Raw genomic sequence first — 119,518 nt, forward strand, 5'->3', positions numbered from 1 at the left:
TCAGCATTTCTCAGTGGACCAGTGAGATTATCAAATAACAGTACCAATTTGATTAATTGTTACGTTGAGATAGAGGGCTCTTAAATAAGCCCTACACTTATTATAGTCCTTCAGCAGTCGAATCGTCAGCTAGATCTTCATTTTAACATTCAAATACATGGATTGTGTAAAAAATAAATAAAAACCCTGCAGATGCTGGAAATCTGAAATAAAAATAGCAAATGCTGGCAACACTCAGATCAGGCAGCATCTGCAGAGGGGTAAACACAGCTAATATTTCCAAGTCAAAACGTTAACTCTGTTTCTCTTCCCACAGATGCTGCCTGATCTGCTGTACCTTTGGGGGGTTTTCTGGCACACATTGCGTTCTTGTTGTCAGCCCTGCATTTTCTAAGATACCTTGCAGCTATTTTTGGAATGCACCCTGCATGCCATTACCTCAAATATTTATGGAAAATGTATTTCCAGCTACATTAAAACCAACGCCTGCAGTGTCAGCAGAGATGGTTTACAGTGGTGTTAACTATGAATGCTTGGCTTCCCCAAATTCAGCTTCTGTTCCTGGAGAGAGGCAAAAACATTTAACCACAACTGACCTGCTCAACAAAGTCAGTAATTCCAAAGCAGTTCAACTTATCGGTGGATATGGATTTCCAAGAACAGAGGAGTCTGAGTGAATCTCCCCTATTGTGCCTAATAAAAATAAGATTATCACTGAAATATGTGCAAAAGAAAAAGAATTTCATTGTACATTGTACGTGACAAAGTACAATTGAACCATGAATTCCTTACCATGTGGTGGTTTATTTTGCATGGTTTCACTGCTCCTACAGGACTTTATTCACTCAGCTCCTTCAAAGTGCTTTTGCAAACTTCTCTGCCAGGTGGCAAGAATTAAAACATCAAGTTGTGCAAGAAAGTCCTTGCACGGGTAACAATGCACCACTACAGGCATTTTTGTACTGGGTGGTATCCACTTTGCCATAGGAATACAGCCTCATGTCAATCACACCAGCACTACCTGAGGAACAAGGTAATTGCGTAGTTGTCCCCTCCCCAACCAAGCAATCGTTCCACAAATGACACCCATTAATCTGAAACCGTAGCAATTTAATTGCATTTTATCTTCCTTGAAGATCTTTTTTATAAGGTAATCTGCGCAACCTTATGTGCAAGGTTCCTTCTGGGCTGTGTCCCACTCCCAAGTAATCCATCTGCTTACACATCGTGCATTTAATGCATGGCGATGCAACAAAGTTACTTGAGGGGGTTTGGTTTGGAAATCTTAAAGAATGAAAGATTAAAAGGCAGTAGTAAACAGATTGTCGGTTCCACTCTCAACCAATCTGCTTACGTTTATTATGCATTTAATACATGGCAATGCAACAAAGTTAATTCAGAGGGTAGACACGAAATGTTGTGGGTCAGGCAGCATCTCTGGAGAAAAGGAAGAGGTGTCATTTCGGATCGAGACCCTTCAGACAGAATCAGGGGAGAAAGTTTTGGTTTGGAAATGTAATAAAAGGCAAATGTAAACTATCTCACCTCAACCAATCCCTCTGCTTACGTTTAGCGTGCATTTAATACATGGCAATACAGCAAAGTTAATTGAAAGGGTTTTTATTTGGAAATGTTTTTTAAAATGGTTATAAAGGAGCAAAGGTACACAGGGCGGCACGGTAGCGCAGCGGTAGAGTTGCTGCTTTACAGCGAATGCAGCGCCGGAGACACAGGTTCGATCCTGACTACGGGTGCTGCACTGTAAGGAGTTTGTACGTTCTCCCCGTGACCTGCGTGGGTTTTCTCCGAGATCTTCGGTTTCCTCCCACACTCCAAAGACGTACAGGTATGTAGGTTAATTGGCTGGGTAAATGTAAAAATTGTCCCTAGTGGGTGTAGGATAGTGTTAATGTACGGGGATCACTGGGCGGCACGGACTTGGAGGGCCGAAAAGGCCTGTTTCCGGCTGTAGATATATGATATGATATGATATGACCTGGGCAGCGGCCTCAGCCGCGCCCCCTGGCGGCAGCACGCCCACGGGCTGGCCGCCGCGGGTTGCCGTCGTTACCACAGACCGGTCGCAAGATGGCCGCCACGATTGCCGAGCGGAGCTCGAGCGCTGGCTGAGGGGGCAAAGCCGGCGGCAGCGCTCCCCACAGCAACGTTTTCTCTCTTTATTTATTTCCAACAACGACGTCTACCCGAACGGCGGCAGCTCCGAGCAGCAGCAGCAACAGTAGCTATGCATCAGTAGCGACTCCCGACATGGAAGCGTCCGAGCTGCAAAGGTAAAAAAAGAGCTTTTGCACAGTGGAGGAAGTTTTGAAGCGAATGCGGAGAGGGGAGAGTGTGAGGGGAGAACGGGTTGCACCGTCCCCCTCGCTTCCCGGTCGGTTGGCCTCGGGGTCTGCGGGCGGCGCGCATGCGCGGGACGCCGACAGGCCGCCGGCGGAGGGCAGCACTCGGCCACCATGCATGCGCGGAGTGCCGGTAGAGCGCATCATGCGGCCGCGCGCATGAGCAGGGTGCCGGCAGCGAGGGAGCGCCCGGTCGCCGCGCATGCGTACGCTGCTGGCGGAGAGTAGTCTGGGCCGCCGGGCATGCGCTCCGTTTGCTGCAGCTTTCTGCGTGCACCGCCGAAACAAAAGTCAACCAAATTTTAAAAAAAACACGCCAAACAATTTAATTTTTAATTTGCATCGTGTAGGAAAATGAACGAGGATGCATATACAACGCATGCTCTTCAATGGGAAGCGGCTGTGTTACATTTAGCACATTTTTTTCCCCTCTAACTTCGGCTCCTGCAGCAGCGCTTAAAGTATACAATAAGAATGAGACCGTGTTGAAACTGCAGTAAATCTCTCCTCCCTCCTCTGTGCATTTAACTGGGTGGGGATGATACTGCAACAAACATCTGCCGCGGCCAGTGATACAATGGGGGTTCAACGAAAAGATCACAATCTTTCAAGTTACAGCGAGGCATTATCTCTACATTCAGAATATCTTTAGTAAACAACTTAGCAGAATGGTGACTGATTTTTGAACTGCATTGCCGCAGCTTACTTGTTCTGGAGGAAATCCAACATATTCTCTTCCTTACCATCCCCTCCCCGCCAACTGTTGAAATGCGAAGCTATGTAAAATCCAAATGCTTTCTTAACCAGAATTTTCGTCTTTTCTCAACTGGCTCATTCATGCAAGACCAGGTGCGTGTAAAAACCTTTTCGCACTCTCACTGAATTATTGGCCAAAGCCGGTAAATCTAATCATTTGTAATAATTTTATTTATAACATAAAGCTTTTAAAACTGATTCATTTTAAAGTCTGCATCGGATTCGCTTCTTTAAAGAATCACACACTGCAGCAAACACCTAACTCGTTCACGGATGTCTTTCGTGTAAGTATTGGACATGTAAAATTTCACGTACTAACAGATTTTGAAGGAAACTGCACTTGACAGGCGTTTTGATACATTTTGCATAATTTCTGTCCGGAATTTGGAACGATGGGTTTGAAAACAAATGCTGATTGTTGAGTGTCTGGCGGAGGAAGTGCGAGCTACTTTTTCATTGGGGGAAATTGACTGAGGAGCAAATAAAAGTTTGAGGAAAGTTTGCTGGAGACTTTTGCGTAGGAGTTTGCGACAATGTGGCATCGATGCAGATACAGACCCGAATCGGCGGATTTCTTTGAAAACATTATTTTTCTTTAAGGCGTGTAATTTAGCTAATGTTTCTTTATGGTGAAAAACTACTAGAGACTTGGGAAGAGAGAATGTCGACCGGACAGCAGAGATTTTTTAAGCCATCCTAATTTATTTTCAAAGCTCCGCATTTTCGGGATTTTGTTCCAAGGGCGCGGTCGGGCAGTTTTTCAATCATTTTTTTAAGTTAGGATTACTGCACGTTTTCTCCTCGAATTAAGGATGACAGAAAAGGGTGTAGGCGGTTTAGAAGGGTCCCGATCCGATACGTCGTCTGTCCATTACCTCCACAGATGCTGTCTCACCCGCGCCTGAGTTCATCCAGCACTTTCTTTTGTTGCAAGTTATTAGGTCGACAGCTATGTCACGTCGACGAGGAACACACCGTGTGCACCTGCACTCTGCTCCAAGCAACTTGGAGAAGTTCCAAGTATTTAATGATTGCACATTGTTCATTTAAAAGTAGTCGAGTGTACCTCCATACACCTCTCATCACCATCCAGAGACCTGAACAGCACTTCCAAGTTTCAGTTTATTATTGTCACGTGTACCAACGTAAAATTAAACTGTTTTGCATACTATTCAAACGGTTCAGATATACTATATATAAATGCAATCAATCCAAGTACAATAGGTAGAGCAAAGGGGAAGATCCAGAGTGCAGAATGTAGTCCTCAGCATCGTAGTGCATAAGTCCATGGACCAGTCCAATATCCACAATGAGGTAGGGGTGAATTCGACGGTACCCTAACTTATTGGAAGGAATGTTCAGGTGCCTGATAACAGGAGAATAAGCTGTTCATGAGTGGTGGTGCATGTTTACCTTTTGCCGGACAGGAGCAGGGATGGGACAAGTCTTTGATTATGTTGGCTGCTTTTTTAAGGCAATGTGGGAAGTCTGGTCTGTGTGATGGACTGAGATACACCTACAATACTACAATTTCATGCGGTCTTGGGCAGAGCTGTTCCCAAATCAAGTTGCGATATAACCCGACAGTATGCTTTCTATGGTGCACCTGTAGAAGTTTGTAAGAGTCATTGGAGACATGCCGGTTTTCCTCCATCTTCTAAGGAAGTAGAGATGCAGGGGTTCCTTTTCAACGTGGTTGGTCCATGACAATTTTGTTGGGAATATTAACGCCAAGGAACCTGAAGCTCTCAACCACTTCCATTTCAGCACCATTGGTTCTGATTGGGGCATATACCCCACTGCCTTTCCTGAAGTCGATAATTAACTCCTTCGTCTTGTTGACTTTGAGGGATGGTATGTTACTGTTCACTATCTGCCTCCTGTACTTTGTCTCGTCATTGTTCGTGATCTGGCACACCACAGTGGTGTTATCTGCAAATGTGTAGATGGACTTAGAGTTAAATTTGGCTATACAGTTGCGATGTATAGGGAGTATAGCAGGGAGCGGAGACCTCCTTGTGTGGCACCACTGTTGAGAATTGAGGTGGAGAGGCAGAGATTTGTATACACCAATTTATTTGGGTGTCTTGTTGCTCTTTATTGGTATAACTGTATGGTAATCTGAATTTCACTGTACCTTAATTGGTACATGTGACAATAAACAAACCTTGAAACCTCTATTGCATTTGATGCTCTCGATGTGGCCTCCTCCACATTGGCAAGACACAGCACAAGTACTCAAAGTCTGTACTGTGTCTGTAATGGCTATGCTGTCGAGCTCCCGGTTGCCAGCATCCCCATTCAAACAACAATCTGTCAGTCCTTTTGCCTCTCCACTGTCAGGTGAGTTCAAATTCAAACTAGAAGAACAGCACCTTGAATTCTGCCTGTCCTATTCCATGTACCTTTAAATGTCGTTATAGTTCCTGGCTCAACCAACTCCTTTTGCAGCTCCATCCACCATCCCTTGGGTGGGAAAAAATTGCCCCTCTGGTTCTTATTAAATCTTTCCCCTCTCACTTTAAACCTATGTTCTTGAAAATCAAAGAAGATTGTAATAATTAATAGCATCGAGCTACATGTATATATTTGAATCAGTTTGGTATTGATTCCATTAAAATACCTACATTATTGCCCTTATTCAAAATAGAGGTTCAATTGTGCAGCCCAATTTTAACAGCATAAAAATTACTTGGCTGTCTATAGAATTCAGCACAGTTGGTTTCTAATTACCCATCTTGTGTGTTAAAGGAATTATTGTTGTAAAGAACATTAGCAGCATTGAGTAGTGTGGCTGGAAGACAGCATTGTGACAGGCAGGGAACTGAATGGGAGTAACTTTAATGACTTAATGGGATGAGTGGGAGATTTTTTGGGGACAGATGGTTTTCTTTGAGATAGAGAGGAAACAAGTGAATGGTCTTGCAAAAGAAAATCACACTTGTATTACAACTAAAAGCAACAGTTCAATTTGTGCTATTAAAGATAGGGGCAAAGTGCAGAGTTGTAAATTGGGGTAGGGAGGGTAGGGTAGCGACAGGCTTTACATTTGGTCAAAAACTCAAAATGCTGGACAAACTCAGCGGGTCAGGCAGCATCTCTGGAGAAAATGGATCGGTGACATTTCAGGTCAGGACTCTTCTTCAGGCTGATAGTAACAGGATTGGGGGTCTGGGCAAACTGGAAGCAAAGGAAAAAACAGGACATATTAGGGTTGGCAACAGATGACCCCGGGCAAGGAGGTTCCTGATGGGTTGACTATTGGCTAGGGACAGGTATAACCCCAAGAGGGAATCGCAGTTGAACTGTGGAAGTAGTATACCAACTTTCAGTGGAAGGAAGGAGGGAGAAGGGGAGAGGAAGGCGTTTGTAAGAGTTACCTAAAATTGGAGAATTCAACCTGTTTACCATTGAGTTGCAAGCCACCCAAGTGAAATATGATATGCTGTTCCTCCAATTTGCACGAGGCCTCACTCTGGCAATGGAGGAAGCCCAGGTCAGGAAGGTCAACATGGGATTGGGATATGGAGGTAAAGTGGTTACCAACTGGAAGATCCAGTAGGCCTGAAGAAGGATGTCGACCCGAAATGTCACCTGGTCCTTTGCTCCAGAAATGCTGTCGGACCCGCTGAGTTACTCCAGCTTTTTGTGTCTATCTTCGGTTTAAACCAGCATCTGCAGTTCCTTCCTACACATCCAGTAGGCCTTGGCGGACTGAGCACGTATTCAGTGAAACGGTCGCCGAGACTTCATTTGATATACAGAAACCCACATCTGAACAACTGATGCAGTACATGAGGTTAGAGGAGGTGCTTGTGAGCCTCTGTCTTAATTGTAAGGATGGCTAGGGTTCCTGGACGGAAGTGCGAGAGGAGGGAAAAGGAAGGGTAAGTGACATCTGCAGTTGCAGGGGAAGGTATCTGCAGAGGGGATGGCTTGAGTGGGAAGGGATGAGTGAACCAAGGAATAACAGAGGGAGTGGGAGGGATGGAGATAGGAAGATGTGATTAGTGGTGGTATCACATTGAAGGTGATGAAAATGTTGGAGGATGATGTGGATGCTGGTGGGGTGAACAATAAGAACCAGGGGAACTCTGTCCTTGTTGCGTCTGGGAGGAGGAGAGCAGAACTACGGGATATGAGACTTGTATGTGAGATCCATCCGTGATACAAGGGGGAAACCGCATTTACTAAAGGATGGAATCTTGCGCAAAGCACAGTGCTGGAGAAACTCACTGGTTCAGGCGGCATCTGTGGAGGGAAATGGACTGATGTCTGAAGAGGGGTCCCTATCCAAAACGTCATCTGCTTGTTCCCTCCACTGCCTGACTCGGTGACTGTGTTTTAATCAAGATTCTAGCCTTGTGCTATATATTGTATGTTGTGCTCTGTTTTTTTTGGTGAGTTGGTGGCATATGAGTGGAATGATTGGTAGCCTGCAGTCAGGGACTGTGGAGTGAGAACGTGTTGGTGGCAGGAGTGGCACTGGGCTATAAATGGCCTTCTGCATCAGGGCAGAGCTCCAGTGCTCGAAAGAGAACTGGAACCAACACTTCAGATCAATGGCCTTTTAACGGAAAGATCATTGATCTAAAACTTCAACTTTATGTCCCTCCCTGCATGACCTAATTATTTTCAGTATGTTGTTGTTCTATTAGATTTGCAACGACTGTAGTTTTTGATTTTTTTTTCTATAAACTTAACTGTGGAGCTGTGCATAGAATTTGCATTTGGTTGTGGGACCAGCAGAGAATATTTTTCAGACGGAAGTGGTGCCATGAATGTATTCCTTCCAATAAATAAAGGTATTGGGTGGAAATGAAAGTGTACATTTGTTCTGGCGAGTTAAAAAAATCCAATGATTTGAAAGCTAAATCGAACCAACGGAGACAAGGAACTGCAAGTAATGGTCCAGACCCCCCTTCATACTGATTGTGGTGCAGGGGAGGAGGAAAGCTGGAAGAGAAGTAAGTACAGAACTTGGCAAGCGGATACAAGTGATTGGACTTTTCTTTGGCAGATGGTTGGACAAGGGGTGGGCATGGGAATGCTGCAGAAGACAGAAAGGGATGGGGATGCAATTTTATATGCTGAAGAGAAAACTGAAGGGGACGAGCCCCCAAAACAAGCATTAGCTAAAGATGGCTGCAATACAGGCCTGGCAGAGCATCACCAGAGAAGGCACCCAGCAACTGGTGATGTCCATGAATTGCAAACTTCAAGCAGTCATTGCATGCAAAAGATATGCAACAGAATACTAAACATGACTACTTTCATTTACATGGCATTGCTGTGTTCCAAACATTATGGTGCCCTGAAATGTGGGGACTATGTATAAACACTGCTGTAATTTCTACATGGTGAAACCAAAATGAATAAAAATGGCCTTTATTAAAATCTGACAATGTGCACTTTAACCACATGTGATTTTTTTTCTATTACAAATCTCAAATTGTGGAGTACAGAGACAAATAAATAAATGATAAGTGAAGAGAGCACTGGTGAGCTTACTAATCGCAAAGGGACTGGCAGGCCAAGGAAGACCTCCACAGCTGATGACAGAAGAATTCTCTCTAAAATAAAGAAAAATCCCCAAACACCTGTCTGACAGATCAGAAACACTCTTCAAGAGTCAGGCGTGGATTTGTCAATGATCACTGTCTGCAGAAGTCTTCATGAACAAAAATACAGAGGCTACACTGCAAGATGCAAACCACTGGTTAACTGCAAAAATAGGATGGCTAGGTTACAATTTGCCAAAAAGTACTTAAAAGAGCAACCACAGTTCTGGAAAAAGGTCTTGTGGATAGATGAGATGAAGATTAACTTATATCAGAGTGATGGCAAGAGCAAAGTATGGAGGAGAGAAGGAACTGCCCAAGATCCAAAGCATGTCACCTCATCTGTGAAACACAGTGGTGGGGGTGTTATGGCCCAGGCATGTATGGCTGCTGAAGGTACTGGCTCACTTATCTTCATTGATGATACAACTGCTGATGGCAGCAGCATAATGTTTATGACATAATGTACATGACATTGCTGTGTCCCAAACATTATGGTGCCCTGAAATGAGGGGACTATGTATAAACACTGCTGTAATTTCTACATAGTGAAACCAAAATGTATAAAAATGGCCTTTATTAAAATTTGACAATATGCACTTTAACCACATGTGTTTTTTTTTTTCTATTACAAATCTCAAATTGAGGAGTACAGAGGCAAATAAATAAACGATGGGTCTTTGTCCCAAACATTATGGAGGGCACTGTATATGGGTTATGTGTAGGCAGATAAGAGCTGGGCTAGGCATCATGTTCGGCACAGATATTGTGGGCCGAAGGGCCTGTTCTTGTGCTGTACTGGTCTGTGTTCTAGGTATTGGGCTACTGCCCCTCATGGATTGTTGTACATGACTGAGAAATAGTGTTATGGTTTTCTATCCTGTGAACTCTCGCTTCCACAGTTTGCTGTATTTGCTGTATTATGCTTTGTGGTGACTTGGTTGCATAATACAAGTGGGAAGTTCCAAGAGTAGTGAAACTGAACAGTGGAGTTAGCATTAATTCATTTAGCTCAATTTGAGCAAATCTACTGAACGAGTTCCAGAATTGAGGGCATTCAAATTTCCCTCTACAATTGGCAATTGCTCTGCCCAAGACTAAATTGCAGAAAGTTGTGAACACAGTGCAGTCCATCACACAAACCAGCAACCATCTCCCATCTATACTTTGCGCCGCCTTGGTAAAGATGCCAACATAATCCAGAACCAGTCATACTATGGTCATTCTCTCTTCTCTCCTTTCCTGCCGGTCAACAGAACCAGGGGCCACAGTCTTAAAATAAAGGGGAGGCCATTTAAAACGGAGGTGAGAAAAAACCTTTTCACCCAGAGAGTTGTGAATTTGTGGAATTCTCTGCCACAGAGGGCAGTGGAGGCCAAATCACTGGATGGATTTAAGAGAGAGTTAGATAGAGCTCTAGAGGCTAGTGGAATCAAGGGCTATGGGGAGAAGGCAGGCACGGGTTATTGATTGGGGATGATCAGCCATGATCACAATGAATGGTGGTGCTGGCTCAAAGGGCCGGATGGCCTCCTCCTGCACCTATTTTCTATGTTTCTATGTAACCACCTTGACGTAGATGCAAGGAACTGGAGATGCTGGTTTACGAAGTGCTGAAGACCAGCATGGCCCTTGCACTTTTAATCTTCAATTTCACTGTAGCTACATCTCTATATTCTGCACGCTGTTTATCTCATCGTTTGCATTATCTGATATTTGGTATGATTTGGCACGCAAAGCAATTTTCTTTCAGCATCTGCAAAACAAAGATCTTCTACCTCTGCTGTGCAACAGCCCCCTCCCAATCCTGTAACGAAAGTTCACATTGACATTCGTTTTAGATCGGAACCTATTTTTGTATTTTGGGAGCCATATCTCAGGTGCAGAAGCTTGAAAGCACGTCCCACCAGATTCAGACACACCACCTTCACTTTTATCAGGTTTCTGAACAGTCCTTCCATAAGCTAGGTATAGTCCCGATTCTCCATCCTACCTTATTGCGAACATTTTCTCTGGAACTGCTATGCTACGATGCTCTGTATCTTCCTCGTCACTCTACCTTTTGTACTTGTGTTTGACTTGATTGTATTCATGTATAGTATTATCTGTAGATGCAAGGAAAAACAGATGCTGGTTTACAAAAAAGACACAAAATGCTGGAGTAACACAGCGGATCAGCCAACATCTCTGGAGAAATGGATAGGCAAGGATTTGGGTCTGGGCCCTTCAGACTGATTGTGGGTGGGAGGGGGGGAAGAAAGCTGGAAGAGAAGAGAGGCACTATTATCTGGTGTGATTGGATCGCACGCAAACCAGTGTTTTTTTTCTACCTCGGTAAACGTGACAATAATAAACCTAAACCTGTGTTGTTTTGTTACATGCAATATGTGCAATAAACACTGCGATAAAATACTAATGCTTCTCTTCAAAGTTCTGCAAATCCACACAGGGTTTGTAAACTGACAGTGGTGTCCTTTTCCAAGCCCACATCACCAGCCCTAATTGCGCCAGGCTGGATCCTGTTGGCAGATCATGCCCTTCAGCTATCTAAATAGATACTATCGAAAGCTCTGTATTGGCAACAAATTACGAGGTAAATGGAGAGAATGATTTGGGGATTTTTCTCAAAATCATCTTTGGGGGAGAGATAAAGTTATAACATTCTTATCAACCTCTTGTAATTCCTGGCCTATGACTTGAAAATGGAGAAGAGGCAAAAGGATAAGAGCTTCTACAAATATATAACAAATAAATAAAATCAGTAGATTCCTTACAACCAGAAATAGCATAATTCATGAAGAACAAAGCAATGGCAAAAAACTGGAGTAACTCAGCAGGACAGGCAGCATCTCTGGAGAGAAGGAATGGGTGACGTTTCGGTCGAGACCCTTCTTCAGACTGATTAGGGATAAGGGAAACAAGAGATATAGACAGTGATGTGGAGAGATAAAGAACAATGAAAGATATGCAAAAACGTAACGATGATAAAGAAAACAGGCCATTGTAAGCTGTTTGTAGGGTTAAAATGAGAACCTGGTGCGACTTGGGTGGGGTTGGGATAGGGAGTGAATGCCAGGGCTACCTGAAGTGAGAGGAATCAATATTCTTACCACTGGGCTGTAAGCTGCCCAAGTGAACACCTTTGTTCAGCCCGTGTGAACCAACCTGATCTCCCGGTTGCTGGACACTTTAATTCTCCTTCCCATTCTGACACAGATCTTTCTGTCCTTGGTCTTCTCTATTGTCAGAGTGAGGCTAAACGCAAATTGGAGGAACACCATCTCATATTTCGCTTGGGCAGCCCAGTGGTATGAAAAGTGATTTCTCTCACTTCAGGTAGCCCCAGAATTCCCCCTCTCTCTCTAACCCTCCCCCACCCAAGTTGCACTAGGTTCTAAAAAAAACTATATTTGTCGAGCTGGCCAAAATAATGAAACTGGATTAATTCCCCAGTGCTTTATAATCTGCACTTTAGTGGACGAGGAGGTAGTGGCTGTGTTGATCGCTAACTTCCAAGAACCTATAGATTATGAAACAGTTTGCAGAGCTACTGCCACTCTGCATCGGGGACTTGGGTTCGATCCTGACCTCGGGTGCTGTCTGTGTGGAGGTTACACATTCTGCCTGTGACCACGTGGGTCTCCTCCGGGTGCGCTGGTTTCTTCCCAAAGACGTGCAGGTTTGTAGGTTAATTGGCCTCTGTAAATTGCCCCTAGTGTGTAGGGAGTGGGTGAGAAACCGTGATAACATAAAATGAGTGCGAACGGGTGATTAATGGTCAGTGAGGACCTTGTGGCTGTATCTATCAATCCATCTGTTACTGGTGATAAGAGGATGCCAATTGTAATCCTACAATTTATTGAAAAAGAGAAGTTATAAGCAGAGTATTGTAATGTCAGTGCGGTAAAAGGACACTTGGAGCACATCAATAGGATTTGTTAAAAGTTAGCATTACTTAATGATAGAAAATTGATGTTTTAAACATTCTTGAATGTTATGGAGATGTAACCGGTGGAATAATTAAGGAAGAACCAGTGACTGGAATGTATTTGGAATTTTAGAAAGTCTTGAAGTTCCACAAGAAATAGAGGTTTGATCTGTAGCCTACATGGATTGAAAATTTGGTTGACGGATAGGAAACAGCAGGGGTGATAGGTGGTGATGAGTGGGGATACCACAGAGATCAGTGTTGGGCCTTAACTGCTCACAATACATCAATGTTTGTGGTGGGGGGACCGAACATGATGCAACATTTGCTGATAATTAAAAGACCGAGTGAGGCGAGGGGGATGCATGGATAATTTAAAGTAATTTGGAAGTTGCTTGGATGGTATGTAAAAAGCAGGTCCATTTTAAAGAAGTGAAACGAGAAGTTATCCACTTTTTGGTAGGGAAGTATTATTTAAATGGATTGGGGAACTATTGATGCACAAGGGATCTAAATAACCTTGTATAAACGTCACTGAACAATTTTTTTTAAATGATGGAAGATTGAAAAAAATGCTGCTCAGAGAAATTTGTATAAGTCGCAATGTAAGTATATGGACATTTTAGAGCATAAACTGGTAAATTGGTCTTAAAGGCAAGTTGATTTGAGTACATGAGTTATGTCTTGCAGCATTTAGACAAGGACCGTGGTGTGATGTCATCTGGAATATCGTGTTTGGTCTGATATGCCTTCTGTAGAAGGATGTTGTGATAGAGGGGATGCGCTGAAGGTTAACTAGATTGATTGATTCCTGAGATAGGCAATTTGCAATGGAGATCATTTCACAGTCAGCTTCTACTCTGCAGAATCTAGAAGAATGAGAGGTGATCTCAATGAAATTATTTTCATAGACTAGGGGTCACGGTCTCAAAGTAAGGGGTTACTCATGCAGGACTGAGATAACAAGAATGTCAAAGAACAAGAAGGTTTGGTGGTAGACACAAAATGCTGGAGTAACTCAGCGGGTCAGGCAGCATCTCTGGAGAGAAGGAATGGGTGATGTTTCGGGTCGAGACCCTTCAGTCTTCACCTTCCATTTAAACCAGCATCTGCAGTTCTTTCCTACATAAGAAGGTTTGGTGGTTTTCTTGATGCACAGGGACAGATGGGCCAAATGACCTATGTTGTAAATCTTTGACACTTTCAGTGTGGTGTGTCATACTAGAGTTGTATTTCATCGTTTTCTTTCTTTAATGTCACACATGCATTATAGGTTAACATTTTTCCCATGCTCCCATCTCTGCTTGGCTTGTAAATACTACAATATATCACTGCATATTGCATCAAAATCCCAATCTTCATTGCTTTATCGTTGCAACAAATCACAACTGCCTATCATTTTTAAGAATGTGCTCAATCATTTTGATATCAAATTTCTATTTTCTTTCTTACGAAGTAAAAGTCCAGAACGTAGCATAGCAAATGATACTCAAGTTTGAGCATTAAAAGGTGATGGCCTGAATGGGACATTAAAATCAAATGCTGAAATCTAACACTATCATGTGCCATAGGAAAATAAGTAGTCGGTCACAGCACAGAGTTATGTCACATGATAAAGCTTTCCTTCTCTGCACCTCTTCAGACAACCGTGTTTAATAGTCATGCGTGCTGACAGCAGAAGCTTAACAGTTTCGTTTATTGTCATGTACAGTGAAAAGCCTTTGCATGCTAACCAGCCAGTGGAAAGATTATACATGATTACAATCAAGCCTTCCACAGTGTACAGATGCATGATAAAAAGAATAACATTTAGTGCAAGATCTAGTGTTTAATGCAGTTTTAGCATGGTCCTCTACTCATTATTTCCATGTCAACTAAAAGGGTGCATCTTCTGCCACCTTAATCACCAATGACATCTCATTACGTTGGGATCAGTGAGCAAGGTCCTTTCTCCCCATCTCCATCCCATGTGTACCTCGATTTCCCTCATTTATTGCGTACTCCACACCCATGCCTCACTTGCACTTTGCTATCCCACTCCCACAAGCATCATCAAGATTTGGGAACAATGGAAAAGGAACATTTTCCATGTTGAGATAAGGAGCAACTGGGGGTGGGGGGAGTCGACATTTGAACATAGAACATAGAAACATACAGCATAGGAACGGGCCCACAATGTCTGCTGCACATGATGCTAAATTAAACAAATCTCCCCTATCTCCATTCTCAGTATATCCATGTGCCTATCGAAAAGTCTCTTTTAGATGGACACATCAAAGCCACTGTTACTAAGGATCCCATGTGCCTGCTGCCTTTTCATTTCAAGGTAATGACGATCACAGAAAACAGATGCAAGAAATTAATTGAGAACCAGGGCCATGTTTTTGTGCTTATACTGTAATGTTTTAGATCCTCGTCCTCCAAATCATAAAATAAAAACAATATGTTGGAAGGACTCGAAGCAGAAAACATCTATGGAGAGAGTAATGTTTTACATTGACCTTTTATCAGGACCATGCAAAATTAGAGAGCAAGTGTTTTTTTACTCATCTTTTTGCCTAGTTCTGATGAAAGATCTTTGACCTGAACTTAAACATGTCTTCATGTTCTGCTGATCACAGAGCCAGCCATATAATTGCAGCAAATCTATCTATATACTAAAACATTCATTTGTTTATTTGTTTGTTCCTGAACTACAGCGAAAATGGTACACGATAGTGCGACAATTTTAGGCCCACCTTACTCGCTGTTGTCCCTTTGGTGCTAATGGAAGAAGTTGCATTGAAATCGGTGTTATATATTTAAAAAACATAACACAAAAAGTAAGGAAATTTGTGTTTGGTAGATTATTTCTTTGTTGTAACAATGCTTCTTGGCAATAAATCTTATACCGTTGGAAAGCCTGTTTATTTCCCTTTTAAATGGTGCCACATTTGTAAGGAACGCATTTGTGGGATGAGCAGCAGAGCTGAGTATATGGGTTGCGCCCATGAAAAATTTGCCAAATCTTCTCTGCCAATGCCAAACAGCTTATTCTGCTGTTGCTATTGACTCTTGTTTTGAGCTTCTGGTACCCCCCAGGTGCTGACAATCAGGTTTGGCAGCATCTGTGAGCATGGGCCCTGCTACAGTGGTCAGTAGGTGTCTGCTCCAAGAATCGGCATGCCACGTTTGACTGATCTGGATAGGGCCCGTGCGATAGGGCAACTTCAAGCTGGTGTTCCGCAAAACCAAGTTGCGGCATTATTTGGAGTGAGCCCTAGTACCATCTCCAAAGTGAAGGCCAAGTTCCATATAACGGGGGATGTCAGAGACAGGCCGCGAAGTGGGCGTCCCAAGAAGACGACACCCGAAGAAGACTTAGGAACCGTAGGCTGTCTTCTACAGATTTGCAGTCAAGGTTTGCAGGACGATATGGCCGACGGCTCTCTGTCCAGACAATTCGGAACAGACTGCACGCAGCCGATCTCCGGTCTCATAGGGCTGCCAGGAGGCCTGCCATGACTGCCCTTCACCGTCAGGCCCGTTTGCGCTGGTGTCGGCAACACGTGCACTGGAACCTGAACATGTGGAGGAACGTTATGTTCAGCGATGAGTCCAGATTCTGCCTACGGCAGTTGGATCATAGGGTCAAAGTGTGGAGAAGACGCGGAGAACGCTATGCTGATTGCTGCACCGATAGAGTAACATCTTTTGGTGGAGGCAGTGTGATGGTGTGGGGTGGCATTTCCCTCACTGGAAAAACGAGGCTTGTCATCATTGGAGGCAATCTCAATGCAGAGAGATATCGAGATGAGATTCTGCAACCAGTGGCAATCCCATATCTCCACAGTCTGGGACCGAACTCTATCCTCCAAGATGACAATGCTCGCCCCCACAGAGCAGGGTTTCTCAGAGACTACCTCCAGAATTTGGGAGTGGAGAGGATGGAATGGCCTGCCAGCAGTCCTGACCTCAACCCCATTGAACACTTGTGGGATCAGCTTGGGCGTGCTGTTCGTGCCAGAGTGACCAACACAACCACGTTGGCTGACTTGCGACAAATGCTGGTTGAAGAATGGGATGCCATACCACAACAGTGTGTGACCAGGCTGGTGACCAGCATGAGGAGGATGTGCCAGGCTGTTGTGGCTGTGTATGGTTCTTCCACACGCTACTGAGGCTCCTGTTTATTAAATGAATAAATTGTTAAATTGCCAATATGTCTTGTTTCTTCAGACTTCAATCATCCAATCCACCAAACAACACCGAACAAGAGTGAATGGCAGAATAAGCTGTTTGGCATTGGCAGAGAAGATTTGGCAGATTTTTCATGGGCGCAACCCACATACTCAGCTCTGCTGCTCATCCCACAAATGCATGTTCCTTACAAATGTAAAAGGGAAATAAACAGGCTTTCCAACGGTATAAGATTTATTGCCAAGAAGCATTGTTACAACAAAGAAATAATCTACCAAACACAAATTTCCTTACTTTTTGTGCTATGTTTAGTTATTCACATTTTAAAGTTTAAATCAATCTCTGGGAGAGGGAGGAGGGGGGGGGTTAGGGAGGATAAGGGGGGTTGAGAGGGATGGAGTGGGGGGGAGGGGAAGGGGGGTTGAGGGGGAAGGGGAGGGGAGGGGGGAGGAGAGTGGGAGTGAGGGGAGAGGGGAGGGGGGGAGTGGGAAGGGGGGAGTGGGAGGGGGGAGTGGGAGGGGGGGAGGGTGCTGCACCAACGCAGGAGAGGTTTGGGCCCAACGGGTCCTCTTGATCTAGTATACAACTAAAACTCATTGAAACGTTTTGCAACATTATCTACATCTCTTAAATATATAATAGCCTTAAGTATTTTTTTGTTTTTGCTTATTTACAAAATATCTGGTATCTGGTTTTCAATGTATACATGCTGTAGAATTATTTTCGATAGATGCATTTAGGCCTCCTCCTGCACCTATTGTCTATTAGAATAATATATTCCTTTATTTTATCCCACACTGGGGAAATTTGCAGTGTTACAGCAGCAAAGTGGTTAGCCAGAGACATTCATTATAAATACAAATAAAGATAAGGATAATTGTCATCATTTACTGTGTTTTGTTTTAACTGTTACTGTTAACTGGTCTGCTGGGAGTAGCGCTGCTTGTGCAGTCTCACAGCAGCGGGAAGGAAGGACCTCCGATATCTCTCCTTCACACACTTGGGGTGAAGGAGTCTGTCACTGAAGGAGCTACTTAGTGCAGTGACAGTGTCCTGCATGGGATGGGAGTCGTTGTCCTGCAGCGATGTTATCTTTGCCATCATCCTCCTCTCTCCCACCGCCTGTACTGACTTGAGGGGGCAACCCAGGACAGAGCTGGCCTTCCTGACCACTCCATAGAAAATGGCTGATGCCACCGCAGTGTTGTAGAAGGTCCTTAGGAGTGCCCCCTGTACTCCAAAGGACCCGAGTCTCCTCAGCAGGTAAAGTCTGCTCTGGCCCTTTTTGTACAGTGCATTGATATTTTCGGTCCAGTCAAGTTTATTGTTAAGGTAAACACCCAGGTACTTATAAGAGTCCACTCTCCCGATGTCCATTCCCTGGATGTTCTCTATATGCCCTGTCATCGTCGTCTGTGATGAGGCCAACGATGGCAGAGTCATCAGAGAACTTCTGTAGATAGCAGTTTGATGAGCTGTGCCTGAAGTCTGCAGTGTACAGGGTGAACAGGAAAGGAGCTAGCACTGTTCCCTGCGGAACCCATGTGCTGCAGACCACTATGTCCGAAACGTAGTCCTTTGTCCTCACATACTGTGGTCGGTTGGTGAGGTAATCCAGGATGTGAGGTGGTGATCCACTCCTGTTCGCTCCAGCTTGCCCCCCAGAAGCCCAGGCTGAATGGTATTGAATGCACTGGAGAAATCAAAGAACATAATTCTCACAGTGCTACCAGGCTTCTCCATGTGTGAAAGAGCTCTGTGGCGTAGGTAGATGATGGCGTCCTCCACCCCGATGCGAGTCTGGAAGGCGAACTGCAGCGGATCCATTGATGGTCTCACCAGGGGGCGAAGATGGACGAGGACCAGTCGCTCCAGTGTCTTCATCAGGTGTGATGTCAGTGCCACCGGCCTGTAGCTGTTGAGTTAAGTATTATGTAACAATACTTGCATTTAATAGATCTATAACTGTAGAGATTTCATCATTCCTTACTTGGATTAATCTTTTGTTCACTATTTCATTTGAAAATGCTGCTTTGAGGAAAGCTGTATCCTGTCAGGATATCGTGGATTATGGGGAGAAGGCAGGAGAATGGGGTTAGGAAGGAGAGATAGATAATTTGTTTATTTTTACACTCTTGCAGTTTGAGCTTTGCCGTATAAATATTCACAGATTCACAGAGAAACTGGCACATGGAACCGGTTACTTGGCCAGTGGAGTCCAGGTCCTGAACACAAAGTGCTGGAGTAACACAGTGGGTCAGGAAGCATCTGTGGATGGAATGGACGGACGACTTTTCAGGTCGGGAACCTTCTTTGGACAGATGTCCTGACCTAAAACATCGCCTGTCCATCCCCTCCACAGATACCCCTGATCTTATCGAAACATATAAGATTATTAAGGGGTTGGACACGTTAGAGGCAGGAAACATGTTCCCAATGTTGGGGGAGTCCAGAACCAGAGGCCACAGTTTAAGAATAAGGGGTATGCCATTTAGAACGGAGATGAGGAAAAACTTCTTCAGTCAGTGAGTTGTGAATCTGTGGAATTCTCTGCCACAGAAGGCAGTGGAGGCCAATTCTCTGAATGCATTCAAGAGAGAGGTAGATAGAGCTCTTAAGGATAGCGGAGTCAGGGGGTATGGGGAGAAGGCAGGAACGGGGTACTGATTGAGAAGGATCAGCCATGATCACATTGAATGGTGGTGCTGGCTCGAAGGGCTGAATGGCCTCCTCCTGCACTTATTGTCTATTGTCTATCAGCCATGTTTGAATGGCTTAATTCTGCTCCTATCGCATGATCTTTTGTTCTGTTGCACTTGTTGCTCTAAAATATAAAACGAAAGTGATGTTTTGAAACACAATTTCTAGTTTAACAAAATGACATTTAATTGCACTTTGAATTACCTCAAGTAATCGCAATAGGTTTTCCCAACAATCTTCTGTTTTGCATTAATGGCATCTGTTCCTACTTTGGCTGAGCATTCAAACATTTTACAACACTCCGTAGGCCAGTATTGTGCAAATAAAAGGTTCTAGAAAATCTAGCTGCGCATGAAGATTTGTGCTGCATGCTGGCATTATTTGATCTGTTTTTTGGCATATGGATGGATTGAGGTAAGTGCAGGTTCAGTGTGGGAAATCATAGCTATGATATTAAAAATAGTTCCTTAGACATTATGGCTTACATTTTTTGATTGAAAGCCAAAATGTGGAAACCATGTGAGTGTGGTGCATTTAGTTACACACGCTAGAGAGAGCCGCAGGAGTGGGTTAGAGGAAGAAAATACTTTTGCCAAGAGCATGTGGTACCAAACTGGAGAGGAGCAGCCAGGAAGAGCAACGGTATCAGAGGTTAAGGGGAGAACAGGTATCAGGTTCTGGGGAGAAGACAGGAGAATGGGGTTAGGAGGGAGAGATAGATCAGCCATGATTGAATGGCGGAGGAGACTTGATGGGTTGAATGGACTAATTCTGCTCCTATCACATGATGGTCTTATGAGGTATGCGGTCATTGGGAGTATTTATATGGGAGCATAGCCTCTGGTCCAACTAGCTGCTTGAGCTAGTGGAAACAGCACTTTGCAAAGCTAGAACTTGTGTTGATCTACAGTGGACATCAGTAAACCAAAAAGTAAAATAATTACTGGAACTTGCCTAGCATTAGTCATGTCTTTAAAATCTATTTTTCTTCAAATGAGCTTAAAACACAGCCCTTTGTCTGGAAATTTCCTGATAGGTAGGTCGTTATGAGAGCCTTTAAATATAAATGAATCTGTTGGAAGGTGTTGCACTCTGTTTGTTCTCGGGCTGTACAGAAGACAGCAATGCCAATCCAGTTAGTGTTATAAAAGAACCCTCAATTATGGTTAAGCTGTTGAATCCTGCTATTGCAAAATGCGCACTGCCAGCCTCAGGAACAGCTTTTTCCCCTGTTATAAAGGTCTTTCCATTCGGGTACTCTACCCCATTGAGGACACTTCACCTCTACCCCATTGAGGACATTGGACTTTGTCGAAGGAACTGATGCGCCACAATGCTGAGACCTTTATTCTGCACACTGTATCTTCCCCATTGCTCTATCTAGTGTACTTGAATTTGAACTGATTATGTCTATCTTTAGTATATCTGTTTAGATAGCATGCAAAACAAAGCTTTTCACTGTACTTCAGTACATGTGGCAATAATAAACCTCAACAGTTCACCTATAGTAATGCTGTTTTTTTCAAAGAGTTTGCAAAATCAGCAAGTTTAATATATTTGCCATTGCAAAGTGTGTTCAATAATGCCAAGACATCTAACCGTTACCTGTTCTTCAGAAAACTTGGATCTTCAAGACCACATAGGGTAAAAGAGATGTACTCAATTAGGGAATAATGAGATGAAAGTGATTTGCTGAGCATAAATGTGGAGTGTTGGGGGGGGGGGGGGGGTGAAGCAATTATCAAGACTTCTGAATTTGGGATAAATTCCATATGGAGGAGTTCACTTGGATCTATCAAGGTGGCATTGCATATTTTTTGTCCCCTATATATGCGATGAATATGATGCTTAATCCATCAAACTATCAGGTAGTTTGCTAATCAGTATTAACAACTAATGGAGTTCAAAGAATGAATACATATCATAACTAAACTCCATTAAGAATGTCAGATCTTTTCAGCCAGAGGTAGTAACAAGAAGTGCTGGAAGTTGATAACTACTGTATACTGTGCGTTATGACTAGACTCTTAAATGCTCAGTCAATTGGCCACATCCGTGGAAGCTTTTCAGGTTGACGACTTTGTCAGATCTGGGAACGAATAAGTTTATTGGCCAAGTATGTGCATATACGAGGAATGTGCCTTGGTGCTCCGCTCACAAATGACAACACAAACACAGTTAACAATTAAGAATCAAGCATAAACGCACCAAAACAATAAGGATACAACATTACGGACTAAACATGTGGGTGAAAATAAACCAGAGCAAAAAAGGGACTTCAGACTTTGGTTATTGAGTAGAACTATTACTCGTGGGAAATAAAGCTGTTTTTATGTCTAGCTGTGGCTGCTTTGAAAACATTCGTTTTATTTAACTGGAAAATAGTTTGGTACTAGAACTTGTCATCAATTGCACTGGTATGATTGAATTCCCGATGCTGAATAAACAAAGGGAAAGATTGGAAAAAATGGACATGGAGCATTATAATCAAGTGAGACCAGTCAGACGTAACAAATTCTGACATGGAGCATTTATTTTGCATGAGACCAGCTGGATGTAAAAAATATTTCCAAAAGTATACAATCATTCAAAATGTAAATGCAAGTCAATTTTCACTCTTATAAACCAATTTCTTCAGCTTTCATTGGTCAAACATGAAATTAGAAGTGATGTGAAACCACTTGCGTTGCATTGCTCGAATGCTTGCACAAGTGCAGTGGAAAGAGGGTGGTGAATCTGGAATTCATTGCCACAGGAGGCAATGGCGGCCAAGTCAATGGATGTTTTTACGGCAGAGATTGACAGATGCTTGATTAGTACGTGTCTGAGGTAATGGGGAGAAGGCAGGAGCATGGGGTTGAGAGGAAAAGATAGTTCAGACATGATTGAATGGCGGAGTAGATTTGATGGGCAAAATGGCCTATTTCGGCTCATATAACATATGAACTTCAGAAATGGATGTCACATTCCAAGGTATACAGCAGATACCACCAAGTAAAGGATGTAGAACACAAAGATATTCAAATGAAGGTTCCCGACCCAAAACGGCACCTATCCATGATCTCCAGAGATGCTGCCTGACCCTCTGAGTTACTCCAGCACTTTGTCCATCACTAAGTGAAAATGGGGGTGAGCAGTACGCTGTGAAAGGATTATCCACCACAGTCTGAAATACAGTTGAGGTTGGGGGAGGAATCTTTTCCATAAAAAGCAAGGTTGTAACAGGTAGGCTAACGAGTAAAGTGTGGCGTGGTGGCACAGCGGTAGAGTTGTTGCCTTTCAGCGCCAGAGACCAGTTTCAATCCCAGCTAATGGTGCTGTCTATATGGAGTTAGTTCGTTCTCCCCGTGACCTGTGTGGGTTTTCTCTGGGTGCTCTGGTTTCCTCCTACACTCCAAAGATGTACAGGTTTGTAGGTTAATTGGCTTTGGTAAGATTGTAAATTGTCCCTAGTATAGGATAGTGCTAGTCTACGAGTTTCATTGGTTGGCACGGACTCGGTGGGCCGAAGGGCCTGTTTCCATGCCAATTCTCTAAAAAACCAAACTATGGATTGTGGTATTGAGCATGAACGTGGCAAATGAAAGCAGAAACAGACCATATTTGACTCTTCCAACTGCTCTCCCATGAAAAATGTCAAGGCATCTTGGCCTTTCTTATCTGTTCCTCAAAGACCTTGAGTCTTCAATAATTTAAAAAATGTTCTTTTGATTATATTGAATGTTTCTGCCTCCACACTCCCGAGTGTAGAAAACCACGACCTGTTCAGAGAAGAAACCTCTAATCTCTATTGTAAATGGTTGATATTTTATTCTGAAACTGTGCCCCTGGTTCTAGGTTGTCTCATGAGTCGGAGACATCCCTCCAGTAACAAGCTCCCATGGAATCTTTTTGTTTCAAAAGGTCATCATCAGTTTGACCTTCCTTTGCTCTCATGAACCTTGTACATTCTGTGAACTGCCACCAATGGATATATATCCTCCTTTGAATAAAGTTTCAAAAATGTTCTGAGTATGCTCTCGTCAATCTTTACATTTGTAATAAGACGTTTAAACTTTGTACTCTGTCCCCTTTGTAATAAAGGGCAGCATTCCATCTGCTGGTCTAATTACCGGCTGCACCTGCAAGCTAACTATGCTGCATGTACTATATGAGAACACCACCATCCGTCTGAACAGCAACATTCTGCAGTCTCTATTTAAATCTGGTTTTCTCCTTTGCCGAAGTGGATAAACATACATCTCACCTGCTAAACTTTTGGCCACTAGCCTCACCTACCTATATTCCACCACAGCCTGGTTTCTTCCTTGTCAGTTGCTTTCCAGTCTACCTTAACATCATTAGAAAATTTGGCAACAATTTATTGGGTCCTTTAACCTAAATAATTTATGTAAATAGTCAAAGGCCTGGCACTGATTCTGTGGCACCCCACATGTTACAGTTTACCACTGAAAATTATCCATTTTTACAAACACTCTTCTGTTAGCCTGCCAATCTTGTCAGCTAATATTACTTAGCTCTAATTTTGTGTAGTAAACTTTCTACTGATTACGTCTGTAAATACAATACATCTATTGGTTCCCCTTTACTCAACCTGGTTTTGCATTCTCTACAAACTGCTAAATATATCAAGCACAATTCCTCTGTCACACAGCTATTCTGATTCTGCTTTAACTATGATTTTTGTCTAGCTCTTACTGGGGGGGAAATACCACCTATTTCTGATGACATATGACAGATTGACTTTAGTCTCCATCCTTTATTGGATAAGGGGTTAGATTTGCATTTTTCGGAAAAACTGGAACCTTTCTAGAAAGGTGTAGGGCACAGTGGCTCCTGAGTAGAGCTGCTACCTCTCGGCCCCAGTGATCCATGTTCAATTCTGACCTCTGGTGCTGTCAATGTGGAATTTGGACCTTATTTTTGTGACCACATGGGTTTCTTCTGGTTGCTTGAGTTTCCTCCCACATCAGAGAAATGTGAGCTTTGGTTGGCTAATTGGCTGCAGTAAATTGCCCTGAATGCACAGATGAATGGTGGAATCTGATGGGAGAAATAAATTAGGCTAGGGTTAGGCATGTATAAAAAATAGTGCTTTATAGTTAGTGTGGACATGGTGGGCCGAATAGCCTGTTTCTGTGCTATGTCTCATTTTGACTTCCATAAAGGGGGGATTTTAGAAGATTGATGCATTCACCATAGCAAGACATTCACAAGACGCAAGGATGCAAATAGTTGGTTTAGGTTTGCTATTGTCACATACCGAAGTACAGTGATGAGCTGTTTTTGCATGCTATCAGATAATACTATAATTCTATACAATCAGGCCAAACGAGTGCAGTAGGTGGAGTGAAGAAAAAGGTACATGATGGAGAATATACACCGATCAACCAAACAATTATGACCACTGACAGGCGAAGTGAATATCATTGATTATCTTGTTACATTGGCACCTGTCAAGGGGTGGAATATATTAGGCAGCAAGTGAACAGTCATTTTAGATTTAGAGATACAGAAACAGGCCCTTCGGCCCACCGGGTCCGCGCCGCCCAGCGATCCCCGCACAATTTTTACATTTGCCCTGCCAATTAACCTACAAACCTGTACGTCTTTGGAGTGTGGGAGGAAACCAAAGATCTCGGAGAAAACCCACGCAGGTCAAGGGGAGAACGTACAAACTCCATACAGACAGCACCCGTAATCAGGATCGAACCTGAGTCTCCGGCGCTGCATTCGCTGTAAGGCAGCAACTCTACCACTGCGCCACCGTGCTGCCTTCAAGTTCTTGAAGTTGATGTGTTGGATGCAGGAGAAATGGGCAGGAGTAAAGACCTGAGCGACTTTGACAAGGGCAGACGACTGGGTCAGAGCATCTCTGAAACGGCAAGGCTTGTGGGGGTGCTCCCGGTCAGCAGTGGTGAGTACCTACCGACAGTGGTCCGAGGAGGGACAAACCACAAATCGGCAACAGGGTGTTGGGCGCCCAAGGCTCATCGATGCGCGAGGGCAACGAAGGCTATCCTGTCTGGTCCGAACCGACAGAAAGTCTACTGTGGCACAAATCACAGAAAATTTTAATGGTGGTCACGGGAGGAATGTGTCACAATACACAGTGCATCGCACTCTGCTGCGTATGGGGCTGTACATGGAGAACCAACAGCATATTAGGCAGGTGGTCATAATGTTTTGGCTCATCAGGTCATAATGTTTTGACTGATCGGTGCATTTCTCAGCATTGCAGTGCAACAATTCCAGAGATATCCTCAATGAGGCAGGATGGAAAATTGGGACTATACCCTAAATTATAGAAGGACCGTTCAGAAGTTGGGTAACAGAGGGGAATAAGCTGTTCGTTCATTTCAATTGTCAGGCATTAATTCCATTGTTCTGCATTGTACCTTTTCCTTGGTGATTGAGTCTTGTTCCCCTCCCCATTTTGCCTCTGGAATGTGCACTGCAATGGGCATATGTTTAGCAGATTTGAAATATTTGTTGAAACTTTGTTCTTTTTATTCCCAACCACGAACTTCCCAACCACTAATTAACTAACCAACCTCTAAATTCCCAACACTAGTCTTGTCTCCCAGCGACCTACGGTATACCTTGGTAATATTTGTATCGTAGAAATGCATACTCTGGCCTCTTGCTGACTTGCACAAATCATACACTTTTATTCCTCTTAGTTATCTTTTGCCTTATGTTTTGCAATTCTCAGATTTACCTTTAATCTTTGCATTACACGCATTTTCTTTCTTACCTTAAATTTCTTAGTAGCATATAGTTTATGAAATATCTAAATATCTTAAAAAAAGCATAGAAACATAGAAAATAGGTGCAGGAGTAGGCCATTCGGCCCTTCGAGCCAGTACTGCCATTCATTGTGATCATGGCTGATCATCTTCTGATCTTTTAGCAGTAAAACATTTCTAAAGGGGCTGTTAATCTGGAATTTATGGAGCTTTTGCAGTAATTGCAGACAAATCTGGAAGATATCTAGACATATTTGGATTCTGAACCATATTTACTCTTGAAACTTTCTAGTAACTTGTACAGGAATTCCACCTCGTGGGTGGGAATGAGGCAGAGGGACCACCCAGGTTTTGACTAGTATTTGCTGCTTGATCTTGGTACCAACTCCTCATTTCAATTTTATGCATTTTGGATATGTAACGTCTTAGGATATTTTCTATTTTTGATGTGCTATATAAATCAAACTCTTAGTCTTTTAAAATAGTTTGGACACAAGGAACTGGAAATGCTGGTTGACAAAAAAACCCACAAAGTGACATTGAAGAGATCTATAGGGGGTGCTGCCTCAAAGAGACAGCCAATATCATTGAGGACACACACCACCACCCTGGCCTTGCTCTCATTTCACTCCTGCCATCGGGAAGAAGTTATAGGAGTCTGAAAACTAATGTCCAGGTTCACGAACAGCTTCTTCCCAGCATCCATCAGGATGTTGAACACTATGAACAACTAAACTCCAAACTGCCTTGGTTGCACTTGGGACTTTGGACTTTGTTTTGTTTTGCACTATATTGTTTTTTAATTTATTGAACTTTATTTGTAATATTGTCTAAAGTGCTGTTTACAAACCGGTTGTGCTGCGTAGTAATTTTATTGCTGTACAAATGACAATAAAATATCCTTGGCTCTATCTTTACAATTGTTGATCCAAATTATAGCCGAGAACTTGTAGACAATGAACAATAGGTGCAGGAGTAGGCCATTCGGCCCTTCAAGCCAGCACCACCATTCAATGTGATCATGGCGGTCATTCTCAATCAGTACCCCGTTCCTACCTGCTCCCCATACCCCCTGACTCCGTTATCCTTAAGAGCTCTATCTAGTTCTCTCTGGAATGCATTCAGAGACGGCATCCACTGCCTTCTGAGGCAGTGAATTCCACAGATATACAACTCTCTGACTGAAAAAGTTTTTCCTCATCTCCGTTCTAAATGGCCTACCTCTTATTCTTAAACTGTGGCCCCTGGGTCTGAACTCCCACAACATTGGGAACATGTTTCCTGCCTCTAACGTGTCCAACCCCTTAATAATCTAATATGTTTCCATAAGATCCCCTCTCATCCTTATGCTGTGATCGCTCTCTGCTGCACCAGATTTTGTAGGTGACACAGATTTCTTCATTCCTTGAATGTTCATGCAGGCAACGTGGAGACATCTGGCAATTAGGTACAGAGTGATGCATTAAAATAACTTCCTGCACCAGGGAGAATTAAATTGTATGCTGCACTTTACAGCATGTGCAGAGTTTGAGTAACCATGGGAACTGTTAAATGTTGATGTTATTGAATTGTAGCCTATGATCTTTTGGCTTTAAGTAGTTTTCACTTGTTAAAGGCCAACTAATCTAGGGTCTCCTTTTAAATCATTCCCCTCAACTTGACCATAAACCCCTTACTTCTGGACTCCTTTACCCTGTGAAATATATTGTGATTATTCACCTAATCTTTAATTTTTTTTGTATACCTCTAAGGTCATCCCTCAGCTGAGTATGCTCCAAGAGGAAAAACGTCACAGCTGTTCCTTGTAACTCATGTCCTGGAATCCTAGGCATATCCTGGCGAATCTTCTCTGCAACCTTATCAGCTTTTGGATAGGCGCATGGATATGCAGGAAATGGAGGGGTATGCATCATTTGCAGGCAGAGGAGATATGCTTAACTTGGCATCTTGTTTGCAAAGACATTGTGAGCTGAAGGGCCTGTTACTGTGCTGTACTGTTCCGTATTGTATATTTTCGTAATTTTTAAAAAACCTTAAGTTTTCAATGCAGCTTTTTCATATCCTGGTCAATTTAGACAGCCAGCTTCAAGCCATCAGCATGTGTGCACAGAGGACACCCTGTCCCTGCACCTCCTATAATTTTGCTGTTTTGTTTATGTTCCCTCGCCGCATTTGTGCTATGAAAATTGACATCATGTGCACCAGTCTATTTCCACATTTGCAGCTTTTTTTTTGTCTTCACCCAGTTGAAACATCCAGTTGAAGAATAATTATTTATTACTAATTTCTGTTTTTTATGAGTTAATACATTGGTCGTCAATACAACTATCTGAACTCGTTGACTTGTTAGAAAAATGCGAAGACTTCTGAATCTTCTGCAGCTACCCTACCCTTTCAGCTGCTATTTCATCAAATGTAATCTCCCCTCAGGCCGTCCCTTTGTGGTTGACGATGGCTCGGTTGGGAAACTGTCTCCCTGCTAATCGAAGCGCTCTGCAGTGCTGAGCCCCTCTCAACACAACAGCTTGGCTTTGCCTATGCAATAGCAGCGAATATTTGCGTGTCTCGGACATTCTCCAACTTTGAAAACATACCTGGATGCTGTTTCTTAAAAATGATTGAAAACTACTGTTAATAAATTTTTAGTTCACACAATAATAAAATCCATTTAAAGTAACTGAGTTAAATGAGATCTAGATTTTGGTGGCCATGGATTTTCTTCCCTGGCTCTTTCTTGTCACAGGTACTGAGCACATTTCTCAGTGGAAAACTAGGAAATTTATGCTGCTCCATTGAACTCAACATAGAATCCATCCATGCAGTGCCGGTATCTCCGGGCTATCCCTTAACTGGAGTGAAAGGCTGCATCTCTTTTTTAAACATTAGAGGGTGGTGAGTGCCTGGAACATGCTGCTGGGAGTATTGGTTGAAGCAGATACGTAAATGGTATTTAAAAGACTTGCATAGGCATATGGATATGCTGGGAATGGAAGGATATGGGTTATGTGCAGGTAGATATGTGATGCTCCTGGCATCATTTTGAGCACAGACATATGTGCTAGAGGGCCTGTTCTGTGTTGCATGTGCTTGGGAGTCTTGAACTTGTACCTAGTTAAGTGCTTAAATGCTGGGAGAATCAAAACTTTTTTCTCGCTCTTATAGTGAAAGTTGTTCTCCAGCAACTGTTATATTTTGCAACATTATTTAAAATACCCCTTTTATGTGGGTTTTGAAAATTTCTGACTTGTACTTGTCCAAAATAATGAAGGCTTGAATCATGGAGTGATGTAATGTTGAGACAACTAACCTCACGCTTTGTGCAAGAACCTGTCAAAGCATCAAATGAAAATTGCTCTTTTTCAATGTTCCAACGTAAACATTGTGAACAAGGCCAAAGTTACACTTTACTTTGAACTATAATGTTTAATTTGGGCAGATGTTTGATGAACTTTAGAAGGAACCATACAAAAATAGAATATGCATTGAACTAAAATGTTGGTGCACTTTGTGGTGTTGGAGAATTGGCCCATGAGATGTAGAAAGTAAAAGTGGCTGCAGCAAGTTATGAAGACAATAAATGATCTTTGTCGCAAAAGTGTTACAATACAAAAGGAGATCCTTGCTGAAATTGGATAGGGTTGTGGTGAGTTCTTGGTTAAAGTACTGTGTGCTATTCTGGTCTCTGTACCTCAAGAGAGAGTTACTAGAGGCAGTGTGATCTTGATTCCCTTGTTCAAGGGATTGATTGTCCCTAGAGGATGAGATGATTTGAGACTGAATTAGCCTGCAAGCAATTAAGGAAGCAAATGTTTCAAAAGGAATGGAGTTCAAGGTGAAGTCTTGCTACAATTGTACATTTGTGAGACCGCACCTAAAACACTGCGTATAGGTTTGATCTTTTTAAATGAATCTGCTGATGGTTCTTTGACTTTGTCTTTGATCAGAAGCATTGGCTCATTCTCTTTTCATAGATGCTGCTTGACATGCTGAGTGTTTCCAGCTCTTTGTTGTTGCAGAGAAAATTCCCTAAATTCCTTCCTGGGATGAAGGGTTTGTTTTAAGAGGATAGGTTGTTATATGTATATATAGATTGGACTATATACTGCAAAATCTGTAAGATTGGGAGGTGATCTTGCTGAATCGTGGGATTCTGAAATGGGGGCATTGTCTCAATAAAGTTTTATCCATTTAGGTCTGAAATGAGAAATTTAATTTTTTGACGATAGACTCAAAATGCTGGAGTAACTCAGCGGGTCAGGCAGCATCTCTGGAGAAAAGTAATAGGTGACGTTTCGGTTTGGAAATTTTTCTTCAGACTGAAAGACTAGGGTGGGGGTAAGGAGGACTGGAGGTAGGAGACGGCCAGAACAATATAGGGCCGGCAACAGATGACCTGAAATAAATTTAAAGATTTTTTTTTTGAGTTGTGAGTCTTTAAAATAACCCACCCCAGAAATGAGGATGTTCACTTGGGAAAAATATTTAGAACGAAGATCAAATTTAGTTATTGATATTATTGAATAGTAATACAGTTTTGATAAGCTACGAAGCTTACTGCTGCTCCCTTTTCATATTTTGGCTTAGAGCTCCTTCTGTTTCTCAAGTTAAAAATATTTTTAACTTTGTGGAGACGCAAGGAACTGTGTATGCTGGAATCTTGAGAAAAGCACAAAGTGCTTGTGGAATGCGGGTCAGGCTGCATTGTGGTGGGAAATGGACAGACAATGTTTAGTTCAGGGCCCTTCTGATTTAATAAAAAAGAAATTGCAGATGCTAGTATATACCAAAGATAAACATCAAATGCTGGAGTAACTCGGGGTCAGGCAGCATCTCTGGAGAAAATGGATAAGTAGCATTTTGGGTCGGGACCGGGACTGAAGAAGGGTCCCGACCCGAAACGTCACTTATCCATTTTCACCAGAGATATTACCTGACCCCCTAAGTTACTCCAGCATTTTGTGTCCCCCCTTCTTCAGATTGGTGGAAATTCAGTCTGAAGAAGGGTCTCAATGCAAAATGTGATTTCCCTCCACAGATGCTGCTTGGCTCAGAGTTCCACCAACTTTTTGTGGTGTTTTTTTAGCTTGTATAACATGTTTTATTTTTCCACAGATGGTTCAGTTTTGGAATCTCACTAAATATCCCGGGAACAGATTGTAAGACTGGGGGAGGGGAGAAATTCTGTCCTCCAGTGTTTAATAAACAACCCCAGTTTCAATATGGAACTGCAGTTGACACAGTGGTGGTGTGACTCTGCGGGTCAGGCTGTTTCTCCGGAGAACATGGATAAGTGTCGTTTTGGGTCTGGACTCTTGTTGCCAGTAGCACAGCAGAAAATCATCAAATATAATATTTTTCAGCTTACCTGTATAAAAGAAACAGCAGAAACCAGAGCTGTAACTGACAAGCTGCTAATGCATTTAAACACATTAGTGCTATTGCGATCTATCGGCTGCCGACTAAGGGAATTCCCGATCGCTGGGGAATCCCCAACCTGGCGGAGGATCGCAGGAACAGTAGGTACTGTACCTGGAAACACCGAGGAGGCCTCCATGGTGTCTGGAAATGTGGCCAGCGGGCAGGACTACAATCAGACTGAAGCTCAGGGGTCTATGACCCCCTCATCCTACCATCCTCCTAGCCAATGTACAATCACTGGAAAATAAAGTGGAGGACTTAAGGTAAAGGCTGCTTTATGAAAGGGAGCTGAGGGAATGCTGTGTGTTCTGTTCCACAGAGACTTGGCTCACCCTCAGCTCCCCAGACTCAGCCGTCCAGCCTGAAGGTTTCTCCATCCATCATATGGACCGAGCGCAGGCATCTGGGAAAGGGAGAAGTGGCTCATGGTTAACTCTTCGTGGTGCTCAGACGTGGCAGTTCTATCTAAATCCCGCTCTCCGCACCTGGAAAATCTGGTGGTGAAGTGCTGTCCTTCTACCTCCAGAGGGAATTCACCTCCATCATCCTGACCGCGGTCTACATCCCACTCCTGTAGCATTGGAGGAGCTGCATGCCGTGGTTAACAAGCACCAGTCAGCGTACCCCGAAGCCTTTACCACCATAGCCGGGGACTTCAACAAAACCAACCTGAAAAATTCACTCCCAAACTACCACCAACATGTCGCCTGCAGCACCAGAGGATTAAAGACCCTTGACCACTGCTATACAACCATCAACGATGCCTATCGCTCTATCCCTCGCCCTCACAGGGAAATCCAACCATTCAGCGGTGCTGCTTCTTCCTGCATTCAGGCAGCAACTGAAGAGCACACCCCAAGAGGTGAGGACTGCAAAGGGCTGGTCTGGGGAGGCAGAGGACACCTACAGGATTGCTTGGAGTCAGTAGACTGGGCAATGTTCAAGGACTCAGCAACAGACCTGAATGAATCCGCCACAGTCGTTACAGACTTCAAAAGGAAATGTGTTATGACTGAGTTCCTACAAAAACCATCTGTGTTTCCTAACCAGAAGCCTTGGATGAACCAGGAGATCTACATTCTTCTGAAGACTAGATCCCGAGCATTCAGGTCTGGTGACGCAGAGGTCTATAAAAAGTCCAGATACAACCTTGACAAGGCTGTCGAAAAGGCCAAAAGGGACCTGCTCTAAGCTGGAGGATGGGGCGGATGTTCGGCAACTGTGGCAGGGCTTGAATGCCATCACTTCCTACAAAGGTGAAATCAGGAGGCAGCTCAAGCAACAGCGAAGCATCACTTCTTAATGAGCTCAATGCTTTACTGTGCAAGCTTTGATAGGGAGAACACTGATGTGCCTTCCCAAGCCCCATATACCCTGATGATATTACAGTCACAGAGGCCGACGTCAGAAGATCCTTCAGGGGGGGGTGAACCCTCGGAAAGCGTCTGGACCTGATGGTATACCCGGTCAAGTTTGATATATATTAGTGTCAGACAGCAAAACAATATTACATCTGCAATTAAAGAAAATGTGGAGTTTGCCCTCTTTTGATCTTTCAGAATCACCAAATGCAAGAAATGTATCAGTACACCTGCATTTCTGCTAATTAATATTTCAGAATTTTGTCCATGAAGGGTTGCTGCTTTCTATAATGTTTTTTGATTGAAGTGAAGCCTTTCAGTGGCTGAAATATTGAATGTTTCTAAATTTAGTAGCTTTGCAATGATGGGGTAAATCTCTCAACTATATGCTATAGTTGAGGTTGTGGGGAAAGGACAAAGTAATCTTAAGAAAGGAGCAGCGTGCTCAACGACACACTGATTTATTCTGAGAACCACCAGCAAGGTTCCCAGCAAGAGCATTGATCTCTCTTGCTGCAACGCGATGCTTGCTGTGTGCCTGCGCTGTCATACTGTCCCCCTCCCCCCTGGATTCTTTAGCGACACGGATGTAGCAGATTTCATGTATCCATTGCCTTTCTGCCTCTCACACTCCACCTCATATAGGTAGGTGTTGCTAATGCTATGCTTAATTGATATCATAAACTGGTTATTGAGAATGCCATAGTTTGTGAGAATTCCTGCAGCTTCCACCCCCCCTGGCCATTTGAGCACCATCTGCTTGCAGATTCACTGGTTAGAGTGCATGGTTTTACCTGTAGCTCTGTGCAGTTTTTATCGGAGTGCGTAAGTTTATTGGCTTATGCAGTACAGTCAACAGTGACTATTTTTAATCTGCTTGTGTAAAGCTCCCAGTATCAAAGGGAACTCCTAATCAATTGGAGGTGTTTTCTGTGTGTGCGCCTCCTGTGTTTATTGTCACCTGCAAATTTTGTGCTTCACGTACACTAAGTTTGTTTGTAGACTCAAACTTTGCCCGTCACAGAGGAAATCCTGCCAAATGTGAAATCAAGTTCTTTATTGAAGTTGTCCTCCACCCAAGGATGTCTTGTGGTTTGGTTGCCTGATTGGTTGGTTCTGTATTTTTAATACCACAAGAGTAGTTGCTTAAAGCAACACATTTATTTTTGTTGAATATGAATAGTTTACAAAACAACAAATTGAGCCTTTTTTTGTTCATGCCCTAGGGAAGATGTTGCTAATGTAGTTTCTGAAGATTCTGAACCAGAAAGTTATTCTGATGAATCGGGCATTGAAGGTTTTTATGGAACATCGCCACCTAATACCCAGAGGCAGATGAAACGCATGTCAACTAAACATCACAGAAATAATTCGGGGAAAGCAGTTAGTCGTCCTAGCAATAAAGGTCAGTAAATAGTATAATTTTACTTTGGGTTCCAATAGTATCCAGCAATGTAGATGAATTGAGAGGATGATATTGGTTTAGCATCATGATGGATGTTGTCAGTAAGGGGTGGTAAGATTTGCACTGAATGTGTCTGGTTATACAACTATCCACTGTCGATTATAAAGAGCTCTTTGGGAAAGAGAATTCCAAATTTCCCCAAACCTTTCTGTGCAAAATTATCTCTAATTTAGCCCAAATCGGCCGACCTCTAAGCTTGCATTATGTTCCGTCTATTTAGAGCCGTAGAGCATGGAGTGGAAAAGGGCTCCGGAACAAATCGTTCATGTCAACCAACATGCCCCATTTAAGCTTGTCCCTTTTGCCTGTGAGTTACCCATATTCCTGTCTTTCCAATCAGGTATCTCTCTATTTCTGGTCCCTAGCTAAGGGTCCATCTACTCAACTATTCAACCTGGACTTGTACCTATTTCCCTCCCCCTCCTCCTACATTCCGAAAGGATCGACTGGGCTTATATTCACTGGAATTTAGAAGGCTGAGAGGGGATCTCAGAGAAACATTAAAACATTTGAAGGGATTGGACAGGCTAGATGCAGGAAAAATGTTCCCGATGTTGGGGGAGTTCAGAACCAGGAGTCACAGTTTAAGAATAAGGGGTAGGCCATTTAGGACTGAAATGAGGAAAAAAAAATTCACCCAGAGAGTTGTGAATCTGTGAAATTCTCTGCCACAGAAGGCAGTGGAGGCCAATTCACTGGATGTTTTCAAGAGAGTTAGATATAGCTCTTAGGGCTAACGGAATCAAGGGATATGGGGAGAAAGCAGGAATGGGGTACTAATTTTGGATGACCAGCCATGATCATATTGAATGGCGGTGCTGGCTTGAAGGGCCAAATGGCCTACTCCTGCACCTATTTTCTATGTTTCCTCCAGCTTCACAATTTGCATCTCTTCAATCCGTCTGCCTTACGCCTTCTGCTTTAATATCGGTTCCATCGCCAGTGTTCGAACCCCCTGTCTGCTTGTCTATCAACCACCCCACCCCCCCGACCTGTGTCCACTGATTACCTGCCATGCTTTGTCCTGCCTCTCCTCGCTCCCTGCTTTCATTCACCCCCTACAATCAATCTGAAGAAGGAACTCGACCCGAGCTCCTTGATCCCCTGAGTACTCCAGCATCTTGTGTCCTTTTACTCAACATCCACCATGTGAAACTTTAACCTCATTGAAATATACATGATTCTCCTCATCCCTAAATCCATAGTGTGCTCATTCTCTTTGCAGGTAACTCCCTCGTCCCAGGAAGTGACCTAGATTGCCCTTGCACTGCTGCTGGGATTCCGTTGCATACGATTCCTTGGCATACAATTTCCAAAGGAATAATTTGCGATACTTTTAATTGTTTGTGTTGACAGTTTTCTTGGATCAAATTGTTAAAAGGTACACATACCATTCATTCTTCTCGGTGGCAAGGTAAACAGGCAGCTAATGTGCCAGTGCAGGTATCTCTTTTAAAAAATGATGGCAGTGTAATTTTCATAAGGCTGCATGCAAAGTTGTGAAATTCAAGTGATGTTTCTTACTTGCCAGATGCACTTCACTAATGGTGTTAACAAGCTGTCATCTTTGAAACAAAACTCTAAACCACTATCACCTCTAATTGCATCATGCATAACTGTACCCAATTTTATTTTTGAGTATGCTAAAACATTTCAACAAATCTTGAGGAGAAACAGGGAGCTGCAGATGCTGAGTTACTTTGTGCTGGAGTAACTCAGTGGATCAGGCAGCATCTCTGGCAAACATGGATAGGTGACGTTTTGGGTTGGAACCCTTCATCATTGGGTAGCTTACAACCCAACATGTATGAACATTCATCCATCCCCCCACCTATATTCCCTCATCTGGCTTCACAATTCGCACTTCGATCCTTGGCTCACACTGTTTTGTCTCTTCATATCAAGACTTTGTCCAACCATCTGCCTATTAAAATGCCTCCTCACCTGTATTCACCTTTCACTGGCCAGGCTTTTGTCCTGCCCCCACCTCTTCAGCTTTCTCCCCACCCCTCACAATCAATGTGAAGAAGGGTCCCAGTCTGAAATGTCTCCTGTCCATGTTCTCCAGAGATGTTGCCTGATCTGCTGAGTTAGTCCAGCACTTTAACCTTAGGTTTCAACAAATCTTGTCTAATAATAAAGTTACGTTTAGTGTTTGATTAATTTAACTGCACAGTGCATCCTTTAGGTGCAACATTATGCTGTTCAGACCACATTAAAAAAATGCTCACTCTAGTGTGCATGCATATACTATACATATACAGTGCACATACGCTAATATTACAATGAGTCAAATATCTCACAAAGGCACTAGGGGTGGTAATCTGTACTGTGATTCTTTGAATTCCAAAGTATTAATAATATGCTTGAAATAGGGCTAACCTTCAAATGAAATATCTGGTTTTACCTGTTTTGTTTTTTCCTTAAAAATATTTTAAACTAAAATTTAAACTGTGAGGACTTGTGGGGAGGGGTAAGGATTATTTGTCAATTGAAACTTTTCATTGAAGAGAAGCATCCGCTATTTCATATCCATTGCAGTTTGTTGCATTGTCATCTGTGATTAACCCTATCATCTTGTCATTAAATTCTCAGCAAGTCTGCAAATAAGCATCTCATGGATTTGTGGGTCTGTTCAAATATCTTTGAAAAGTAGCCTGGGTTTTTTAATCATTTTTTTATAGTTTATTGTGCAGAGGTACAGTGAAAAGCTTTTTTGTTGTGTGCTATCTAGTCAAGGAAAGGACTATACTTGCCTACAATCAGCCGTTTGCAGTGTACAGATACAGGATAAAGGGTATATCATTTAATAACGAATGAATGATACTTTATCACGTGTGCCATGGTTTCCTTGGTACTGTGAAAAGCTTTATTTTGCATACAATCCAGGTAGTACATCAGTTTTGCCATGTGTTGGCATAGACAAAGATACAAAAGTATTAAACAGTCCTTTCTACTGCCTGCTGCCGCATGTGACAGCCCCCCCGCCAGCTCCCCTTTTGTTCTCGGCGGCCCCACGCTGGGTCCCCCCATTGTTCTCTGCTGACCGCAGTGGGCAAGTCGTGCCTGCTTGCCGGGAGTGTCCTGGCCCACAATGGATGTGCCTTCAACAAGGCTTAGCAGCTCACCCTTCCTCCGCTCTTCAGACTAATTCAATTTAGTTTAGACACACAGCACGGAAACAGGCCTTTCGGCCCACCAAATCCACGCCGACCATCGTTCACACAAGTTCTGATTAACATTGCAAGATAAAGTTCAATTTATCATAGAGTTATACAGCGAAGAAACAGGCCCTTCGGTTCAACTTGCCCACACCAACCAACATGTCCCATCTACACTAGTCCCACCGGCCTGCATTTGGCCCCTATCCCTCTAAAACATGTACCTGTCCAAATGATTTTTAAATTTGTGAAGATAGAAATGTAAAGGATCCATTCTGAGTTTTCTTTGCTTGGGGCCATGCAGCGGTAGGATTGCTGTCTTATAACGCCAGAGACTCTGGTTCAATCCTGACAATGGGTGTTGCCTGCACGGAGTTTGTACGTTTTCCCTGAGACCACGGGGTTTTTTTCTGGGTGCTCTGGTTTCCTCCCACACTCCAAAGATGTACAGGTTTGTAGGTTAAATGACTTTGGTAAAATTGTCATGTGTTGGATGATGTTAATTAACTGGGTGCGTGGACTCGGTGGGCCGAAGGGCCTGTTTCCATGCTGTATTTCTAAAGTCTAAAAGTTGATCCTCTGCCAAGGGATGAGGTACCTAACTTGAAAAGGTGTGTGAAAGACGAAGTTAATGCTAGATGAATAATTTGAATATTTGAACACCCTTTAAAACTGGTGTGTATTAAAGACCTTTATTGGAAACATTTGGCTGGAAAAGCTGCTACATGAATGAGAATAGAAAGGTATTATGCGAGTATGTATGAAATGGTGTTGTTCTTCCAAGTCTGTCTTGCTGTCTGGATCCATTAATTAATTGAGTTTAACCATGTGCCTTAAATGTACAAAAGAATGTTGTTAATTGCTATTTAAGCCTTAATGTTGCGGATTATTTTAATACTTAATTTGAATCCCCGAACTGCAATTAGGCTTTAATTCTCTGGTTCTATCCATTCTATCTCTGCTCTCCATACCATTCAGTTCAACACCTCTTCCAGTAACTAATTTTGAAAATGTAGCCTCAACCATGTAGTATATTAATTGACAGGTTCTAATTTTTGGCCTGAGCAACAAACATGGATTGGTTTTTACTCAACATACAAATGTGTATATTACCCAAGAGGCCCTGCGCTGTGAACCATTGAGGCATCTGCAGTGCCCATGGCATTCATTTTAGTTTGATTAACATTGATCAAATGATATTTTCAACTAAAATAATTTCACCTGGCAAAAAAAATTGTACATGTATCACAGTTGGGAATATCTCCATCCAAGTCCGCAGGAAATTGCAAGAGAATTGTGGACACAGTCCAGACCATCACGCAAACCGAACTCCTACCATTGACTCCATCTACACATCACGCTGCCTTGGCAAGGCCACCAGTACAGTCAAGGACAAGTCTCCCCTGGACACTCTCTCTTCTCCCCTCTCCCATCAGGCAAGAGGTACAGAAGTGTGAAAACGCAAGCCTCCAGATTCAGGGACAGTTTATTCCCAGCTGTTATTGGACAACTGAACCACCCTATCACCAACTAGAGAGCAGTCGTAAGCTGCCACCTACCTCATTGGAGACCCTCGGACTATCTTTAATCGGACTTTACTGGACTTTATCTTACACTAAGCGTTATTCTCTTTATTCTGAATCTGTACATTGTGGGCGGCTTGATTGTAATAATGTAGTGTTTCAGCTGATTGGATAGCACGCAACAAAAAGTTTTTCACTGCACACGGTACACTGTACCTTGGTAAATAAACTAAATTTACCCATCTTTTTCCAACCCCAAATAAAAAATACATTGTGTGGCATTTTGTGAAACTTGTAACCATTTGAGGTTGCTAATAATTCATGCAAGTAGGCTTGTGTGGAGCTACTTCTTATCAGAAGTGTGATTAAATCTGAAACATGGTGTGAAGTATCTTTCATCTGTTTAGGTTTTTTTTAATGATGTAATAGAGACCGGCTGCAGCTCAATGAAGTAGGACTCAAAAGCCAAACGGGAAAAGTGGGCTTACTGTTGCTGACAAGACAAGTAAAAGGTAGTATTAGATCAAAGGGGAACGGTTCTAATGTTGCTGAAAGAAACAGTAAGCCTGAGGAATCAAGTTTTAGAATTCAGCAAAGGTAGATCATGAAATTGATAAGGACATAAAGTAGAATTTGAAAATAATGGCATCTGTAGATCTGCAAAAAGGAAACATTTAGCTAAAACTAGTGGGTAGACACAAAATGCTGGAGTAACAGCGGGTCAGCCAGCATCTCTGGAGAGAAGGAATGGGTGTTATTTCAGGTTGAGACCCTTCTTCAGACTGATGTCAGGGGAGGGGGTGGGACAAAGATAGGATGTAGTAGGAGACAGGAAGACTAGTGGGAGAACTGGGAAGGGAGTGGGGAAAGAGAGGGACAGAGGAACTATCTGAAGTTAGAGAGGTCAATGTTCATACCGCTGGGGTGTAAACTGCCCAAACAAAATATGAGATGCTGTTCCTCCAATTTGCGCTGGGCCTCACTGTGACAATGGAGGAGGCCCAGGTCAGTAAGGTCAGATTGGGAATGGGAGGGGAAGTTGAAATGCTGAGCCGCCGGGAGATCAGGTTGGTTAAGGCGGTCTGAGCGGAGGTGTTCAGCGAAACGATCAGCGAACCTGCGCTTGGTCTCGCCGATGTAGAGAATCTGGATCAGCGGATACAATAGATGAGGTTGGAGGAGGTGCAGCCTCTGCCTTACCTGGAAAGACTGTTTGGGTCCTTGGATGGAGTCGAGGGGGGAACTTCAGATAGTTCCTCTGTCCCTCTCTTTCCCCACCCCCTTCCCAGTTCTCCCACTAGTCTTCCTGTCTCCTACTACATCCTAACTTTGTCCCGCCCCCTCCCCTGACATCAGTCTGAAGAAGGGTCTCGACCTGAAATGTCACCCAATCCTTCTCTCCAGAGATGCTGCCTGGCCCGCTGTTACTCCAGCATTTTGTGTCTACCTTCTATTTAAACCTGCATCTGCAGTTTTCTTTCCTACACAGCTAAAACTAGTGGGTCTCTTGCAGGAAAAAAAATGCTGGAAAATATTCAGCATAAAAGTGAGCTGCCTCCAGTGATGGATCTATCCTTTCTGTGATAATGTGTTTGAAGGAGTTAGTAGATTAAAGGGGAGACGAGGAAAACTGTCATGCGATTGGTGATATGGTTCTGGAAGTCGCTGGCTGAATGTGTAGTTGGAGCAGAAACCCTTGCATTGTTACTCAATGATTACATGAGTTCTGCGAGCCGTGATCTGCACGGCTACAGACCCAGTGTTGAAAGTGGGATTAGGTGGGGAAGTTTTTATTATCCTGCACCGTGCGCAAAATGCTTCCTGTGCTGTAAATTCTCTGTAGTTTGTTTTCTTTTCGTTTCATCAGAGAAACTAAACTGCACTTCAAACCAAAAAGGATACAATTAAATTCCATGACTGATAGATACTTCATTCTGTGAAAGGCTTTGTATACACCAACAAGTTTGATTTAAAAACAAGGTTTAGTATTAAGAAAGCTTTATTTACCCTCTTTACTTTGAGTAATAATTTTTAAAGTTGCTGCTTGCGTCATATACCCTAGAAAACATGGAGTGCTGGAGTAGCTCAGCGGGTCAGGCGAACACGAATGGGTGACGTTTCGGGTCGGCACCCCTCTTCAGACTGATTGAGGGTGAAAGAAAACTGGAAAAGTGGAGAGGCAGGACAAAGCCTGGCAAATAATAGACAGACAGGTGAGGAGGGTTATTTGATAGGCAGATGGACAAAGGCTAGAGGTGAAGAGACAGAAGGCATGGGACAAAAGGATTACAGAGTTCCGAATTGTGAAGCTAGAGGAAGGAATGTAGGTGGAGGGGAGAAATGGGTGTGTCTAGGTGGGAGAGAGTGAAGGAGGTTAAATGGGGGAAGTAAGGAGAGGGGGAGGGTTATGTAGTTACCTAAAATTGGAGAATTTATGGCTTGTAAGATGCCCAACCGAGGTATTGTTCTTCCAGTTTGCATGTGGCCTCACTCTGGCAATGGAGGAGGCCTAACCCGGTCATGTACCCTGCTGTGTCTACCACCCATGATGATGCGTGACAATCTCAGGGGATCACAGCCAAAATGCACCCATCATTATTTTGCGTGGACCCAGGAGCAATTCAAATAACATTGGATGATCAGCCATGATCACATTGAATAGTGGTATTGGTTCGAAGGGCTGAATGGCCTACTCCTGCACTTAGGTGGAGGACTAGTCCTTTTGTGGGACTAGTATAAAACAAAAATAACAAGACTGGAGGAAACCATTCAGCCCATTGTGTCTCCATTGCTGAAAAAATACTATCCAGTTACCGAATCTTCAAGTAAATGGCCTTTTTTCCCTCACAGGTGGGAAGTTAAGTTATTAAAAAGGTGAAGAAACATAAACTAGGAACGTAGTTCCTTTTAACTGAAAAAAATTGTGCTTCACTAGAGTTATGCAATGAGAAAATGAATGATAGGCTCAAAATGAACTCCTTGAACTTTCTTGAAGCAAGTTCAACTTGTCTTGTGCACTCTGGACCAAATAAGAATTTTTCATTGTGATTAATGCATAACTCTGTATTTTCAGGAATGGATCTGATTTTTGTAAGTGAGTTTTGTTGTTGATCTTTTTACTGGGCTGGGCATTCATAAGTTCATAAGGATAAGAGCAGAAATTAGGCCATTCGGCCCATCAAGTTACTCCACCATTCAATCTTGGCTGATCTACCTCTCCCTCCTAACCCCATCCTCCTGCCTTCTCCCTATAACCCCTGACACCTGTACTAATCAAGAATATATCGATCTCTGCCTCAAAAATATCCATTGACGGCCTCCACAGCCTTCTGTGGCAACGAATTCCACAGATTCACCACCTCTAACTAAATAAATTCCTCCTCATCTTCCTAAACAAATGTCCTTTAATTCGAGGCTATGACCTCTGGTAGGAGACTCTCCCATCAATGGAAACATCCTCTCCACATCCACTCTATTCAGGCCTTTCACTATTCGGTAAGTTTGAATGACGTTCCCCCTCATCCTTGTAAACTCCAGCGAATAGAGGCTCAGTACCGACAAATGCTCATCATATGTTAACCCACTCGTTCCTGGGATCATTCTCATAAACCTCCTCTAGACCCTCTCCACGCCGGCATATCCTTCCTCGGATATGGGGCCCAAAATTGCTCGCAATACTCAATGCAGCCTAACCAGTGCCTTCTAGAGCCTCAGCATTACATCCCTGTTTTTGTAATCTAGTCCTCTTTAAATAAATGCCAGCATTGTGTTTGCCTTCCTTACTACCGATTTGCAAGTTAAATTTTTGGGAATCCTGCACCAGCACTCCCAAGCCTTTGCACCTCCAATTTCTGGATTCTCTCCCTATTTAGAAAATAGTCTACGCCTTTATTCCTACTACCAAAATGCATGACTCCACACTTTGCTATGCTGTATTCCATCTGCTATTTCTCTGCCTATTCTTCCAATCTGTCTGTCCTTCTGCAGAGTCCCTGCTTTCTCTACAAACTATGTCCCTCCCCCCCACCTATCTTCATATCATCTGCCAACTTGGGTACAAAGCTTTCAATCCCCTCATCCAAATCATTAATATACAACGTGAAGAGTAGTGGCCCCAGCACCGACCCTGTGGAACTCTGCTAGTCACTGGCAACCAACCAGAAAACACCCCCTTCATTGCCATTCTGCCTTTTGCCAACCAGCCTACTATCTATGCTAGTATCTTCCCTTTGATTCCATGGGCTCTCATCTTCTTTAGCAGCCTCGTGTGTGGGCTTTGGCTAGTCCTCAGTAATGTTTTGTTGTTTGTGTTGATGAGCTTTGCAATGTGTTTTTTGTAAATCAAGAACAGAACTACCTAGTGCTAATTAACCAGATTAAATTGTTGCAGAACATAGAACAGTGCAACACAGGAACATGCCAATCGGCCCACGATATCCATGCCAAACATGATGCCAAATTAAACTAATCTCTGCATGCATGTGATCCATTCCCTGCATATCCATGTGCCTATCTAAAAGCCTCTTAAATGCCACTATCAGGTCTGGCAGCACGTTCCAGGCATTCGCCATTCTGTGTAAAACAAAAATTGCTTCACACATCTCCTTTAAACTTTGTCCGTCTCATCTTAAAGCTAGTCTTTAGCATTTCCAGTTCTACCAGGTCTCCCTCAACCTCTGCTGCTTCAGAAGAAAATAATTCAAGTTTGTTCAACCTCTTCTTTTGGCTAATATCCTCTAATCCAGGCAACATGCTAGTAAACCTCTTCTGCACCCTCACCAAAGCCTCCATCTTAATAAAACTAAACATTCTTCCTGTAACAGATGATCAGAACTGAATACAATGCTCCAGTTATGATGTAACCAAAGTCCTATAAAGCTGCATCTTGTCTTCCTGACTCGTGTATTCCATGTCCTGACCAATGAAGGCAAGCATACCATACTCCACCTTTGCCACTCTATCTACTTCAGAGCTATGGACTTTATCTGCAAGGTCCCTCTGTACGTTACTGTTGTTAAAGGTCTTGCAATTAGCTGTTTCCCTTCCCCTTACATTCAGTCCCAAGAGTGTAACCACTCACATTTGCCCAGATTAAATTCCTCCTGCCATTATTTCTCTTGTTGATCTATATCTAGCAACAGATTTCTCACTGGGTTTTGCATAGCCAGTGTTTCACTATAGCAGAGCTCGTCACTAATTCACTTCCTCAATGCATATGCTTGAACTCTTTTCATTCTTTAAATTTTCTCCTTTTCAAATTACCGACCCCTTGTGCTGGTCAGTGTTATACAAGCACTAAAACACATTTCCATAGCCTTTCATTTAAGTGTGACCATGAAGAGCGTTTCACGTACTTTGTTAGGTCTGCATATGTCATTTGTTTGGAGGTTATTTAACAGTATTATTTTTCCTTTGTATTCACTTTCTATTTTGAAAAAAACCCAAAACTTGGACTTGAACTGTGGCCACAAAAAACGGCTAAAAGAATCTGATTTAACTGTTAATAAAGACCAACAACTGTAGCACCCTGAAGTGTCACTGTGACCAATTTAATTGGTAAGAATTGATGCAGGGTAGTTATCACTTATTTTCAAGATCTGTTTCAGGTGTTTAGTTCTGAATCCAAATACTAGGGGGCATAGCTCTTAAGGGGAGAAGGGCAAAGTTTAAAAGAGATGTGCGTAACAATTGTTTTACACAGAGGGTGGTGAGTGCCTGGAACGCACTACCAGATTTGGTGTGGAGGCAGATACGAGAGTGGCATTTAAGAGGCGTTTGGATCCGCACATGGATATGCGGAGTGATATGGATTATGCGCAGGCAGATAAGAGATGATCTTGGCATCATGTCTGGTACAGACATTGTGGGCCAAAGGGTCTGTGCTGTTCTGTTCCATGTTTTATATCTAAGTTGACGCCATCAAGTTGATGCCCCCAATATAGTTTAGTGAAATAGACTTTCATCTTCCTTTTTGAGGCAGTGAAAGAATTTTTTGTTTGAATGGGTCATTTTCTTCAGAGAGAAACCATCTTTGTTCAAACTATTCATTGACAGGAAATATAGCTTGTGTTTGTTTTGTTTCTAGGCTCCCAGTAATGGCAATTATTTGACAAATATGCCAATGTTTCCTAAATGAAAACTTTGTTCCTGCCATTTTGGCAAATATTTCTCTCAAAGTTAAATAGGTACTTAATTGGATTCTTGTTTGCGAATCAAAGAAAATTTGAGCACTTGCTTATAGTGCTCTCTTTAATATTTGGTGTTGTCAGATCTACGCACTCTGTTATTCACCATGTTTTTCCTGTCATCAGAAAGGGCGGCGTGGATAAAAGTTGTACTGTTTTCCCATACATTTAAATTATTGCACTCATTTCCTCTCTGTGGCTTCCCGCATGTCACATTTTTCATTATACTTTGTATGTACCTTTTCCTTTTAAAAATGTGAACATGAGCAATGTGTAATATGAGCATAGGTTCTGAGAGAAAGACTTGCAAAAAGTAAAAGAAAACGAGTCATCATGGAATATTTTGTTCAGATTTTAAAGTGGAATGTTTATTGTTTTTTTGAGAGACACAGCATTGAAATGGGACCTATGGCCCAGAGTCATCCACGCTGACCATCACACATCCCATACACTAGCACTATCCTACACTAGCACCCATTCACACTAGATTTACGTTATCCCATTTTCCCATCCACTCCTTATGCAATGGAGTCAATTTTACACAGACCAATTAACCTACAAATCCACACGTCTTTGGGATGTGGGAGGAAACCGGAGCACCCGGAGGAAGACCACACAGTCACAGGGAGAACGTGCAAACTCCCACACAAACAGCACTCTGGGTCATGATCGAACTCTGGTCAGTGGGGCTGTGAAATAGCAACTTTACCAGCTGTATCACTTGTATATTTGCTGAAAGGTGATGATTTGAAGTTTGCACGTTCTCCCTGTGACTGCGTGAGTTTCCTCCGGGTGCTGCAGTTTCCTTTTACATCCCAAAGACGTGCAAGTTTGTAGGTTAATTGGCTTCTAACAATTGTTCCTAGTATGTAGGGAGTTGGGCCGAAGAGTCTGTTTCCATGCCATATGACTCTGTCATGTTGTTAGCCCTGTTTTTTATTCCGACACCTTTATGTACAAAAGGCAGGTCATGATTGGCAGGAACAGAAACCTGGGCCATTTGGTCTCTGGTTCAGTTGCCGTCACTCTTGTGTGACTGTTGACCCGGATGGAAGAGTGCTTAGCAGGGGACACAAACAAATGCTCACTCTGCCTCCCATCAATCTCAAAGGCGAAACGTATTTGTACCACCACGGACTGAAATGATTGATTGAAAAATGCGGCATGGAATCAGCCCGTCAGTGCACTGAGTCCTTTCCGTCCGTCGGTCATCCGTTCATGCTAGTTCCACAGTTTTGCATCAACTCCCTATGCACCAGGGACAATTTTACAAACACTAATTAACTTACTGACCTGCATATCTTTGGAGTGTGGGAGGAAATGGGAGCACCCAGAGAAAATCCATGCAGTCATGGGGAGAATGTACAAACTCCGTATAGACAGCACCTGTAGTCAGGATCGTACTCGGGTCTCTGGTGCTGTAAGGCAGCAACTCTACTGCTCTAGGAAAGAAAACTGCAGATGCTGGTTTAAATCGAAGGTAGACACAAAATGCTGGAATAACTCAGCAGGTCAGGCAGCATCACTGGAGCGAAATGGTGATGTTTTGGGTCGAGACCCTTCTTTAGACTGATGTCAGGGGATGGGGCAGGACAAAGATAGGATGTAGTAGGAGACAGGAAGACTGGTGGGAGAACTGGGGAGGGGATAGAGAGGGAAAGCAGGGACTATCTGTAGAGAAGTTAGTGTTGATACCGCTGGGGTGTAAACTACCCAAGCAAAATATGAGGTACTGTTCCTCCAATTTGCGCTGGGGCCTTACTCTGGCAATGGAGGAGGCCCAGGACAGAAAGGTCAGATTGGGAATGGGAGAGGGAGTTAAAGTGCTGAGCCACCGGAAAATCAGGTTGGTTAAGACGGACTGAGCGGAGGTGTGGAGCGAAACGATCACCGAGCCTGCGCTTGGTCTCGCCGATGTAGAGAAGTTGATACCTGGAACAGCGGATACAATAGATGAGATTGGAGGAGGTGCAAGTGAACCTCTGCCTCACCTGTAAAGACTGTAGCTGGAACAGCAGATACAGTAGATGAGGTTGGAGCAGGTGCCACTGTGCCGCCCTTAAAATTATTTTTAAAATAAATACTTTTTTAAAAAAACCCTCAAATGACTCAATAGATCGCACCAAGGTAGCTACCCTGCTACTTATGAAACCCTGAGCCAGAATCACGTCGTCTATGAATATTTTAGCACCAGGTTTCCCATGAACATAGGGTGTGCTAAACGGGTGAGAGGTGGTGCTGATGGGCCTATGGATTGGGAAATAGCAGGAACAGATTCCATCTTTCAAATATAATTAAATAAATACTTTATCTCAAACAAAAGGTAGCAGGGCTTCGGTGAGAGAGTAGGGAAATGGCACTGATTGGTTGGTGCTTTCCAAAACAGTGCAGATGTAATGGACCGAATGGCCTAGGTTTGGGATGGTTCTGTGACGTATTTCCATAAATTTCTGGCATATTTTCATTGCCCGATCTCTGGCGTAAATGATTTGCAGAGTTGCACACAGGCCTGCATTGATGAGCTAAGCAAAGCTAAAAAAGTGCGGACCGCCTGATATTATTCTTACTGTGCCTCCCTTTTGTAGAAGCATGATTAGCAAATTCTTTTTTGGAAGGTAATTTTTATTTGATTGAAATAGACTATGTACATTGGGCTAGGTATTTGTTTGGTCTGGGAAATTGGGTACTTGGGTTATTTTTGGGCAAGCCAGTGCCGTTTTTAGAGTCACGGAGATAAGCACAGAAACAGGCTCTTCAGCCCACTGAGTTTGTGCTGGCCATCAATCACACATTTGCAAAATCTTTCATTCTCAGTATTTACTCCCCAGATTTGTCCTCCCATGTATACACCGTGGGAAATTTACAATTATCAACCTGCATATCTTGGGATGTAGGAGGAAACCGGAGCACCCAGGGGAAACCCCCACGCGGCCCACTGAGAGAACATACAAACTCCATGCTGATAGAACCAGAGATTGGCATTGAACCTGGGTCTCTGGCACTGAGGCAGTGGCTTTATTAGCTACTAGACCAAGTGGACCCGTTGGGCCCAAACCTCTCCTGCATTGGTGCAGCACCCTCTGCTCCCCTCCTTCCCTCTCTCCTCCTCCCTCACTCCTCCTCCCTCACTCCTCCCTCCCTCACTCCTCCCTCCCTCACTCCTCCCTCCCTCACTCCTCCCTCCCTCACTCCTCCCTCCCTCCCTCACTCCTCCCTCACTCCTCCCTCCCTCACTCCTCCCTCCCTCCCTCACTCCTCCCTCCCTCACTCCTCCCTCCCTCCCTCACTCCTCCCTCCCTCACTCCTCCCTCACTCCTCCCTCCCTCCTCCCCCCCCCCTCTCCTCCTCCCCCCCTCCTCTCCTCCTCCCCCCCTCCTTTGCAGCCAGTGTGTTTCTTTTAAACTTTGTAAAGGAATACCCTGGACTTTAAGATTTTTTTAAAACTTCAATTATCTGTAACCTAAAACCAAATGACAAAATAATCTGGTCTTTGTCCTGTGAATGGTTGTCTGGGAAAACTTGAATTGGCTGTGGATGGACAGAGGGCTCCGCTGCAACTTTCTTGGCCCTTTAACATTTAAAATGTAGCACAGTAAATGGTGGGATTTGTCCTCTGGTTGTCCCAAAGCATCTTTTTAACAGTTGAGCTGATCTGTTGGTCACAGTACAACAGCAAGAGTAATTCCATTCTTGAGTGCCAATTAAGACATGACATTTATTTGTATTCATGGCACAGGTCAGCTTTCCACTGAACTTTCCACTGGTGCATCCTGGAGTTGTGAATGGCAACACAGAAACACCCATTTAAAAAATGTTTTGTTACAGAAATGTTGTTGCATCTTCCTGAGGTTCAACTTTACACCAAAGTGCATGGCAGACCACACATCTACAAGTCATTCTTCAGCTTTTGCAGCCTTGGGATAATTGGATTTGTGATGGAAACGTTTAAAAAGGGGATGCATTTTATTTTCTTCTTAAATTACCATTCATTTTACCACTGTCAATCGTTTAATGTTTGAGTTGGGTGTTAAATTGAGCAGACTCTTTCGGCTGGATTGAGCACGTTTAACAATGCAGCATGTTTTATGGCAAGTTTAAGCTTCCAAGCGTGATACATTTAAACAGAGCTTGCACGACACAAACTCCTAATTTTGCATCTGAACATAAACCCATGAAAGGATGTCGTTTGGAATGTGCAAGGCATTTAAAGCCCTTTTTCGAAGCTGTCCCTGACAGATCTGATTTCAGTAGGGCAATTGACTCCTGGCATAACATGCTGGGTGTGGGACACAGCTGCACATCTTTGTAGGATGTAGGAGGAAACCGGAGAAAATCCACGTGGTCGGAGGGAGAATGTGCAAAATCCACGCAGACAGCATCCAAGGTCAGGATCATTCCCGGGTATCTGACACTGAGGTAGCAGCTGTACAAACTGTGACAATGTGCCGCTTACATAACCTTTTATTGATTGAATATTGCCGTTCCACATTACTGCTTGAATTGTATGTGTGTTAGACCATTCCTCGTGCTATTGTTCATTCACAATCTTCTAATGGAAAATCGAACTGGTGTCGCAGCTTTTTGAAAAAGGAATTTTTATTTTTCTTAGCGGGATTTTTATCTGCTTTTCAATGGAATGGAGAAAGATTTTTCAATAACTATTTCTTTCTTTAAATTTCAGAAAAGGTACCCATACCAAAGCACACAGCACCTAAAGACAAGACCATTGAAAATGTGGCAGGATTCAGTGATAAACAAGAAAGGAAGCTGCGATCCAATATGCGAACGACAGAAAGAGACCACAAGAAAACCGTGCAATGTGCATTCATGCTGGATCCTATCTCTGGGTCGTCTGCAAAGAATTCAATTCCTAACAAGCCTTACCTGTGCCTCAGTTGCAGCAACCCCAACCCTCCTGTTGCCATGCCCCTCAGTAGACCCACACGGCAGACTTCCCGTACGGACTGCCCGGCCGACCGACTGAAGTTCTTTGAAACTTTGCGATTACTACTTAAGCTTACCTCAGTATCCAAACGGAAGGAGAAAGAGCAGAGGGGACAGGAAAATACCTCATATGAGTGGGGGAACAGAACAAACGAACTTATCTGGCTGGAGCTGCAAGCTTGGCATGCGAGTCGTAGCATTAGTGACCAAGATGTTTACCTGTACACAGCGCGCCAGGCGGTCCCTGATATTATTAATGATATATTGAACTTTAAAGTAAATTATAGAAACCTTGGCGCATGTAAAGCTGGTGGTGATGCTGGTGGTGATGCTGATGCTGCTGGAGTGGATGATATTTTTGAGCAGAAGACTGACTGTATTAGGACTTCAGGAACGCACGTCTTTGGTTGCAGTGACTATCAGGAACACCTCCAGTGTCAGAGAATAGCATTTGAGCAGGTGAAAAGTATTATGGAGCTGCTAGAGTCTGTGGAAGCACTTTACCCATCGTTGCAGGCCCTCCAGAAGGACTATGAGAGGTATGCTGCAAAAGATTTTCAGAGCAGAGTGCAGGCGCTCTGCTTATGGCTAAACATAACCAAGGACCTGAATCAGAAATTGAATTTGATGAGAACTGTTTTGGGCATTGAGAAATTACCAAACATTGGCTGGCCAGTGTTTGAAATCCCATCTCCACGTCCTTCTGGAACAAGTGACCCGGACGAGGAAAGAGATGAGAGCAAGAATTGCTTACAGGCTTGTCCCTTGGAAAATGAAGACCAGGAAGATGAAGACACTGGGTCTGGAGATGACAGAGAGCACGGTTCTCACAGGCACAAAGAAGGGGTACATGTTCACTTTCATCCTTTGGAGTTTTTCCCAAAGAGATTTGAGAGATCTGTATCCGAAGATGAAACGTCATTGACGGGAAACCTGCCCTCTGAGTGCCCACCTGAAGCGGGTTTCAACAGGAATTGTCAGATGTCTATTTACAGGCCTTTTGTTGATAAAGCACTGAAACAAATGGGACTGAGGAAACTTATAATGAGGCTTCACAAATTAATGGATGGGTCTCTGCAAAGGGCACGAGTAGCACTGGAGAAAGATGTCAGTACACTGGAGGTAAGAGCTCTGCTGAGCAGCGGTGTCATTTGCGACAATTTTCACTACTTCACCAGGACCTTCAGTGATACTTTATTGTCACACATATCTAAGTACAGAGAAATGCTTTGTTTTGCATACAACTCGGTAAAATCATACAGCAGACCTCACGTAGGCAGCACACAAGTGTCGCCACGTTTCTGGCTCTGACAAAGGACAGTCGTATCTTCCCTCCTTATCTTCTGCTTGCCACTGCATCACGTCTCCCCATCGTTCTCGGCGGCCATTGTTGGGTCCTTTTGTTATCGCTTGATTTCTACCTTTAAACATTCACCTTTTTATAAAATACATTTTCTTGGCACTGTAATAAGGTCACACTGGCCGCTGGACATGAGTTATTATTTTGATTTAATGACCTTTCAACCGAACTGGAAATATTTGGGAGTTTTAACAAAATTTTATTGAAGTGCAGAGTCTGGGCGAGAAAGGGTGAGAGATGAGGAAAGACCAAAGGCAGCACGGTGGTGCAGTTCTTAGAGCTGCTGTCTCATAGTGGCAGAGACCCAGATCGGATCCTGACCTTTGTGTGGAATTTGCACGTTCTCCTGTGACCAAATGGCTTTCCCCCCGGTACTCCCATTTCCTCTCGTGTCCCAAAATCGTAAGAGATTGTGGCTTAATTGACTGTTTTAATTTGCCACTTGTGTGTAGGGAGGTGATGCGAAAGTGGGATAACATAGAACTGGTGTGAACGGTGATTGATGGTCGGCCAAATGGCCGATGGGCTAAATGGCCTGTTTCCATGTTGTATATTTAAACCTAAACAAAGGGGAGCTTGGAGATAGTGTGACCACCTTTTCCAGATGATAAGGTGGGAAACATAGAAAATCGGTGCAGGAGTAGGCCATTCGGCCCAATGAGCCAGCACCGCCATTCAATATGATCATGGCTGATCATCCAAAATCAGTACCCTGTTCCTGCTTTTTCCCCATATCCCTTGATTCCTTTAGCCCTGAGCTAAATCTAACTCTCTTGAAAACATCAAATGCCAATCACCTAAATCCATGTGAGGGATTAAGCCATCTCTGAACCACAGAAGCTATTTGGAGCACTCCTGATTTATTTTAGCAAATAATTCTTTTCTCTCAAGCCCGAGAGGCAATATTGATTAAATCTAGTGTAATGGAACCTTCCTCCTCCTCTTTTGCCCAATGGAACAATATAGCTCCAAAGTGCTTCTGTCACTCTGCAAGGGCACAAGCCAATTTCCACTACTTTTGGCCACTGACTTGGATTTGCAGAGACCAAATAGATCTTTAATGACAATGAGCTGCTGCTTGTGCACCAAAGCTACCTCCGCACTCATGCAAACATGCATGATGACAGTTCAAAGTTACTGTTCTGACTTTCCCACATACTGGCCTCCTTGTGAAGCCGAGCAATGGATTCCAATGTTGTGGTAGTCCCAGAACCAGCTTGCAGTGGGAAATTCGATTGAACAAGATGGTCTGGGCTACATCCACAACTCTCTGGAATTTCTTATGACGGAGCTGTCCCCAAACTATGCTGTGACGCATCCCGATAAAATGCTTTCTGTGGTGCATCTGTGCACTTAAATAATTAAGTTAATTAAATGTTCTTGTTCTGTTATCTATTCTAATTTGAATGTCGGAGACTTTAGAAGCATGTGCTTTGACAATTCGGTCTAAGGTCTGGCAAATTTAGGATAGAGGCATGCAAAACAAGTTGGGACTGTGCTCGAGTTGGTGGTGATTGTGTGTGATTCACTGCCGTTCGCAGACTCCAGGCCAGAAGGATCTTGGTGACAAATGTGGTTCCAACAGCATTCAGTGTTGCAGAATGACTGGATCTTTGTTAGCAGTACAATCCTATCGGCGCTCACCCTAGTCTGCAGATGTGAGAGTGTGGGATGATGGCAGGGAATCGGAGGGGGTTAACTATTAGATATCTAAACCGATCAAGAGTCTATAATAAAAGAAGAGAAAGGTTTATCTCATCCAGGCTAATGGAGAATATTTTGCTCATGATTCCAGCATCTGCTGTTCCTTTTGTCTCCAAAGCAAAAATTTGACTGAAAGCCAGACTGAAAGAAGTGCTTATGTTTGAGGGTTGGAAGAGATAGTGGGAGGGATTAAGCTGTGGAAGAATTGACACTCAAGGACCTGGACTTTAAAATGACGGTGGTTGAGACCAACCTGCACGGTATGGTGAGCATGTGTGATGGGTGATTAGGACTTGGTGCAAGTCAGAAAGCAGATGGTCGAGTTATGAGGGAGCTTATGAACAGCAGGTGCTTGGAGGGATTTTGGCCAAGAGAGCAATAAGTATTGGTGATGCACGGGATAAATAGCTGAAGTGGAAATCCCAACAGGGAAGAGTGCCAAATGTATTGGAGGTGGGCTTTTCCGGAAGTTGAGGTCACAAACTAAATATTAAAAAAACATAGTATGGGTGTCTGAAAATTGGTTTCAATGCAAATCTTTTTTTTTGTACTTGTTCTCAGAAAAGAGATAGTTAGAAAACTAATGTGTGGGTTCAAAAATTATACGTTTTTATTTAATGCACAGAATTAGGAAATTTGAGAATTATTTTTACATAGAACTTTTCTGCAATATGAAAGATGGTGAAAGTATTTTTTGGTATCTCTTTGTATGTCTTTTTTTATAGTGTGAAATTCACTATTCGATAGTATTACGTTTTTCACACAATACGGAATGAGTTGCCAGAGGAGATAGTTGAGGCAGGTACGATAATGACATTTGGAGAGGTACGTGGATAGGAAATGTTCAGTGGGATATGAGCCAAATGCAGAGATGGGGCATCTTGGTCGGCATGGACAATTTGGGCAAAAGGCTTGTTTTTGTGCTGTGTGACTGACTCCACAACATGTTTTTTTTAGAAAGTTTTGACTTTCCTATTAAACCTGTTTATCAGAATTGGGCGATGTTGGGATTTGAGAATGGGATCGTACAAGTTTGGAGCTCATAGGCACTAGGTTGGAACTGACAAAAATGAGGTCTGGTTTATATCCCCTTCTCCATCATCCACTGTTGAATAACTGTGGAAGCTTAGGGTCATGGATGAGATGGAGATTGTGTGAGTCCATCCAGTTTTCCAACAGCTCTCCATTCTCGTCTGTATCTTGATAGCCCCATCGATTACTGTGGCAATTAAAGTCTCCTATGAAGATTTTGTTTCTGCACTTACCAACCGCATCAGGAGACGTATGAAACTCCCGAGTAGGTGGTTTGTAGATAGAGGTGATCGAAATGTCTCCATCAACATGCACTCAATACTTCAATATCATTCTCAGCAAATATAGATGTAGAACAGACTGGGATGCCCAATTTGACAAAGATTACACTTCCATACTGTTCATGTAGCCTTTCAACCACCAATCTCATGCCAGAAATATGGGGCCGGATGTCATCTGTGCCGTGATGTGTCTCTTGCAAACACGGAGCTTGACACTGATTTCTGACACAGATGTCCTGTTTAGCTGCTGAAATTCCTTCAACATTGAAAGACAGAACTATGATTGCTGGTCCTGAAAAGATTTTTAGATTTAGATTTAGAGATACAGCGTGGAAACAGGCCCTTCGGCCCACCGAGTCCGTGCCACCCACCGAGTCCGTGCCGCCCAGCAATCCCCGCACATTAACACTATCCTACACCCACTAGGGACAATTTTTACATTTACTCAGTCAATTAACCTACAAACCTATACGTCTTTGGAGTGTGGGAGGAAACCGAAGATCTCGGAGAAAACCCACGCAGGTCACGGGGAGAACGTACAAACTCAGTATAGACGGCGCCAGTAGTCAGGATCGAACCCGAGTCTCCAGAGCTGCATTCGCTGTAAGGCAGCAACTCTACCGCTGCGCTACCGTGCCACCCTAAAAGGAGACAAAAGGAGCTTCCGTCTTGTTCTTGAGGTAACATTGCAGTTGGTAGCGATGGATACAGTGTGTGGTGTGGTAACCGGATTCGCAGATACTTGTAGAATCTGACAGGGACCGCGACGAGAACGCTCCTGCTTTGGCCAACCGTGGATAACCTGGTGCAGTCTCAACAGACTGCGGACAGGCACGGGGAGGAGCAAATCAAACATGCTGAAGTGGGGATATACTGAAGATGCGGCAGACTGCGAGTGCGGACGGGGCCTCCAGACAATGGAGGCCTCTCTCTCTATCCCTCCCCCACTCAAGAGGCACTAGGCTCTCATTTCCACCCAACAAACAGCTAAATAAGGCCTGACATGCTGCATGACACATGCACTGTAAAGGATCTTGCAGAGACCAACGACGTGGCACTAAAACTTGCTCACTATTGGCAAACAGTTGTGTGATGACACGTGTGAATAAAAACTCGTATGAATGGGCAAGAGCAGAGATAGAGGCACTTTGCTACCAGTTATGTCTCTTGAGGCCCTTGCTCAGTGCTGTGGCCACTTTGCCGTTTCTTGCAGCGATGACCTAAAAATGTGAGTTAGGATGCATGTGGCCAAGCTGTGGATGAGCACGTTTATTTTTAGGCCAACATGGGCCCGCTGAACAGCATATTATTCATGGATTTGACAGAATCATACAGCATGGAAGTGGGCTCTTTGGCCCAACTGGTCATAAGTAGGGTCATAAACAGGCCATTCAGCCCATCAAGTCCACTCTGCCATTCAATCATGGCTGATCTATTTTTCCGTCTCAACCCCATTTGGGGCACACAATGGACAATTGTCAGCTGTGGGATAGGTGATAACGAGTATACCGACAGGAACACAATGGGGCGACAGTAAAACTAGTACGACGACTGAGGAAGGGGGGAGGGACAGAGAGAGAGGGGATGCAAGGATTTGTTGAAGTTAGAGAAATCAATGTTCATAACGCTGGGTTGTAAGCTGCCCAAGTGAAATATGAGGTAATTGTGTACACTATTCAAATGCTGTAAGTGTGTTTAATCATCACAAGAGTTGTAAATAATTGGGTGAATACGGCAGTAGAGTGCAGTGTAAGATGTTTGAATACCCGGGTAGGTCTTGGGAGTTTATTTTACTTTCATTTTAATGTCTTTCTCCTGATTTTTCCTTAACTTCTAGTTATATGAAAGTCCGGGACATCTCACCATGCTTTTTTAAAATTAGTCACTGAGCATAAGTTCCTATTTTGTCCCCAGGTGTTACTTTTATCCTGCACAGTGGTTTACTACATTTCACAACTCTTACATTCTTTTGTCTGTTCTCACTCCTAACTGACAATTAAATACTCTTGACATGAAGCTTCTACCAAACGTAGACTGGGCCATCATTCCGCTGAACACCTTCGCTCAGACCGCCTGAACCTACCTGATCTCCCGGGTTCTAAACACTTTAATTCTCCTTCCCATTCCCACACAGACCTTTCTGTCCTAGGTCTCCTCCTTTGTCAGAGTGAGGCTAAACACAAATTGGAGGAACAGCATCTCATATTTCGCTTGGGCGGCTTATAGCCCAGTGGTATGAAAAGTGATTTCTCTAACTGCAGGTAGCCCCGGCATTCCCTCTCTCTCTATCCCTCCCCAACCCAAGTCGCACTAGGCTCTCGTTTCCACCCAACAAACAGCCTACAATGGCCTGTTTCCTTTATCATCGTTACTTTTTTGCATATCTTTTATTCATTGTTCTTATCTCTCTACATCATCTACATCTCTCGTTTCCCGAGCCAGTCTTAAAAATGCCAATTAAAAAAGACGTTTTTCATCATTGTTGCCATATTTTAAATGCTTATTGAAATCTATCATTAAGATATTTCCAGCACAGAAACCAGCTACAGCAGATACTCCCTCCCCATGGCATGCATGTTCTGCATAAGCCGTCACTTTATGTCTATTAACTCTATAGACATCTCCTGCACTTCTCTTTGTAAACCCCCACTTTAATGTATCTCTGCTTTTATTCTCAGCTACTTCATGTGAAAGAGTGTTTCACATCTTTTTACTTATTCCAAGGCCTTTTACATAGAACACAGAACAGTACGGTACAGGAACGGGCCCATCAGCCTGCAATATTTGTGCCGAACATGATCTCATCTGCCTGCACATGATCCACATCCCTCTATTCCCTGCACTTCATGTGCCAATCTAAAAGCCTCTTAAATTCCACAATTGTATCTGCCTCCACCACTACCACTGGCAATGCGTTCTAGGCCCCCACCACACTTTGGTGTAAAAGAACATGCCCTTCCACATCTCCATTAAACCTTCCCCCATCTCACCTTAAAGCTATGCTCTAGTGATGGACATTTCTACCCTGGGAAAAAGGTTCTGCCTATCTACCTTATCTGCATCTCTCATAATTTTATATACTTCACTCAAATCTCCTCTCAACCTCCAATGTTTCAGACAAAATGTATTCTGTTATTGCAGAATTTTCCATTTGTTTATATCATATCATATCATATCATATATATACAGCCGGAAACAGGCCTTTTCGGCCCACCAAGTCCGTGCCGCCCCAGTGATCCCCGCACATTAACACTATCCTACACCCACTAAGGACAATTTTAACATTTACCCAGCCAATTAACCTACATACCTGTACGTCTTTGGAGTGTGGGAGGAAACCGAAGATCTCGGAGAAAACCCACGCAGGTCACGGGGAGAACGTACAAACTCCTTACAGTACAGCACCCGTAGTCAGGATCGAACCTGAGTCTCCGGCGCTGCATTTCGCTGTAAAGCAGCAACTCTACGGCTGCGCTACCGTGCCGCCCTTAATATATAGTATTGTGTTTCTATGGCCTTTTACTCTGCTGCAAATAAGTATGTCATTGTTTGGTTGTCAGTATTTATGATGATCAAACACTCTTCCCCCCCCCCCCCCGCCCTGGAAGTCTCCCCGAAAATGTGGCACCTAGGCTGGGCAAGGCAGCCAATCTCGACCTCATTGGGACTTCCATGGCCAATTTGTCAATTCAGCCGCTAGAGGTCGCTAGGGGTGCCGCGAGAAATACCCCCGCCCTGGAAGTCTCCCCGAAAATGTGACATCTAGGCTGGGCAAGGCAGCCAATCTCGACCTCATCGGGACTTCCATGGCCAATCTTTGGGTTGAAATTGCAACCTGCGGCCGGGGCTCTGGAACTCCAGCCTAGCTGGAGCCAGCACATGTATTCCCATAGCTGCTTTCCTTGGCCGGCTTTGCAGGCCGGTATCTCGCCGGCCTCACCCCCCTCGTAATTTTATTGTACACGTACGGCATATTCTTGGAAAATTCTTGGGTATTATAATAAAGACTTCAACCTGTTATGCCATTTAAAAGTATAATAATCATAGGGAATATATTTAGCGATGTCCATATGGCGCTAGTGTGAAACGGCCTTTAGTGGTCAGTCGACAGGAGCTGTCCGTGACAAATGTTTAGGGGTTCCCTGAGACATGAAAATTATTTCAAGGGTTCCGCAAAGGTAAAAAGGTTGAGAAACACTGTGTTAGGGTGATCAAAGATAGTTTTAAGGAGTTCCTCAAAAGGAGGAGAGGGACATTTAGGGGTAGGGGTAGGGAATACCTTGGCTTTGGGCATTTGAAGGATGCCGCATTAGAGGATGTACATCAGGAGATACAGGGAACTGCAGATGCTGGAATGTTGAGTAAAGAGCAAGATGCTGGATGAACTGGTTTAAAAGACTCCGGCAGGTACATGGATGGCAAAAGGTTTAGAGGAATATGGGCTTGGGGTACAGGTTGCGTTCCCTAGACACCATGTGTTACAGAAAATTGCATTACAGCGACCATTGTGTCAATGGCGGAAAAAGGGGTTGAAGGTTAGAGAGTCTCAGACTCACAATGACAGTTATATTTCCAGCAAAAATAAAGGTCTTTTAAAAAGCAACAAGTTTATTTTAGTTACTACAAGCTAAAGATACTAAAGGCTGCATGTTACATTGTTTAAATCGAGTATCATTGCACATGTATGGAAGTGATGGCATGTCAAATTCACTGGCCGCCCACGGTTAAGGTAGTCTGATTACTGCGAGCAAACTGGTTTTTTCCCCTTATACTGTTTCAATACAAGTTTTTTGTTCTGCTTGTTAATTTTCAAAATAACTTTTATGTGGTTCATATGTTCCTGATCGAAATTACATTCTAACTAATACAAATGGTGATATCTAATTCACCAGTCGTGTTATATCCAGTTTGTGTTATGGAAAATGTGCGCTATAGCAGTATCACCTGTACTTGTAAAACCACAAAAGCAAGCACAATCCTGCTTATTTGTTTCATAACTGTGTCAAAGTTCAGGTCTGTTTAACACGATATGCTACAGTGGAAGTTGGAAGAGTTCCAATTTCCAGGATTGCCATTATTTTGAGTGTTTAAAAGTATCAGATTTGTGGGACGAATGCCAGTATAATTTCCCAGAATGGAAGTATCAAATAGAGGGCCTAGCTTTAAGGTGAGATGGGCAAAGTTTAAAGATGATGTGTGGGACAAGTTTTTGTTTCACTCGGAGAATGGTGAGTGCCTGGAACGCACTGCAGGGCTGCAGGGAGTGGGGGTGGAGGCAGTCATGATAGTGGCGTTTATGAGACTTTTGGATAAATACATGGGAATGGAGGGAAATGGATTATGTCAAGAGTTGGTCTTGGCAACATGTTTGGCACAGACAATGTGGTCTGAAGGGCCTGTTCTATCTTCTATCATGCATCATTTGAGATAAATTGGGTAGATTTATGTTCAGCACACCAAGCTGTTTATGGAAACCAAAAGCAATATCTTGAAGATAAACACTGGCAGGATATAGCAACTTCCTGCAATCACTTTGCCAAGGATCTTGAGATATTTCTATTTAAAAACTAGTGTTGTCTAGTGTTGTCATCAGCTTGAAGTTTCACCGTGTCCATCTTTGCCCCAAGTTGTCGGACCACCAAGGTTCTACCTGCTGCAGGAGAACTGGTGTCTTCACTTTGTCATCTCCTACCACCTTCTCAAGTTGCCTCTCCTCCTTGAACTGCCGACTATGCATTTTTGTTGACTCCCACGCTCACCAATGTTTTCAATACTTTCTCGGATAATATTCCGTCTTGCCTTCAAATCTTTCATCGCCACCTTCCTCAAAAAAAAATTGTTGGCCTCTCCGTCCTTGCAAGTTGCGGGTTCATTTCGTGCAATAACTCCATGGGCACTTAATGGGAGCAAATCTTGCATTTTGTTTGCCACCTGTGGTAAAATATGGGTAATCCAGTTGTTCATGTGCCCTGAGTGTTCAATATCCAGTGTACTGGAGGCCCAGTTCCCATGCTCCCTTAAAACTTGGCAGCTTTTGTTTAAAAGCCACTAGGTGCACTGGAAAAGTTGTTATATTACTGAGAAACATCTTTAAAAATGTTTAGGGGTATTAATAGGAGTCTTTAGTTTTAGTTTAGAGATACAGCGTGGAAACAAGCCCTTCGTCCCACTGAATCCGCGCCGAGCAACGATCACCTCATACACTAACACTATCCGACACACTAGGGGCAATTTACAATTTTTACCGATTAACCTGCAAACCAGTACTTCTTTAGATTGTGGGTGGAAACCAGAGCACCTGTTGAAAACCTACGCGGTCACAGGGTGAATGTACAAACTCCGTACGGACAGCAGGCGCAGTCAGGATCGAACCTAAGTCTCTGGCACGGTAATGCAGCAACTCTACTGCTGTACCACTGCGCTGAGTCGTAGATTCAGAGCATGAAAACGGGGCCTTTGGCCTAACTTGGTCATGCTGACCAAGATGCCCATCTGCACTAGTCCATAGCCTATACCCTATGTATTGATATTCAGTAGACCGCAAAATCGGATCGGAAATGTTGACTGATTCTCTTCACACAGATGAGGTCTGACTCTGCTGAATGTTTCCAGCACTTTTTTGTTTTGTTTTGGATTGGATGTGCTGGAGCAGTTACTTGTTCTGCAGTTTAGGTCTCCAGTTGGCATGTTGACTGGTCCCAAGGCTCTTCCTGCATCCTGTGCTCTCAGCTGTTTCTTGATATTATGTGGTGTGAATCAAGATAGGTTTCTGTGACAGTGGTGACCTCAAAAGAAAACTGATTTGATTTGATTGACAGAGGAAGATTTGCTAATTGTGAAGCCAGAGGAAGGAAAGTAGGGGTGGGGAGAAATAAGTGGGGCACAGGGGAGGGGAGAAAGAAAGGGGAATGGGGGTGGGGGGTTTGTTAGAGGTTATCTAAAATTGGAGAATTCAGTATTAAATGAACAATGTTTTTTGTTTGTGTTTCAGTTCTTTGCTGTTCCAGAGCCCTTGAGTTGCCACGATTACCTGCCTGTATTGTCCCACACATCTTCCTGCACAAAGCAGAAAGGCAGCAGTGTGTCGTGGGAACAGTTGGAGGCCATGGAGCTCCCATCATTCCAGCCTGCATACTTGGTCTTGTGCCGGGTTCTCCTCAATGTGATTCATGAGTGCTTGAAGCTGAGGCTGGAGCAGAGACCTGCTGGAGAGCCCTCGCTGCTGAGCATTAAACAGGTGGGCGGCCAACTGTCCAGAGGCCAGAGGGTTTAATAGTCATATGCACTGACAACAGAGCAACAAAAGTCGTCTTTGCAGTAGCATAACAGGCTTGTCAAAGTTTGTCATAGAGTGATGTAATGTAGAAACAGGCTCAACTTGCCCACACCAGCCGACATGTCCCAGCTACACTAGTCCCACCTGGCTGCGCTTGGTCCATATCCCTCCAAACCTGTCCTATCCATGTACCTGTCTAACTGTTTCTTAAACATTGGGATAGTCCCAGCCTCAACTACATCCTTTGGCAGTTTGTTCCATACACCCACCACCTTTTGTGTGAAAAAGTTACTCCTCAGATTCTTTTCCCCTTCACCTTGAACCTATGTCCTCTGGTCCTCGATTCCCCTACTCTGGGCAAGAGATTCTGTGCATCTACCTGATTTATTCCTCTCGTGATTTTATACACTATAAGATCACCCCTCATCCTCCTGCACTCCAAGGAATAGAGACCCAGCCTACTCAACCTCTCCCTTTAGCTCAGACCCTCTAGTCCTGGCAACAGCCTCGTAAATCCTCTCTGAACTCATTCAAGCTTGACAATATCCTATAACATGGTGCCCAGAACTGAACACAATACACTAAATGCGATCTCACCAACGTCTAAGAACAGCAACATGACCTCCCAACTTCTATACTCAATACTGACTGATGACGATCAATGTGCCAAAAGCCTTTTTAACCACCTTATCTCCTTGCGACTCGACCTTCAAGTTTGTTGAATCATAGAGCAAAAGATGAGAATTTTATGCATGACTTTCACTTTTCTGAGCAGATAATTAATGTAAGTTCATGTAGAAACAAGGAACTGTAGTGCTGGAGTAACTCGACTAGTCAGTCAGCATGCCTGGAGAACATGGATAGGTAATGTTTTGGGTTGGAACCTTCTTCAGACTGATTGACCTATGTATTCTGACATGATGCATGTCAGCTTGGTTTGGCAACTGCTTTGCGCTTGACCGCCTGAACCTGCAGAGTGTGGTGAACACAGCCCAGTCCATCCCAGGCTCGGCACTTCCTTCCATCCAGTCCATTGCATCAAGAAGAATGGAAGATGTGGCCACTTCCTTTTTACTTTTCTATCTTCTGGGAGAAGTTGCAGAAGTCTAAAAGCCCAGATTTCCAGTCTTAAGAACAGTTCCTTTCCCACTGCTATCCGACTCCTGAACCAAACATCTCCTACACACCCCATTCCCTGAGGAGTTGCCACACATTCTTACATCATTCAATCATTCCATTATTGTGCTTTAATATTCTTTTGCACTATTCATATTTTGTACCATAATCTTGCATCATTCTGCTGTTTTGTACTCACCGTATTTATTGTTATTATTGCTGTCTGTATACTATTTACTCGGTGGGCTTCCTTTGAACAAGGAATTTCATTGCACTATGATGTATGTGACACAAAATTAAGCTGATCGTAAGAAAAAATATCTCAATGTGTAGGCCCATAAAATTAAATGATTATTCACTCAAAATTTCCCTTAAATTATTTGATTAGTTGAAAACTGAGGACCTGTGTGAAGCTTAAGATTGGCTAAAGGAATAAATTGCCTATGCATAACATTCAATAGATTGATTATCGTAATTAATTTAAACTCTAATTAATTGGCTTCTGTAAATTGCCCATAGTGTGTAGGACATTGAGCTAGTGTATGGATGGCCGCTGGTCAGTGTGGACTTGTTGGGCCGAAGGGCCTGTTTTCCTGTTGTAAATACTGAACTAAACTAAATAACGTTCTCCTTTTTTAGAAATCAATGAGATCCTGTACATTATATTTATGTATCCAGGTTAGATATTACTGCAAACATTTAGAAAGAAATTCCGTCTGACGGGAGATTGGATACTTCCAGCAAAAGAACCATGAGATTACATCAAAGCCAGTGGTTTTGGAAATATCCATTTTTTTGTTTTTTATTTGTCAGGTGGTAATTACATAGATATAATGGAGCATCAGTAATGTGTTAGATGCGGTTTGGTTTAAATAAAGACTTCCTAAAACATGTCTGAAGAAGAGTCCCAGCTTGAAATGTCACCTATCCATGTTCTCCAGACTTGCTGAAGAACACAAAGTCCCGACCTGAGGCATCGCCTGTTCATATTTTCCAGAGATGCTGCCTGACCCGCTGAGTTACTCCAGCACTTTGTGTCCTTTTGTGTAAACCAGCATCTGTAGTTCCTTGTTTCTTCAGAGATGCTGCCTGACCCGTTGAGTTTCTCTTCCTTCCTAATACCCATTGAGGTACATGCCCAGCATCAACTTGTACGTGTCTGGGTTCAGTCATGGTAGTGGTATCGAAAACTGGGCATGGTTTTAAGGTGAGAAGTAGGGGATCTAAGAGATCAGATTTTTTTTTTACAGAGAGAGTGTGTGAGATAACTGGAAGACGCTGCCAAAGAGATGATGAAATCAGATAGAGCCATTATGCTTAAGGGGCATTTAGACAGATACTTAACATTCACGCAGCTGCTAGGAACCATATTTTAGTGATGAATGATGGACATTTTATGCAGAGACATCAAGGCTAATGTCCTACCACCAACCTGACTGGAATAAACTGATTCAGAATGGAGAAGCAAGGAACTACAGGTGCCAGTTTATAGAAAAAGACACAAACTGCTGGAGTAGCTTTGGAGCGGCATGGTGGCACACCGGTAGAGTTGCTGCCTTACAGCGCCAGAGACCTGTGTTCGATCCCACACACGGGTGCTGTCTGTTCGGAGTTTGTACGTTCTCCCTGTGACTGCATGGGTTTCCTCCAGTTTCCTCCCACACTCCAAAGACGAGCAGGTTTGTAGATTAATTGACTTTGGTAAAGATTGTAAATTGTCCCTAGTGTATAGGATAGTGCTACTGTACGGCGATCGCTGACCGGAGCGGACTTGGTGGGCCGAAGGGCCTGTTTCTACGCTGTAACTCTAAATTCTAAACTAAACTCAGTGGGTCAAGCAGCATCTCTGGAAACATCGGTAGGTGGCGTTTCAGGTCGGGATCCTTTTACAAAAGAGCATTTTTGATACTTTAATGTTTTAAAAAAATCAATGCATATTTGCACTCATTTTCTTGGCCCTCTTTTGGATATTGTGTTCCAGTAAAGACATATCCACATCAACTTCACCACCAATTTTCATCCTGTACTCAAATTTACATGGACCATCTCCGACACCTCCCTCCCCTTTCTTGATCTCACAGTCTCCATCACAGGAAATAGACTATTGACTGACGTCTATTACAAACCCACTGACTCCCACAACCATCTCGACTACACTTCTTCCCACCCTACTTCCTGCAAAGGCTCTATCCCCTACTCCCAATTCCTCCGTCTATGCTGCATCTGCGCCCAAGATGATGTGTTCCCTACTAAGGCATCCGAGATGTCCTCATTCTTTATGGAACAGGGGTTCCCCTCTCCCATCACAGATGAGACCCTCATTCATGTCTCCTCGGTACCCTGCAGCACCGCCCTTGCTCCCCCTGCCCCTGGTCGCAACAGAGATAGAGTCCCCCTAGTCCTTTCCTTCCACCCCATCAGCCAACGCATACAACACATAATCCTCCGAAATATCCGCCACCACGAATGGGATCCCACCACTAGCTACCTTTTCCCATCTCCACTCCTTTCCGCCTTCCGCTGAGACTGTTCCCTCTGCAACTCCCTGGTTAACTCATCCCCGCACCCAAACCTCCCCCTCCCCAAGTACCTTCCCCTGTAACTGCAGAAGATGCAACACCTGTCCTACACCTCCTCCCTCGACTCTATCCAGGGATCCTGACAGTTCTTTCAGGTTAGGAAGAGGTTCACTTGCACCTCCTCCAACCCCATCTACTGTATCCGTTGTTCAAGATATGGATTCTTATACATCAGTGAGACCAAACGCAGACTGGGTGATCATTTCACGGAACACCTTCGCTCAGCCCGCCTGAACCTTCCTGATCTCCCGGTTGCTGGACACTTTAATTCTCCTTCCCATTCCTACACAGACCTTTATGTTCTCGGTCTCATCCATTGACAGAGTGAGGCTAAACGCAAATTGAAGTAACAGCATCTCACATTTCGCTTGGGCAGCTTACAGCCCAGTGGCATGAATACTGATTTCTCTCACTTCAGGTAGCCCTGGCATTCCCTCGCTCTCTATCCCTCCACCACCCAAGTCGTACTAGCTTTTCTTTTCAGCTTACAAACAGCTAACAATGGCCTGTTTCCTTTATCACCGTAACTTTTTTTGCATATCTTTCATTCATTGTTCTTTATCTCTCCACATCACTGTCTATATCTCTCGTTTCCCTTTTCCCTAACCAATCTGGAGAAGGATCTCGACTTGAAACGACACCAATTCCTTCTCTCCAAAGATGCTGCCTGTCCCGCTGAGTTACTCCAGCTTTTCGTGTCTATCTTCGCTTTAAACCAGCATATGCAGTTGTCTATTCTGCCAGTAAACACTTTATTTCAACGGTTCTTTGCATTGCAGCTGGTCAGAGAATGCAAAGAAGTGCTGAAGGGTGGCCTGCTCATGAAGCAGTATTATCAGTTCATGTTGCACAGGATAATGGACGAATTCCAGAAGCAGCAGAAGGTTGACAGCAATATTGATGAATTTGAGGAAGATCTACATAAAATGTTGATGGTGAGTGTTGTAATGATTAACGATTTCTTCCCAGGTTGTACCCGAGTACCAAGGATGTTTCTTTAGTTGTGCGTGAATTTGTGTGGAGTTGGGGAGGTTATCTGTGGTTACCTAGAGATGAATCTAGAACAAGGCAGGGATATTAGAACAAAGGCACCGCCTATTTAAAGACAAAAGGTGAGACTATAAGACACAGGAGCAGTATTAGGCCATTTGACCTACCGAGTCTACTCAGCCATTTGATCATGGCCGAACTATTTTTCCCTCACGACCCCATTCTCCTGCCTTCTCGCCGTAACCTTTGACTCCCTTACTAATCATGAACCTATCATTTTCTGCTTCCACCACCGTCTGTGGCGATGAATTCCACAGATTCACCACAGAAGTTGTTTATTCTTTCTGTGAGCTTGGGATTGCATCAGTGAAATACCCCTGCAGCATCTGACATAGATTTTTGGCACTAGGCAAGGAATTGGACCTGAGGCAATGATGTGAAGTAGGGTCGCAACCTGAACATTGCTTGTCCTCACCCTCCCAAGGTGCTGCCTGGCCCACTGCGTTACTCCAGAACAATGTACTTTATTTGAAGCAAAGATCCATTGTTTTATGATCTGACTTCAGCTTCTATTTCTTCTATTTTAAATTCACATGACTACTTAAAACCTGCATTTTATAGCTTTTCTCTTGAATCTGAAGCTGACATACTATACAAAATATTTAATGCTTTAATCATGCATGAAAGTGCTTTATATGACAGAAACGAGGAACGCATCTGATTCAGTTTAATATCTGTATATTATGAGCCAATAGTGCAAATAAGCATCTTGAGGCTGATTGTCAATGTTTTCACACTGTCAAACTGCTGTCTCCTGTCAGTTTTTTAATTAAATGTGTATCTTTCTGTTCAAGTTATGCATTTGAAAGGCTAATGTGATTCACTAGCAACCAAACATCCTCTGGAGAAACATAATGGGTCGAGTAGCATCAGTGGGTAGAAAGAAAGGGTTGATGCTTCGGGTCAAAGTCCTGCAACAGCACAGGGTCCAGCAGAGTTCATCTGGCCTTCTCCACTCACCTTTTATCCTGCATAAACCTAACTGCATCCAAGACTCTGCTGCAGATTCTGATTTTTTTCTGCATGTCCTTGCTACTAACCCTAATAATAATAATAATAATATATTTATTTTATATAGCGCCTTATCACATGCTCAAAGCGCTTTACAAATACATTTAACATAAAGACAAACAGACAAACTATCCTGACGGAAAAGCGGCGAATACTCAACGCCAGCGTCCTCTCACGTCAGGGTCCGGCAGCAGACATCAAAAAGCACAAGACACACAGATACAATTTTTTACACAAAACAGCCATCACAGTGATTGCTCTAGGCATACCCTCACTGTGATGGAAGGCAAAGTCTTATCTCCTCCTCATTCTTCTCCCGTGGCGCCACGAGGCGAGCTCCTCTGCCCTGGGTGCCCTTAGAATCTTGCATATCTCCAACTGTTCCAATTTAACTTATGCACCAGAAGCTGTCATTCCCGCTGCTATCAGGACCCTTAAGCTTTGGATTTCCTTCAAAAACCTCTACTTCTTTAAACTCAACTTGCTAAAAAGGTTTTTACTTACCTACTTTAATATCCTGATGACATCTAAGATGCTTTTAGATAGGCACATGGATCTGCAGGGAATGGAGGGATATGATCATGTTCAGGCAGATGAGATTAGTTTAACTTGGCACCATGTTTGGCACAATGGGCTGTGCTGTTCTATGTTCTGTGGCATTGTGACATTGGAGGTGCAAAATAAATGCAGGCTATTGTTCTGTTAGGTGACCTGATTCGCTCTATAACTGATAACTTGGGTTATGGATTGAACTTGGGTTTGAACTAATCCCTGTCTCCCAGATTTGGATAATTTTTCCCTCGATATTTTCCATTTATAGAGTCACAGAGTCACACAACATGGCTATAGGCCCTTTGGCCCAACTTGCCTTTGCCTACCAAGATACTCCATCCATTAGTCCCACCTGCCTGAGTTCGACTCATATTCCTCTAAACCTTTCCAATCCATGTGCCTGTCCAAATGCCTTCTAAATGTTGCTATCGTACCTGCCTCAACTTACCTTCTGGCAGCTAGTTCCATACACCCACCAATGCCTGTGTGGAAAAAAGTTGCCCCTCAGATTCCAATTAAATCTTCCCCCTCTCACTTTAAACCTCTGGTTCTTAATTCCCCTACCTTGTGCATTTAACCTATCTATTCATCTCGATCTCATGCACCTCTTTATGATCACCCCTCACCTCCCTGCAAGCCAAGAAAGTCCTAACCTACCCAATCTCGCCCTATAGCTGAGGCCCTGAAGTGCTGTCAACATCTTCGTAAATATCTGCACTTTTTTCAGCTTAACAGCATCTTTCCTATAGCAAGGTGATCAAAACTGAACACAATACTCCAAATGTGGTCTCACCAATATCTTGTACAATTTATCTTAGTATCTTGATAATTATCATATAAACCATTTTATTTCTGAAGCTTTCTCTTATCGGTTATGGAGCCATAGCAATATTGCAGCATAGACTCTGCAAACTCATTGCAGCAAATATGTTACTATGTATAGTACTAGGAGAAGGAGGCTGTGATGTGGATACTGCTTGGACAAATTGTTAATATATGCATTGAAATAAGTTTGCAAAATAATGCTTTTTTTTTAACAAAGCTATGTATATGGTCCTGTGAATTCCAGGTTTATTTTGATTACATGCGGAGCTGGATTCAGATGTTACAGCATTTACCTCGGGCCTCGAACAGTCTGAAGAACCTTCTAGAAATAGAATGGAATTTTACCAAAGAAATAACCCCTTGCATACGAGGAGGAGAGGCTCAAGCTGGAAAGCTCTTTTGGTAGGATCTGTGCATTCAAAAATGAATGAAGTTAACTTCATTTGGATTTATTTTACTAAATGAAGGGATCAAGTTCCATTTTTATTCATCTGAAATATTCCTGGCTCGAAGGGCCAAATGGCCTCCTCCTGCGCCTATTTTCTATGTTTAGTGTTATAGTTTTCGAGATGCAGCATGGAAATCGGCCCTTCGGCCCACTGAGTGCAGGCTGACCATCGATTATCCGTTCACACTAGTTCTATGTTATATCATCTTCTCATCCACTCCCTACACACTGAGGGGCAATTTAACCTGCAGGGATAATTTACAGAGGACAAATTAACATACAAACATACACGTCTTTGGGATGTGGGAGGAAGCCAGAGCATGCAGAGGAAACCCATGCAGTCATAGGGAGAATGTGCAAACTCCACACAGACAACACCTAGGTTTCTGGTACTGTGAGGCAGCAGGAGTACCAGTTATATGCCAAAGAATCAGCATTTTTTTCCAGCTTAAAAATCATTAAAAATAGACGAGAAATGTTCATTGAGGGCCTTGCCCATCTCCTGTGGCTCCAAAGATTGATGTGCACTTCGGTCCTTCAAGGGCTCAATTTTTTCCCTGGTTTATCATTTTTCCCCTAATATTCATATAAAAGTTCTTTGGAATCTCCTCAATGTACTCTGCCTAAGCTAGAACCTATTAAGAAAGTGATGAAAGGGCATTTGGATGATATTTATTGGTATTGGTAGAATAGCATGGATTTTACAAAGATGTAATAATTTTCGATAAATCTACTTTTGTGAGATTTGAACTTGCAGAATATAGGCAGTATCTGCTTTATAGGAGCACAGGCCTATGAATTTTTACTTTACAAACATTTTCCGATGGATTTTGAAACAATTGTTTGAAACAAGTTTAGCTCCCCTAACCTTCACAGTCGAGCTTCACAGGGGAGTCAGTGAGACAAACCAGGAAATTTGGAGTTGGCCAGTGGAGTCGGTGCCTGAACATGCAGCCAGGGTGGAGGCAAGATTTTCAGCGGGAATTAGTGGCTTGAGCAGCAGTGTGGCTGTAGTATAGGGGGTGGGGGATCTGCCGACTGCTGCATGCTTGCAGGTATCTTCTGTCAGGTGGCAAAAGGGTATTTCCACGTGTCTTCTTTCCCCCCCCAACGCCGAGCTACAACATTCAGGAACTGGGCAGAGCCGGGAGCGCTGAGCAGACTCTCTCTGCACAGTGGTAGAGTTACTGCCTTGCAGCGCCAGAGATCCAGGTATGATCCTGACTATGGGTAGTGTCAATAGTCAATAGTCAATAGTCGTTTATTTGTCACATACACATAAATGTGTAGTGAAATGAAACATTACCCGCAGTTGAAACATTAAGACCAATAAGAATAATCAATAAAAATGCAATAACACATACAATCACAAACTAACACCAAACAAAAGAAACACCCATCACAGTGAGTCTCCTCCAGTCCCTTCTCACTGTGATGGAAGGCCAAAATGTATTTTCTCTTCCCTGCCGTCTTCTCCCGAGGTCAGGCTGTTGTAGTTGCCACGTCGGGGCGGTCGGGGCTCTCGACGTTGGAGCGCCGCGCCGGAGGTGAAAGGTCCACGGGCTATTTCAGGCCGCGCCGGACGGTGAAAGGTCCACGGCGGGCCGACCCAAGCCCCGCGACTCGGGGCGGGCGAACACGCTGCCTCTGCCGCTGCCGGAGCTCCCGATGTCGGCCCCCACCCAGGGGCCTGCGGGCTTCCGACGACCACGCGGCCCGCGCCGGAGCCTCCGGAGACGAATCGCAGCCGCTCCCGCAGCATCTGAAGGCGGCCAGCGCCGCAGGTGATGAGTCCGGGCCGCGGGCTCTGCGAACCAGACCCCCAGGTGGTCCCAGGTGCATGGCCGATGGTAGGTGGAGCCCGCCGGTCCCAGGTGCAAGGCCGATGGTAGGCCGCAACGGGAACGGAGAGAGAATTTTTTACAGTTCCCGTTCCCTCCCACCCCCCCCCCCCCACCCACATAACATACAAACACTACACCATATTAAAACTACAACTCATACAAAAACAACAAAAAACACAAAAGACAGACGGACTGCAGGCAAGCCGCAGCTGCGACGGCAGCGCTGGCTCCTCCTTGTTCTGTACAGGCTTTGTATGTTCTCCCTGTGGTCGCATGGGTTTTCCCCGGTTTCCTCCCTCATTCCAAAGACATTCAGGTTTGTAAGTTGTAGCGAAACGTCACCCATTCCTTCTCTCCCGAGAGACCCGAAACGTCACCCATTCCTTCTCTCCCGAGATGCTGCCTGACCTGCTGAGTTACTCCAGCATTTTGTGAATAAAAACCCAGGTTTGTAAGTTAATTGGCTTTGGTAAAATAATTGGAATTGTCCCTAGTATGTAGGATAGTGCTAGTGTAACTAAAACTAATACTAAAACAAACTCGCTCATTCACCAAGTCAGTGAGGTGGGCTGGCGGCCACTCTTCCCGCACCAGCTCACTCTCCTGTCACGCCTGTTTCTGCGGCCGTCTCCCACACACTGTTTCTTGTCCTTTCTCACTCACCAATAATTTGGGTTACAAACAGTTCTTGGGTCGGAGCTCTGCTGTAACCAGAGGACTGCCTGTAAATTAGGGAGAAGCAGGGATCAGGATATTTGGACTTTGAGAAACCCTTAGCAAGGCAGTTAATAAACAACATTAGCGCATGTGGATTGGGGATAATATACAGGCCAGGTCAATGGACAAAAAAGTGAAGATAGGATTCAATAGTTTAGGGTCGGGAGCGTGAGAACAGAAAGGTGCGAGGATTGGTGCTGGGATCCACAATCAATGACTGGAGCAAGGTTCCGAGAGTAACAAATTGTCGTTAGCAGTGTTAGCTAGCACCTCCATGCAGGAATTATTCTGTGTGTGAAGCTCTAATTAGAACTTTGGCATGGCTGCATATTGTACTGAACAAATGGTTAATTTTAATTTACACTCTCTCTTCAGTGACATAGCTGGAATGCTGCTGAAGTCTACGGGAGAGTTCTTGGATTCCGGTCTCCCGGAAAGCTGTGACGAATTGTGGGCGAGTGCTGATGACAGTACAGCATCCGATGAAATCAGGTACTGCAAGTATTACCATGACCATTGAAAACAGTCTAATGAACGTGTCTTGCCAGCGATGTGGCTGTAGTCTCTTCTGTGAATCGTGAAATATTTAAAAGTGTCTGTGTAGGAAGGAACTGCAGATGCTGATTTACACCGAAGACAGATACAAAATGCTGGAGTAACTCAGTGGGTCAGGCAGCATCTATGGAGAGAAGGAATGGGTGATGTTTTGGGTCGTGATCATTCTTCAGATTGAGAGTCAGGGGAGAGGGAAACTAGTGATATTCTGCAGCCTACCTCTGCTCCTACACTCTAAAAGTTTTAAAGCAGGCTTGTCTTTTCGAACGTCGCCAGAACTTTTTAGTTGGAGCAAAACATTTGAATTCTTTATTTTTGGTGTCTTAGTGCTAGCAATTTCCCAGGTTAAATGATTCCAAAAAAGGACACACAGTGGCCGAGTAACTCATCAAGTCAGACAGCATCTCTGGAGAACATGGATAGGTGACATTTTGGGTTGGGACCCTTCTTTGGAAAGTACTTTGTGTCCTATTGTATACTAACCAACATCTGCAGTTCCTCGTTTTTACATTATTACAAATTTAACCAATACCTATGACAAGTATTATTGTTTAATTTTCACCTGACATCATTCCAAATATACCTATGTATCATCTAGACAAAAAACTGTAACGCTATTTCAGAATTGAGGATCCAGATTGATAAATGTCACCAATGTGTGGCACAGTGGCGCAGCTGATATTGCTGCTGCCTCACAGTACCAGACACTGTTTGATCCCGACTTCGGTTACTGCCTGTGTGGAGCTTGCATATTCTCTGCGACTGTATGGGTTAATTGATGGTCAGCGTGGAGTCATTGAGCTGAAGGGCCTGTCTCCATGGTGTATCTCTAAAATGAAAACCTGCTAATTGGCCCATCAACTTCATGGAATTTGGTTGGAGTAATAAATGATGGGCAAACTACCTAAATGTTCTTTTCCTTTGCCCGATTATGAACATCATTGGTGACAACCGAAGGAGCGACGTCCTAAAATTTAAATTGGGTAGAGGGAAGAAAGGGAAGAATAGTTAGTTGGACCTGCATAGAGTTATAGAGTGTTACATTGTGGAAACAGCTCCTTCGGCCCAACTTGCCCACACCGGGCAACATGTCCCAGCTACACTAGTCCCATCTGCCTGCGTTTGGTCCATACCCCTCCAAACCTGTCCTATCGATCTACTTGTCTAACTGTTTCTTAAATGTTGGGATAGTCCCTGTCTCAACTACCTCCTCTGGCAGCTTGTTCCACGCACCCATCACCCTTTGTGTGAAAAAGTTATCCTTCAGATTCCTATTAAATCTTTTCCCCTTCACCTTAAACCTATGTCCTCTGGTCCTCGATTCACCTACTCTGGGCAAGAGACACTGTGCATCTACCTGATCTATTCCGCTCATGATTTTATACACCTCAATAAGATCACCCCTCATCCTGCAGCGCTCGAAGGAATAGAGTCCCAGCTTACTCAAGGGTCAGACATTCTAGCCCTGGCAACATCCTTGTAAATCTTCTCTACCCTTTCCAGCTTGACAACATCTTTCCTCTAACACAATACTTTAAATGCGGCCTCACCAACGTCTTATACAACTGCAACATGACCTCCCAACTTCTATACTCAATGACTGATGAAGGCCAATGTGCCAAATGCCTTTTTGACCACCCTAGCTACCTGCGACTCCACCTTAAATTTGGGGTATGTATGTTTCTCTTTTTTTTTAAATGGTGAAGAGAACATTAAGCCATGTTAATCGAAGCTGCCCGTGCTTATTTGATTGCCTCTGGAAGTTTTTTCCCCCCTATTTTCTTATCATTGAAACTCAAATATTGGAAAAGTATTAATAATGGATATATTTCCTTTTTTCCTGACTATTGTTTTGTGTGGGATTCTTTCCAGAGAGGTGAATGTGTTGATGTAACTGTCTTCACAGGAGGTCCATTATAGAGACCAGTCGTGCATTAAAAGAGCTCTTTCACGAAGCTCGGGAGAGAGCATCCAAGGCTCTGGGTTTTGCTAAAATGCTGAGAAAGGTAATGTATGTATGGGCATTTATGAGAATAGTGTAAACATGTATAAATGCAGTTTAATAAATTGTTGCATTACTGTCAGTCGGAAAGAATATTTTTCAAAATTAAAATTTGTTTTTCTTTTGATTTAGGACCTAGAAATAGCAGCTGAATTTACTTTGTTGGCTCCTATTCCAGATTTTTTAGAAGCTCTTAAAACAAAAAAATATGTCAAGGTAGGTTTTTTATTTTAAATGTCTATCATTAACCACACTGAATATGTATTCCATATGTCAGCATATTCAGTTGAAGTAGTATCTTGCTCTGAACTCGGCGGGGAAAAGGGATTTTGTTCCCTAGTTTTAATCGATATTGATATATTATCATCTGAGGTACAGCGAAAAGCTTTTGTTTTTGTGTACTATCTAGTCAATCAAATCAAATACTAGTACACTCATGCCCAACACAAGTACATTAGGTAGTTTCCTGGGCCGCCTCCATTGCCAGAGTGAGGCCATACGCAAACTGAGGGAGCAGCACCTCATATTCCGCTTGGGTAGCTTATAACCCAATGGTATGAACATTGAATTTGCCGATTTTAGATAACCTGTAACAATCCCCCTCACCCCCTCCCCGCCTATTTCTGGACATGCACCTAGATAGTCCTTGCACATAAGGTCAAAGAACGTGACGCACGGAGTCGCTCAAGCGTTCTGGGGGGCAAGCACGCTTCCGACATACACTCGCCACACACGCGACATGTACGTCCTGCTGAGTTACTCCAGCATTTTGTCTACCTTCGATTTTAAACCAGCATCTGCACTTCTTTCCTACACATTTTGTCCGTTTCACTGCAAAATCTCCTCAAGATAAGTCTACTTTGAAGAAGTTCTCCTCTCTCCGACAAGAGAGAAGGAGAATGCACTGAGTTAGCAACAGGATGTGCCCGGGAATTGATTGCAGAGAAGGATGAATGAGATGACTGCGCGTTACAAGCCGGCTTTGAATCAGTCCAGCGGTGCCACACTGACAACGCTGAACGCTTGTGTAGGGAGGAACTGCAGATGCTGGCTTCAACCGAAGATGAGACACAAAAAGCTGAAGTAACTCCGCGGGTCAGGCATCTGATACGCTGAACACTTATTGTACAGCGAGCCTTCAGAGTTCATTAGAGCTCCTCCTCGCTTATATCCCACCCCCCCCACACCCCCCCCCACACCCCAGCTGTGTAGTGTGCCGTGGGTCACCAGGTGTCAGGTTTACACTGCATTTTTCATCACGATGATTTTAATACTTTATCGGCACCGCGGTCATCACATTGGAAACGGCGCCACTGTAAACGGAGACGCGAGAGGGCAGAGAGCGTCACATTGTAAACGAAGACGCGAGAGAGCAGAGAGCGCCACTGTAAACGAAGACGCGAGAGAGCAGAGAGCTTAACTGCCACGCAAAAACAAACGACTATCTGCAGTACAAGATGTGGAACATTTTGGCTCCTGTTCAAAATACCTCGGGTTTACACTCCCTCTGGGCTGCCAATGCCCTTCCAGAGCTGGATACACTACAGCGACTCTGGGCTGAGTCGCCAGAAGGAGCCCAGCCAATACATGCTATGACTCTGGATGGATGTCCCACTTAATGTCCACAACCCATCAACGCCATAATTACACGGCGTGTCTTGGAGCAAGACGGCCAGGTCCAGAGCCTGTCTGACCTCTTCCCTCTCGTGTCTTGCCATCTTTGAATTTGCAGGGAATTGGAAGCTTAGAACATGTTGTCCTCCACAATATATAGGGAGGAACTGTGTAAACTGAAGATAGACACAAAAAGCTGGAGTTACTCAGCGGGACAGGCAGCATCTCTGGAGAGAAGGAATGGGTGACGCCTCGGGTCGAGATGGATCCGGACCCAAAACGTCACCCATTCCCTCTCTCCAGAGATTCCGCCTGTCCCGCTGAGTTACTCCAGCATTTTGTATCTGATGTGTCCTCAGCGTCACCTCAAGGGGAAGCGGCTTCCAAACTCCGATGTCAACCATTGTATTGTAATGAGTGGGGAACTGATCTGCCATCCGTGGCCAGAGAGACTTCACTTCATGCACTGGTATCGGCCACAGACACAAGTCAAGGCACATTTATGACATGCAGGGAAACGACAGTTAAGCTGCCTGATATGATTAAGCACTGTATTTATGTGGTGCCATTCATAAAGATTTTTGGTTGGGACTGAGGTGTTGCAAGTTTAGTGGCGATTTTGGCTTCAGAGTCTCTGGCAGAATTCTAGCAAAATTCTGGCAAAGAACTGCAACAATTCAACGGCTGCTGGGACCGAAGACAGTCCTGCTGTACTGCAGTGCTTGCCTGCAGTACACCGCTTGCCCCCCAGAAGGCGTTGCGAGACAACAGTACAGGTCAGGGGTCGTGACTTTGCCTGCCGTGCAAGGGCTCTATTTCTCTTCTCCCCCTTTCCCTCCACCTACATTCCTTCCTCTAGCTTAACAATTCGCAACTCTTCAATGCATTTGATTCACACCTTCTGTTTTGTCATCTCTAGCCTTTGTCTATCTGCCTATCAAGAACCCCCCTCACCAATTACCAGCCATGCTCTGTCCCACCCCTCCCCTTCCTCCCCCCTACAATCAGTCTGAAGAAGGGTCCCAACTCGAAACATCACCCTATCCATGCTCTCCAGAGATGCTGCCTGATCCTGAGTTACTCCAGCACATTGTCTTTTTTTGCCTAAGGTAAAAGTTGGTTCAGTGGGACTACTGTACAGGCAGCCCCCAGGTTACCTCAGGGTTTAGTTTCTGAGAACTGTTTATAACCTGAATTATTCGGAAATTAGAAATGATCGGAAACAGTGTGTGGGAGAACATTACAGAAATAGGGATGATGGGAGAGCGAGCAAGCGTGGGAAGACTGGCCTCCAACCGGCCTCACTGACTTGGTGAGTGAATCCCACAACGCTTGGAGCGTGCAGCGTTTGGAGAGAGCAGGAAAGTCTGCATTTGCACGGGGTGATTGGTGGAGACGAGGCAAAATGAAAGACACACACAAAAGAAATATGAAGAAAGGACTCCAACAAAGAGACTCCACAATTAGAGAAGTAGATGTCAGCTCTGCAGCGTGAGAAGAGATTGTGGACTGCAAATCATAGAAAATTGCTCTGTTACAAGACTTATAACAAAGGTTGAAAGTGAAACTTGCAACATATCTAGACATGCTGTGTTTTGAAACGTTCTCAAGGTTTAACATGATGTTACGGGTAAAGTGGATGGAGGTAACCTTAATCAATAAGCTGTATGTAATTCAAGGGAAGTCGTTTTATTTCAAGCTAAAATTCTTTATGCTTTGGGATTAGATACTGATGTAGTTTTTGACTTAACAAATTATGGTTATGTGGCCTTGTGTTACATGTGAAATAATAAATGCTAGGCCCTGCAGCAATCTCAAGTCAAGTCAAGTTTATTTGTCACATACACATACACGATGTGCAGTGAAGTGAAAGTGGCAATGCCTGCGGATTGTGCAAAAAAATAATTACAATTACAGCATATAAATTAAAGTTAATACAGAAAAGAAAAATGTAGTCCCTGGAGTTATAATAGTTAATAGTCCTGATGGCCTGTGGGAAGAAACTCCGTCTCATCCTCTCCGATTTCACAACATGACAGCGGAGGCGTTTGCCTGACCATAGCAGCTGGAACAGTCCGTTGCTGGGGTGGCAGGGGTCCCTCATAATCTTGCTTGCTCTCGATCTGCACCTCCTGATGTATAGGTCCTGCAGGGGAGCGAGTGTAGTTCCCATGGTGCGTTCTGCTGAACGCACTACTTTCTGCAGGGCCTTCCTGTCCTGGGTAGAGCTGTTCCCAAACCAGACTGTGATGTTGCCGGACAGGATGCTCTCTACAGCCCCAGAGTAGAAGCATTGAAGGATCCTCAGAGACATTCTGAATTTCCTCAGCTGTCTAAGGTGGTAAAGGCACTGCTTTGCCTTACCCACCAGTGCGGCAATGTGCGTTATCCATGTCAGATCCTCTTTGATGTGGACTCCCAGGTATTTAAAACTGCTCACCCTATCCACAGTAGACCCATTTATTTCCAGTGGCGTGTACGTCCTTGGATGTAGAGCCCTTCTAAAGTCCACAATCAGCTCCTTAGTTTTTTTTACATTCAAGAGGAGGCTATTGTCCTGACACCAGAGTGCCAGATCAGCCACCTCCTCCCGGTAGGCCTTCTCATCGTTGTCGGAGATCCGGCCCACCACCACAGTTTCATCAGCAAACTTGATGATGGAGTTTGAGCTGAACCTGGCCACACAGTCATGTGTGTACAGGGAGTACAGTAGGGGGCTAAGGACGCAACCCTGGGAGGATCCTATGTTCAGGGTGAGGGGGCTAGATGTGTATTCCCCCATCCTGACCACTTGGGGCCTGGCGGTGAGAAAGTCCAGGACCTAGGCACACAGGAGTGTTAAGCCCCAGTTCCAGCAGCTTCTCAGCCAGTCTGGTGGGGACTATGGTATTGAAAGCTGAACTAGTCAATGAACAGCATCCTCACATAGCCCCCCTTCTGGCTGTCCAGATGAGAGAGAGAACCTGGGAGACCGCATCATCCGTGGATCTGTTCGGACGGTATGCGAACTGTAGTGGGTCCATGTTGCGAGGAAGGAGGGCACAGATGTGCTTCTTGATTAGTCTCTCGAAGCATTTCATGACAACCGAGGTGAGTGCCACTGGTCGATAGTCATTCAAACAAGCTGGAGAGGCATTCTTTGGCACTGGTACAAAATCTCTGCCGTGGGTCAGACAGAAAACTCGTAAGAGGAACAGTAATTGGTGAGATATGTAGGAAAGAACTGCAGATGCTGGTTTAATTCGAAGGTAGACAAAATGCTGGAGTAACTCAGTGGGACAGGCAGCATCTCTGGAGAGAAGGAATGGGTGATGTTTCAGCTCGAGATTCTTCAGACTGATGTCAGGAGAGTGGACGGTATTGAGATAAAATGTAGTCGGAAAGTAAGACTGGTGGGAGAACTGGGAAGGGGGAGGCGATGAAGAGAGAGGGAAAGCAAGGGCTACTTGAAGTTAGAGGTCCATGTTCATACCACTGGGGTGCAAGCTACCCAAGCGAAATATGAGGTGCTGTTCCTCCAATTTGCGCTGGGCCTCACTCAGACAATGGAGGAGGCCCAGGACAGAAAGGTAAGTGTGGGAATGGGAGGGGGAGTTAAAGTGTTGAGCAACCTGGAGATCAGGTAGGTTTAAGCAGACCGAGCGGAGGTGTTCAACGAAACGATCGCCGAGCCTGTACTTGGTCTCGCCGATATACAGGAGAGTAATTGGTGAGGGGTGGGCCTTCACCACCATTTGTTAAGATGTGCCCAATTTCAGACCACTGTGCCAGCTGACAAAAACAATGCCAGTATCTAATCCCAAAGAAGACAGATTTTTAGCTGGAAATAAAATAACTATCCTTTAATTATACACAATTATTCCGATTGGAGGATCCATCCACTTTACCCGTAAAATTGTATTAAATAAACCTTATGAACTTTCCCATCAATCTCTTATTTTAAATGAACTGGGGAAAATAATTCCAAAGGTTTACCACCATCAGTGCGAAGACATTTCTCTTTAATTTTGCTCTAAACCGCCTACCCCACTTCGAATCTGGTTTTTATTTGACTGATGGGGAACTGGTAAGAGTAAGATTATATATCACTACTTCCCGAGGAGATGGAGGAAATTCGACACGTCTCCAATGAATCTTACAGACTTTGACAGATGCACAACTGAAAGCGTACGGTTGGGTTGCATCACAACTTGGTTAGGGAACAGCTCTGCCCAAGAGCGCAAGAAATTGCAGAGCGTTGTAGATGTAGCCCAGTCCAGAATCCCCCTATTAACTCTATCTACACTTCACACAGCCTCGGAAAAGTAGCCAACACAATCAATGATCTTTCCCATCCTAGTTATTCCTCCTCTTCCCTACTCCTGTCCGGCAGAAGATACAGAAGCTTGAAAGTGGGTACCACCAGACCCAGGAGCAGATTCTTCCCGTCTGTTATCAGGCTTGTGAACGGTCCTCCCATAAGCTAGAGTACTGTCCGATTCACCTCGACCCTCTTGTGGACATTGGATTTTGTCTGTGGAACTGATGCTCTACAATGCTGAGTACTATATTCTGCTCTCTGTATCTTCCCGTTGCTCTATATATTGTACTTGAGTTTGACTTGATTGTATTTATATATAATGTTAACTGATCTGTTTGGATAGTCTGTAAAACAAAGCTTTTCACTGTACCTAGGTACGTGAAATGATGAACCTAACTGATGTGGCATACCTTTCTCTCTCAGGTTCTCATTCCCGGTCTGGAGGACCTCCATATCTTTGTTGCTTGTGACCTCACAGAGCGCAAGTCTCAGATACTCCAACTACTGAGCGCAACGGCTGGCAAGGAATGTTCGAATGAATGTGATGAATCAGTGGACGTAGCCTACCTACTCCTCATCAAAGCGCAAGAGGATTCCTGGAAAACATGGCAGGGCCACTCCATCAAAGTGTTGCCCCAGGTGGAAACAGTAGATACATTGAGAAGCATGCAGGTAAGCAACAGGCGAGCGTCATACAGTGGGTCGGATGCCATAACGGCTCACCACACTTAGAGTCGTACAACACGGAAACAGGCCCATTCTGCACAACTCCGCCATGCCGATCAAGATGCCCCATCTAGGCTTGGACCATTTTCTTGCTTTTGGACCATATCCCTCTCAACTTTTTCTGTCCATGTACATGCCTCAACCGCCTCCTCAGGCAGTTCATTCTACATAACCATTATTCCCAGAGTGATAAAAGTTACCCCTTAGGTTCCTATTAAATCTTTCTCATCTCACCTTAAACCTATGTCCTCTAGTTCTTTCTTCCCCTACTCTAGATAAAAGAGATTCACCCTATATACCTCTATAAGATCACACCTTAGCCTACGCTCCATGGATTAAAGGAATAAAGTCATAGCTTACCCAATCTATCGATAAATATTACTAAAACTCTCTGTTTGTTTGTTATTTGTTATGAGGGTTGATGTATATATGTTAAGATGTTAGTTATCAACTGTGTTTTTATGCCCCCATCACACGATAGCGCTACAATTTTAGGACCACCTTACTAACCTTTGTCCTGGGGACCCTTTCATTCAAGTTTCACTCAAATTGGTCTTATATTTTTAGTTACAGAGATTTTAAAGTTTAAAATTCCCTTATAAAAACGATTTCTTGCCATGTTCAGCATGTGCCGTAAAAATGGGACCCGCCAGAGTGACGACCAATAAGGGAGGGGGGGGCCCTCACGATGACGGCCAGGGGCGGGACCCGCCAGAGTGGCGTCCCACGTGGGGGGGGAGCGCCACCCAATTTTAAAAAAAATCTTTAAAATTTTCCTTCCATCCAACCGCTCTTCCCGCACTTCGCCCATGACCTGCCCGCCTGCGGCTCCCACCCACGGACCCGCTCTCCGCGCTCTGCTCTCCACTCTACGGTCTACGGATCGGTAGGCTTGCTTCGCCACGGCCCACCGGCTCCCACCCACGGACCCGCTCTCCGCCAACGGAGAATCGCCCAAGGCCCGCACGCCACCGGCTCCCGCCCACGGACCAGCTCTCCGTCGTTCCCCGCAGCTCGCCGATGAACAGTGTTGAACGCACGGGCCACAGATAAGTGGCTTTCGCTGCCAACGGGTCCACGGATCGGGGGCTTGCTTCGCCCATGGCCCGCCGCCTCCAGCTCCCGCACACGGACCGGGGGACGCTCCCCGCCCGCAAACGGGTGCACGGATCAGTAGGATTGATGGGCCCGAGCCCTGGGGATGGCCGACGGATCCCCAACGGGTTCGCGCCTCCGCAGTTGGGGCCAGTTGATGTTGAGATGGGATGGGGGAGGGGGGTGGTTGGGGTGGGGAGGAGGGGAGGGGGCAGTGGAGGGGGAAGGGAGGAGTGTGATGGTCCGAACCCCGGGGATGGCTGACAGTTCACCAATGGCTCTGCACCTCCACAGTTGGGGTCCGTTGATGTTGAGAGGGGATGGGGGGGAGTGGAGGAGGGGGGGAATGGAATGGAGGGGGGAGTGGAGGGGAGGGGGGGGTGGGGTGGAGGGGGCGATTGGAGGTGGGAGTGGAGAGGGGACAGTGGGGGGGAGGGTAGGGGAGGGGGGAGTGGTGGTGGGGGAGGGGAGTTGGGGGTGGGGTAGGGGGGGGATGGAGTGGGAGGAGGGGGGGATAAGAGGGAGTGAGTGGGGTGAGGGTGCTAGATCAATGCAGGAGAGGCTTTGGGTCCACAGCTCGCTCTGGCTGCATCGCTGGTACCACACGGCCGAGGTGAGTGGCACCCTCTCCCCTTCCCTGTCCCCCCTCGCCCGCCCACGGCCCCGGGAGACAGTCCCCGTCTGGCAACGGGCTTCATCAGTTGGAAAGGGTTGCCGGGCCCACAGGATCGTTAGTTGGGGGAGATTTGCTCTAGGAGAGGCCTGCAGGAGAGATTTGGACCCAACATGTCCACGTGGTCTAGTCTCTCCCTATAGCTCAGGCCCTCGACTTTTGGCAACATCCTTTTAAATCTTCTCTGCACTTTTTCCAGCTTAATGACATCCTTCCTTTATCAGGGTGACACAAGACTCCAAATGCGGACAAACCAAGTCATCTATAACTGTAACTTAACGTTCCAGCTTCAATACTCAATGCCCTGACTGTTGAACACCAATCTACCAAAAGCCACCTTTACCACCCTATCTAGCGGTGATGCCACTTTCAGGGAACTCTGCACCCGTACTCCTAGATCTCTCTGCTCTATAACACTCTCCAGGGCCCTGCCATTCACTGTGAAGGTTTGCCCCGTGTTGACTTAACAAAATGACGACTGGTTTGGCTACTTCACACTTACTGGCATTAAACTCCATTAAACTCCTCAGTCCACCTGCTTAACTGATCAAGATCCTGCTGTGATTTTTTTTCATAACCTTGGAACACGTGGAAAGAACGAAGTGAACATGACAGTTGTCGTGTTATTTCACTTTCTTCACACTTGTTCACAGGTTCATCCTGCTGGTATTTTATCCTTTCTTCACATTTACGATACCACCTACTTCACTTGAGAAACAGTTCCAACAACTTGCATTTGTTTAGCAACGTACCCATAAAATGTCACAAGGTTATTCATAGAAGTATTAACCAGTGGAGAAAAGGGGGAAGGCAATGAAATGAATACAACAGAAGTAACAAGAATAGACACAAAGTGCTGGTCAGGCAGCATCTGGAGAAAAAGGATGGGTGACATTTTGAGTCCAGACCCTTCCGGCCTGAATTACTCCAGCACTTTGTGTCTAACTTTGGTATAAACTAGCATCTGCAGTTCTTTTTTTTTTTACAGTAGCCAGAATATGTTGGCTCGTTCAATGGTTGTTATCAATAGTGCAAAATAGCTTGTCATATTAGTACTTGCATCTTGGATTTTAATAAACTGTCACTGCTTTATCTGCAAAGTTCATTGTTTTTTGTAAATGACTTTCCCCTCCTCAGATTCGTAATTTATTACTGGTGGTGATGCAGTCTTCACATCTTGTAAGTCAGCGCAAGACCTTTCAACAATCCATAGAAAAAATAATCTCCCTGCACCGTGAGCAGACATCCAGCCAACCAGTCATAGCCAAAGCGCTGGAGCAGCTCAAGGTACCATGTTTTGTTCAGTTTGTTTGTACAGCTATGTTTTAAAACTGCCCAATTGAGACTCATCACACAATCCAAGTTCAATAGTTTTGATAGATGCAGCATGAGAACAGATCTTTGGCCCACCGAGTCCACACCGACCGTCGATCACCTGTCCACACCTGCTATCCCACTTTCACATCTACTCCCTACACACTAGGGACAACTTACAGAGAGCCAATTAACCTATAAAACCTCATATATTTGGGATATAGGAGGAAATTTGAGCATTCAGAGGAAGCCCACGCGATCACAGGAAAAATGTGCTAACGACACAGACAGTACCTGAGGTCAGGATCGAATCTAGGTCTCTAACGCTGTGAGGCAGCAGGTCTACCAGCTGTCCCACTGTTGCTTGGAGTATCTCAGTGCTGTTTAGTAGAAGGCTTTTTAAAATCTTATACACATTTAAAAAAAAATTAACATGTGGAAAGGACGAAGTGAACATGACAGTTGTGTTATTTCACTTTCTTCACACTTGTTCACAGGTTCATCCTGCTGGTATTTTATCCTTGCTCCGTTGGAAACAGCGTAGCAGCAGTTCAACTCCAGGAGAGTATTTGGTACAATTAGAGATATAATTAGAAGCAAGACTATAAAACATTGGATTAAGCTCAGTCAGGGCCAGAAATGGTGGGTGATGCTAATGCAGTGAAGTCCCTGATGAACAAAATTTAATGGCCTTCCAACTGTAATAGTTGGAAAATCGATACGCATTAATGTTTCAATTATGCATAAAAATAGTGTAATTAAACTATCGTTTGTGTCCTTAACTGAGCTTGATTTAATTTCTTAAATCTTATTTCTAATTCTCTCATAAAATACTCTCATGGGTTTGAATTTGGGGCACAATTTTGCTAATTTTTCTTTTGTTTGGGCAGGTTCAGGCATTTTACTGCACTAATTCACAAATCACACAGGCTCTGTCTCAACCAGCCAATGCCACTTGTGGATACACAGGGTGGCCTGGTGGAGGGTTACGGTAGTAAAATCATATGAATCTGGCATCCAAGTATATTTGCAATGTTATCTCTTTAATGTGTATTTTAGTATGCAAAGCAATTGACATGTCAGGAAGATTAATACAATCAGTCTGTTTTTCCAAGGTTAGACCTGGTCATTACTCAACAATCTGCTCAAAGTCTTTATGGAAAATTATTCTTATGTGCACAATCCTTGCTGATCATGTTACTGTAAATAAAACCCAGAACTGAGAGTTCCTGCAAAGTTCCTCCAACTTGTTTACTTTACTGGACTCTTGCTCTGCTCTCCTCTTTCTGAACATTTTCCTGACTATCTAATTTCACAAAATGATAACAAAAATAAGATAACATGTTTAAATCGCACACCTGCCACCCACGTCAAATAAGCCTGGGACAGCTAAGAAAATAATCTCACACAGTGAATCCTAACCCTTTCTGAGAGCATACAACTTCTGGCTGCACATGGTTTAAAAAAAAAAAGCAAAAATATGAATAAACGTGATCTTAAGCCACAGATATATGCGTGCACAACAAGGTGGTTAGCATGAGACACAAAGAACTGCAGATGCAGGTTTACAAAGGAATCAAATAACTCGGCGGATCAGGCAGCATCATTGAATGAGTGGAATGGGCAGGTGGTGGCGAGATGCTGCCTTCAATCACAGCAGTTCTGGTGAAGTGACTCGTGCTTTTGGGAAGGGAGTTCCATGCTTGGTAATCTGGTTCAATAACTCCCGCATAGTTCATTCTTGTCACTTGGCCTATTACACACCAATCTTTCTGTTTATTTTGACTTTAGAGATACTGCATGGAAATAGGCCCTTCGGCCCATTGAATCCACGCTGACCAGGGATCACCTCATACACTAGCATACTAGGGACAGTTTACAATTTTTATTAACCAAAGTCAATTTACCTACAAGCCTGTACATCTTTGTAATGTGGGAGGAAACTGAAGCACCTGAAGAAAACCTACGGGGAGATCGTACAAACTCCGCACAGATGGCATCTGTGTCTCTGGTCTCTGGTGTTGTCAGGCAGCAACTCTACCATGGTGCACTATTTTAGCGCACTGTGCTACCCTGGAATTTGTGGACTGAATTAAAATTAAATCAGTTACCCTGTTAAAGTTCAATTCCCCATTAATCATTCGTTTTTCAGGGGTTCCTCTATGATTTTGACAGCACTTTCAGAGTTGCCCCTCCCCAGCACTTTTTTTCTGACAGTTATTCTTATTTTTCCACTAACTTTCCACTGCCTGACAATAGACAATAGGTGCAGGAGTAGGCCATTCGGCCCTTCAAGCCAGCAACGCCATTCAATGTGATCATGGCTGATCATCCACAATCGTTACCCCGTTCCTGCCCTCTCCCCATACACCCTAACTCCACTATTATTAAGAGCTCTACCTAACTCTCTCTTGAAAGCATCCAGAGAATTGGCTCCACTGCCTTCTGAGGCAGAGAATTCCACAGATTTACAACTCTGAGTGAAAAGGTTTTTCCTCATCTCCGTTCTAAATGGCCCATCCCTTATTCTTAAACTGGTTCTGGACTCCCCCAACATTGGGAACATGCTGCCTGCCTCTAGCATGTCCAATTCCTTAATAATTTTATATGTTTCAATAAGATCCCCTCTCATCCTTCTAAATTCCAGTGTATACAAGCCCAGTCGCTCCAGTCTTTCAACATATGACAGTCCTGCCATTCCGGGAATTAACCTAGTGAACCTACGCTGCACTCCCTCAATTGCAAGAATGTCCTTCCTCAAATTTGGAGACCAAAACGGTCCTCCTGCCTTTATCTGTCACTGCTTACACTAAGTCCCTTTGGGTTGACTTTTGCTATTTTGCTCTGAAAGGAATAAAGAGCTCAAAGTATCATCAGGATTGGCTCTTCATTACAGCAGGGGATTGCTGTTATGAATGTATTTCCTGCCATGAAAAGGAGCCATTTAGATCTTCCTGCTCACAAACATTTACACTGCTGATGTTGCTGTTTCAATGGTGTTGTATTGTGAACTCTGCAGCAACAAAGGAAAGTACTTCATAGTTTAAAACAAAACTTCTGGGAAAACCAGTACTTTTAAGGACCAGTTTTCTATTTTTAGCGGCTGTACTATTATGTAATTTTGAAGGGTTTTTAGATGGACTGAATCCTTTTATTTTGATTCATGTCCTTAATTTGATCATCGTTATGGGCACTTGCATTGCAAGAAGGTACTATTATGTTCTGGCAGTATTGCTGCCAGGGTTCCACTCTGAAAGCATATTTTTGTTACATTTATAAGAAGGGCACAACTTCTTGAGAAACCTTGGGCTTCATACCAATGTTTTTAATGCGCCCAGTTGTGGGAATCAGGAGGAAGTGTGAATGAAGAATAATTGAAACACATGAGAAAAACATTTCAACAGATGTTGATTTGAAGTTCATTGACGTTTATTCATTGACGCTACTTGTTGTTTCAAATTGAAGAGAAATTGCAAACATTAGTAATCCAATACTTGTATTTTGTAAAATGTAGATACAAAGAAGTACAAAACAAAAAGACAGTCCTGGAGTAACTCAGCGGGTCAGGCAACATCTCTGGAAGACATGGATAGGTGACGTTTCCAGACAGGACCCTTCTTCAGACTGATTAGAGATGCTGCCTGACTCGCTGAGTTACTCCAGCACTTTGTGCTTTTTCTTTAGGTTCCCATTGTCCTTGCCTTGTTTGACCTGAAACATAAACTCTGTTTCTCTTCTCACAGATGCAGCCTGATGGGTATATCTAGCATAAATTACACACCAGTTGTGATTTGGGAATTTGCCGATAACACCCTTGCCATTTTAGGCCTATCATAGGCAACATTTGGAGAAAAAAAACTAGGAACTCTGCAGGTCGAATAGCTTCGGTGGAGACAAAGCACTAATTGACATTTTGGGTCGAGTCCCTGCATCAGTGTAGACTTCCTAGGTAAAAAATTAAGTGCTGTTCTACATTCGAACACAATATTTGAATAGAGTGCACAGATGGAAAAAAACAGTGTAGAATATAGAATCTAGCAATACAGGTCTACCACAAATTTTTCGACATCCCTGGTCCCAGAGCCTTTCTGGATTATCTGCTTTTCTAGGCCAACAGAATTCATGGCTACCGAGTGGTGACCAATGGTACCGTAACGGGCCACCGGGGGGCCAAGACACCAACCCGCAAAGTCAGCCTCGAAAGTCGGCTATGGGAACCAATCTGGCATCTCCAGCCGGGTCGGAGGTCCAGAGTCCGGTGAGGGGGGGTGGTATTTCAAGTGCTCTCTCATAATGTTGTACAGATTAAAGGTGGCGTTAGACCATTCATTGCCGGAAATTTGATGGTGGACGTGCTTGTATTTATTAATCGAAGTGGTGAACAGCTTCAGGGAGCGGAGACATCAGGAGCTTTGAACTGTCTCGTGTACATTTAATGTGGTGTTTGTTCTATCTATATTCTATTTGAATGTTCATTTGCACAAAATGTCTCAAACCTGATGATTTCCACTCTGACTTTCAGCATGCAGCCTTGTTGCTGTGCAATAAGATCAGGAATGCCATTGACCGCATTGACAAGATGTTCAATTCAGAGTTTGAGGCTGAAATGGATGAATCTGAATGTGCGACACTGCAGCAGTATTACAGGGAAACTATGATTCAAAGCTATAACTTTGGCTTTGAGGTAAGTTTCTGACATTAGTATATATTTTTAAAATCAATTATAGAAGACTTCTGTTCTTCCAAACTGCTTAGAACATAAAACAGTACAGCACAAGAACAAGCTCTTCCACCCACAATGTCTGTGCCAAACATGATGCAAGTTAGACTGATCTCTGCGTTCACGTGATCCATATGCCTCCATACCCTGCATTGCCCATGTGCCTATCTAAAAGCCTCTTACTTGTCACTATCGTATTTGCCTCCTCCAGCAGTGTGTTCCAGGCACACACCATCCTGTTATTAAAATAAATATATTGCCCTGCACATCTCCTTTAAAAAAAATCCCTCTCATCTTCAAGCTATGCCCTCTTGTCTTAGATATTTCCACCGTGAGAAAAAGGTTCTGACTTTTTACCATTTCTATTCTTCTCAGAATTTTATATACAGTACTTCTTTCAGATCCCCCTTCAGCCTTCAATTCTCCATAGAAAACAATCCAAGTTTGTGCAACCTCTCCTTGTAGCTAATACCCTCTAATCCATGTAGCATTCTGGTAAACCTCTACTGCACCCTCTCCAATATCCCGCTGCATGCCATGACAGCCTTCCTCAGCCAACCCATTTATGTTTGCGTCCAAGTCATTTATGTAAATCACAAACAGCAGATCCTTGTTTTTGCACAATTATCACTGTTTTTGGATCCAGTAGCATCTTTCTTTATTGAAAGATTGGGTTGATTATTTTGGCGGCTGTTTGTCAATTGGTTAAAAAAACCAATGCATTTTAAGCAATTTAAGCAGTTTTGAATTCTCTCCAGTATCACAAGGAGGTTGTTCGGCTGATGTCTGGTGAATTCAGGCAGAAGATTGGGGACAAGTTTATCAGCTTTGCTCGGAAATGGATGACCTTCGTGCTCACCAAATGTGAAAGTGGGAGGGGAACAAGACCCAGGTTAGACGCGTGTTTCATATTCAGACACATTTTCTTTTCCTCCCGCTTCCGTATGCCACACCTGGCCTATACCACGCTTGGCCTCCCTGCTCCCTTCCCCCTATGTTCCTTCCTCTGCCTTCACAATCCTCCTCTATCTTTATCTCACACCTTTTTTCCTTTAATCTCTGGCTTTTGTCCAACCAATTTCATATATTAAAAAACCTTAATTGTTGCCACCTATCACTCACTAGGCTTTGTCCTGCCCCTCCTCTCTTCCAGCTTTCCATCCCACCTCCCACCACAATCAGTGTGAAGAAAGGTCCGATCCGAAACATCGCCTATCCATATTCTCCAGAGATGCTGCCAGACCCGCTGAGTTACTCCAGCACTTTTTGTCTTTTTTCTTGCATAAACCTGTTTTAGGAGTCTCGCTCTCGGGGGAGTCAGCATCATTGTTCTAATGTTCCCGTCTGTTCATAGGTGGGCAACCCAGGGGTTTGACTTCCTTCAGGCAATCGAACCGGGATTTATTTCGGCTCTCCCAGAAGATGACTTCCTGGCAAGTTGCTTTCTTTTCTGAAAGTAAAACCATTGTGCTTTTGCGATCTGTGGGCGTGTGTATTACAGAATCTGGTGTTGATGCTAGATATTTTGACAGTGATGTAGCGAACAGTGTCAGTGTTACAGGGGCTGGGAACACGGCTCCTGGGATCTGCTGATTCTAGTTAAACACTGTCTGATTGTGATTTTTGGTTGATCAGATGTGGCCTCTATCCAGGAATCATTGATCATTCTTGGACTGACGCTGTTCTTGGCCAGGATACAAACTAGTTATCAATGTGTCTTTCATTTCTTGGTCCCTCTCTGATTTTTACCTTGTTTAAGTTGAAAAAGGACTATCTGCTAGTCATAGAACAGTACAGCACAGGAACAGGCCATTCAGGTCACAATGTCTGTGCTGAACATGTTAACCTAATCCCCACTGCCTGCACATAAACCATATCCCTCCATTTCCTTCATATTCATGTGAACATAGAATATAGAAACGTATAGCACAGAAACGCCCTTCAGCCTACGATGTTTGTGCTGAACTTGATGTCAGGTTAAACTAATTCTATCTGCCTGTGTATGATCTATATCCCTCCATTCCCTGCATATCTATGTGCCTATCTAAATAGTCTCTAAAACAGCACTGTCCTATCTGCCTCCACCACCCCCTGAAAGAACTGTCCAGGCAACCACTCTCTGTAAAACAAAACGTGTCCCGCACATCTCAGTTAAGCTTTGCCCCTCCAATTTTAATGATATGCCCTCTATTCTTTGACATTTTCACCCTGGGATAAAAGTTCTGACAACTTTGTCTACTTTTTCTAGTCCGCTTCTAATTTTATACACTTCTCTCAGGTCTCCCCTCAATCTCTGACGTTCCATAGAAAACCACCCACATTTGTCCAACCTGCCCTAGTAGTGCATCTTGCAACCTCTCCTTGTGCCTATCAAAGAGTCTCATAAATGCCACTGTCATATCTGGTTCCTCTTGCCATTTCAGGAACCCACCACTCTCTGTTTAAAATAAAATCTGCATATCACCTTTAAACTTTCTCCCTCTGACTTTGTAGCTCTGCCCTTTTCTAGAGGTTCTGACTGTTTACCTTATCTACCCATCAAAATTTTATATACTTCTGTCGGGTCTCCCCTCAGCCTCTGATGTCCCAGATAAAACAATTCAAGTCTAACCTCTCCTTATATGAATCCCCCCCCCTAATCCAGGAGGCATCCTGATAAACCTTGTCTGCATGCATTCCAGCCTCCACATCTTTCCCGCAATGGCATGACCAGAACTGCAGACAATATCCAAATGTGACCTACCAAAGTCTATAAAGCTGCAAGCTGATTTCCTGACTCTTGTACTCTGTTCCCCAACCAATGAAAGCAATGTCAATGTTAAAGTCATGCAGTACTTTATTACTTAAGTATATTGTAGTTGTCATTATAGACACAAGGAACTGGGGCACGGTAGAGTTGTTGCCTCACAGCGCCAGATATCTGGGTTTGAACCTGACTACTGGTGCTGTCTGTACAGAGTTGTATGTACTCCCTCTGACCGCATGGGTTTCCACCCGGTGGTCCGGTTTCCTCCCACACTCCAAAGACGTACTAGTTTGTTGATTAGTTGTCTTTGGTAAAAATTGTAAATTGTCCTGAGTATGTAGGATTGTGCTAGTGTATGGAGATTGCTGAACGGCGTGGACTTGCTGGGCAAAGGGCCTGTTTCTGCACCATATCTAGACTAAACTAAAGTAAAGTAAATTGCAGATGCTGGTTTAAAAAAAGCCACAAAGTGCTGGAGAAATTCATTGGGTCAGATGTTGCCTGACCTGTTGAGTTACTCCAGCAATTTGAGCCTTTTTCATTGTTGTGCTGTAGGAAATATGGCAATGAGTTTGACCACAGCAAAGCCCCCAAAGAGCAGAGAGCCCAAGACTGGAAGCAATAAACCTCTTATAGTCTGTGCTTCAATTGTTTGGAAATCTTGAATATCTTTTTTTCTAATAGCATGTTTATTGTGTTGCTCCTTTTATATTTAATTTTAGACAAGTGCACATAATCATTGTGCGAGTTCTCATATTTTTTCCACTTTTTGCAGAGTTTTCAGTCTCTAATGAATGAATGCATCGGACATGTTATAGGAAAACCTCACAGCCCTGTCACAGGTTCGTGCTCTTGAGTGTTGTACAAATAATGCAACTGATCACAGTTGTGTTGTGTACATTTCTACGCTGGTGCTTTGGGTAAATGTTATTAAATAATGCCGTTCGGTATCAATGTTGCACAACTCTTTCTCCCCACTGTCACCACCTGTCTAGGATAGTGCTTATGCTTTGATTACACACCCGGCTGAGACCTCACCCAAAGGTGTCCGAATCCCACAACTTCCCTTCAAACCCGTTCAGGCACTGTAGAAGTTCATTGTTCTGCTTGTAAGGTACAATAATGAACAATGCCAGTAAGGTAGCCCTGTGGGCGGCTTGTGGGCAGCACAGAAGGCACAGCTGGTAGAGCTGCTGCCTCACACTGCCAGAGACCCGGGTTTGACCCTGACCTGTGGTGCTGTCAGTGTGGAGTTTGCATGTTCTCCCTTTGACAGTGTGGGTTTCCTCCCACTTCCCAAAGACGTGGCAGGTTTGTAAGTTAATTTACCTCTTTAAATTATCCCTAGTGTGTAGGGACTGGATGCGAAAGTGGAATAACATAGAACTAGTGTGAACGGGTAATCACTGGCCGTTATGGATTCAGTGGGCCGAAGGGCCTGTTTCCGTGCTGATTCACTAAACTAAACTAAACGGCATAACTAACCATTGTACCCCTGGTGTTGTGCCAACAAGATTGCTATCTCTTCAGATGTCTTACTGTTATTTGTAATTTGCAGCTTTGGTAATATATCTATAGGAATCAAGCTATTAACCGCTTTTTAAGTAAACAATTTTAGTGTGTAATCATTCTTATTATTTGAACTGAAAACCTGGCAATGCTTATTGCTTTTCTTTACTATAATAGGCGATATCTTAAAGAAAGTTAATAATAAAAGGAGAAAATGCAGGAAACGTTAAAGAGTTTGGGCAGAATCTGTGCAAAGAGAGATATTGAGTTAATGTTTGAAGTCTGAGAGCCTTAATCAGAACTCGGAAAGTTAGTTTTAAATTATAGAGAAGATGAGGGTGAGGATAGAAAAGGTGAAGGGAATATCTGAAATGGGTAAATGGTGGCTAGTCGTGGGACGTGCTATTGGAGAGAGAAAAACTGAACTAATATCACAAACGACTGACTTATCAGAAGTTCACCTTGTTTCTCTCCAGATCCTGCCTGACTGGCTGAGTATTATCAGCATTACCTGTTTTATTTCAGATCTACAGCAGAAGTTGTTTGTTGACTTCCAGCTACTCTAAAATTAATACTAGAATTAGAATCGTACAGCACTGAAACAGATCCTTCAGCCCTACTAGTCCATGCCGATCAAGATGCCTTGTCTAAACAAGTCTCATTTTCTAGCTTTTGGCTCGTATCTCTCTAAACCTTCCTATCCATGTACCTGTCCAAATACCTTTTAATTAAACCAATTCAATTTAGTATTGAACCGGTTCTTTCAATAAGTTGTTTATAAAATTATAACATTACTTTTAAACATGTGGTGCAATGGTTCAGTTTGCTTTGTGTTGTAGGTAATGAGAAATTCTACATTTTCTCCATAACCCTGTATTTTTAACCACCTGAAATATATATCCAGTTCCATTTCAGAAACTACTGTTTCATCTACTTCCAACGTTCACCTGGGCTGTGAACTTCCAATCATCAAAACCTGTCGCTGACTTTCTTTAATGGAATATTAATTGATTTCTGTTTACAGGAAATTACTATTGTGATATTATGGATTAAACCCAGTAACTGTACAGCATTGTATTCACTTATTATGTATATTTGCAGGAATTCATCGAAATAGCCCTCGCCCTATCAAAGTACCGCGATGTCACAGTGACCCACCAAATCCACACCTCATCATCCCCACATCTGAAGGATTTAGGTGACGTTTTCCACCTAATCTCCCCATTGCCTGAACTTGAAACTTTTTCTGACTTTGCACTCTTTAAATCTTCACTTAAGCTGTTTGTTGAGTAGCTCTAGTCTTCCCGTTGATCTTAACCTGTGGAAAGTAGATCTTAGCTTAGTGTGAAAATGCCAAGGGATATACATGTATATAGACTAAACTAATAACCAAAAATGTACTTGTCTTCTTCAAACTAATTGATAGTGGTTGTTTATTCGGGCTCTCTGACTCAACTGTTCTCACAATGGAGGGATAGTCGGCAGCTTCCATCACAAGCAACAGGCAGTGGGTGATGAGAGAGGCTGTGAGCACAAGGACCTCAGCAATGAGCCTCACTCCCATGCCAGTCAGCCTGACCACCCCCACCCCCGGTGCTAAGCCCCGGCACCACCAGCCAGCCCAGCTCTCAGCAACCATGGGTGAACCGTGGCAAAGATGTGACTGTCACATTGCAGGAGCGCTGACAGAGCGAAGGAATATTTGATTAGTAAGGGTGTCAATGGTTACGGGGAGAAGGCAAGAGAATGGGGTTGAGGAGGAAAAGTAGATCAGCCATGATCGAAAGGCGTAGTACACTCGATGGGCCGAATGGCCTACTGCTGCTCCTATGACTTGTGACTCGTGGTTGGTTCCCGACAGCAAACGCTATCTTGTTTATAGGTCCGTGTTTGGACTCTGGATCAGGAGTGCTGTAACCAATCAATACACTCTGGGATCGCATGAGTTTGGGTATCAGTGCATAATCTGTTGTTGTTTGAGTGCTAGAAACAAGGAAGTGCAGATGTTGGTTTACAAAAACACACACAGATTGCTGGAGTAACTCAGCGGGTCAGGCAGCATTACTAATCATTCTGAAGATGGGTCCCGACCATAAACTTCACCTATCCATGTTCTCCAGAGATATTGCCTGGCCTGCAGAGTTACTCCAGAACTTTGTGTCTATTATTGTGGTTTGATCCTGGTATATTTCATTTTCTCTTCCGGCAAAGGATTGGGCCGTTTGGCCCATCAACTCTATGCTCAGTCTTAGAGCAACCCATCCCACACTATTCCCCTGTAGCTTCCTCCTGTAGATGTCCAAAAACTCCCCCGGATTCTCTGAACATCCACCCCACCGAAGGGGTGATTCACAATTGCCGGTTAACCTACCAACTAGCACGTCCTTGACATGGGGCAAACTAAAGCATCTTGAGGAAACCCAAAGGAGAACGTAAAATCCACATCAAACAGGAGCCACGGTCAGGATCACTGCGGCGGTGAGGCAGTTGCTCCATTTCTTGTGCTACCCATTAATCACAGTGTAAGACAACTTTGGGTTGCTTATAGTTTGTGATTGTGGAATATTTGGTGCAAAGTAAAGGATGTGGTCAGTTTACTAAAACACCCCCAGTTGACACTTCCTCCTGACATCAAGTGAATAAGTAAGCAAAAAAAAAAAAAAGATCTACAAACTGGAAACGAAGATTTGCAGATGCTGGTTTACCAAGGAAAGACGCAAAGTGCGTGGGTCAGGCACCATCTCTGGAGAACATGGATAGGTGATGTTTTGGGTTGGGACCCTTCTTTAGGTCTGGTAGTTCTGTTCTGAAGTCGGGGTCAGGTCTGGTCTAAAGAAGGTTCCCTACCTGAAACGTCACCTATCCATATTCTCCAGAGATGCTGCCTGACCCGCTGAGCTACTCCAGCAGATTGTATCATTCCATTCCACAAACTACTTGTGTTAACTACTTGGGCTACATTTGAGCAAAACATACAGTGCTGGAGGAACTCAGCAGGTCAGGCCGCATTTGGGAAGGTGAATGGACAGACAACCTTTTGGGTCAGAAAGTTTCTTCAGAAATATGGTCCTGACCCGAAACGTCGCCTATCCATTTCCTCCACAGATGCTGTCTGAGTTCCTCCAACTCTGTGTGATTTCCTCAAGATCCCAACTCCTGTAGTTTGTAGAGTCTCTGTCTCGGCTACATTTGTATGTTTTTGACTTGCTCTCTGAGTCTCTCCTCATTGCAGCCCAAGGAGCCTTGGATCTGAAGTACGAAACTTGTGTGTAGCCAGTTTCATTCGCTCGACCCCAGCAGTTGGTGGTGACCTGAATCACACTAAACCTGTCGCCTCAGCAAATGAAATAAGGTAATGTCATGGTGGAATGAACTAATATCTTCATCTTAGTGTACCAGTTGGGAGAAATGTTTAACAAAAACACAGTGGTGGAGTACCTCAGCGGGTCAGGCAGCCGCTTTGGAGAACATCGACAGGTGACATTTTGGGTTGGGATCCTTCACACTGATTGTAGTGGGGGGAGGGTAAAAAACAGAGGATAAAGCCTGGCAAGTGATAGGAAGGAAGTGCAGGTGCTGGTTTATACCAAAGATAGACACAAAATGCTGAAGTAACTCAGAGGGTCAGGCATCGTCTCTGGAGGAAAGTTTCAGGGCAGAACCCTTCTTTAGTGATGATCTTGTAAAGGAGATATGTTGGGCCATTTTTTTTTTTACACAGAGTGTGGTGAATGATACGCCACAAAGAATATTGCCAGCAAAGGTTTCATATGTATCATAATGCCGACACGGTGAAATATGTTGAAGGGTTACGAATGTGAATTTTATTTTTTCGAAAGCAGAGGTTCAAGTGTCCCTGAAAATGACCGCCTGGCGTCTATAGCAGCTGAGCTTCAGTTCAAGTCACTGAGCCGGCATTCCAGTCCCACAGAAGACCGTGAAGGTGAGGTAGCTGCTCTCTCTAAGGCAATGGTTCAAGATTAGGATGAACTTCAAGCTTTCTCCCCTCTTACCCTTGTTTCCCCTCACCCAACCCCCCTCCTTCCCCCTGCTTTCTTGAGCTCATCTATAAGATGACTTCCTAACCTTCGAACTAGAATTTCCTAAACATCAAGCCACCCAGCTTCTCTTCCTAGCTCTGTTTTGTTGAAAAGCAAAAAGACAAGGGAATATTGGGAATGTTAAATTAAGGGAGAAAATTCTGGAGATACTTGATCTGTACCTACATCTGTAGAGAGAGAAACAGTGGGGAAGTCATCGACCTGAAACGTTAACCATGTCCACAATTGCTGCCTGACCAGCCATATATCTCTGCACTGCTCTTGTCTCAAGCCAGCTATACCTTATAAATTCACAAATTATAGGAGCAGAATTAGGCCATTCGGCCCATCAAGCCAACTCCGCCATTCAATCATGGCTGATCTAATGGAGCTCAACCCCATTCTCCTGCCTTCTCCCCATAACCCCCGAACAACCTTACTAATCAAGAATCTGTCAATCTGCGCCTTAAAAATACCCATTGACTTGACCTCCACGGCCGTCTGTGTCAATGAATTCCACAGATTCATCCCCTGTGACTAAAGAAATTCCTTCTCATCTCCTTTCTAAAGGTATGTCCTTTTATTCTGAGGCTATGGCCTCTGGTCCTAGACCTACCCACCAGTGGAAACATCCACTCTATCCAGGCCTTTCACTATTCGGTAAGTTTCAATGTCCCCACTCATCCTACTAAACACCGCAAGTACAGGCCCGTGCCGACAACAATTCATCATAAGTTAACCCAATCATTCTTGGGATAATTCTCGTAAACCTCTGGACCCTTCCCCACATCATCTACAAATCTGCCATTGTCATCCCCTTGCTGAAAAGAACCACACGTGACCTTTGTTATCCAAGCTCACTGTCCTATGTCATCTTGGCTTACCGTTTCCTCAAAAATTGTGGCTATCTTTCCACCAACATCATGTTTAAGCCTTGCCCAGAGCTCCGGGCCTTGTGGGAGATCACAAAGCACGTGTCTATGGTAGCAATATCTCTCCATCTTTATGACCTGCCCACAGCCCTTGACAATGTTAACTCAGTGTCCTCAGTCCCTCCCCTTGATTACCCAACTGTGTGTCACCGTCTGTATCTTGTTCGGCTTACATCTCTCCCCTTGTTGCTGGAGAATTGTGTGCAATTGCTACGTTTCTCACGTTACCACCCTGGGTGCTCCCTCCAGTTCCCATTCTACATTCTACACTTCCACAGTCTGAACCAAAAACAACATTCGGCTGCTGATGGCTTCCTCACCAATTCTCTCAGCTTTCTCCTGTCCCTGAATTGAGTTTAGTTTATTAGTTTATTTAGTGTACCGAGTTATATTGAAAAGCTTTTGTGTGCTAACCAGTCAATCGAAGGACAATACATAATTACAAACAAGCTATCCACAGTGTACAGAGAGATAATAAAGGGAAATAACATGAATAACGTTTAGTGCAAGAATCCGATCAAAGATAGTCTGAGGGTTTCTAATGATGCTCTCTAAAAGGATGAAAGGAGATCTTATCGAAACGTATAAGATTATTAAGGGGTTGGACACGTTAGAGGCAGGAAACATGTTCCCAATGTTGGGGAAGTCCAGAACAAGGGGCCACAGTTTAAGAATAAGGGCTAGGCCATTTAGAACTGAGATGAGGAAAAACTTTTCCAGTCAGAGAGTTGTGAATCTGTGGAATTCTCTGCCTCAGAAGGCAGTGGAGGCCAATTCTCTGAATGATTTCAAGAGAGAGCTAGATAGAGCTCTTAAGGATAGCAGAGTCAGGGGGTATGGGGAGAAGGCAAGAACGGGGTACTGATTGAGAATGATCAGCCATGATCACATTGAATGGCGGTGCTGGCTCGAAGGGCCGAATGGCCTCCTCCTGCACCTATTGTCTATTGTCTATAGTTGTTGGTTTGATGGTTCAGTTGCCTGATAATAGTTGGGAAGAAACTGTTCCTGAATCTGGAGGAATTAAAGGCCCCTGTGTTATTGAAGGGGGCAGGGGGAAGGGTAGAGTTTACATTCTGAAAAATCGTTTAAAGGAGATGTGCGGGGCAAGTTTTTTATGCAGAGGGTGGTGAGTGCCTGCAATGTGCTGCAGATGGTGGTGGAAGCTGACACGATTGTAGTGTTTAAGAGACTTTTGCTTCACACATGGATATGGATTATGTGCAGGCAGATAATAGTTGGTCTTGGTATCATGTTCAGAACAGACACTGTGGGCCAAAAGGCCTATTCTTGTACTGTATTGTCTTAGGTTCTAAAACAGCCAATATCCAATTTTCCATTATGCAAATCCATATTATCTGTGCATACACCATAAAATGTGAGCCTTAAATAAAATAAAAAATAACACACACATTCTATAAGAGTGAATTTGTATTGTATAACTCAGATTTTTGATGTGTAGAAAGGAACTGCACATGCTTGTTTCTACCGAAGATAGACACAATGTGTTGGAGTAACTCAACAGGTCAGGCAGCATCTCTGGAGAAAAGGATGGGTGATGTTTCGGGTCTGAAACGTCACCCTTCCCTTTTCTTGGGAAATGCTGCCCTGACCCACTGAGTTACTCCAACACTTTGTGTCTATCTTCAGATTTTTTGGTAGTGGTTTGTGAATTCCTTTACGGAAATGTGCACTGTGGTGTAGGAGTGCCAAGAAACATGAGAGTCTCTCCACAACATGGTGTCATCGAAAAGCTGAGCAACTGATAAAAACATACTTTTAGTTTGTCTAAAATTGCTAATGCTTTGCCACCCATCCTTTGCATTTGTGCAACTAATTGTTTTGAAACTATTCTTCCTTTCCAGAGCCCACGTACCCTAAAGGGGATGCAGGTGTGAATGTGCGGAGAAGTTGGGAGCTCCGGTCTCTGTTAAGTCAGTCTAAAGGTATTGCTGTTTTTTTGTTATCATGTTCGCCGTGACATTTCAAGACTTCGATATAAACCATTTTTAATGTTTTGGATTCAGTTTCTTTCTGTGCTTTTGTAAAAACTTTAGAGATACATGGGAACACAGCCTTCGGCCCACCGAGTCCGCGCTGACCAGTGATCACGCTGTAAACTAGAGCCATCCGACACACTGGACAATTTACAATATTTCTACTGAAGGCAATTAACCTACAAACTCATACATCTTTAGAGTGTGGGAAGAAACAGGACCACCTGGAGAAAACTCACAGGAAGAACGTATATACTTCGTACAGACAGCTCCCGAGGTCAGGATTGAACCAGGATCTCTGGCGCTGTAAGGCAGCAGTTTGCTGCGCCAATGTGCCACCCCAAATAAAGCATGTATTCTTTGCAACATCTTTTAAAGTAAAATAAATCAATTTATATCAATATATATATATAGAATCCCTCATTTATGAACTTTTGTGGCAAAACGCTTAGTGATGGATACAGAGCGCCGGTCATTTACATTTAGTGGCAGTGGCACCCCAGGGACTTGGCTGGTGATCTGACAGATTTCCCAAACTATTGCATACCCCAACCTACTATTAAATTGCTCTTTTTTTTAACATATCGCAGTACAAGGGCACAGCTGGTAAAGCCACTGGCTCATGGTGCCTGAGACCTCGGGTGTTGTCTGCGTTGAGTTTGTACATTCTCCCTGTGACCATGTGGGTTTCCTGGCTTTATCTTGCATTCAAAGTTATTCCCTTGTGTAACTGTACACTGTAAATGGCTCGATTGTAATCATGTATTTCTGCTGACTGGTTAGCACGCAACAAAAGCTTTTCACTGTACTTTGGTAGACGTGACAGTAAACTAAACTAAATTAAACTTCCTTCGGGTGCTTTGGTTTCCCCCCACATCCCAAAGACGTTTGGGGTTCTAGGTAAATTTCTTTTTAATTTGCCACCAGTGTAGGAAGTGGATAAGAAATTGGGATAACATACAACTAGTGTGAATGGGTGATCTCGATGGGCCGAAAGCCTGTTCCATGAACTAAACTAGAATAAATTTTGCAGTGAACCTGGTGAGTTTAAAGGCAGATCTGGAAATGGGCTTGAGTTGAAAACATAAACTCACTCGGGCCTTGTTCCCAAGCCCTTTTAAACTCACCAGGGCCCAAAAGAATATCGGAATGGGTCCCCAAAGAGCCAGATAGCAAATGATCATGGTTGCTGGATAATCAGATAAGGGATTGTGGCACAGTTACACCGCAGAGACCCGGGTTCGATCCTGACTAAAGGTGCTGTCTGCATGGAGTTTGTACGTTCTCCCTGTGACCATGTGGGTTTTCTCCGGGTGCTTCAGTTTCTTTCCACACTCCAAAGACGTGCAGGTTTGTCGGTTGATTGGCTTCAATAAAATTGTAATTTGTCCCTCGTGTGTAGGATAGTGTTAGTGTACGGGATGATCAATGGTCGGCGAGGACGGTGGGCCGAAGGGCCTGTTTCCGCGCTGTATCTCTAAAGTCTAATGTATTTTCCTTGGCCTTGATTTTTTTTTTTGCTTTGTTTATCTTTTATCCTCATGCTGCTGCAAACTGAGAGAGGAAGCCCTATTCCCATAAAGATGAATCTTGAAAACACAAACAGTAAATGGAATGGAATGGAATACGTTATTGTCAGTATAAAGTAAATCAGTAAAAGAAACAGCAGCATTTCACTCAGGGGACATTGCTTATTTCACCGATATCTAACACCTCGTTGGAGGGTGGAAGGTCTCGCTCGTTTTGCCTGATGTGTGTGTTGTACATTCCCATCTCAGGATTTGTTTGTTTTATTTCTCAGACATAGCCGCCAAGCAGAGTCGAATTGATGCTGTACGCAAGTGCATCAAGTCCTTTGAAGAGCAACAGAACTGTCAAATGAAGCAAAAAAATATAATCGGTCAAATCTGCGACATTCCTAAATCTTATGACAATGTCATGCAAGTTGGATTAAGAAAAGTGACGTTTAAATGGCAAAGAGGAAACAAAATAGGTAACTTTGGAGTTAAAGATTTAAAATCCGTTTAAAGTTGCATAGCTTCACGTGCAGGACTTGTGTTACAGGAGAAACCTCATTGATCTGTTTTTTTTTCTCTTGGGCTTTGGATGCAAGCAGTGGTTATGGTGCAAGCTCCCTGATAGATCATTGAACTGGGCACAAGATCTGGCCCTTCAGGCCACAGTGTCTGTGCTGACATGATGTCAAGACCAACTCCTATCTGTGCACATGATCCATATCCCTTAATTCTTTATGAATACTTTATTGTCACATGTGACAAGTCACAGTGAAATTCTTTGCTTGCATACCCAAGGTATGCAAATAGTTGCCACATAAAGGGCACTGACAAAGTTACAAAGTATCTGCAACGGTCCCCCTTTGTTCTTTCCCCCCTCTCTCTCTGTTTTCTCCCCTCCCCCTCCTCATGGCAGTCCCCCCATGCTGGATCCTTCTTTATTCCTTCCCCCGGCCACGACATTCTCATTCCGACGTGGTCTGTCCTCGTCCGTTGGTTGGCCTCTCCTATACAGTGGCCACGCCGACCTCTCCATTATCACCGCCAGTTTCCTCTCCAATGCCTCAGTGGCGCCGACCCCGGCCCCAGCAGGTCAGGCAGCATCTCTGGTGAATATGGATAGGTGACATTTCAGGTCACAGCATTGAAACAGGCGCTTCAGCTCAACTCATCCATGCCAACCAATTTGCCCCATCTGAGCTAGTCCCATTTACTCATGTTTGGCCCAGAAACCTCTAAACCTTTCCTATCCATGTATCTGTCCAAATATTTTTTTAAATGCTGTTATACTACCCGCCTCGACGACCTCCTCTGCCAGCTCGTTCCATACACCCACCATAGAGCATGGTGTACGAAAGTTGCCCTTAGATTCCTATTAAATCTTATTATACGTCATCTATACATGTTCTTCAGAGCTGCTGCCTGACCCATTGGGTTATTCCAGCAGTTTGTGTTCTAGGCAGGGTTCCAGCATCTGCAGATTCTTGTGTCTGTCAAGATTTAAGTTTATTCTTTTGCTTGATTTTTTTCATGTGTTTTAAAGATGATGAAATCGAAACTCTTGCTTTATCGCACTGTGCGGCTTGATAAAGGTCATTATCTGACCTGTGATTCTCTTGCCAGAGGGGTACTGGGCTGTAGATATGTCAGGTGTTCCTGAGCTTGCCAGACTTCAGAACAGATAGGGAGAAGCTGTTCCCATTAGCAGCTGGTTCATTTAATCTGCATTGACCCTATGAATTCAGCGCACTTCAAACTACTGTCATTTCTAAGGATGATTATAATTGGCAGTAGGATTCGAGCATTATATCAGACACTTATTGGTTCTGTTGCCATGATTCCAAGGTTTCCGTAAGCTTATATAGTATAACAAAACTAATTGTTCTTAAAGCATTTGATTTAGAAAGAACTGAACTTTTGGTACATTGGCCTTCATCAGTCAGGGAATTGTGTATAGAAAATTTGGGCGTTATGTTATAGTTGGACAAGACATCGCCGAGGCTGCATTTGGAGTTCTGCGTTCGGTTTTGGTCACCCTGCTGTAGGAAAGATGCCATTAGGCTGGAAAGGGTATAAAGAAGATTTATGAGGATGTTGCCAGGTCTCGAGGGTCTGAATTATAGGGAGAGGTTTGGCAGGAACTTTATTCCTTGGAGCGCAGGAGGCTGTAAGGTGATCTTGCAGAGGGGTATAAAATCATGAGGGGAATAGATAGGTTGACTACAGTCTTTTTCCCAGGGTTGAGGATCCAGGAACTAGAGGGCATTTGTTTAAGGTGAGAGCGGAGAGATTTAATGAGGGGCTGAGGGGCAACTTTTGCATTCAGAAGGTGGTGGGTATATGGAACAAGCTGCCAGAGGAGTTAATTGAGGCAGGTACTATAGTAGCATTTAAAAGATATTTGGACAGGTACATGGATAGGAAAGATGGAGAGGGAGATGGGTCAAATATGAGTAAATGGGACTAGCTCAGATGGGACAAGTTGGTCAGCGTGGATGAGTTGGGTCGAAGGGGCTTTTTCAATGCTGTAGGACTGTGATGCTTAACTACTGTTAATTAGCTCAGTTGTCCTCTAAGACTTTGTTCAGGGAACCTGTTTCAGCCAAGAGCTCACATCAGTTAATGCACACTTTCCACTTTTTGGTCGGTGGAACTGGGTTTTAGATGGGGTTAGCGTCGAATGAGTGTGTAAATGAATGCTGGGGATGGTGGTGGTGGAGGCAATGTGATAGTGGCATTTAAGAGGCTTTTAGATAGGCACGTGTATATGCAGGGCATGGATCACGAGCGGCAGATGAGATTAATTTAATATGAAATCATGTTCTGCATGGACATTGTGGGCCGAAGGGCTCATTCCTATGCTGTATTGTTATGTGAATAGTTGGTGTAGACTCCTTGACTAATGTCAAGTTGATGCCCATGTAAATAAATATATTTTGGTTTTGCTTTGAATAAAATGATGACTTATTCCACACTAATGGGACAGGGGAGTATTATATTCCATCTTTGGTGGAATCTGCATCTGTGTAACGATGGGAGCTTCTTTTTCGGTGAAAGCCCACTAAATGGCAACACTTTGTTTCTGCAGGAGAAGGACAGTATGGAAAAGTGTATACGTGTATAAATGTAGACACCGGAGAGCTAATGGCAATGAAGGAAGTAAGTGTCTTTGTATTTGGGGAAAGTACTTTAAAAATGGCTGCAAACACAGTGTTTCTTGTATGCTGGATTAGGATAGGATGTGGCACTGCAGGAGAAACAAACCCCTCTACCTGCTGTTTAATGATCAAAATAACAACATGCAAATACAGAAAATATTCAAATATATATTCTTGCTTGACACTTTAACATAGAACAGTACAGCACAGGAACAGGCCCTTTGACCCATAATGTCTCTGCTGTCCATGATACCTTATATAGTTTATATGCCTATGCTTATCTGCCTGCACATAATCCATATGCCTCCATTCCTTGCATATCCATGTGCCTGTCCGAAAGTCTCTAAGAAATGGATTCTCTTTGTGGTGGTGCCTATATGGAACAAGCTGCCAGAGGATATTTGGACTGGTACATGAATAGAAAAGGTTTAGAGGGATATTGGCCAAAGGCGGGCAGGAGGAAGAAGTGTAGATGGGGCATCTTGGTCAGCCTGAGCAAGTTGGGCCCGAAGTCCTGTTTCATTGATGTATGACTCTATGACTCATCCCTCAATGACTCTGCATTGAACGTACTATTTTCTGAAATGTATGAAAATTGGAAACCTTACAGGAAAAAGTCTGTTTCCAGATGGAACCTAAAAGCACCGTATTCTTTTGCAATGATGTCAACTTTTCCAATCCTTTGGCGTCCTCTGGCTGTTCTCTGGGTCCGGTGCACTGTTGCTTTGTATGCTCCTAGCTGGCTTCCCATCTTGGCCTCTGCACTCTTGAGCTTATTCTAAACAGGTGCATCCAAATGCACCAGTTCAAGATCATGCACTGATCCCTTTGCTCCTTGCCTTACATTAGGTCTTTGTTTTCTGGGTTTCACCCTCCGTATCTCGGCTGCTGAAGCCTCTGAAACCCTCTCCAATGTTGGTTTCTTGCACAATCCAGATTTTCCCCTCCATAGGCCCTGTAACATGCACCCCCCCCCCGAACATCTTTATCTCTCCAATTAATGGTGTCAATTTCCATTACAGCAAAAATACACTTTGAAGAAAATTATTTGTTGGTAAAATGCAACAATATGTCTGAGATTGTAAATGCAACTTTTTTTCTTCCTTAAATACTAAGATTGTGGTTTGCTGTCCTTTATAGATCAGATTCCAGCCAAATGATCACAAAACAATCAAGGAGACAGCAGATGAATTGAAAATTTTTGAAGGTATCAAACACCCAAACCTGGTTAGATATTTTGGTGTAGAACTTCACAGAGTAAGTAATTCAAATACCCACCAGTCATACTGATTTAAATAATGTTTCCTCTGTTGTTCTCTTTACAGAGAAGAGCACTTTGATTCCCTCTTCCATTGATCGGTATTGAGTTGTTAAAGGAATGTTTTCTCAGTGAAATGCCTTTCCACTGAATGATTGAAACTTGCTGTCTCAATTCAGAAAATGTTTACATAGAAAATGTTACCATAAGATGCTTCAGTTAATGTCCAGGACTAACCAATAGTCAAAAGACACTCAACCTTGGCTAAAGTAATAATTGAGCCTAGTCTCTTCCCTGGTGTGTTTAAAGGAACTGGATGAGCTGTTTCCAAGTTAAAGTGGCACTGCATTCATAGCACGTACACACTATTGAAGACACTAGAATCGCAAGCAAACTAACCTTAATAACAATAAATTTGATTCTTGTGTAAATGTTGGAACCATGTAAACTAAATAATGAGTGCCCATTGAAATTATTTTTCTGTTCCGAACTCATTTTAACTTGGTTTCTCTGTGTTAATCACTGCTGGCATTTTGGCACCACATTCCTTCACTTCGAGTACATTTCAGGGCACTGCTGAAACAGGAGTTGACCCCATGTAAAGCTCTTACAATTTACACCCTTCAGGGCAGTATTTTTATATTCTCACGCCCTTGGACAACATGCAGCAAGTTGTGTCCTTGTAGGCCTCTTTGGTTTGTTTCTCATTAGAATTAACAGACAAGTGTCATGGTTCACATCACATTGCCTCAGCAAGACCAGCAACATAATCAAGGCCCAGTCTCAGCCTGGTCACTCCTTCCCTCTCCCATCAAGCAAGAGGTACAAATGTGTGAAAATGCCCATCTCCAGATTCTTCCCAGCTGGACAGTTTCTTCCCAGCTGTTATCAGGCAACTGAACCATCATATCACCAACTAGAGGGCCACCACCTCCCTCAGACTATCTTTGATTGGACTTTACTGGCTTGATCTTGCACTAAACGTTATTCCCTTATCGTGTATCTGTACACTGTGAATGGCTCCATTGTAATGATGTCTTTCTGCTGACTGGTGAGCATGCAACAAATGCTTTTCACTGTACAGTGCCCTCCACAATGTTTGGGACAAAGACCCATCATTTATTTATTTGCCTCTGTACTCCATAATTTGAGATTTGTAATAGAAAAAAATCACATGTGGTTAAAGTCAGATTTTAATAACGGCCATTTTTATACATTTTGGCTTCACCATGTAGAAATTACAGCTATGTTTATACATAGTCCCCCCCATTTCAGGGTACCATGATGTTTGGGACACATGGCTTCACAGGCGTTTGTAATTGCTCAGGTGTGTTTAATTGCCTCCTTAATGCAGGGATAAGAGAGCTCTCGGCACCTAGTCTTTCCTCCAGTCTTTCCATCACCTTTGGAAACTTTTATTGCTGTTTATCAACATGAGGACCAAAGTTGTGCCAATGAAAGTCAAAGAACCCATTATGAGACTGAGAAACAAGAATAAAACTGTTAGAGACATCAGCCAAACCTTAGGCTTACCAAAATCAACTGTTTGGAACATCATTAAGAAGAGAGCACTGGTGAGCTTACTAATCGCAAAGGGACTGGCAGGCCAAGGAAGACCTCCACAGCTGATGACAGGAATTCTCTCTATAATAAAGAAAAATCCCCAAACACCTGTCTGAGAGATCAGAAACACTCAAGAGTCAGGTGTGGATTTGTCAATGACCATTGTCTGCAGAAGACTTCATGAACAAAAATAAAGAGGCTACACTGCAAGATGCAAACCACTGGTTAGCCGCAAAAATAGGATAGCCGGGTTACAGTTTGCCAAGAAGTACTTAAAAGAGCAACCACAGTTCTGGAAAAAGGTCTTGTAGACGGATGAGACGAAGATTTACTTGTGTCAGAGTGATGGCATGAGCAAATATGGAGGAGAGAAGGAACTGACCAAGATCCAAAGCATACCACCTCATCTGTGAAACACAGTGGTGGGGGTGTTATGGCCTGGGCATGTATGGCTGCTGAAGGTACTTGCTCACTTAGCTTCATCGATGATACAACTGCTGTTGGACGTAGCTTAATGAATTCTGAAGTGTATAGACACATCCAATCTGCTCGTGCCTCAAAACTCATTGGCCGGCGGTTCATTCTACACCAAGACAATGACCCCAAACATATTGCTAAAGCATTAATTTATTAATTAAAATCATTGAAAACATTAGCGACGCAGTGGTGCTGGTTTTCGACAGGCACGGTGATGGATGCACCACACATCTCTGTCCTCCATAAAAGAGTTTTTCAAGGAGTTTTTAAAGCAACAAAGGAGTTTTTCAAAGCTAAAAAATGGTCAATTCTTGAGTGGCCAAGTCAATCACCCAATCTGAACCCAATTTGCCTTTTATATGCTGAAGAAAAAACTGAAGGGGACTAGCCCCCAAAACAAGCATAAGCCAAAGATGCCTGCAATTCAGGCCTGGTAGAGCATCACCAGAGAAGACACCCAGCAACTGGCGATATCCATGAATCACAGACTTCAAGCAGTTATTGCATGCAAAGGATATGCAACAAAATACTAAACATGACTACTTTCATTTACATGACATTGCTGTGTCCCAAACATTACGGTGCCCTGAAATGGGGGACTATGTATAAACACTGCTGTAATTTCTACATGGTGAAACCAAAATGTATAAAAATGGCCTATTTTAAAATCTGACAATGTGCACTTTAACAACATGATTTTTTTTCTATTACAAATCTCAAATTATGGAGACCAGAGGCAAATAAATAAATGATGGGTCTTTATCCCAAACATTATGGAGTGCACTGTATCTCGGTACATGTGACAATAAACTAAACTAAACTGAATACAGTCACCATGCATTTTGAACTTGTTTTTTATCTTGGACTCAGGAAGAAATGTACATCTTCATGGAGTACTGTGATGAAGGCACCCTAGAAGAGGTGGCTAGGCTTGGTCTACAGGAGCATGTCATTCGATTGTACACCAAGCAGATCATCACAGCTATCAATGTGCTACATGAACATGGGATTGTACACCGAGATATCAAGGGTAATGCATGCACAAAAGATTATTTTGGAATATTGCAAGCTAATCTCAGCTGCTGCTTTTCCTCGTGGTGTTTATATCTTCAACATTCTCCCTTACCTTGTGATATTTTAATTAATGCAATTATTGGCCAATGGGATGGCATTATTGGAGTTTTAACTGGCCTCAGAACCAGGCCCAACTTATCCGTGCTGACCGAGATGCAGCATCTAAGCTAGTCCCATTCGTCTGCATTTGGCCCTATCCATGCACGTTGTTATAGTACCTGCCTCAACTGTCTCCTCTGCCAGCTCATTCCATTTACCCACCATCCGCTAAATAAAAAAGTTGCTTCTCAAGTTCCTTTTAAATCTTTGCTCTCAGCTCAAATGTATGTCATCTTGTTTTTGATTCCCCTTCCCTGTGTAAAACTTATTGAAGGACAACTTACTTCAATCTTACGTTGCTGGTTTTATGATGACAGATATCAAGCTTCATTCTTCTGAATGGTCAAAACTTGTTAAATTAAGCTGTCATTTGAACAATAGAAGGGTGTTGGAGTCAAGTTTTAATCAGTCATTAGCAAGGCAGGAAACAGACTCTGAGAGAAACAGAAACTGTTAAACAGCAAAATACTTTTGAGCTTGTAATTGTAAATGGTTCTAGCAGTGCTGATACAGTATATCTACAGAAACTTATCAATTGTTCCTGACTATATTTCAATTTTCTTTAACTATAATCCATCCTGCCAAAACTTTTCAAACAGCTCTAGAGCTATTAGTAATGTAATAATACAATACTAAGTCATTTAAATTTCAGCAATCCTTCACTTAATTTTCTTTATTTTAGGTGCCAATATTTTCCTCACCTCATCAGGTAAGATCAAACTGGGGGACTTTGGTTGTTCAGTAAAGCTGAAGAATATTGCCCAGACCATGCCTGGTGAAGTGAACAGTACTCTCGGGACTGCTGGTAAGAGACATGTGGTGAAGTTGCCTTTCCCACTAATCATTCATTTATGTCTGTGCATACGGTTTATAGGTGATACAAGTGTTTTGTCTCCAGAAAAGTGAACTGCAATTGATGTGTGAGGTTACTGATTTTAAGTATGTTCACCCTATGGTCACAAACCTGTGGTCTGGCTGGTTTTCTTGTTGAACTAAAAATATAAACATTTGAAATCTCTTAGCTTCTTGGTAACGCCAGCGGTTGACTTTTAGTGCGCTAAGACAGTTTGGTCTGTGCGACAGGAATGGTTTGATCAAGAGTACAATGTTGTTCAAATTGCAGAGCTTTGGTGAGATCACGTTTATCTGCAGTTTTAGGCTGCTTGTCAGTGATCCAATCAATCAAAGGTTTACTAAATTAATTTGTGGGATGGCAGGACTGGCTTTAAGGAATGATCAAGTGAAATAGGCCAATGTTCCCAGGTGAGAGGTGGTGTTGATGGATGCAAGATTCTGTAGGGGCTTCTGCTTCTTTATACAATGTGTAAGAAAAGGGCATCATCTCTGGGGAATGGTTTGGCCACTTTGGACTGAGGTCTTCACACAGATGGTTATGAATACATGGAAGGTGTGGATACCTGGGAATGTGAAAGATGGATTATTCAGGGGCACGGGACTTGTGTAGGAAAGTGAAGTCCAAGTTAGGTTAGCCGTGATCTCGCTGAATGATTAAAAATGGTACAACTTTGGCCCTGTGACCTCCTATTCCTGATGGAGTTCTTTTGCATATAATTAATTAACAGGTGGTCCAAGCCGTTCTGCTCATGCTAAACAAAAGCTGCTTTATTCTCCATCAGTGTCCATTGCAGAAGATGATTTCAAACCATTGCAAACAAAACCTCGGGAGATTGGAATGGAGATTATCCTTGTTAGTTGTGTGTGTCAAACAGCTCAGATTTGAGGATTTGTGTATTTTGTTTAAAAATAAGAGTCCTTTCCATTTTTGCAGGTATTGATTCCAGCTGGAAGTTTGTGATGACAGAATGTGTTCTTTTATCTAGTCCAAGTGGCTCCAGCTAGTGCCAAGTTAATGTTTAGCTCAGATAAAACTTAGAATCAGCCCAGTCTCTGCCTAATGTGATGCCAAGATAAACAAATCTTATCTGCCTGAACACGATCCATATCCTTCCGTTCCCCAGGTTTGAGGATATAACTCCCGCAATCCCCTTTCCAGCTACTGTCCAAGCGAGTGCGAGTGTTCTCTATTTTTCCTCGCTCCAGCCCAGGTATGCTGGAACCAGTCTTGCTTTCCCTGCCCTGACCCAAGTGAAGTTGATAAGGCAGTAGAGACCAAACCTGAGAATGCCTGGTCATTGGATTGTACTTCCTACCACGATCTGTGGTTGCCCACTGACAGTAACTGGTACTTTAACTGAAAAAAAATTGAAAGAAGTTTGGACTGAATATTAGATTATTTCATATATGTATGAGCTGGTGTCAGTTCCTCTTCAGAGCAATTTTTTTTGTTGATTGATACAACATGGAAACAGGCCCTTTGCTCACTGTGTCCACACCGACCGTCGATCACCGTTCACACTCATCAGTCATATTGCGTAAAAACATGCATTTTGGCCCATCTAGCCCACACCGACCAACATGTCCCATCTGCCTGCATTTGGCCAACATCCCTCTAAACCTATCCTATCCATATACCTGTTTAACATAGTTCTATGTTATCCCAGTTTCGCATCTACTCCCTACACATCAAGGGCAATTTACAGACACCAATTAATCTACAAACCCGCGTGTCTTTGGGATGTGGGAGGAAACTGACACACCTGGAGGAAACCTATGCAGTCACAGGGAGAACGTGCAAACACCACACAGACAACACCTGAGATTGGGGATCGAACATAGGTCTCTGGCGTAGTGAGGCAGCAGCTCTACAAGCTGTGCCACCCAATCTATAATTTTACTGCTTGTTGCAGAACAGGCTGTAATTCTGGAAAAAGTTTTCATACTTTGGTAACCACTTCTCCACCTAGACAAAATCCACCACTGGTTTTAGACTGCAAAGTTGCCAGGAAGTGGCTGTGGGGACTTGAGCTCATTGCACAAAGCATGTTTGAAGTACAGCAGCCACTTGTGACAACATCAACAGTAGTTGTTTCCAAACAGAAAGATTGCACAAGCAAATGCAGTTCAGGTGGACTGTGAAGTGATCAATGTTGTTTTGTTAATTAACTTATTTTGTCTCACTTTTGTTCTGCTAAAGCTTACATGGCCCCTGAAGTTATCACCAGAGCAAAGGGTGAAGGGCATGGGCGAGCTGCAGACATCTGGAGCCTTGGATGTGTCCTTGTGGAAATGGTTACAGGCAAGGTGAGATATGTTGAATGTATGTTTTAGTGTAGACATTGTGTAATGGCTGCCGCAGGACACTGCATGATAAGGTGTGTAGGAACTGCAGATGCTGGTTTATACCAAAGATGGACGCAAACTACTGGAGTAACAGCCTTCAGACAAGTGTTCCGACCGGAAACATTCCTTTTCTCCAGAGATGCTGCCTGACCCGTTGTTATTCCAGCATTTTGGGTCTGTCTACACTACATGATAATTAATATGTTCATAGAAAATAGGTGCAGGAGTAGGCCATTCAGCCCTTAGAGCCAGCACTGCCATTCAATGTGATCATGGCTGATCATCGGTACCCTGTTCTTGCCGTCTCTCCATATCCCTTGATTCCGCTAGCCCAAACAGCTCGATCTAACTCTCTTTTGAATGCATCCAGTGGATTGGCCTCCACTGCCTTCTGGGGCAGAGAATTCCACAAATTCACAACTCTGGGTGAAAATGTTTTTCCTCATCTCAGTTCTAAATAGCCTCCCCCTTATTCTTAAACTGTGGCCCCTGGTTTTGGATTCCCCCAACATAGGGAACGTTTCCAGCATCTAGCTTGTCCAATCCCTTAATAATTTTAGATGTTTCTATAAGAACCCCTCTCATCCTTCTAAATTCTAGTGAATACAAGCTGAGTCGTTCCATTCTTTCATCACATGACAGTCCTGCCATCCTGGGAATTAAACTTGTGAACCTACACTGCACTTCCTCAATAGCAAGAATATCCTTCCTCAAATTAGGAGTCCAAAACTGCACACAATACTCCAGGTGTGGTCTCACCAGGGCCCTGTACAACTGAAGAAGGACCTCTTTGCTCCTATACTCGAATCCTCTAGTTATGAAGGCCAACATACCATTAGCTTTCTTCACTGCTTGCTGTACCTGCATGTACACCTTGTTGGTAATAGCATTTGTTTTTTTTGGATTGACAGAGAAATTGAGAATATCGGGATCAGGCCGGAAGCCAAGTTCAGATCAGCTTATGGCAGTGTAAATTTAAAGGGTCATATGATCCACTCCTCCTGTTTTAGTGCAATGTGTCTATGTGAAGCATTATCTGGAGTTCCCTTGAAACCTGCATTCTAGAGTGAAATGAAGCTGAGCCTCTCTGATTAGCGGTAAATTCAGTTGTGTCATTGAGGTTGCAGGAGTGGAATATTTGCTCGGAGCAGTGGCATCTGTGGAGGTAGTTATACAGAGTGAACAGGAGTAGTAGGTACACATAACGTTGAACAAATGTTCCTGAGCTCTTGCTACATATGACATGCATGTCGTTCAGCTGCTTTCCCCCCACCTCCGTACACAAATGAGTTTAAAGTAGAACGATGCACGTTGTGTTGCTTTCAACACCATTGCTTGATGTATTATCAGGGCTCTTGAGCTACTGTTTCTATCAACTATTTATTCCAGCCCCAGGGTTTTCCTCAAATGCCATGGGATATGAATAATAAAGTTCTTATCCTTGCGAAGTATCCGACATGTTTTGCAGGATTTCTTGCAGATGCAGAATTGAATCATTCAGACCGAGAGATAAGTCCACAGGATTACAACTCATTATTGGACTCTTGTCCAAAGTTTAATGACGCCCAGTACAAAAACTTACTGACTACGGGACAAAAGATTTTATACTGGCTGTGAATCACATCATTACTTGTTCTCTTTGCTGAATTTGAAAATGAAAAATGATTCCCTCAAAGTTATATTCACATTGTTTTTAATAGCTAATGTCTTTCTGTTGACTAAATTGTAAATAAGTAGAAAGTGTATTTAGATTACTATATTTTATGAATTCCAGCTTCAGAGAGGATTCTTTTTAAAAAAAGTGATGTCTTGATTATTACAGTAAGTTTCTCTAACTTGGTGAATTAAATCACTTCACCACAATATAAGTAGAGGCCGGACATGGTCGCTGGTCTTGTGTCTGCTGTTTTGTTCAGTAAGATCATGTCTGATCTTTAGCCTCAGCACTACTTTCTTGCAAACAAGGGACCACTTCAAGGGAGATCTTTTAAAGTCTTCATCATTTTAATGTACTTGATGATTAAACCTCTACAGCCTTTACTATTGTAAATAACTTGTACTACATTTTAATCAACATCCCAGAATAATTTGTTTTACTTTGGAAAACCATTCTGCTGGTACATTTCAGGCAAGGGTTTAATTACTTTGAAATACTTCATGTGGTCAATTGCACTACAGGGGCTTTTGGTATCTTTGTGTAAATTTGTTACTGAAAGATTTCCGAATGTTGAAAAGGTTTGTGGTCACATGTGCAGTGTCTGGTCCTGGAAGTCACTGCCCTGACCTGCAGAACTACAGTTAGTTCTGACATAACACGTGTTTCTGCAATATGATTTGAATATGTAACGTGAGGAATGAAATAGGGAACACCATTTGTATTACACTGGCCAAATTGGTTATAATGTGGAGAGAACTGGAGAACACTTAAAAGTTGCTAAAATTGATAGGCAGAAAAAAAAGCTGTCTTGGGGAGCAAGTCTAGGGAACGGGGGAAACCTGTTTCCCCACAGTAATCTGGCACCATTGACTTTATTAACAGATCTGCTACTTTAACAGTGGGTGACCATCGAAATTGGCGAGAGATTGCTTCTATTGACATTTGTGCAATAATACTGTTAAACAATGTAACATAGTCTGAAAAACTCTAGCCACAAACTCTTCTCTCCACTTGACAATAATCTTTATAACATGATATTCCACAACGCAAGATTGCTTAGAAAGGCAACTATTGGATTTTAACAGAACCTAGACGACCCGTGGTCCCGTTGTATTAAAGGTTCTTTAGTAACTTGTCCGTTTCTTTGTTGAACTAAATTAAGGCGCATGTTACAATCAAAAGCACTTGAACAATTGGTTGGGCAGAAAGCAGCTGTATACGATCGTAGCAGAAATGCCTGTATTTTATTCATATGTAGCATTTTTTAAATAACATTACAAAGATGTTCAGTATCCTGTTCCACTTTGTTGCAAGCCAACTTACAAGTGGCATTGGCGGACTGGATCAATTCAACCTGCTCTGTGCACAAATACAGTAAGTAGATTGCAGGTTTGTGAGGATGGGTGCAAACTAGCATACAGAGGAAATGGTGCACATAATTTGAAGGCAATAAAATGTATACACTCCAGAAATTAAACTTGCTTTCCTTCCAATTAGAAATGCAAACTTAAATGATCAAAGTTGGCTTTGTGCTCTGGAAAAAAATACACAAAGTTTTGGGGTAAACCAGCATATCTGGAGAATATGAACAGGTGATGTTTTGGGTTGGAACTGTTCTCCAGAGATGCTGCCCAACCTGCTGAGTTACTCCAGCACGATATATCTTTTGTTTTTGTAAACCAACATCTGCAGTTTCTCATTTTTGGCTTTGTGCATTTATTTTTTTTTGAAGATATTTATTCTTTTAAAGAATTCACCAGCAAGTCCTTCCAGTGAGCTATATACAAACCCGTGTTTAGTTTCTGCTTATCAGTTAGTCGTTGTTCAACACTACCATCCTATTTCTAGAGCAGTTGTAGATGTCTTTGCTTTTGAATATAGTTTTGCAGTCTGGTTTCACTTACTCTGCACTGCTAAATGTATAGATTGTTGAACTTTTCTGTAGCTTCCTTTGTTTATTTTAAAGCCTCTAATGTGTCATTCAATCACTTTCCTCCCCATGGATTCCCTTTTATAGATATTAGGATTGTAGTCCTGAAATCTGTGCATAATTTAGGCATACTGTGAAACTGTATGGATCGTGACAGTAATAAACTAAACTAACATCCATTATTTTATGCAGTTTGTAAACTCAAATTACATTATCCTCTTCTTTTTCAGAGGCCGTGGCATGAGTATGAGCATAACTTCCAAATAATGTACAAGGTGGGAATGGGCCATAAGCCTCCCATCCCAGAACGATTAAGTCCAGAAGGCAAGAGCTTTCTCTCCCATTGCCTGGAAAGTGACCCGAAGCACCGGTGGACATCGAGCCAGCTTCTGGATCATCCTTTTGTCAAGGTGCCTTGTTACGATTGTAATGCATTGTGAAAGTTTGTTTATTTCACTAAACTCTGGATTGCAGCTTACAAGTATAAATGTAGACTGTCATGTTTTAATGCATTCAGTGGATTTTTCTTCAAGGTGGTTTCATATACTTCTTCTTCATAGACTTCCAAATATCTTGGGCATCATGGGGTGTGTCTATCGGGATCGGTTTGTGATGCTCAAAACCTCCAGTCGCAAAAAGTAGCTCTTTTCATTGGTAGATGCCTAAAGATGATTTGACCACGGTATCCTGACTCAATTAACAACAATTGCATGCTGAGTTGCTTTAAATCACACCTGTATGTTACAATAATGAACCACCTGTGATTAGGTAATGGTCTCTTAACTTGGAATGAAATGCTGCCATTTGGATTGCAACTTAAAATATTTTGTGTTTCCAGGTTTGCTGTGATGAAGAATGAGGCTGCTTGAACAAAAGCTCGTGAGGTCTCCCAGACACACAAGAAGCAATCACTACTGCAAGTGCCAAGAACACTCTACAAGGGCAGACCACACACACACAGCTGACAGGGTCACTGTACCACTGCTTCTGTGAAGCTGATAGGCTGAGACTGCACATTTTGGGCAATTGACTGTCTAGCAAATTAAAATAAGCTGCATGCTCTGTTGGAAGTGCCATTACTACTGTACAGACTGTTGTGGTTACTGCCCCCAATAACCCACCTCCTCCTTTGACCTTGCTTTTGGAAAATGTAACAGCTGTAGTATTTCAATTTTCTATAGGTTCCAAATAGTTTTGTGTTGTCAAATATTCTAATTTGTAAAATGTTTTTATCCTGTTGTGCTACACACACATCTATTATATCGTGGAAGAAGAATGCACTGACTCCTGTGAACGTTTGCATACCTGAGTTTATTCAGCAGTGACTGTAGACAGATTAATGAAATACACTTGTTTTCCAATAAATTCTTTATTTTAGGAAAACTGGTGCTGAAGTAACAATGTGGTGGGACCTGTGTTGAATGCAAGCAAGTAACGTTTGGTTTCTGGAAGAGAAAAATGGATGTGCAGCTGGATTTAGCCATTGGTCTATAATTGAAGAAAATGTAACTGCACGCTTACTTGGCTATTCAGCTCTTTATGCAAGCACAGCAATATCATTGAGTTCACATTTTATAATAGTGTAGCATTCTTTTGCAGTGGACTGCATTCTTTATAGATTCACAAAACTGAGGCTTCTGGATTTTGAACAAGTAATTTGCATATGTAAGTTTAACCCAGTTGGCACTTGTTCAGCCGTTGCCAGTAAACCCACCAGAAGACATTTGTTTTAATTATTGTATTTGAACAGTTCAAAGGCTAAATACTTCAGCAGCCAAAATGACTCAGGAGTTCCAGTATATGAGCACAAAAGAGCTTTATCCTAAAACTAACAATTTGAATAAAATTATTCTAGGTTGCAGCCAACAGTTCTTCACAAAATACTATAACTTTAAAAAGACCATGGAGTTTTTGTTATCCATCCTTTATTAGCTTTGGAAAGGCAGCAGTAGTAAGCACCTGGAACCAATACAATTAGAGGTAAGTAGTGAGAGCTGGGCTTTTGAAGCAATGGGTGAGGTGTTTGCTGCCCTGGCCTTTAGAGATTGCTGGAGGGTTAGGAAAGGACTGCTCAAGCAATTGAACATGTGCAGGAAGTACACAGTGGTGTCCCAGTAGAACACGGAGTGAATGTTTAGGGAGGAGGATGATGAATTCATCATGCTGGCTGGTCTGTCCTCTGATAAAGCAGACATCCCACGTGGAGAGAGAATTCCATTGTGTTTCTGCTTTGGAACAGGCTCCTCTGATCAGATTTTGAATACAGTACATGCTCAGCTACTTATTTCAGTATGGGGAAATCAAACATGACATCTGTTGAAATGTAATTAATGTTATCATTTCCTGGAACTTTAAATATTTAGTTACATTTAGAATTTTAAAACAAAGATTACACAATGCACACTATTTTTTTACTTTATCAGTTAATGTTTGGCCTGGAATTTAAGTTGCTTGCAGCGGTTTAGTTACATGGAATAAGTTGCTCGCTTGCAGTGTGAGAATCTCTTCCAAGTTTGTTAATTACATGCTTGTTCATGAACCCCATTCAAATTTGCTAATACACTCAACACACAACTTCAGGATAAGAACAATTATAATTTTAAACTGGAAACAGTGGTCAAATGGAAGCCAATATAGTTTCAGATGAGTTTATGAAAAGACTGAGGGAGGTCACCACTGAAATAAAGTCTAGATGTAACAAAGCCAAAAACACCCCTCCCAACACTTCTGAATTTGGCAGAAAGTTTCCACTTATTTCGTTACCGCTATTCTGATTTTGCCTCACATTTTTCTGCAAAAAGTCGGTAATTGCAATTTGTCAATTCGGCCGCTGAAGGTTGCTAGGGGTTCCACGAGACATATTCCCCACCCACCCGGGAAGACTCCCTGGAAACGCGCAAGGCAGGCAATCTCAACCTCATTGGGACTTCCATGGCCAATCCATGGTTGAATTTACAACTTGCGGCCCGGCTCTGGAACTCCAGCCCAGCTGGAGCCAGCACATCTATCCCCATATTGACTCCCTTGGCCGGCTGGATAAACCAGCAAAGCTCTGGAACCAAGAGTGCCAGAAAAATCAGTGGTGGAACTGTAATGAGCAAATATTAAATTTATGTGTAATATTATATAACTATTAATTAATTAAGACAGGGTTAAAATATAAAACACAGCAGAAAAGCCAATTACCGCCTTTTTGGGCTGATTATCAATTAATGTGTGAATTTACTTCAACAAGTACTTCTATGCTTAGTCGAGTTGCATATATCAACTCTTTCTTCA

General features: G+C 43.4%; 1 protein-coding gene across 8 annotated transcripts; it reads left to right on the top strand.

Annotated features, from left to right (window-relative positions):
• The first annotated feature begins 2,051 nt into the window (after positions 1-2,051).
• map3k4 (mitogen-activated protein kinase kinase kinase 4) lies at positions 2,052-118,248 on the top strand. 8 transcript variants are annotated; one of them, XM_078405198.1, is made up of 28 exons: positions 2,052-2,291; positions 27,985-28,135; positions 34,244-34,417; positions 50,028-51,412; positions 61,659-61,904; positions 66,418-66,573; positions 69,321-69,478; positions 72,461-72,577; positions 74,547-74,646; positions 74,775-74,858; positions 80,980-81,228; positions 84,188-84,337; positions 88,887-89,048; positions 89,843-89,976; positions 90,439-90,517; positions 92,606-92,672; positions 94,441-94,537; positions 96,572-96,691; positions 97,182-97,282; positions 100,177-100,257; positions 102,110-102,301; positions 104,911-104,981; positions 106,121-106,237; positions 109,149-109,308; positions 110,134-110,256; positions 112,507-112,613; positions 116,470-116,649; positions 117,078-118,247. In XM_078405198.1, the coding sequence occupies exons 2-28, from the start codon at positions 28,045-28,047 to the stop codon at positions 117,096-117,098; spliced, it is 4,722 nt and encodes a 1,573-aa protein (XP_078261324.1). In that variant the 5' UTR covers positions 2,052-2,291; positions 27,985-28,044; the 3' UTR covers positions 117,099-118,247. The 8 variants fall into 8 exon arrangements, with proteins under 8 accessions (XP_078261324.1, XP_078261329.1, XP_078261325.1 ...); XM_078405203.1 differs by lacking the exon at positions 61,659-61,904 and having other exon boundaries at positions 117,078-118,248; XM_078405199.1 differs by lacking the exon at positions 27,985-28,135 and having other exon boundaries at positions 2,053-2,291; positions 34,239-34,417; positions 117,078-118,246.
• The last annotated feature ends 1,270 nt before the right edge of the window (positions 118,249-119,518 follow it).

The sequence above is a fragment of the Rhinoraja longicauda genome, chromosome 9, assembly GCF_053455715.1.
Source record: "Rhinoraja longicauda isolate Sanriku21f chromosome 9, sRhiLon1.1, whole genome shotgun sequence".
Lineage (NCBI taxonomy): Eukaryota > Metazoa > Chordata > Chondrichthyes > Rajiformes > Arhynchobatidae > Rhinoraja > Rhinoraja longicauda.

What these genes read in the sequence shown, in the direction of transcription:
- map3k4 (XM_078405198.1), top strand. Translation starts at nt 28,045, where the DNA reads ATGTCCTGGAATCCTAGGCATATCCTGGCGAATCTTCTCTGCAACCTT. An exon ending in ATCTACATAAAATGTTGATG is followed by an intron (nt 66,574 to 69,320) that starts GTGAGTGTTGTA and finishes TGTGAATTCCAG; the next exon opens with GTTTATTTTGATTACATGCG. An exon ending in AAACAAAAAAATATGTCAAG is followed by an intron (nt 74,859 to 80,979) that starts GTAGGTTTTTTA and finishes TTTCTCTCTCAG; the next exon opens with GTTCTCATTCCCGGTCTGGA.